We start from the raw sequence: 108,097 nt of genomic DNA on the forward strand, positions 1-108,097 counted from the left end.
CAGGGGTGGGGGTGCCTGCGGTGCCCACACGCCGGGGATGGGGTGCCCCGGACGGCGGGGTCGCGGTGCCCAGGCGGAGGGTGTCCCTGTCCCCTGTCCCCCTGTCCCCTGTCCCCTCCCGGTGACCCCCGCGATGATTCCTCCAGGCCGGCAGGGGGCATCGCGCCGCCATCCCCACCCCGCCACCCCCGGCCAGGGCCGCTCCCGCTGGCACGCGCGGCGCGAGGGGCGGGGCGAAGCGGAGCGGGGCGGGGCGGGAGCGTCCGGCGGCCATGGCGGACACCGAGAAGCTCAACCTCGACTCCATCATCAGCCGCCTCCTGGAGGGTGAGGGACCCCCCCCGCCGCCGGGACCCGCCGCCCCCGCCATCCCTAGCAGCCCCGGATCCCCCCCCCGCAGCCGCCTCGGGACCCCCCAACGGCCTCGGGACCCCAACGGGCCCGGCCCCCCCTTAACGGGCCCGGCCCCCCTTTAACGGGCCTGGGCCCCCCTTAACGAGCTTAGCACCCCCTTAACGAGCTTAGTACCCCCTTAGCGGGCCTGGCCCCCCGTTAACGGGCCTGACCCCTCCCCTTTAACGGGCTTGGGCCCCCCTTAACGAGCTTAGCACCCCCTTAACGAGCCTAGCACCCCGTTAACGGGCCTGGGCCCCCCTTAAAGGGCCTGACCCACCCTTAGCGGGCCTGGCCCCCCCTTAACGAGCTTAACACCCCCTTAGCGGACCTGCCCCCCCCCCCCTTAACAGGCCTGCCCCCCCCTTAACGAGCTTAGCACCCCCTTAACGGGCTTGGGCCCCCCTTAAAGGGCCTGCCCCCCCCCCCCTTAGCGGGTCTGGGCCCCCCTTAACGAGCTTGGCCCCCCTTAACCGGCTTGGGCTCCCCTTAACAGGCTTGGCCCCCCTTTAATGGGTCTGACCCCCCTTAACGGGCCTGGCCCCCCTTAACGGCTTCCAGCCCCCCCAGCGGGCCTGGCCCCCCCCAAGACAACCCCCACCCACCCCCCAACTGTCCCAATCTCCCCCTAGCAGCTTTTGGCCCCCCCAAAAGCTGGGCACCCCGGGGTCTGTCCCCCCCCCCCGTCAGGCCGGGGCAGTGGCTGAACCCCCCGGGGGGGGGTCCTGGGGTTGAGGTTTTGGGGGTGGGAGTGGCTGGAGAATATGGGGGGCAGGCCTGGGGGGCTGGGGGGATGGTGTTGGGGGAGGGGAGAGGTGGGGGTGTCGGGGCTGGCTCTTGGGGGGCTGTGCAGGGGATGGGGGATGGATATTGGGCTGGGGGGCTCGGGGGGAGGCGGGCAAAGGGCTGGATTTGGGATAAGCAGCGTAAGGGGTGTGTTGGGGTACGGGGGTGCCAGGTTGGCAGGCACCGGGGAGCGAGGAGGATCTGGGTTTGCAGGCCCCGTGGTTTGGGGGGCCCTGCCACAACCCCCAGCTTTGGCAGGAGAGGGGTGCGCTGGGACAGGGGGTGATCCGTGCCCACCCATGCTGGGGCGGGCCATCTCTGGCTGCGGGACGGGACACCGAAATCCCTCATGCCCATCGCTCCTGCCAGCGCCCGGGCACAGGGTGCGCCACGGCCCCGATCCCCGTCCCTCAGTGCCAGCATGTGGGGTGCCCGCGGGGTGCTGGCGGGGTCCCTGACGCCTCTCTCTCTCTCTCCGGTGGGGCCAGTCCAAGGGTCGCGGCCGGGAAAGAACGTGCAGCTGACGGAGAACGAGATCCGGGGGCTGTGCCTCAAGTCACGGGAGATCTTCCTCAGCCAACCCATCCTGCTGGAGCTGGAGGCACCCCTCAAGATCTGTGGTGAGGGCTGGCTGGATGCCGCAGAGGCTGGGCGAGCCCCCGGGACGGGCGTGAGGGCCAGCTGGGCCAGCGCGGCCCTGTGCTTCCCCGGGGACGTGGATGGGCAGCGCTGGGGCCCGCTGCGGGGTGGCATGGGGGGTTGTGGGGAGCTGGGGTCCCATGCGCACCCTGTGTCCCCCTCCAGGTGACATCCACGGGCAGTACTACGACTTGCTGCGGCTCTTTGAGTACGGGGGCTTCCCCCCCGAGAGCAACTACCTGTTCCTGGGCGACTATGTGGACCGGGGCAAGCAGTCGCTGGAAACCATCTGTCTGCTCCTCGCTTACAAGATCAAGTACCCCGAGAATTTCTTCCTGCTGCGCGGCAACCACGAGTGCGCCAGCATCAACCGCATCTATGGCTTCTACGACGAGTGTGAGTGCTCGGGCTGCGGCCGCGTACCCCCTACAACCCCTCTGCTGTCCCCACGCGTCCCTTACCCGCTGTCCTCCCCATGCTGCCCTGCACCCGCCCCGTCTACAGCTGCTGTGACCGGGGGGAGTCCTCCTGCCACCCCTGTGCCATCCTTGTCCCCACAACCAACCTGTACCACCCCGGTGCTCCCAGCATCGTCCACCCTGAGCGTCCCACGCCCACCCCATGCCCCCCCTGCCAACCACTTCTAGGAGGTTGCACCCCAAGGATGCCCCCTGCATGACGCAGTGCCACCCCACGGCATTGTCCCCGTGCAGCCGGAGCTCTGCTGGCGCCTCTGGCCTCTGTGTGCTTCACCTGGGGGGCACGAGCCCACGTGGGGGCTCACGGAGAGCCCCACGCACCCCTCAGTATCCTGGAGGGGCAGCACTTGGCACCCACACCCTCTGCCTTGCAGGCAAGCGACGGTACAACATCAAGCTCTGGAAAACGTTCACCGATTGCTTCAACTGTTTGCCCATCGCCGCTATCGTGGATGAGAAGATCTTCTGCTGCCACGGAGGTGGGCACGGCCCTGCCCGGGGCTTCGGGGAAGCAGCTATCGGGGGCTGGAGGGGGGACGGGAGCTGTGTGCCGACGCTTTGGGGGTGCCCCAGGTGGAGGGGGGCTGTTTCCGAAGAGGCAGGACCTGACGATGCCCCCCCCATCTCCCCGCAGGGCTTTCTCCCGACCTGCAGTCGATGGAGCAGATCCGGCGGATCATGCGCCCCACGGATGTGCCGGATCAGGGTCTGCTCTGCGACCTGCTCTGGTCCGACCCCGACAAGGACGTGCAGGGTTGGGGTGAAAACGATCGCGGCGTCTCCTTCACCTTCGGGGCGGAGGTGGTGGCGAAGTTCCTGCACAAGCACGACCTGGACCTCATCTGCCGGGCGCACCAGGTACCACCGGGCACCCCGCTGCTGGGGGCAAGCGGGTGCACCCCTGGGAGGGAAATTCGGGTCCCCAGTGGGTCTTGGGTATGGGGCAGGCATTGCTACCCCTAGGATTTGCCCCTCAAGGGCAATATTTGCTCTTGGGACTGTCTCAGGTGGGGTTCCTGGGGAGGTAATTGGCCCCAGAGGGGATGTTTGAGCTTGGGGGGCTTGTTGGGACTCTGTGGGCTGGACCCCTGGGGGTGTTTGCCCCAGAGGGTGGGCGTTTGCCCCAGGGGGTGGGTGTTTGCCCTGGGGGTGCTCGGCTCAGCGCCGTCTCTGACACCCACGCAGGTGGTGGAGGACGGCTACGAGTTCTTCGCCAAGCGCCAGCTCGTCACCCTCTTCTCGGCTCCCAACTACTGCGGGGAGTTTGACAACGCGGGCGCCATGATGAGCGTGGACGAAACGCTGATGTGTTCATTTCAGGTGGGCCGGGGGCACCGCCAGCGAGGGCGGGACAGGCCTGCGGTGACCACGGGCGGCTGGGGGGGGCCCAGTTCTTGCAGGGAGCGGGTGCTGGTGCACGCAGGGCCGGGGGGGCAGGAGGGAGAGCAGAGGGGGCTCCTGGTGCCCACGGAACTGGGGGGAGCCTCCGCCTTCAAGGCGGGAGGGGAGCAGGGAGGGAGCACAGCGTGCAGACCCCCCCACTCACCCCTTTCCCCCCTCTCCCCGCCAGATTTTGAAGCCGGCCGACAAGAACAAGGGCAAATACGGGCAGTTCAGCGGGCTGAACCCCGCCGGACGCCCCGTCACCCCTCCCCGCAACTCTGCCAAAGCCAAGAAATGAGCCGCGAGCCACCCCCGCGCCCGGCTGGGGCCCGGCCCCCCACCCTCAGCATCAGGTCGCTTTTCTTTCGACTTGTTTTTTTATTTGTAAGATCCTGCTCCCGCCCCTGCCCGCCACGCTCCACCGAACCAAATCCAGCCCCCCCCAGGGCAGGGACCGCTGGGGCGAGGGGGGAGCCCAGAGCCCAGCCCTGGGATGGCAGTGGAGGGGCGAGGCAGGAGGAATTTTTTGGGAATAAACTTGTAATGGGTCATGGGGGGGTGCCTGTGTTTGGGGGATTGGGGGGGGTGCCCATCCTGGGAGCTGGAAGCGCCTGGGGGGGGGTCACGCAGGGGCGGGGTGCCGGCAGCTCCGCACCCTCGGGGGTCTCAGTACTCGCCGTCGCTGTCCTCTGCCAGCACCTCCTGGGTGGGGGCCGGGCCGGGCCGCCCCGGTGTCAGCACCGAGCCAAAAAACAGGGAGCGAAACTGTGGGGAGAGGTGGGGGTCAGGAGGGGGCTGTGCCCATCCCCAGGCACGCCCGTGCCCACCCCAGACCTTCTTGTGAGGGGGCGTCCCCGGCACAGCTCCGTCCTCTTCCTCCTCCTCCTCCTCCTCAGGGTCGCTTTCCGCTGGACGTGGGGTGCGCAGGGGGAAGGTGGGGCTGGGGGGCACCCCCGAGCCCTCCTCGTGGGTGCTGGTTTCCATGGCAATCATGTAGGATTCGAGGTCATCGGCAAAGTCATCTGATGGGGCGGGCAGGTGGGACACACTGTTGGGGTGAGAGCGAATGAGTTGGGGGTAGAGTGGGGGGACTGTTCACTCTGGTCCCTACTGATGGCAGCCGGACTGTCACCCACCCCGAGGCTTACCCGTTGGCCGGGGTGGGTTGCAAGCCGCTTTCTGGGTCTGAGAGGGTGGCCAGCACCAGGTGGACCTCCAGCACGGCATCATCCAGGGTGAAGATCACCGGCCTGGGGGCACAGAGGGCCTGAAGGGGAGTGGCCAGGGGCAGGGTCGGCACCGGGGGGCCAGGGCGCCCACTCCTACCTGCCGGGCGCGTCGTAATGGATGGTGAGGGGCAGGTTGGAGGCCTCGGCGAAGCTCAGCAGCCCCTGGGGACAAAGGGGAGGTTGAGGGGGGCTGAGGGGTGACCCCAGGGCTGGAGGCGGGGGACACGACCCGGGCAGGGACTCACCCGAAATTCCTTGAGGCAGAAGGTGATGTGGGAGCCCGGGGCCACGGCCGCCGTCTGGAACTCGTCCTCGGCCAGCCACAGCTCCGTCACCATCGTCTTGCTCGGCTCTGGCGGGGGGGGGGAAGAGGTGGGTCTGGGGGCCGTGCCGGCACCCCAAGGCCGGGGAAGGGGCACCCCCGCCCCGCCGGGCTCACCCGCCTCGTCCTCCACGTAGTTTCGGAGGCTGATCTTGCCCCCGGGGCCGGCCCCCAGCGTCACCTCAGCCAGCGTCGGGGAAAAGTGGACCACGGCCTCCGCCAGCACCCTGCGGGCACAGGGAGGGAGGGGACGGCGCCGGGGGCTGAGCACCCCAAAACCCCCCAGGGCCAGCGGGGTCCCTCCTTCCCCGCCCCAACCTCTCCCCGCGCTCGCCCTCACCGTGCCGGGGCGCGGAGGCTGCTGGCGCAGCGCTGGGTGTCGAAAACGGCCTGTAGCCGCTCGCACTCCTGGAAGGCCAAGTTGTGGGTCTTGGTGACGCCTGGCGGGGACGGCGGCTCAGCGGGGCGGGACGGCGGGGACGGCGTCCCTCCCGCCTCCCCGCCACTCACCGTACTTGCAGTGGAGCTGCACGACCAGGCGGCCGGCGCGGGGTTTGAGCAAAACGAGGCATTTCCACACCGTTTTCTCCAGCGAAGGCAGCGAACGGAAGATGCTCAGGAAAGACTGCGGGTAGGGGACAGGGACGGGGACGGTCACCCTGCCTGGGCTCCCCCCCCAAAAAGGGACACGGGGAGCTTTGGGGGTGCCGCACCTTCATGAGGACTTTGCATCGGAGGGGCTCGGCGTGGGGCTGGGGGCCGCCCGCCTCGTACAGCTGGAAGAAGAGGGGCGCGAAGAGGAAGGAGGCGAAGGCGGAGCGCGAGGAGTTGACGGCGCGCAGGGACAGCTACGGGGGACACACACACACACACACACACACACGCAGGGTGACGGCACCGCCGGCCACACCAGCGGGGGGGAGGGGGGCACAAATGGCCCCATGCCCCGGTGTCGTGTCCCCCCCCCCCCCCGGCGCCCCGTACCCCGCTCGCGGTGGGCTCCAGGTAGAGCTCGTCCCCGACGCGGGACAGGGCGTGCACGGCTCGGCCCAGGGCTGGGGGGCGAGGGGGGGGGTCAGGGGGAGGCAGGGCCCCCCCGCACCCCGCTGCCCCCCCACCCCCCCCCCCTTGCTCACCTTTGACGTTGCTACCGGTGACGACGCACTTCATGGCGCGATCGGGCACGTGTGGGCTTCGCGCCTCTCTGCCCCAGGCCCCGCCCTCAGCGTAGGCCCCGCCCCTCCAAATGGTTGCGCCCGGCGTCCCTCAGCCCCCCCTTCTCGCGATGGACGCGCCCACCTCCCCCCCCCCGCCCCGGAGCGCCTCGGCGGTGCCTCCCCCCTCAAATGGTTGCGCCCAGTGTCACCCGCCCCCTCCAGCTCCCGGAATGGTCTCGCCCGCCCCCCCTCCCCCCCCGTCCACCCGCCGGTGGTTCCGCCCGCTCCACCGCCGCGCCGCGCCGCCACCTTCCCCGCTTCCGCACCGCCCTGGCCCGCCGCCTTCCCATTGGTCCGGAACCCAACTCCGTCCCGCCCCCGCCGCCGACCGATTGGTCGGCGCGGATGCCGGGCTTCGACTCACGTGACCGGGGCGCGGCTCCCGCCCTCCCCGTGCTCCCGGCGCGCGCGCGCGGGCAGGCCCACCCACTCCCCCCCCTTCCGCCGCTCGCTATTGGGCGGCAGGGCGCACGCGCCGCCGGCGGGTAGATTGACGCGGCGCTCAACCAATGGGGCTTCGACGGCTGAGCGGCGGCGGTACTTCCCTCCGCACGGTTCCCCGGGCTCGGCTCCGCGCCCCCCGGCCTCCCCGGCCCCTCCCCGCCTGCCCCCGGGCCTCTCCCCGGGCCTCCTGACCCCTCCCCGGGCTCTCCCCGGGGCCTGGTCCCGGCCTGCCAGGCCCCGGCCCTCTCCCGGGAACCTCCTCCGGGCTGCCCGGGCCTCTCGGAGGGGCCTGCGTCGTCCCCCGCGGCTGTGGTGGCCCCCAGCCCACACCGTGGCTCTCCCCAGGACCCCAGCCGGCCTCCCCGTGCCCGCTTCCCTCCGGTGCAGCCTGCCGGGGCTCCAGCCGCCCCCTTCTCCCTTCCCCTCGCCCCTGGTGAGCGTCCCCCCTCGCGCCTGGCTCCCCCCTCTCTCTCCCGGCGGCACCCGGGGCCAGGCTGCCCTCCGCCGGGCTCACCCTCTCCTCTCCTTCCCTTCAGCCCTCAAGCTGCCGCCGCCAGCCCCTGCCCACGCTCCTGGGGCGCGGTGCTCCCCCGCTGCCCACCCGTGGGCCCTGTCTGCGGGGCTGGGAAGGGCGGCAGCTCCCCAGGGGGAGGGCAGGAGCTGGGGGAGCCTGCGGGGAGCCTCCCGGGAGCCCGGTGTTTGGGGGACCCCTGCCCCGGGCAGCGGCTGAGGGCACGCAGGGATGCTGTACCCGGGTTGGCAGCGGTTCACGGTCTCTCTATCCCGCAGGATGTGCCATGGCGGAAAGCGGGAAGCTCGTCCCAGGAAGGCCAGTGCCGCGTCCGAGGCGGGCGAGGGTATGAAAGCAGCAAAGAGGGTAAGGGGTCCCGCCGGGGAGGCTGGGCGAGCTCGGCAAATTGCTTTCCTCACGCAAGCAGCCAGCCTGGAGCCACCGGCTCTCAGGTTGGGGCCTCGAGGGAGGCTGGGGGGATCTGGCCGCGAGGAACTCGACTCGCGCTCGCAGCGGGGTCCTTCAGCTGGCTCCCGCCCGCGGCAGGATCAGCGGCTGCCCAAGTCCCTCCTCCTGGGCTCGGTGGCCACGGAGCCCGAGCCGAGGGGCCCCCAGCGCGCAGCCTGTGGAGCGGGGCTGGCACCCGAGGGGGGAGGCGGGGAGGGGGACGTGGAGCCCCTTTCCCACGGCTGCCGTCCTCCAACACACGGCTACAGCCTCTCCTCCTCCTCCTCTTTTCCGTCTCAGGTGTGCCGCTGGTGCTCAGCGCCTCTCCGAATGCCCTGCGCCCGGGATTTCGGACCCAACGCCCCTTGGCAGCGCATTCCTTCCAGGTACAGCAAACTTTTGACCTTTGCAGGGCCGCTCTGCGGGCCAAGCCACGTGTGTGCGGCCAGGCTCCGACCGCAGGCGGGGAGCTCGGGGGACTCCCGGGCCTGCCTTGGCCTGGGCTGGGGGTCCGGCCCCCTGGGGTCGGCTGGATCTGCCTCCCTCCACCCCTGGGGTGGTGAGCACTGGCTACCGGCCCCTTCCTCCCAGGAGGAGGAGGACGGGATTGTGTGTGAGCGTCCGTTCCAGCTCTTGAACAGCAGCCGGGTTCCTCTGGAGCCGGCGTCCCCAGGAGGGGCTCTGGCCTCGGGGCTCGGCGTTTTATGGGGCTGCGGATAGGACGCAGCTGGCTGCGGTCGTGACACACACACCTCAGCGGTGGCCAAAGCCACCCGCACCCCTCCCTCTTCCCCTGGCCGCCCTGAGCCAGCGCTGACGAGGCACCGGGGACTGGGCTGGCTACGGGCCGGGGGCAGGAGCCTGGTAGCCCTCGGGGGGCTCTATCAGCCCCCAGGGTTGGGGACCCTCATCCCTGTCACCTTCCCTGGGTGTCCCCTCCCGCCCGGCGCGCTCGGGGCCGTCTCCCAGTGCCGGCGGCCGCCTGCTCTCCCGTGATCCGCGGCTTCCTCCCCGGCGCGGCATCCTGAGCACATGGCGTGGTGCCCTCGCCCAGCCAGCGGCGCGGGGAGACAGACGGCCACAGCTGGGCTCCTGCTCCCTGCCTGGCAGGAGGGGACAGGCGCCCGCCACCACCGGGCCCAGCGTCTGCTTGGGGATGTCCCCGAGGGGCCGGGACAGTGCCCTGCCTGCCCCAGCCCATGGCTCGGAGGGGCTGCAGGCGCTTTGGGGCTAAAACCCTCCCCGGTGTGGGGTTTTCTGGGTCCCCCCTGGCACTCGGGGCACTCCGCAGCCCCTCTTCTCTCTCTCCTCCATCTGGCAGGGGCCCAGGGCTCTGGTGCAGCCCCGGAACATCGCGGCCGGCGCTGGATGCAGAACTGAGAGCCGCAGAGGGACCAGGTAGGAGGGCAAGGGGCAGGCAGGGGCGGTGGCGCGACTGCGGGCGGGCAGACGGCGAGCTGCCCGCCGCAAAGGTCAGCAGTGGGAGGCAGAGCCGGCAGCGGCGCCGGCGTCGGGACCCGGCGTCGCTCGGCTTGGGACGAAGGTGAGGTCAACTGCCCACAGCGCTGCCGGTGACGTGGTCCCCGTGGGCAGGGACGGGGCACGGCCTCACCCACGCGGCTGCCCGGGGCTGGGTGAGCGGGCAGGGCCTGCGGAGGAGGATGATGATGGTGATGCTGGCCCGGCTGGGGCTCTCCAGCGGTCTGACCTGCCTGTGCCTTGTGTCCCTGCCTCGTCCCGGGGCAGGGGTGGCAGGGCTCCGTCTCAGCACCGCCGGCCGGCGTGGGGCTCTCCGGCAGAGGCGAGGGGGCTGGGGAAGGCAGGAGGCAGCTGGGGAGGAAGGCACTGGCTGTGGGGGGGATCTTGTGCTCACCGCCGGGCTGGGGGGCTCCTGCCACGTCCGCCGGCCGCGTTACCTTCCTCCTCCTCCCCTCTTCTCTCAGGTGTTGGCCCAGCATGAGCCGTGCAGCCGCAAAACTCCCCAGAAACGACCTCGGTGCTGCTTTTTGTGGGGAGGGGACGGGGCAGCGACGGGGAGGACTCGACGGCCCCCCTCTCGTCCCGGGGCTGGCAGCCGCTCCCGCAGCCCCCGGGGGACGCGAAGGCGGCTTTTCCCAACTGCTCTGCGCTGCTGGCGGGGGCTGTTGGCTCGGGGGGGGAAACCAGATACCCTGCACCGCGGGCTGGGGGAGCGGAGAAGCTGGCCCCACGCCGTGCGGGCAGGGGCGGAGGTGGGGACCCCCCCCAGCCTCCGGAACGCTGCCGGGGAGCCGGGCCGAGGCACCTTCCCTCTGCCGAGCCGCTCTCGCCGGCTCTCCCTCCGTGGCTCGCTGCCGATCGGCGAGGCTCGCCGAACGCGCGGCATCGCCCGGGGTTGGAGCGGCGAGTGGAGAATCCCCCATCTTAACCAGGGGGATCCAGAGCCCCCTCCCCGCCATCCCCGAGCACGTGTGTTGGGTGCTTCCTCACGGATTCAACACCAAATCCGTGGCTCCCAACCAATAAATCACCCCAGCAGCGCCGCAGGGTGCGTGTCAGTGCGTGGTTTATCTGGACGGGGGGTCCCTAAAGCTGGAGCTGGTGTGTTCGGCACAGAGGGTTCCCGGTGGATTTGGGGAAAGGTTGGTCTCGGCGTGATCCGAACAGGCTCTCCGCTGCTCCCTGTCCCGAAGGAAAGCCAGGAGGACGCGATCGCTGCCGGCGAAGGAGCTGGGAGCGTTCAGACCTGGCCAAGGCCGAGGGTTGGAGTCGAAACGAATCCGCCTTTTACCTCCCGGCCCTTCCCGGCGCTTCCGTGCAGCCTCTTTGTTTTAAACAAAGCTTTTTTTCGGGGGAGCCAGCGCAGGCGAGGCCGTTCCCCCCCGTGGCAGCACCCACCGGTGGCCGAGGGTGACGAGGGGCACGGGGTGGGGGGGGGCTGTCTGTCTGTCCTGTCTGTCTGTCCCTTCCCCTGCTGCTGCCGCCCCGCTTGGCCCGGAGGGTTCTGCTCTCGTCCCGGGTGGGCGCTGGGAATGGCCACGGTCCTCGCCAAAGCCCCCCACGGGTGACGGGTTCGTCCTAACGAGGGAGGTTCATTGGGAAGGAGGCGGCTGCTGGCTGCCGCCCCCCGTGGGGACCGGGGCAAGCTCCCCCCGGGGACGGAGGGGTCCCGGTCCCGGCAGCCGGTGCGGTGGGAGCGGGGCTGAGCCTCCGCCGCCGCCGCTCCGAGGGGCTCCGGGCTCTGCCGCCACCGGGATCCGGAGCCCCCCCCCGGGATTTGGGAGCGGGACCCCGCCGGCCGCGCTCCCGTCCCCGCCGCTCACCTGCCGCCATCCCGGCGGGGCGGCGGCGGCCGGACCCCGTCCAACCGGAGCCGGGAGGGGGGGAAATCCAGCCCCCACCCCCCCCACCCCCCCGGGACCCCCCCTCTCTTTACCGGCAGGGGAGGAGGGGGCCTGGCCGTGCCCGAGGAGAGGACAGCCTCCCCCGTCTGTCCGTCCGTCCGTCCCGCCACCCGCCTCGCACCGGCCGCCCCTCCCCGCTCCCACCTCTCCCCTGCCCACGGGGGGCGGGGGGGGACACACACACACGCACACAGAGGGGCTGGCACCCCACGCCCCCCCCTCCCCGGCCCCCCGAGAGGGGCCGCTCCGCCGCCCCTCGCCCCGTTCCCCCCCCCTTCCCCGGCCCCCCCCCCCGTCCCCCCCCCGGCGGACCGGACTCTCGGCGTGCGGCGGCGGCTCTGCACGTCGGGAGGAGGAGAGGAGCGGGGGTTCCGACCGGCAAATGGGAGCCGTAGTCCCGCTCCGCCGTGCGGGATCGTCGCCTGCTTCTCCGGGAACCCCCAACCACCCATCCAACCTCCCGATCCCGCGCCTGTCCCGCATGGAGCTGCGAGCAGGTAGGAGACCCCCCCCGACCCCCGCACCGGCCCCGCACCGCCGCTAACAAAAGCCGGGAGGGAGCCAGAAACCGGGAGGGGGGGGCGAAGGGAAGGGGGTCCCCCCCCACCCCGGCCAGCAGCACCCCGGGACCCCCCTTTCCCTTCCCCGGGGCTCGGCTCCAGCCTCCCCCCGGGACCCCGGGGCTGGGGAGGGGAAGGTGGGGAGAGGGGGGAAAAAAAACCGGGGGGGGGGGAGAGGGAGGGAATGAATGGAGCCCGCTCTTGTGTACAATCGCATCAAATACATTCTTGAAAGCAACCTGGTTCTGCTTAACACTTGAATTTCGAAAAAAAAAAAGGCCAAGAAGGGAGGCAGCAGCTCGGAGAGGGTGTATGCGAGCTCGCGGTTTTGTTGTTTCTTTTTTTTTTTTTTTTTTTTTTTTTTTTTTATTCTTGCATTCCTGGACACCAATCAAAAGAGCAAATCAAGGGAGGTGGAAGGGGGAAAAGGCGGCGAGCGAGGCAGCCGGAGCGTGGTGCGAACCGTGCACGCACTCACCCAACCCAAAACCCACCCAACCCGGACAGCGTTATTTGATTTTTATTTTTTTTTTTTCCCACCTAACACCCAAGCAAACACAAACCAAAACAAATAAAGGGGGGGGGGGGGGGGGGGGAAAGACCAAAAAAAAAAAAAAAACAAAACCAAAAAAAACCAACAACCAACCAACAAACCCAAAACCAAAACCACCCGAGCGAGCGCAAGCGAGCAAGCGAGCCGGGGCAGAGGCGAGCAGGCGGGCTCGGCCGGCCGCTCGGGGCGTGGAGCAAGAGCCAGGGCCCCCCGCTTTGGGCTCCTCTCGTCCCCCCAACCCCATCCCGCACCCCCGACTATGCTAAATGTTGCTGGGGAGCTCTCAGGTAAGACCGAGGCGCCGGGTGCTGCCGGCCGGGGCCGGGGCGGGGGGCTGCCTGCGCTCTGCCTGCCGTGGTTTTTCCTTTCCGAGCCACTGCTGATTTTAATTTGATGTGATTAAAACGTCTGTCTGGCTTTGGGATTGATTTAAGACTTTCCCTTCTCTGGGTTGGGTTTGTTTTTTTTTTTTCCCTTTCTCTCGTTCCCTCTTTTCCATGCATGTTTGTGATTACCAGGGAGGGAACCGCCGCTGAGCACGGAGAATTAAACCCCGGGACTGACAGAGGGGAGGAAAATAAAACGCGTTGGGATTTGGGGGGGCAGGAAGACTTTATTTTTCCTGCCCGGGCTTGGATTTTGGGGATTGCCTCCCAACGCCTTTGCCGGAGCGGGCGAGATTCCTCCGGGAGACGGCAGCGGGATTTTGGGGTGTCGGGGAAATGTCGCTCTCCAGAGGGGAGCGTCCCCAAGGCTGCGGCTGCCGCTGCGGGATGGTTTTGTTCCCCCAGCCTGAGCGGCCGCCTCGGGGGTCCCGGCAGAGCCGGGGCGGTTGGGGGGCTGGCCGGCCCCGCGGCACACCGGGATCGGGGGCTCCTCGCCCGGAAAGGACAGGGAAAATGCTGGAAAACACCCTTAAAAGGTCAAACTGTGGGCGCTGCGGGGCTCCCTGGGCTCCCACCCGGTGGGACCGGGGCCGGGGCAGCACGATGCCGGCGCCGGGTTTGGCTCCAGCTCCCGCGGTGCCGGCATGACGCAGGACAGGCAAAGCGGGGCGAGCGCCGGGGAACCGGAAAAGCGAGGCCGGGATCCCGAGCGGCTCCGTCGCCCTCCCTCACCCCTTCCTCTCCCCCTTCCCGCCCGCCGCCAGGGCCGCTGGACGTGGAGCCGGTGGCACAACTGGACCCGGGGCCTGTGGTCAGCCGGCGGCTGGCACCGGGCCGGGAAGGGGACACCGAGCCCGGCATGGCGGGAGGAGCTGCGGGGCAAAAGCCTGGCCGCCCCGGCCATGCTCCCCATTTTGGGGTATCCCTGGCCGGCGGCGACCCAGCCTTTTGGCCCCGGCGTGGCTCGGGGACGCTCGGCAGCACCGGTGTCCCCGCGCCTATTTAGCAGGCTGCGCGAGGGCACGGTGGCGGCGCACATCTGGGCTGCATTAGGCGCAGCCCGCGAGCAGCCTCCGAAGGGAAATGCGGAGGGCTCTGCTTACAGGGCCGGGCTGGGGGGAAGATTTATGCCCTGCTAAGTGGCACGGAGCTCCATAAATCACCCCCCTGGCCCCGCTTCTACCTGCCTGGCCGCCGGGGCAGCGCCCGTCCCCCCTCTGCCGTGGGGGCTGGCACCCCGCTGCCCGGCACAGGGCACCCGTGGTCCCTCGCCCGCTTGCCGAGCGCCGGCGCCAACTCCCCGGCAGGCACATGGATGCACAGACGGGACGTCTGGGTGGCAAGCTGCTGGCCCATGGGCGACGGAGGTGTCCTGGGCTTGGCCAGGGTGCCGTGGGGCCAGCTCAGGCATCAGGGCACGGCCGTCCCGAGCGGGCACGGCCACGCGGAGCTGCCAGTCCCACGCTAACCCACCCAGGCGCTGTCCCCAGCGGCACGGTGGCCACGGGAAACGCCAGCGATGGCAGCGGGTCTGGAGGTGCCAGGGGATGGGGAGGGCTGTGCCGCGCTGGGCTCCATAGTGCCACGCGGGCTGGCACCGGGGGTCCCATGCTTCGCTGGAGAGGGGCTCGCCCTGGCTCCACCGCCCAGGAGCGGTGCCGGGGCGGCTGGCGGTGGGCAGCCGGTGGGTCCGGGGGGCTCCACGGCTCCGCGACCTGCGCCGGGAGGGGTGGGAAGGCAGCCGGGTGCCTCGCGTGGCTCATGGGTGCCGACCGGTGCTGGCGGCGGTGGGTGCCGTGCCCGTGCCGGGCTGGCTGTGCGTGCCGGGTGACGGGGTCTGGTTGGGATTAGGGGCCTGCGTCCCCCTCGCCGGCGGGAGTGTTTCCATCGTGCCGCTGGCTGGAGCCGGATGGGAAATCCAGGCCCAGCTAATTACGGCCTCGCTGGAGTCTCCCGTGCGCGGCCGCATTTATAAACACACGGAGGAGACAGGATGTAAACACTCAGCGCTGCGAGCACAGGCACGGCCGGGACGGGGGGGACGCAGGGCCGTGCTCCCCCCCGCCGCGCACCCACCCGCTCCCCGGCCCCGCACACAGCCGGCACAGCGGCTTCGCTCGCTGGGAGCCCTGCGGGGGGACGAGGGGGCCGGCGGGGGCTCAGTGGGCACTGGGGGCTGCAGGCAGGGGCTGCAGCCAGGGCTGGTGGGTTTTGGTGGCTGCTGGAGAGCTGGGCGAGGGGTGGCATGGAGGGGTGGGTTGGGAGCAGGCAGGTGGGATCCCACGGGATGGGGTGGGATGGGATGGGGACCCCACTGCCGTGGCCGCTGTTGGGGAGCAGGGACGCGCGTGTCCTTCCCACCAGTGCTCGGGGGCCGCCGCAGAGCGCGAGCATCCTCACGGCAGGGCTGCCCGCTGTGCCTGCCCGCCGCCACGGCGTCACCTCCCCGGCCACAGCGGGGTTAAATGCCACCAGCCTGGGGACACAGAGGTGTCCGTCCTTGAGCATCACCCACTCCAAGACCCACGGAGCAGTGGGCAGAGGCTGGCTGCCGCCTTGGGCTGCAAAACTGCCCGTGACGGCGCGTGGGGAAGGGTTAAGTGCTGCGGGTCGGGGTCGCAGGCAGCCCTGGCTGGGAAGGTGGCTGCTGCCTGTTGCCTGCTCCCTGCCTTGCCTGCAGGCAGGGCTACTTTGTCCTCAATGCCGGCTTCATGCCTGGGACCTCCTTTGCTGGGCTCTCGCACCGGCGATGGGGCCGCTGGGCGGGATGGGGCTCCGCTCGCCGCTGGCCACCGGCCCATCAGATACGGCCGGCGGCTCCCACCGCGGTGCTGGGGGCCGCGGGGCCGGCTCGGCTCTGTGTGCTGCCCGGGGCTGCGGTGAGAGGGACCCCCTTCCCGGCTGCCGCCCACGCCCCGGGCGCCGCTTTACACGAGGGTTTCGGGAAAACGGCTCTGGGCGGCTTGCGGTCGCTCCTGACCTCGGCAGCTCTGCCCACAGCATGCCCGGGGAACAGCTCACCCGGCACCGCGGCTGCGCTCCCGCCTCGGCCGCTCGCCGGGAGGTCTGGCCAGCGTCGGCTGTCTGCGTCGCCGGGGGGTGTGGGTGGCTTGCGGGAGGGCAGGGGTCCCGCCGGCGCGCCCGTGGCTCCGTGCGCATCCCACCAAAGGTGGGCGAGCCGCATCCCTGCCGCCACGTGTGCGAGGGACGCCCGTGGCACCGCCGGTGGGCCCTGCCACCCACCGCAGCCCCTCAGCATCGGCAGCGTGGGTGCCGCCGGTTGCTGCCGGCACTGCCTGGCGGAGCCGGGGGATGCCCGGTCCCATGCCCCCAGTTCCCCAGCTGCCCCCGGGGCCGAGCGGGTGACCCCGGGCAGCCACACCGTGAGCTGCTTACGTGGGCTGGGAGCATCCTGGCTGGGCTCCAGGGCCGGTTTTGAAACCCTCGGGCTCTTCCTCTCCGACGTCACCGGGATCCAGCTGTGCCGGCCCCGCGCCTCCCTCCTCCCCGCCGGGCCGCCGCCGCCGCCATTGTCTGTGCCGGTGCCCAGACATTTTCCACCCGGCGCCGAGCCCCTGTGACCAGGGTGGGTGAGGGAGAGCGGCTGGCACCCGGCACAGCTGGACCACCGCCACCATCGCTGCCGTGCCATGGCCATGTCTGTGCCACCGCTGTGCCGTGGCTGTCGCTGTGCCACCCGCATCGCTGTGGCGTGGCCACATCTGTGCCGCTGCTGTGCCGTGGCCCCCATCACTGCTGTGCCGCCACCACCGCTGTGCCATGGCCATGTCTGTGCCAATGCCACCGCTGTGCCATGGCAACCATGGTGCCACCGCCACGGCCGTGCATCCCGCCATCTCCTGGCCTTCAGCCATCCACCTCTGCCATCCACCTCCCTGTCCCCTTCCTCCCTCCTCCTCATCCTCACGCTCCTCCACCCCGTGGCGCAGCCACCTGCCCGGGAGCTGCCGGCAGCTCCGTCCCCATCCCTTCCCTGCCAGCCCCGGCCCCCCAGCCCGGTTCCCCCGGCTGTGTTTGGTTTGGCCGCGGCAGGGCCAGGCCTGGTGTAAATCCCGCGCTGGAAACTCGAGCTGGCGGCGGGCGAGGGTCCGGCCAGCCCAGCGGTGCCGGGGCTCGGCCAACGCAAACACCCGGGGGCGGGTGAGTCACCGTGGCGGGGCCCCCCCGCCGCCCGTCCCATGCACACTCGCACACACGCGAGGCAGGGCAGCGGCGCGCTCCACGCGCTGGGACGCACCGGCACGCCGGGGCCCGGCCATGGGCCCACCGCGGGGCTCAGCCCTTGAGATAAGCCCACGGTGTGCGTCACACACGGGCACGGCATGTCATGCACCTTCGTGGTGCGTCACGCGTGTATGACGCGTCGCATGCGTGCACAGGCGTCGCACGCTTGTATGGGGTGTCACGCGTACACGGTGTGTTGCGCAAATACGCGGTGCGTCACGCACGGACAGCGTCTTGCACGCTTGGTGTGTCACGCGTGCACGGTGTGTCACACGCCTGCGCAGCGTGCATCGACACGCTTGCATGGTGTAGCCCACACGTGCACGGTGCGTCACACGCCTGTGTGACACTCCAGCACGGGGTGTGGCACACCTATACGCTGCATCGCCTACCTGCAGGGTGTGTTGCACACCTGCACAGCGTATCACACACGTGTGCGGGGTGTTGCACACACGCACGGGGTGTTACACGCATGCACAGGGTGTTGCACACACACATGGGGTGTTACACACATGCATGGTGCATCGCGCACGTGCATGCTGTATTGCACACCTGCGTGGTGTCGCACGCCTGCAAGGTCCATCCCACGCACGTGTGGTGTTTCACGCGCCTGCGTGATGCGCTGCACAGCTGCACTGTGTGTTGCACACCCGCAGGGTGCATCACCGCCGCGAGCAGCCCGTCGCACACCTGCGGGGTGTATCACCGCCGTGAGCAGCCTGTTGCACACCCACAGGGTGTATCACTGCCGTGAGCAGCCTGTTGCTCACGCCATGGGCTGGCGGGCGCAAGGGCAGCCGGGTACCCGCTGCGGCGGTGCTGGCACGGCCGGAGCCGGGGCGTCCCCAAGGACCCTCGTGCGTCACCAGTGCTTGGCTGCTCCCGTTTTTCCAAACCTCCCAGCAGCTCGTGACGGGGAGCGGTGACGCGCGAGGGCACCGCGGGGCTCCCGCCGGCCTCGCCTCCCCGGGGGGCCGCCGCAGGGGCTGCCCACGCCGGGAGCCCCGCCGAGCCTTGCGGTGATGAGCCGTGCCGGTGGTGGGTCCTCCCGGCAGAGGAGTTGCCGGGAAGCCCGGCTCCGGCGTACCGAGAGGTGCCAGTTGGCCGGGAGCATCCTGGCCGTGGGCCGTGACCTTTGCACAACCGCCGGCTAACGATGCCGGAGCTCGTAAGGCCGCCCTGACGTCAGGGGCGATGACGGGGACCCGGCCGGTGGTTTCTGGCAGCCTCGGCAAAGGTCACCCCACGCCCCGGCCGCCCCTCGGGGTCCCTGTCCCGGCCCCCCCCCGTTCCCAGGAGCCCCTTGGTGGGGGTGGCCGGGGGTCCCCGCCCGGGGCAGGGGCTGCCGGCAGCCCCGTGGGATGCCCAGCCCGCTCCGGCGGTGATGGTGGGTGAGTTGCCGTGCCCAAATATAACCCAGCCGTGCCGTCCCGGCGGGAGTGCTGCGAACCGCGCTCGCTCCAGACCATATAAAGGATTGTTGCTGCAGCCCGCGGGCGGGAGCGCACGGAGGGGAGCCCGGGGCTCGGCGGTGCTGGCGGGGTCAGTGCGGCAAGGCGGGGGGTTCCCGGTGCACCGGCAGCGTCGCTCCAGGCTCCCGGCCGTGCCAAGGCATGAGGTGCCCTGTGCTGGGGCGATGCTGAGCTGCTCTGTTGCAGGCGTGGGTGCCCTTTGCCCAGCTACGCATAAGCCTTGCGTGCCTCAGTTTCCCCACTTGCAGGTGGGTCGCTTGGCGGCGGCACGGGGGGATCCCCGAGGGCTCGGCAGTGCCATGCCTGAGGGGGTTCTGCCCGCGGCCGGGGGTGTCCCCGTCACCCCAGGCCCAGGGGTGGGATGAGGTGCCCCCCCCAAACCTCGTGTCCCCCCCCGCTAAGGCTCCGTGTCCCCGCAGGAGACTCTTGGGGGATCTTCACCTTCCTCTGCGCCGCGCTCTGCAACCTGCCGGCGCTGCCCGCCCTGAACTGCACGGAGGAGCTGGGCGCCGGCCAGTCCATCCAGAAGACCTACGACCTGACCCGCTACCTGGAGCACCAGCTCCGCACCCTCGCCGGCACCTACGTGAGTAGGGGCTCACCCGCACCGTACCCCTGCCCTGCGGCACCGGGGTGGGTTGCCTCGTCCACGCCCGTCTCCCATGGGAAACGCTCTGGCTGGTTGGGGCTCCCCGGAGCGGGTACACCCCACCAGGGTCCTGTGCCCACCCGCTCCCTGGCTCTGTGTCCCCCCACGGCACCGCCAGCACCAGGGTGAGGGTGTGCACGCGCGTGGGAGCGCGCCTGTGTGCACACTGCGGTGCTTGCACGTGCGTGTGCGTGTGCGTCGGTGGGGCTGCGTGCATGTGCCTGCACATACGTGTGTGTGTGTGTGCGCGCATCAGCGGGGCTGCGTGCGTGCTCGTACATACGTGTGTGTGCGCATCAGTGTGCCTGCATGCATGTGCCATGACGTATACGTGTGTGTGCGCATTGGAGTGCCTGCACGTGTGTGTGCCTGCACATACGTCTGCATCGGTGTGGCTGTGTGCGTGCATACCTGCACGCCTTTGCGCATGTGCCTTGGTGTGCCCGCACGTTCGTGTGGCTGCACACATGCATGCCTGCACACCTTTGTGCGTGTGCATCCATGTGCCTGCACATACGTGTGTGCTTGTGCATCAGTTGGGCTGCACACATTCACGCCAGCACATACATGTGCGCATTGGAGTGCCTGCACGCGTGTGTGCATGCATGCTCACCGGTGTGCCTGCACATGCCTGTGCGCGTGCATTGATGTGCTTGCACATACGTGTGCATTGATGCGCCTGCACACACGTGTGCATCCGTGTGCCTGCACATACACGCGTCCGCATCGCTGATCCTACGCACGTGCACGCCGGACACGCGTGTGCCGTACCGCGCCCTGTTGGTGCAGGTGACTCACGTGCCCTCACCCGCTGCTGGCGGTGCCGGTGCTGCCCGCCCTCCCCGGGGGCTGTGGGTCCCCCCTGCCGTGCCCAGCTGCACCCACGCCGGGGGCCGAGGAAATGTCTCATCAGCTGAGGGCAGGGGCCTGGGAGCCGCCCTGCACCCCGGGGTGCAGGCAGGGGTGCAGGCATCTGCCTGTCCCTGCCCGCCGGCAGCACCGGCTCACACAGAGGTTCCCCATCTCTGCCCTGACGTGCCCCCGGTGCTGCCGGCTCAGCCCCGGTGCTGCCGGCACGTGGGGTGACGAGGGTGGTGGTGCTGCCGTGGGGCTGGGTGCAGGGGGGCTCGGCCCCACCCGTGGGTGCCTCCAGGGCTGCGGCCTGGAGCTGTGGGCGCGATGAGCGGGGATGGGGAGACCGGGGGTGTTGCGGGGAGGGGGACGTGGAGGCTGGGGACGTGGGTGGGAGGGAGACAGGGAGATCTGGGACATGTGGGCACATCCACCTGGGGGACGTGGGACGTGGTGGTCATGTCCACCTGGGGAACGTGGGATGAGAGCAGGAGGACACGGAGACGGGGGACACGATGGGCACGGAGACCGGGGACATGAAAGGGAAGGGGACATGGTGGGCACGTCCACCTGGGGGACATAGAGACTGGGGACAAGGTGGGGAGGGGGACATGGAGACCTGGGACATGATGGGAAGAGGGATGTGATGGGCAGGGGGACATGGTGTGCAGTGGGACATGGAGATCTGGGATGTGTTGGGAATGTCCAGACTGGGGACACGGAGACCTGGGATGTGGGGGACGTGGGGACCAGGGACGTGGTGTGCAGGGGGACATGGAGACCTGGGACATGACGGGTATGTCCACCTGGTGGCCATGGAGACTGGGCACCTAATGGGAAGCGGGACATGATGGGTAGGGGGACATGGAGCCCCGAGACGAGGGGGGTTGTGCCCAAATAGGGGACACCAAAACCTGAGATGTGGGGGACATGGAGGCTGGGGACGTGGTGGGCATGGGGACATGGAGGCTTGGGATGAGGGCGACATGTCCAGATTGGGGACACTGAAACCTGGGGTGTGGGGGACATGGAGACTGGGACATGGTGGGCAGGGGGACACTGAGACCTGGGGGACATGGAGACTGGGATGTGGGGGACATGGAGACTGGGACGTGGTGGGCAGGGGGCATGGAGACCTGGGATGCGAGGGACATGGAGACTGGGACGTGGTGGGCAGGGGGACACCGAAACCTGGGATGTGGGGGACGTGGAGACTGGCATGTGGGGGACGTGGAGACTGGGATGTGGGGGACATGGTGGGCAGGGGGGCACTGAGACCTGGGCGACATGGAAACTGGGGACCTGGTGGGCATGGGGACTTGGGACATGGCAGGCAGGGGGTCATGGAGACGGGGAACAAGGGGGACAAGGGGGACAAGGGGGACAAGGGGGACAAGGCGGACAGTCCCGACCCTCTCCTCAGTGTCCCCCCCCGGCGCCTGACAGCTGCCCCCCCATTACCTTGCAGCTGAACTACCTGGGCCCCCCCTTCAATGAGCCCGACTTCAACCCGCCGCGGCTGGCGCGCGCCGAACGGGTGCCCAGCGCCACGGTGGACTTGGACCTGTGGCGAGGGTTGACCGACAACGCCCGTTTGGCCGCCAACTACCGCGCCTACAGCCGGCTGCTCTGCTACCTGCGGGCGCTGGACGGGCAGGCGGGCACCGCCGAGCTGCGCCATCGCCTCGGCCACTTCTGCTCCAGCCTGCAAGGGTTGGTGCTCAGCATCGCCGGCGTCATGTCCTCCCTGGGTTACCCGCTGCCCGCCGGCCCCGCCGGGCCCCCCGCGCCCCCCGGCACCCCCGTGGCCCCCAATGACTTCCTCAAGAAGATGGATGATTTCTGGTTGCTGAAGGAGCTGCAGACCTGGCTGTGGCGCTCGGCCAAGGACTTCAACCGCCTCAAGAAGAAGGTGCCACCCGCCGTGGTGACGCTGCGCCTGGAGGCGAGAGGCTTCTGAGCCCCCTCCGCCGATGTCCCCCCTCCCCGCCTCGCCACGCTGGGGACGGGGCTCCTCACCCTGACGGGCCGCCACACGTCCCCACCGCCACCTCACCGTGCCTTGCGGGATGGGGCTCCTGACCCCAAAGTGCCACCAAAGCCACCCACGTCCCGTCTCCATCACCGGTGTGCCTTGAGAAGTGGGGCTCCTGACCCCAAACTGCCACCACAGCCACCCCACAGCCCCACCGTCACCACACTGTGCCTTAAGGGACGGGGCTCCTGACCCCAAAGTGCCACCACGGCCACCCCACATCCCCTCTGTCACCATGTTGTGCCTTAAAGGTTGGGGATCCTGACCCCAAGTGCCACCAAAGCCACCCCACAGCCCCACCATCATCACAGTGCCTTAAGGGATGGGGATCCTGACCCCATATGCCACCAAAGCCACCCCACATCCCCTCTGTCACCACATTGTGCCTTAAGGGACGGGGATCCTGACCCCAAAGTGCCACCATGGCCACCCCACAGCCCCACCATCATCACAGTGCCTTAAGGGACGGGGCTCCTGATCCCAAAGTGCCACCACGGCCACCCCACATCCCCTGTGTCACCATGTTGTGCCTTAAAGGTTGGGGATCCTGACCCCGAGTGCCACCAAAGCCCCCCCTGTCCCCACCGCCTGTGCCTTGAGGCAGGGGGCGGCGCCCCCACGGTGTCCCCACCACCGTGCTGTGTCCCCTCGGCACTGTCCCCGCACCCGTGGGGCTGGGGAGGGCAGCGGCCTCCTCCCCCTGCCCCACGGCAGCAATAAGCCCCACCCCCAGGGGCTCCAGAGTGGGTGCAAGCCCCGCCCACCCCTGAAAGGACCAATCCCCCCAGAGCGTAGGAATAAGCCCCGCCCCACCCAGCAGCAAGCCCCGCCCCCGGAGCATTAGGCTCCACCCCTCCCTGGATGGCAATAAGCCCCGCTCACCAGCCTGTGTAGCAAACCCCGCCCCCTTCCTACAACAGGCTCCTCCCCTCTTGCCCAAGCCCCGCCTCTCCCACGGTTGCCTAGCAACCCACAGCCCCCCCCCCATGAGGGCGGGGCTCTGGGCTGCAGTGGGCGGGGCTGGAGGCAGGGCCCCAGGGCCGCTGTCCCGGTGCGTCTATGAGTGTTTATTTATTGGAGATATTATTTATTGGGGTATTTATTGCAGAAGATCTATTCTTGTATGAACGAATAAAAGCCTTTCTCCAGCGCCCCTGCCCCGCCTGCGCCACATGGCGGGGGGCCCAAGGAGCCAGCCGTGCCGTCAGTAGGGACCAGAGTGAACGGGTAGCTGTGCCAGACTGAGCTCAGTGAGGGGGGGGTCCTCCTGTCTGGGGGGAGGCAGGGTGGGGAGCCAGCACCCTCCGGGCCTGGGTAGCCCCATCTTATGCCCCCACAACCCCCATCCCGGGGCGTAGCCCAGCCCCGGTGCCGCCGGCACCCCCATCCCCGGGCGCTACCGAGGGGTGACAACCAGCATGTAGAAAGTACCGGGCTGTGGCAAGAAGCCGACGGCGCGGACGGCCCGCTGCGAGGGGGTGTTGCGGGGCAGCACCCCGCAATAGATGGGGAAGCCACGAGAGTGCAGGTCCCGGCCCAGGGCACCCAGCGTCACCCCGCTCAGCCCCTGCCCGCGCCAGGCGGGCAAGGTGTAGCCGTGGCTTAGGCACCCCAGGGGGTCCAGCAGGCTCCAGGAGACGGGGCGCCCGCGGGGTCCCAGCAGGCAGGCGCTGGGCAGCGTCCGCACCAGCCCCAGCAGGAAGCGCCGGCTGCGGGCGTTGCCCCCGAAATCCCAGGTGGCGTTGAGAAGCGGGACGTGGGAGGGGGACACGGGTGCCAGGCGCAGGCCCGGTGGCACCCTGCAATGGGGCAGAGCGGAGAGGTTGGGGGGGGAGGGCACGGGGGAACCTGCACTGACCCCCACCCGGCGGGGATGGCACGGGGGAGCTGCCGCACGCAGGGATGGGTTTGGGGACCCTCATGTCACCCGGGGATGTGCTCGGGGACCCCTGTGCCACCCAGGGATGCAATTAGGGACCCCTGTGCCACTCAGGGATGTGCTCAGGGACCCCTCTGACACCCAGGGATGTGACTGGGACCCCTGTGCCACCCAGGGATGTGCTTAGGGTCCCCTGTGCCACCCAGGAATGTGCCCAAGGATCCCTGTGCCACCCAGGGATGTGACTGGGACCCCTGTGCCACCCAGGAATGAGCCCAAGGAGCCCTGTGCCACCTAGGGATGTGACTGGGGACCCCTGTGCCACCCAGGGATGTGACTGGGACCCCTGTGCCACCCAGGGATGTGATTGGGGACCCCTGTGCCACCCAGGGAATGTGCTTAGGGTCCCCTGTGCCACCCATGAATGTGCCTGGGACCCCTGTGCCACCCAGAGATGTGACTGGGACTCCCAGTGCCACCCATGAATGTGTTCGGGGACCCCTGTACCACCCACAAATGTGCTTGGAGACCCCTGTGCCACCCGGGGATGTGACTGGGACTCCCAGTGCCACCATGTCCCCAGGTGGCCCCACACTCACTGCACGCGGGGCCGGGGGGGCCGGGGGCTCAGCAGCGCCTGGTACCGGTACGTCACCAGCCGCAGCCCCTTGGCATCGGCCGCCTGGCGCACGGCCTCGTACGTCCCCTCCTGCATCCCTGGGGCAGCGCCGTCAGCCCGGGCAGGGGCGCGGTGGGTTGGGGGGTACCCGGACCCCCCCAAGCCCCCCGTGCCAGGCTTACCGTGCATCTGGAAGGCCCGGGTCCAGCCCACCGCCTCGGTGTCCCCCAGCAGCGCCCGCCAGGCACCCTCATCCCGGTAGTAGACCGTCAACTGGTTGGTGTAGAAGTCCCCGGGGTCCCTGTGCTCCTGGAGGGGGGGACAGGGTCTGAGTGTGGCCCCCCCCCAGAAGCCCCATGGTGTGTGGGGTGCTGCCAGGGTGGGGGACACCTAGAGCAGCACCTCTGGGCGCAGGCGGGTCAAGACGACACCAAAATGGGGCCAGGAGTCCACCAGCACCTCGTGGGCGGCCGGGTTCCCCCGGGCCACCGTCATCACGGTCCCCAGGACCTGCAGGACAGGGTCAGTGCTGGGGGGGGGACATGGGGGGGCTGTGGTGGGCAACGGGGCTGTGATGGGTCCCCCTGTCCCCCCACAGTGCCCGGCCGCGCCCTGGGTGCTGCCAGCCTCCCAGGATACCTCCCAGGATGGGGTCCCCGTCACAGGCAGGGCAGGGGTGACACTGGTGTCCCCGTCATGGCATGGGGCAGGGGTGACATTGGGGGTCCCCGTCACCAGCAGGGCTGCGGGGCAGGAGGCACAGGGGTCCCCAAGGTCCCCATGACTGGTAGGATGGAGGGGAGGGCATGGAGGTCCCCAGGGACCCTGTCACCAGTAGCACTGGGGACACTGGAGGCCCCATCACCAGCATGGAGGGGAGGGAGGGGACAGGGGTCTCCAAGGTCCCCGTCACTGGTGGGAGGGAGTGGGGGGCAGCGGGAGGGTGTCCCCAGGGTCCCCGTCACCGGCAGGGTGGCAGGCAGGCTCCTCCGCAGAGCCTCCTCCAGGCACCGCAGCTGGGCTGGGCACGTCAGGATCAGCATGGTCCCCGTGGCCGTGGGGCTGGCGGTGACACCGAGGATCCGTGGGGCAGGCGGTGACACCGAGGATCCTGGAGCTGTGGGGCACGGGTGGCTGTGGGGCAGGGTGTCCTGGCCCAGCACCCATCCCCAGGAGGCCGCAGGGCGGGCGGTGCCCGGTGGGACGGACACTGCCCACTGCCCCCTGGGCAGGGGACACTCGCCAGCCCGTGACGGCTGCTGGTGGCCCTAGGACCCACTGGTGTCACCGCCTGCCCCACAGTCTCCAGACGCCCACCCCGGGACCCACGGCCCCAGGACTGCTGCTGGGTGAGTGCCGGAGGGGCTGGGGACGGGGACGGGGACAGGGACGGGGGCCTGTCCCCATGTTATTGTAGGGTCTCTCGGCAGGACCATGCTGATCCTGACGTGCCCGGCCCAGCTGCAGCGCCTGGAGGGGGCCCTGCGGAGGAGCCTGCCCCTCGCCCTGCCGGTGACGGGGACCCCGCTGTCACCCCTGCCCCGTGCCGTGACGGGGACACCAGTGTCACCCCTGCCCTGTGCCACGATGGGGACCCCGCTGTCACCCCTACCCTGTGCCATGATGGGGACCCCAATGTCACCCCTACCCCGTGCCACGACAGGGACACCAGTGTCACCCCTGCCCTGCCGGTGACGGGGACCCAGTGTCACCCTGCCCTGTGCTGTGACGGGGACACCAGTGTCACCCCTGCCCTGCCGGTGATGGGGACCCAGTGTCACCCTGCCCCGTGCTGTGACGGGGACACCAGTGTCACCCCTGCCCTGTGCCACGATGGGGACCCCGCTGTCACCCCTACCCTGTGCCGTGATGGGGACCCCGCTGTCACCCCCGCCTCCTGCCCCCGGTGACGGGCCCCCCAGTGTCACCTCCCCACCAGTGACAGTGACCCCAGTGCCACCCTCTCCCCGCCAATCCCAGCCCAGCTGGACTCTACCCCAGCCAATCGCAGCCCAGTTTGGTTCTGAGCCACCCAATCCCCTTCTAGCTCCATACAAGCCAACCAATCCCCTCCCAGATCCCCCATACAATCCGGCCAATCCCAACCCAGGCAGGATGCAATGCGGCCAATCCCAGCCCAGCTGGACTCTACCCCAGCCAATCGCAGCCCAGTTTGGTTCCGAGCCACCCAATCCCCTTCTAGCCCCATACAAGCCAACCAATCCCCTCCCAGATCCCCCATACAAGCCAGCCAATCCCAATCCAGGCAGGATGTAATGTGGCCAATCCCAAGCTTCCTGCCTGGTTCTCCTCCCTCTGGCCACGCCCACCCTGCCTTGCCCCGCCCACTTGTGGGCAGCCTGGCTTTAGGCACCACCCCCTCTGCCTTCACCCCACCAAGCCCCATGGAGCGCGGGGGGGTTTCTTTGGGGAGGGCTGGCTGCTGTGGGGTGCAGCCAGCCTGGGGACCCCCGGGGACCCCCGGGGACCCCCAAATCTGCCCCCCCCTCAGCTCTGACCCCTTTGCCCGCAGGTCCACGGGGCCGTGAGGAACATCAACCGGGGCAACCCGGGCGAGTTCGAGGTCGTGGTGGACTCGTGGCCCCACTTCGGGGCCGTGCTGGCGCGGCGCAGCGGCGAGGTGGCCAGCGGGGATGGGGGGACGTGGGGGGGACACACACACGGTGCCCTGGCACACGCCAGGGGGGCTCAGGACACCCGTGGGTGCCGCACAGATGCCGGTGGATGACTGCTACAGGAACATGCACGCGGCTTTCTACCGGGACGTGGGTGCCTACCGAGCGCTGCTGGAGACCCCTGGCTGCCTGCGCTGGGACACCGCCTTCCACATCTTCGGTGGCCCGGGGGGACAGGGGGGTCCTGGGGGGCATCGGGAGGCACCGGGCTGCACTGCGGGTGGGGATCAGGGGTGCTGGGGAGCACTGGGAGCGTGGGAGAGCCATTGGTAAGGAACTGGAGGCACTGGGAGGTACTGGGGGAAGGAATTGGGGGTGCTGGGGGACACTGGGGGCAGGCATTTGGGTGCTGGGGGCATTGGGGGGCACAACTTGGGGTGCTTGAGGGGCACTGGGGGAAGGGGTTTGATGGGTGCTGTCACTGGGGAGCACTGGGGCTGGATTTGGGGATGCTGGGGGGCACTGGGAGCAGGGATGGGGTTAGTGGGGGCACTGGGGGCCACGGGGGAGCATTGGGGCTGGACTTGTGGGGCACTGGGGGGCACTGGGACTGTGGGGGGCACACTGAGGGGTAGGGGTTTGATGGGTGCTGTCACTGGGGAGCACTGGGGCTGGACTCGGGGGTGCTGGGGGGCATTGGGGGCAGGAATTGGGGTTCGTGGGCGTACTGGGAGCCACTGGGGAGCATTGGGGCTGGACTTGTGGGGCACTGGGGGCAGGAATTGGGGTGCTGGGCACACTGGGAGCAGGGACTGGGCTACTGGGGATAGAGACTGGGGTTGTGGGGAGACACTGGGGACACTGGGGAGGGCACCGCCGGCATGCTGGGGTCAGAAAGGGGGGGCGGGGGGCAGGAATGGGGGTGCTGGGGGAGCGGGACCCCCTGACAGCACCATCCCCAGGCCTGCAGGAGGGGGTGGCCACCATGTCGCAGGCCATCGCGGGGGCCAAGGGCATCGAGCTGGAGGTCTCCGAGTACTACACCTACGTGCACCCCGACCCCAGCACCCTGCCCGAGCCCCGGTGAGTTCCCCGCTAGCCCTGGCGAGCTCCCCGCTAGCCCCGTCCTGGTGCCGGCAGCCCCCGCTGACGGCCACCCCTTGCCGCAGGCTGGCCCCCGGCGTGCAGGTGGGCTCGCTGAGCCCGGCGCACGTGGATCTGCTGAACGAGACGTGGGCGTACGGGGGCAACGCGCGCAGCCGGCGGTACCTGGTGGAGGTGCTGGGGCGGTTCCCCAGCCTCTGCCTGCAGGACGGGGCCGGGCAGCCCCTCTGCTGGGCCCTCACCGACCCCTTCGGGACGGGGGCCCACGGCTACACCCTCCCTGCCCACCGCCGGCGCGGCCACATGCGGGCGGTGCTGGCCATCGCGGCTCGTCGGGCGCAGGCCCGTGGCTTTCCCGCCTTTGGGCACACGGCCACTGGCAACCGGCCCATGCAGCGGCTGCAGGAGGAGCTGGGCCACCAGCGACTGCCCGGGCTTTGCCACTTTGTCCTGCACAACCCCGGCCTGGGCAGGGCTGGACCCTGACCCCCCTCGGTCACTCGCCCTGGGGCAGGGAAGTCCCCGTGCTGTGGGGCAAGGAAGAAAACCGAAACTAAACTAAAGCGGAGTGTGGACTCTCTGATGGTTGCTATAGGGTTGTGTCTCCCTCCAGCACCAGTTTTCTTGCACCTGGCTTGGCGCCAGCCGTTACAGCCATCACTCGGCTTGGTGGCTTGGGTGGTGCGGTGTCACCGCTGCGAGACGCAGCTGTGTCCCCGGGGAGTCACCCTGTCCCTCTGTGCCGGGACCACGGCCCTGCCCTGAGCTATTCTCAGCCCCCCCGGGGAGGGGTGAAAAGCCTCAGGCAAATCTGCACCGGTGGCACCTGCTGTGTGTGTGTGTGTGTCCCCCGGAACGGTGTCACTGCAGCTGGCGGGGGGACAGACAGGCACAACGCCTGCGGGTCACCGGCTGTGCTTCCCGGGCAGGGGGGACAGCCAGAGTGCTGTGCGGGGCAGAGGGTGACGGCTGCGCGGCGTGAGTCACGGCTCGAGTCACGGCTTGTGGGGGTGACGGGGACAGCCAGGGGGGTGACAGTGCCCAGGGTGATGGGGACAGCCAGGGAGTGACAGTGCCTGGGGTGATGGGGACAGTTGGGGGGGTGCCAGTGCCCAGGGTGATGGGGACAGACAGGGGATGACACTGCCTGGGGGTGATGGGGACAGTTGGGGGGGTGCCAGTGCCCAGGGTGATGGGGACAGTTGGGGGGTGACAGTGCCTGGGGGTGATGGGGACCACCGGGATGGGGATGACACTGCCTGGGGGTGATGGGGACAGCTGGGATGGGGTGACAGGACCCGGGGGACAGCTGGGGGGTGACGGGGACCACCGAGATGGGGGTGAGAGTGTCCGGGGTGACGGGGACCGCCGCGGGGGTGCCAGTGCCCGGGGTGACGGGGACGCCCGGGCCGGGGGTGACAGCGGCCGGCCCCCCCCAGCCCGGCCCCGCCCCCGTCCCGGCCCCGCCCCGGCCCCGCCGCTTCCGCCCGGCGAGCGTCAGGGGCGGGGCGGGCGCCCGGTTCCCGGTAGCGGCGGGGCCTCTGCCGCCGCCGCCGCCGCCGCCAGCCGCGCTCTCCCGCAGGGCCATGGAGCAGCCCCGGCGCATCACCGACTCCTTCCCGCGGCGACGGCGACCGGGGCGAGCGGCGGGCAGGCTCAAGGGCGGGCTGAAGGGCTGGCCCCGGCCCCGGCCCCGGCCCCGCGCTCCGCCGCCCGCCGCGGAGCCCCCTCCGTCCCCCCCGGACCAGGCCGTCCTGGACATGCTGCGACGCTTCGACCTCGCCTGGGAGTACGGACCCTGCACCGGTGAGACCCCCCTTCTCCCCCCGGGACCCCCCCCCCCGGCCCCGCTGACCCCGGCCCTCCCGCAGGTATCACCCGCCTGCAGCGCTGGGAGCGGGCGCAGGCGCTGGGGCTGAGCCCCCCGGACCCCGTCCGCGACGCCCTCCTGGAGCACCGGGACAACCCCGATGTCACCTACAGGTGGGTGGCGGGATGGGGGGGGACGCACCAAGCACCCCCGTCCCTCCTCCCGGTGTCCCCCGCCCTCCCACCTACCCCCACCAACCAGGGGTGGGGGGCACCGGTGCCCGCTGACCCCCCGGCTCTGCCCCGCAGCCTCTGGCACGAGTACCCGCTCTGAGCCCCCGCGCCCCACGCCGGAGTGAAGAGTTTTTGGGGGGGACACACCGTGCCCGCTGCCCCCCAGGCCTGTCCGCAGCTGTGCCGCAGCCCCGGTGGGGGGCACCGGGCGGATTAAAGGCTGGTGTGAGCGAAAGTGGGGGGCTGCCGCGTGCTGTCTGTGGGGCACCCGGGGCGGGGGGCGAAGCCCCTCTGAGGGCAGGGGTCTGTACCCCCCTCCCCAGAGCGAGCCAGGCGGGTTGTGCGGTCACACAGAGTTTAATGCCAGCCCTGGGAGTGCCAGGCACAGAAAGGGCGAGGGGAGCTGGTGAGCCCAGATCCAGAAGGTGATGGTGCCGGGACTCCCAGTAATACCAATGGAACTGGCCAAACTGGGAGAGGGGAGCCCTTCGGACAGCGAGCACGGGTTGCTGGTACCTGAGAGGGCAGCGCTGCTGGTTTGTCCTCCGTCTTCTGCACCTGGAGGAGAATCAAAACGGAGCCATGACGCGAGTCGCTGCCCATCCGGGTGCCCGCAAGGCCGGCACGGAGCGGGCAGTGCCACTTGCCCCGTCCCTGGGGTAACACGAGGGAGGGAGGAAGGGAGGGAGGTGGTGGCCAGCAGCGCCGGAGAGCCGGGGATGAAGGTGTCCCCAGGCTGGCAGGGGCTTGGCTGGAGCGTGTCATCACTGGTTGGTCTGGGTGGGGGGCGTACTGGGACCATGGGTGCGGGCAGCAGGCGTCCCTGTGCCCACGCGTGTCCTTACCCACGCGCACGAGTACATCCTCCGCTTGTGGCACTGCCACTCCACCGTCCCCGCCTGCATGTGCCACGCGTCACCGCGAGCGTCCGGTGGGCACTGCTGCCCGCCCGCGATGCTGCCGAGGGGGCGGTGGGCTCCGCGCCTGCGGGCCCACGAGCCCGGCGAGCCGCTGCCTCGTCCCACGCAGACCCCTTGGCCGTGACGTGCCACGGCACCTCGCGGGAGCCGCAGTCCTGTCCGGGACTGAGCGGGTGGCAGGGACTTGCTTCTGGACCACAGCGGCATCGCGAAGTTGCAGGTGGGATTTTTCCTCTTCTCCGCGTCTGTGGGGAGGAAGGAAGAGGGCTGATTTCGCTGCTCTCCTCTCCCGCGCCTGGCCCGTGCCACCCTGGCAGGCACCAACGCACCCCAGGGCTCCGGAGAAAAGGGATGGGTGGACGCTAGCGAAGCCGCCCGTTTCGAGGTAACCGCGCCGGGAGTCCCGTATAAAGCTGAGGTTACCTAGGTAGTAATAGCAAAAACATCGAATTTGGGTACGGATGAAACAAAACTGGGACCCGTGGAGAAATAGTAATTAGGAGCGGGCTGTTTGGGTGGAGAAAGGAAGGTGGAAGGGTAGCAAAAAGGGCCCAGAAATGGAAAAAAAATGGAGAATAGTGTATAAAATTAGGTAAAGGTCGGCACAGGGGGGGATCTTCTGATATTAGGGGTGCAGACTGTAGTGCTGTCGCCCTGCAGAGCCAGGTCTGGCAGGCGCAGCCCCCCCTAAGCCCTGACGGGACCTTCCCCCCCAGGCAGCGGGGAGGGAAGAGCGACAGCTGTCATTCAACAGCCGTCCTGTGGGACTCCTAAGATTAAAAGCCATAATTAGTAGCTTTGCTGTGTGCAGAATCATTTAATCATAAATTAATAATAGGATGTGTTTGTTAATTATTTAGGTTATTGATTACTTAATTTATTAGCTGTCTTTCTTGCTTAATCAATAAAATGAACCGGTGCTATCCCAAGCCTGCAATGGAGTGGCGGTGAGCCGGAGCCGGCAGTAGCCCAGGCCGAGTCCTGGGAGGGGGGCAGGCGGGATGGGGTGGGCGCCCACTCTGCAGGGATGGTGCCCTCCCGGCCCATCCGGCAGCAGCTCCCACAGAAATCTGCTGGGACACCGCGTGCTGGAGGCCAGGACCCGTGTTCGTGGCAGGGAGAACGAGGGAGGTTTCCAGCCTACTCGGGGTGGCAGAGGGTCTGGAGAGGGAGGTAGCAAAGCCCACCCGAAGGCGTGGGGGTGGTGATGAAGAAGACACACCCCCCCCCCCCCCCCCCCAAGCCGTGGCAAAGCGAGGAAAGGCTTCAAGAAGAAACGGGGTCTGTCTTATCGCCAAACCCAGGCAGCCCACGGCAGTGCTGCGGCCCCTCGCTCCATCCCGTGGCCTGTGTCTCCCCTCTGTCCCATGTCCCCCATGGGAAGGGGGTGTGAAGAGACTGGTGGCGTTTCCCCCCCTGCCCTGGGGCCCAGGGTGCTGCGGGATGAGCCTGACGGAGCAGTGCAAAGGTCGGGCTGCCGGCCGAGCCCAGCGGTGCAAGGTTCTTGCTCAAATTGGGGTTTTCCTGGTGGGCCGCAAGGCAGCGAGGGCTCTGGCCACGCTCCAGCAGCTCTTGAGGTGCGGAGTCCCAGCATGGTGGGTGCCCCGGGGCTGGGGGGGGGGGGAAGACTCTGGGATGGCTCCCCCCTGCAGAGCAACAGCCTCAGAGCAGGCTGCGGTCCGGGCGCCTTTCCTCAACACCGGCCCTCACGGTCAGAGGCGATGTGCGACCTTCTGGCTCCATGGGGGGCTCCACGTTGGCTCTTCCAGCCTCAAGAGGGTCCCTGAGCTGTGGCTCTGTGCTCTGTAGCTCTGCCCTCCCGGCTGTCAGGCTGGCCAGTGCCAGGCAGCCCCGGCTGCGGCTGTCCTCCCACCCGCCCTCGCCTGTGGGGCAAGGTCATGCACTCAAAGAGCTCGGTGAGGGAGGTGGCGATGCCGAGGGTGCTGCAGGGGCCATAGCGGTAGGGCTGGCGGGTGCCTTCATCCACCCTGCTGAAGTTGTAGGCCCCTGGCCCTACCCCTGCCTCCCGCTGCTGCCCCGGGGGCCTGCCCCTGCCCCGGCCTCCTCCTCCTCATCCTTCCCCGCCGCTACGGCCACAGCGGGCTGCCGGCTCCCTGCCCCGCTTCACTCCTCCGCTGCCGGTGTCCGGGCCTTGTCCCGGTCCCGGTCGCGGCCTAGGCCGCCGGAGCTGAGGCAAGCCTGCGCCCGGCTGCCATAGCAACCAGGACGGCGCCGCGCACGCATGCGCAAAGCCCCGCCCCCGCGCAAGGCATGCTGGGGGCTGTAGTTCCCCGCGCCGCCGCTCCCCCACCGCACAAGATGGCGCCGGAGCATGGCGCTGCCCCGCGGTGCCGGGTCCCGCCGTGCCCGGCAACAGGGAGGGCTGCGAGGCACCGGTACCCCCGCCCCGGGCTGGCCCGGGCCCGGGGGCAGGAGGTTACAGACAACTCCCCCTCCCCGCGCCCTGCGAGAGGCCCTAGAAGCTACGCCAGTTCACTCTGGCCCCTACTGATGGCAATCAGCGCACCGGCTGATGCCCCCAGCTGGGCAGGGCCTCGCAGGAAGCCCCACGCTTGTCCCCACCGTCCCCGGGCAGGCACCCACGCCGGGGCAGCCGTTTCCACTCTTTATTCTCAGTGCTGGCGCAGTGAGGGGCGGCAGCGGGGCCCTGGGGGGGGGGGGGGGATGAGGTAGGGCCCCAAAGTGCAGGCAGCGTGTGGTGGCGGTGGGGCGTGCCGGCGCCCTGGCCACGCCTCCAGCAGGCCTGGGCTCCGCCCCTTCCCCATGGTGCCATGGCAACAGGGGGTGCTCTGCCCCATACCCCCCCCCACGGGTTAAGGGGTGGGGGGCGGGGGGAGGGGGGCGGGGGGCGGGGCCAGAGGTAGGGGTGGGGCAGGGGGCGGGGCCAGGAGTGGGGGTGGGTGGGGTGTGGCCATCCGTGGGGGCGTGGTCATCCGTGGGAGCGTGGTCACAGGCGGGCAGGGGGCCACCGTCCATGCTGGCCTGGCGGACCACCCGGCGGGGGCGGGAGGAGGGCCGGGACCCCAGCGGGGCACCCCCCGTCCCCCCCGGTGCCTCCACGGCCTCGAACACCTGTGGAGGGGGGACGGGAGGGGCTCAGCCAGCGCCGCCGCCCCGCGGCCCCGCTCCATCCCCCCGACCCCTGCCCCACGCTCACCTCCCCGGCCAGGGGCTCGCCGGGTGGCTCGGGGGGCTCGGGGGACTCCAGCTGGCTGATGCTCCGCATGACGGCGCAGAGGGAGATGCGGGGGCGGCGGGTGGCCCCCAACAGCCCCGGGCTGCTGGCCTCCTCCAGGGGCTGCGGGGAGGGGGCCGGGGCCGGGCCAGCTGCGTCCCCCCGGGTGGCCTCTGGGCCCTCCTGGGCCCGCTCCGCCGCCTTGGGCTCCCACAGTTGGCTGTGCCGGCTGCCACACACCCGCCGTCAGCGGCTGGCCACGCCCTGGCCACGCCCCACGCGGGGAGCCACGCCCCTTCTCAGTCAGGGCGGGGCTCCCACAGGCTCCGCCTCCCCAGCCATCGCATCAAAGGGTGGGGGCACCCGTCTCCACCAAAGCCCACCCTGCCCACCAGGGCGTGGCCATAGGCACCCCACCCACCCTGTGCAAGGTGGGCGTGGCCAGGGTAAACCCCACCCATCACTTGCAAGGGGTGTGGCCAGGTCAGGCTCCACCCACCATGCCCAATGGGTGTGGCCAGGGCAGGCTCCACCCATCATATGCAAGTGGCGTGGCCATTACAGGCTCCTCCCACCATGTCAGATGGGCGTGGCCACAGCAGGCCCCACCCAAGAGGTCACATCAAAACAGACCCTGTCCGAGGGGGCGTGGTCACCCCCACCCCCACCCACTGGGCGTGTCCCTCCCCGCCCCTTGCCCCGCCCACCTGGCGTGCAGGATGCCCTGGTAGAAGTCGAGCTGGCGCATGAAGCCGGGGTTGGGCAGGACGCCGGGGCGGCAGTGCCGGACGTGCCGCAGCGCCCGCTCCAGGGGCCACCCGAACTCCTTCATGGCGTAGGCCAGCACCGTGGCCGCCGAGCGGCTCAGCCCCATGCGGCAGTGCACCAGCGCCCGGCCCCCGCCGGCCCTGCGGCACCCACCTGCGCTGCCACCGAGCTCCTGGGGCTCCCCGTGTGTCCCCAGCTGCCCCGCTGTCCCCGGGGACCCTGTGCCCCAGGGCTCCCCGTGTCCCCAAGGACCCCATGTCCCCAGGGCTCCCCGTGTCCCCAGGGCTCCCCGTGTCCCCAGGGATCGCCATGTCCCCAAGGACCCCATGTTCCCAGGGCTCCCCGTGTCCCCAGGGCTCCCCATGTCCCCAGGGACCCCATGTTCCCAGGGCTCACCGTGTCCTCAGGGCTCCCTGTGTCCCCAAGGACCCCATGCCCCAGGGCTCCCCGTGTCCTCAGGGCTCCCCATGTCCCCAGGGCTCCCAGTGCCCCAATGCCCCCCAGCACCATCAAGACGCACCCCCGTACCCCCCTGCCTCCCCAGCTACCCCCACCCATGTCCCCCCCCCCAGCCTGCCCCTGGCTCCAGCCCCTGCCCCTCCGTGCCCCCCACACCCTGTGTCCCCCTCGTGTCCCCGCGATGGCCCCTGCCCCGCCATGTCCCTGTGCCCTGAGGCTGCCCTGGCCCCACTGACCGGACACGGGAGAGGAAGAGGAAGGTGTCGTTCCAGTGGGGTAGGAGCTGGGCCGTCTCCTCGTCGTACACCCGCACGTTCATGTAGGTGAACAGTGCCGGGAAGAAGTTGTCGATCTCCCGCGCCACGTTCAGGATGTGGGTGATCCTGCGGTGCCACGGGCAGGGGGCACAGCCGGCACGCAGGGTTGGGGCTCTGCCCGCGCTCTATGGGGTGCCCCATGTCCACCCCACCGCGGTGCCACAGCCCCGCTGCACCCACCCTGCTGAGTGTCCCGCGATGACCCCAGGCCCACCCTGCTGGGTGCCCTACGAAGACCCCATGCCCACCCCAACGGGTGTCCCACGATGACCCCATGCCCACCCCATCAGTGTCCCCTGATGACCCCAGGCCCACCCCACCACGCCATCTCATGGTGACCTCGTGCCCACCCCACCGTGACACCCCATAGTGGCCTCGTGCCACCCCATGATGGCCCTATGCCCACTCCACCATGACACCTCATGATGATCCCATACCCGTCCTGCTGGGGCACCACATGATGACCATGTGCCCACCCCACCATGACACCTCAGATGACCCCATGCCCACCCCACCATGCCACCCCATGATGGCCCCGTGCCACCCCGCTGTGCCACCCCAGATGACGCCATGCCCGCCCCACCGTGCCACCCCAGATGACCCCGTGCCACTCCACGCTCACCGGTTCTGCTGCAGCTCCTCCAGGTTGGCCGCGTTCCACTCGGAGCCCTGCGCGGTGGCAGCGGTGAGGGTTGGGGACAGCCATGCCCGCCCTGCCCGCCCTGCCCGCCCCGCTGCCCACCAGGTAGAGGTGCGGGAAGATGCGGGAGGGCCGGTCCATTTGCGCCAGCACCAGCAGCATCTCGTTGTCGATGAAGTCCTTGTGCTGGGCCAGGCTGTGCCCCGTGCGCCGCTCCAGCTCCTCCCGCACCTGGGCATGGCCACGGGGTGAGGGCTGGCCCCGTGCCTGCCCGCCCCTGCCTGCTCCTGCCTGCGAGCCAGGCCCTCGGCCCGCCGGGACCCCCGCCTGGTGGCACCCACCTCCTTGGAGGTGACGCTCTCCAGGTCAGCGCTGGCCATCACGTCCCGCAGCAGCGCCCGCACCGCCTGCTCCGACAGCTCCGGTGCCGCCGGCCTGGCACCCGCGTCACCGTATCACCCGCCCTGCCCAAGGCTCTGCCCCGCCCAGACCCCGCCTCCTCTGCTCCCAAGCCCCGCCCCCCATGGCCCTCCCCAGACTGGAAGCTCCACCCAGTTGCTTTAAGCTCCACCCCTCAGCCAATCCCTGCCCTGCCCTTAGCCACACCCTGAACCCAGACCCCGCCCCTCACACAAGCCCCTCCTTCCTATACAGCACCCTGCCCTCACACCCTCACCCCATTGCCCCACCCCTTTACCACATGCCCCGCCCTCCTGCCCCACCCTGAGGCTCCCCAGCCCAGGAGCAGTGCTGATTGGCCAGCGGGCCGCAGGGTGGGGCAGGAGGGGCGGGGCATACCGGAGGGACGGGGGCGAGGCAGGACGGACGGACTCAAGGTCGGCCATGGCCAGCCACTCGTTGAGGCAGCTCTGCTCCGAGGCCAGCGCCGCCGCGTAGCCGCGGGCCCAGGCCAGCGCCGGGCCCCCGGGGATGTGCCCACCGCGGGACGCCTCCTCGCAGGCGCGGTGCAGCTCCTGCAGCACGGCCCTGCCGCACCACACCTGCCACCACCGCACCCACCAAACCCTCCCCGCGCCTCCCTGCCCGTGGCTGTGCCCAGGTGCCCGCCGTGGTGCCCGTGCGTCCGTGGCCTGGCTGTGCCCACAGTGGTGCCCACGTCCCCCGTGCCCATGGCGGTGCCCACGTCCCCCGTGCCCATGGTGGTGCCCACGTCCCCTGTGCCCACGGTGGTGCCCACGTCCCCTGTGTCCATGGCGGTGCCCACGTCCCCCGTGCCCACGGCGATGCCCGTGTACCCCGTGCCCACGGCGATGCCCGTGTCCCCCGTGCCCACGGTTGTGCCCACATCCTCCATGCTCATGGTGGTACCCACGTCCCCTGTGTCCACGGCAGTGCCCATGGCAGTGCCCACGTCCCCCATGCCCACAGCAGTGCCCACGTCCTCCATGCCCACAGTGGTGCCCACGTCCCCTGTGCCCACAGTTGTGCCCACGTCCCCCGTGCCCACGGTAGTATCCACATCCCCTGTGCCCACAGCAGTGCCCACGTCCCCCAGGCCCACAGTTGTGCCCACGTCCCCCATGCCCACGGCGGTGCCCACGTCCCCCAGGCCCACAGTTGTGCCCACGTCCCCCATGCCCACGGCGGTGCCCACGTCCCCCAGGCCCACGGACACACACAGGACTCGCTCACCACATGGTCTGGACAGAGATGGGCTTGAAGATGCGGGTCTCTCCCCCAGACGTCACGCTGAACCCCCTGGGCACCGCGGGGAGACGTGTGCGTCGGGATGCGCACCCTGGCCCTGCCCCTCCCCACAGGCCCCACCCAATACTGTGAGCCCCACCCTCATAAGCCCCTCCCCTTCCCAGAAGCCCCGCCTACCCCTTACCCATCACCGTCGAGGAAGACCTGGGTGTCGCTCCAGAGGGGCAGCACCATGCCCAGGGTGCAGCGGGAGGCCCTGGGATGGGCAGAGGTCAGGGGGTGCGGCCAACCCCCCCGTGTCCCCCCCTCCACGCCCTGCTCACCCCTCGTGGGCGAAGTCCACCCCCAGCAGCACCGTCTGCCCCTCGGCTCCCACCTCCTCGGGCCGCACCACCAGCAGGTACCGCGCCCGCCGCGGCCGCGCCGACTCCAGCCGCACCGCCTGGGGGTGAAGGGGGGCATGAGGGGTGCCCCCTGCACCCCCCGGGACAGCACTGGGGGATCTGCCCCCCCCAGTGTCCCCAGTGCCCAAGGAGGAGCATCAAGCACACTGGGGTGCAGGCTGGGCTGTATCCCATCCCCATCCCATTCCATTCCCGTCCCCATCCCATTCTATCTTGTCCCCATCCTGTCCTCATCCCATCCTGTCCTGTTTCCATCCCCATCCTGTCCCCATCCCCATCCTGTCCCTATCCATATCCCGTCCCCGTCCCCATCCCCATCTTGTCCCCATCCTTATCCCATCCCATCCTGTCCCATCCCATCCTGTCCTGTCCCATCCTGTCCCCATCCATATCCCATTCCCATACCCTTCCTGTCCCCATCCCTATCCTGACACCATCCCCATCCCATCCCTGTCCCACCCCATCCCCATCCTGTCCCCATCCATATCCCATCCCCATCCCATTCCATCTCTTTCACTGTCCCCATCTCATCCCCACCCCGTCACCGTCGCCATCCCTCTTCCTGTTACCACCCCATCCCTCTCCCTGCTACTAGCCCTATCCCATCCCCTCCCCGTCCCCATCCCGGTCCCCGTCCCCGGTCCCTGGGGGTGGCCGTGCCCTACCAGCCGGATGGCGTCCTGGGGACGCAGCAGCTGCATCATGAGCTGCAGGTGCTGCTCCTGCCGCCCCGGGGCCTGGCCGGGGGCCGCAGCCGGGGGGGGCTCGGCCGCCAGTGGCTCCTCCGCGGGCAGCAGCAGGGCGGCCCCCTTGACCATGACAAAGCTCTGCCTGGGGGGGGACAGGGGGGTCCTGAGTGGGACGTGGGGCCCAGCCCGCAGCAGGACCCAGCCCTCGTGGCCAGGGTACCCCCAAATCGCTCCCCTAAGGGGGTGACGCTGGGGGACCACGGGGGGAGGAGGTGCTCCTCAGGGTGTAGCTGTGTCCCGTCCCCCCCCTCAGTCACCCGTGCGTCCCTCCCAGTCACCCGTGTCCCCCATCCCGTGGCTTCGGAGCCCCTTCTCACCGCCGCTGCAGCTGGCCGCGCCTGGGCGCATCTTCCTCCTGCAAAGCACCGAGGGGGTCGCAGTGTCCCCGGGGGGGGAGCACGGCCCCGGGACATGGACCGTCCCCGGGGGGCCCCGGTAAGGACCCCCGGCACTTCCCGCCTGGGCACCGCGGGCTGGGGACACCCTGCCAACCCCCCCCCCGCCAGCAGCGTGGGGCAGTGGCAGGGTCCCCCGTGGGGGAGCGCGGGGGTCCTGGGAGGGGTCCCACTGGGGAGGGGGGTCCCGCTGGGGAGGGAGGGTCCCACTGGGGAGGGGGGAGTCCCACTGAGGGGGGGGGATCCCACTGGGGAGGGGGGAGGTCCACTGGGGAGGGGGGTCCCGCTGGGGAGGCGGGGGTCCCGCTGGGGAGGGGGGGCTCCACTGGGGAGGCAGATCCCTGGGGATCAGCCCTGGGATGCCGGGGACATCCTGTCCCCCTGTCCCCCGCCCCGGCAAGGGGGAAGTGCTCGCAGGGAGGCCCCGGGCTGGGCACCCAGATAAGGCCCAGTGGTTACCGGAGGGGGGGGCAGGGGCACTGGGAGCCACTGGGACAGTGAAGGTACTGGGAGCACTGGTACAGTGGGAGCAACTGGTGACAACCGCTCCCCCCCCCCCCCTACTACGGGGCAACCCCCAGCCGGCACCAGAGGAGCCCCCAGCGCGTACTGGGCTCCCAGTAACTTCCCACTGGGAGCAGCCGGGGCAGCCGCGCTTCCCACCGGAGCTCCCGGTCGAGCCGGGACCTCCCCTCCCCCGCCGCCGCCGCCGGCAGCCTCTCCCCGTCCCGGCAGCACCGGGCCGGTCCCGCCGAGCCTCCAGCACCGCCGCCGGGGCTCCCGGGCCCCGCTGCCCGCTGCCCGCGGCCGTCCCGCCCCGCACTCACCGCCGGGCCGCCGGCCCGCCGCAGGGTGACCAGCGCCATGCCCCGCCGCGCCGCGCCGCACCAGGAAGCGCCGCCGCCGCCGCCGCCGCCCCGCCCGGCCGGGAGCGGGCACGGGAACGGGCACGGCACGGCCTGCACCGGGACAGGATCCCCCCCCCCCGCCCCGCCCCGCCACCACCGGAGCGGGACCCACCCCCCCCCCCCCCGGCACCTCCCCGAGGCCCCCGGTGGCCGGGAGCCTTTCCCCGGGACCCCCCAGCCCTGCGGGTCCGGGATCCACCCGGGGCCCCCCCCCCATCCCCGGAGCCCCTCACCGCGTCCCTTGGCCGTGTCCGCCGTGGGTGCCGGCCCCCCACGACCCCCCTGTGTGCCCGGGAACCCTCACCCCCACCCCAGGAGCGGGGTGCACCCCATCCCGCCCCCGACCGGACCCCACGTTGTCCTGGGACCCCCCCCACGCCCCTCGTCACCCCGTGGGTCCCCAGCCAAGCACGCCCTCCCTGGGTGGGGGGGTCTCCCCCCAAAAATATAAATGCAATAAACGAAGCCCGGGGCAGGGAACGGGGGCACAGGGCCAGATTTGGGGTGGCGGGGGGTCGAAGGGGAGGAATCCCCCCCCGGGGGTCCCAGCAGGGCCACCCACATGCTTGCTGGCCCTGCCCCTTCACCTGGGCCACACCCTTCCTGCAGGCTCCACCCCTTTTCCCCGGGCTCCACCCCCCCTGGGGCTATCCCACCCGTCACCCTGCCAGGCACGGTCTGCACACATCCGTATATATATATATATATATGTATATGTATACGTATATACATCTGAGGCGCCCCCCCGGCCCCCCCACTGCCACCAAGGGACGAGGCCTGGGGGTCCCCGCCCGGCCCCCCAAGGTGGGGTGCCTTTAAAGAGGGGTCAGCCGCGTCCCGCGGGGACCCCCGGGCCCGTCCTGCCCGCCACAGGGCCAACGTACAACACCGAAGAGGAGGGGGGGTCCCTAGGGTGGGGGTCCTGGGGATGACAGGGGTGTCCCTGGGGTGGGGGGTCCCCAGATCAGGGTCCCTTAGGCTGAGGGTCGAGCCTGGCGGGAGGGGATCCCTGGATTGGGGGACCTGGGAGTAGGAGGATCCCTGGATCAGTTCCCCCCGTGCGGGGGCTGTGCCCACATCAGGGGGGTGCCTGGCACGGGGGTGCCACCCCGGCACCGGCCGGTCCCCAGGCAGGGCCGTGCCTGAGTTGGGGTGTCCTGGTGCGGGACGGTGCCCACGCCGGGCTGTCCCCGCGTGAGGCCGTGCCTGGCCGCCCCCGCGCGAGGCGATGCCGGCGGGACGTCCCTGTCCCCGCGTGAGGTGTCCCCACGCGGGACGTCCCTGTCCCCATCCGGAGCATCCCGCCGCTACTTCTCGGTGAGGGAGAGGCGCAGGATGCGCTGGAGCTCCTCGTCCTCCTCGCGCCGGCGCCGCTCCCGCTCCTCCTGCTCCCGCTCCGAGAGCGCCATGGCCAGCCGCAGCTGCTCTGCGAAGCTGCCGTAGCCGGGGGGCACCGGGGGGCTGCCACCGCCTGCCCCGGGGGGGGTCCCGGCCGCAGGGGGCTCGGCGCTGGGGCCGGCCTGCAGCAGCATGCTCTCCTGCAGGGCCCTGTGGGGAGAGCTGCTGTGGCCACGCCCCCCGGTGGAGGCCACGCCTATAATTGGAGGCCACGCCCACAGTGCCCCACCCCAGTTGGCCACGCCCCCTTCACACCTCCACCGCGGGGCTGGAGAGCCGCACCCCTCTCTGCATGCCCCACCCCTCTCTGCATGACCTACCCCTCTGCTAGCCACACCCACACCTGTGGTTAGCCCCACCCCTCTGCTAGCCACACCCACACCTGCGGTTAGCCCCACCCCTCTGCTAGCCACACCCACACCTGCGGTTAGCCCCACCCCTCTGCTAGCCACACCCACACCTGCAGTTAGCCCCACCCCTCTGCTAGCCACACCCACACCTGCGGTTAGCCCCGCCCATGTTGGCCACACCCTCCAGGGAGCAGGAAGCCCCTCCCCTCTGGGCCACACCCCCAGGGCCTCGCAGCTCCTGCCCCGCCCTGACGCAGCGAAGGTGCTGCCGCTCCTGCCTCGGCCCCGCCCACCCCATCGGGTGGGCGTGGCACGCTGATGCCCCGCCCTGTGGGTGTGGCAGGTCGATGTCCCGCCCATGTGGGCGGTGCCTCACCGCTCCAGCTGGAGGTCCTCGTCGTAGGGGGGCGGGTCCGTGCCGGGGCGGGTGTTGGTCAGTGCCTCCCAGATGGTCACCTGCGGGGTGGGGCGGGGCTGAGGGGCGTGGCCAAGCCGAGGTGGGCGTGGCCGAGCCGGGAGGGCGTGGCCTGGCCCACCATGGCAGGGCGGGGGTCCCACCTGGTCGGTCTCGGTGCCGGCGTCGAGCAGGCTCTGCTGGATGGCGAACTGCAGCAGGTCGTCGTCCTCGTCCCGCAGGGGCTCGCTGCGCCCCGCGCCCAGCACCGTGTACCCCGCCGGCACCTCGAACACCCCCGCCTCCACCTCGCACGGGAAGGGCCAGCCTGCCGCGCCACCCACCCACGGGGTGCTGTGAGCACCCCGCGGCGTCCCACCGCACCCCACGGCACCCCACGGCATCCCACAGCACCCTGTGGCGTCCCACCGTGCCCCATGGCACCCCATGGCATCCCACAGCACCCTCCTTCCATGGCACCCCGTGGCATCCCACGGCACCCCTCAGCACCGCATGGCACCCCTCAGCACCCCGTGGTGTCCCACGGCACCCCTCAGCACCCCACGGCACCCCTCAGCACCCCGCGGTGTCCCACAGCACCCCTCAGCACCCCACGGCACCCCTCAGCACCCCGTGGTGTCCCACGGCACCCCTCAGCACCCCATGGCACCCCTCAGCACCCCACGGTGTCCCACGGCACCCCTCAGCACCCCATGGCACCCCTCAGCACCCCGTGGTGTCCCACGGCACCCCTCAGCACCCCATGGCACCCCTCAGCACCCCGCGGTGTCCCATGGCACCCCATGGCTTCCCACAGCACCCCGCGGTGTCCCACAGCACCCTGCGGTGTCCCACAGCATCCCACAGCACCCCATGGCATGCCACAGCACCCCACGGTGTCCCACGGCACCCCTCGGCACCCCATGGCATCGCACAGCACCCTGCAGCATCCCACGGCATGCCATGGCATCCCATCGCATCCCACCGCATCCCACAGCACCCTGCGCCTACAGCACCCCATGGTGTCCCATGGCATCGCTTGGCACCGCACGGCACCCCACAGCACCCCTCGGCACCCTGTGGTGTCCCGTGGTATCCCACAGAACCCCACAGCACCCATGGCACCCTGCAGTATCCTACAGCACCCTGCAGCATCCCACGGTGTCCCACACCCACGGCACTCCGTGACCACGGGTGCCCCGTGCCACCGAGCCCCCCCCAGCACCCTGCACCCCCAGCCCACGGCCACGCCACCCTGTGTCCACAGAGGGCCCACGGGCCCTGGCACCCCCCGTCCCTGGCACCCCCCACCCCGTGCCCACGGGTGGCCTGGTGGTACCCAGCACCCCCAGCCCCGCGACCCGGCAGCACCCAGGGACCCCCTGTCGGTGCCCAGCACCCTGCACCCACAGACACCAGCCCTAGGATGACCCCCACCCCCCGGAGACCCCCAGGCCCGCCCCCAGCCTCACCTCGGGGGCCGGGGGGCTGGGTGCCGGGTGGGTGGGGGCCGGGGGGCTGGGGGGGGGCGCACACCCGGACGGAGCCCAGCGGCTGGTCGCACCCGCAGAGGTTGCTGAAGGTGATGCGGGCGTTGAGCACGTGGAAGAGGGGGATCTCTGGGGGGGACAGGGGTCAGTGGCCCCGCCCCGGAATAAGCCCCGCCCCTGCCCCACCCTGCCCCGCCGGCCCCGCCCTCACCGATCTTGACGGGGAAGCCGGGGGGCAGCTTGAGGGTGATGAAGTCGCGCAGCTTGGCGAAGTGGGCGTTGGAGATGGCCATGAGGTCGATGATGGGCGTCACCTGCTCCGCCAGCGACAGCGGGTGCTGCTCGCACAGCCACAGCGTCGCCTTGAACCTGCCCGGGCACCGGCGTCGGCGTGGGCACCCCACCAGTGCCACGTCCCCTGGGACCCCCTCACCGCCCCCATGGGTCCTGACACCCAGTGCCACGTCCCCTGGGACCCCATCACCACCCCCATGGGTCCTGACACCCGGCGCCACGTCCCCTGGGAGCCCCTCATCACCCCCACGGGTCCTGACACCCGGTGCCACATCCTGGGGGACCATGCCACCACCTCTGTGGGTCCCAACACCCAGTGCCACGTCCCCTGGGACCCCATCACCACCCCCGTGGGTCCCGACACCCGGTGCCACATCCTGGGGGACCATGCCACCACCTCTGTGGGTCCCAACACCCAGTGCCACGTCCCCTGGGACCCCATCACCACCCCCGTGGGTCCCGACACCCGGTGCCACATCCTGGGGGACCATGCCACCACCTCTGTGGGTCCCAACACCCAGTGCCACGTCCCCTGGGACCCCGTCACCGCCCCCGTGGGTCCCGACACCCAGTGCCATGTCCCGGGGGACCATGTCACCACCCCCAGGAGTCCTGCCACCCCAGTGCCACGTCACCGCCCTGCATCAGTTCCCTGCCACCGCGGTGCCACCTCCCTGGGACCCTGCCACCCCGGGGCGGTGGCCTCACCTCTGCACCTTGCTGGACATCTCGATGGGGCGCCCGATGTTACGGGTCTCCAGGTCGAAGTGGGGGTCAAAATACTCCTCGGGGGTGATGGCGGTGGGGTTGGTGGGGCTGGCAGCCTGCAGGATGGGTGCCTGCGTGGCAATGTCACCGTCAGCCCTGCTGCCGGGGTCCCCTGACACTCGGGGGGGTGCACCCCACCCGCGGGGGACCCCCCACCCTGGCGACTCACCCCGTTGTGGGTGCCGTGCTGCTGCGCGATGCCCAGGAAGGAGTGGAAGGGGGTCTTGGAGCCTGGCCGGGGAGAGAGGGGGGGTGCAGGGGTGCAGGGCGGGCGGGGGACACGGCACCCCCGCGTCTGCCCACCCTGTCACGGGTCACACCCCGCACGGGGTCCCACGCCTGACAGGTGACACCCAGCACCCACGGTGTCCCAAACCTGACAGGTCACAACCTGCCATGGGGACCCATGACGTGGGTTGCACCCAGCACCCACGGTGACCCACGCCTGACGGGTCACAGACAGCACCCACGGTGTCCCACACCTGACGGGTGACACCCGGCACCCACGGTGACCCACGCCTGACGAGTGACACCCCACGCCCCGTCCCACGCCTGACACACTCACACCCGGCACCCAGTGCGGCACCCAACGCCCGACACATCTCCCACCCAGGAAGGGGGTGGACCTTGCACTAGGGGGCGGGCCTTGCACCAGGAGGGGGCGTGTCCCCACTGTGGGCGGGCTCCCCGATTGGCCGACGAGGCTGTCACCTTTGCTGCGTGACTTGTCCTGGTCGGAGAGGTGCTCCGTCCTCGTCTTGGTGACCAGCTCCACGTTGCTGGCACTGTAAACCTGCCGGGGGACAGGATCAGTCCCACTGGACCCCGGGAGCGAGGGTCCCCCCGCCCCCATGCCGTGCCCACCTTGGCCTCGTAGCCGCTGACCACCTCCATCTTCTCCGAGCGCCAGCCCCAGATCCCGGACTTGTTCCTGGGGAGGGGGGGGAGGCGTCAGCTCCCCGCGGGGCGAGCTCCTCGCACGCCGCTCGCCCTCTTGCACAAGCGTTTCCTTCCCCTTGGCGCGCGGTTCCCCCGCGCGAGCCCCTTCCCGGTAGGTGCTTCCCCCTCCTCGCCGTGCCGCCGTCTGCCATGTGCCTCCCCCTTTGACCCCTCAGCACCCTCCCGGGGGTGGCAGCCCACCGCTCGAAGGCGATGTTCCTGGTGTCGAGGTGCGTGGAGACGATGGGGGACGTCAACCGCCCGGCTACGTGTTCCTCTGAGGGTTGCATGGCTGCCAGCAGCAGGTCGGGCTCGTGCAGGGCCAGGGCCAGCGTCTCCGTGTAGACCACCTGCTTGTCGTGGTCCACCTCCATCACCACCGCCCCTTCGTCTGCGCACGGGGACGTGGGTCAGCGCCCGCCACGGCTACCCCAGCACCCGCATCGTGCCCCAGCGCCGGGTCAGCGCCTGGCACCCCGTGGCACCCCGACAGCCCCAAGCCTGGGGGTCGCCGCATCTCAGGGGGTACTTGGGGGGCCTCGGGGGTCCCGGTGGGGAACTGGGGGGCCCTGCAGGGGACTGAGGTCCCCAGCGCTGCTGGAGGGGGAACTGGGGTCCCCAGGGGGTCCCTATAGGGGATCTGGGGTCCTTATAGGGGAGCACGTATAGCGCAGGGGGTCTGGGGGGATCGCTGGGGTCACTGGAGGGTCCCTGAGGGGATCTGGGGTCCCAGGGGGTCCCGCAGGAGCTGGAGCTGACCTTCCCCCTTGAAGATGTAACTGCGGCGGCCGCGCTGCCACGTCATGTGCTCGAAGCCCAGCAGCGTGGTGTCAACCCGCAGGCTCTCGCCTCGCTTCCAGACGCGGTAGACGTCGCTGGGGCACACCTTGGAGACCAGCGGCACTGCGGGCGCGCGCGCCCCGTCAGCGGCACGGCGTGGTGGTGGTGGGGGCGACACCCCTCCGCCCCCCGGCCCCGCCGCCCCGCTCACCCCAACTGGTGAACTCCCACTTCATCTCCACGTAGAAGTCGGATGCCTGGAAGAGATGAGAGGGTCACGGAGCAGCCGGGGGGACGTGGGGGGGGGGCTGGAGGAGTGGGGGATCCCTGCTGGGGTCACTGGGGAGAGAGGGAGTCTTGGGGGTAGGGATGGGGGTCCCCACTGGGGTCCTGGGTGGGGATCGGGGGGACCTGGGAGAGCGGGATCTTGGGTGGGGGCCCGGCAGGGAAGGATAAGCAGGGGGTCCCCGTGGAAAGAGCGGGGTCGTGGAGGAAACGGGGGTCCTGGGGAGACTCGGGGGGGTCCAGGGGCTCCCCTCTGCCCCCCAGCCCGGTGGGACCCCAGTGCTGGGGGGCACCCACCCAGCCAGGGCAGGGCCGTACCCGGCGCAGTTTGCTGAGCAGCTCGGGGATGCCGGCGAGCCGCCGCGTCGCCCGCTGGTAGTCGCGATACTGGAGCACCAGTTGCACCATCTCGGGGTCCCCCGTGCTCACCGCCTCCTGCAGCACTGGGGCACGGGGCACCGTCAGCACCCGCACCCCGTGACGGTGCCCCCGCGTCGGCGGCACCGGCGGCGGAGGGTCCCCCCGTGCCCACGTACCCGTCCAGCCGTTGGCGTTCTCCCGGCCCACGTTGGCGTTGTGCCGCAGCAGCACCCGCACCGACTCCAGGTGGCCCAGGGACACGGCCAGCTCCAGCGGGGTCCGGCCGCGGGGGTCTGTCAGCTCCACGTCGTGCTGCGGGGACAGGCAGGGTCACCACCGCCGGCCTGGGGTGCCCCGGGCACCCCACACCCCCCCAGCACCCCCCGGCCCGGCACAGCCCCGGGCCCTGCCCTGGCACCCCGGTGCTGGTCCCCTGTCCCCCATCCCCTGGTCCCTGTCCCCTCGTCCTGCCCCTGTCCCTGATCCCCCTGCCCCAGTTCCCGGCCCCCCAGGCCCAGTGCCCCCCATGCCCGCATCCCCCATGCTCCCAGTCTCCCAGTTCCCCTCTATCTCCAGTGCTCCCAGTCCCTTATGATCCCAGTACCCCTGTCCCAGTGCCACCACTCCCCCTCAGTGCTCCCAGTGCCCTCAATTTCCCAGTCCCCTCTTCTCCCAGTGCCCCAGTACCTCAGAGCCCCCAGTCTCCCTGTACCTCCAGCGCCCGCAGTACCCCAATCCCAGTGCTCCCAGTTGCTTCCAGCCCCCTGGTGCTACAGTCTCCTGGTATCCCAGTGTCCTCAGTCCTCCCAGTGCCCCCAGCCTCTCCCAGTCCTCCCCAGTGCTCCCAGCCTCAACTAGTGCTTCCAGTCCCCTGTGCCCCAGCCTCTCCCAGTGCTCCCAGTCCCCCCCAGCGCTCCCACTCCCCCTGCACCTCCAGCCTTCCCTAGTACTCCCAGTCCCCCCCAGTGCCCCCAGTCCCCCCCAGAACTCCCAGTCACCCCAGTGCTCCCAGTGCCCCCCAGCACTCCCAGTCCCCCCAGTGCTCCCAGTCCCCCCCAGCGCTCCCAGTCCCCTTGCACCTCCAGCCTCCCCTAGCGCTCCCAGTCCCCCCAGTGCCCCCAGTCCCCGCAGCACTCCCAGCCTCCCCTAGTGCTCCCAGTCCCCCCAGTGCCCCCAGTCCCCCCAGCACTCCCAGTCCCCTTGGACCTCCAGCCTTCCCCAGCACTCCCCGTTCCCCCCAGCACTCCCAGTCCCCTTGGACCTCCAGACTTCCCCAGCACTCCCCGTTCCCCCCAGCACTCCCAGTCCCCCCCAGTGCCCCCAGTCCCCCGAGCCCCGGCTCCCCCATTCCCCCCTTGCTCCCGCTGCCCCCGCCCGCCCCCCCCCCCCCCGCAGCTCCCCGTGCCCGGCTCCCCTCTCCCCCCCTCCCCTCCCCGGTTGCCCGGCGGCGGGTGGGGGCTGCCGGTCGCCGTCGCCGGTGGCGGAGCCCACCGTGCCGGAGCGCAGGGCGCTGTCCAGCGCCTGGTGCCGGTTGTGCCAGACGAGCCGGTGTAAGGGGAAGGTGTCGGCGGGCCGGGCCATCCCGCCACCATGTCCCCCCCCGCCGGGGCCGGACGGGCCGCAGCGCCGGGCCTGCCCGCAATGGCTGCGCGCGGGGGCGGCGGCAGCGGCGGCGGCAGCGGCGCAGCGCGGCGGCGCGGGGCGGGGCCGGCACCGGGCGCACGGGGCTCGGGGCACCGGTAGCCGGAACCCGGCACCGGGAACGGAGAGGGGATCCCGCGCCGAGCGGCGGGGAGGAGAAGTGGCGGCGGCTGCGGGGATCCCCGTTACCGCGTGTAGCGGGGGGAGCCCCCTCCCCGGCATCGCCTCCGCGGGACCCCGCGGGGCCACGGGACTCCCCCCAGCCCCGCCGTGGGCGCCCGCCGTCCGGGGGCTCCCTGCGCCGTGCAACCGGGCCTGGGCTTGGCCCCATCCCACCCCACCGCATCCCATCCCATTCCAATCCCACCCCATCCCTTCTCATCCCACGCCACCCCTTTCCATCCCACCCCAATCCCACCCCACTGCATCCCATCCCACCCCCCCCACCCCCACCCCCCTACTGCATCCCATCCCAATCCCACCCCACCCCATCCCATCCCACCCCACCACATCCCACCCCATTGCATCCCATCCCATTCTACCAAATCCCTTCCCATCCCACCCCATCCCATCATATCCCACTGCATCCCATCCCATCCCATCCCACCCCACCCCACGCCATTGCATCGCACCCCCTTCCCTTCTCCGACCCCAGCCCCCTGCAGCGCCGGCACACCCAGGGAATCTGGGGCGGCTGTTTTGCCCCATCCCGCGGCACAACCCTCTTATCAGACACTGGAGAATCCCCGGCCTCGCCGTTCCCCAGCCTCGGGCCCAGCCGGGCAGCAGGAATGCCGAAACACCGGCCCGGTGCGCCTCACCCCAGGCGTGCCGCCTGCCCAGGCTGTGGGCAAGGAGGGGTGCTGCCTGCAGGCAGGGTGCAGGCAGGAGGGGTGCTGCCTGCACAGCCCAGGGGACGGCCAAGGTCACCCAGGGGGGACAGGGCAGCGCCAGGGACCCGACCCCTGCGCCCACCCCGCAGCACCGGGACCCCCATCCCGCAGGGCACGGGGACAACGGCCACCCAGACCCCGGCACGTCCCCAGAGCGGTACCCAGAGGTGACAGGGAGCTGGGCCACGGTGTCCCCAAGGGGCTACGGGGACACCTCTGCCGCCCCCGCAAGGAGATGCAGCCCGACGGTGGGGTTTTTTCCAGATTTTTACTATAAAAATTCTTTTTTTTTTTTTTTTGCATTCTCACGTTTCTGCTCATTAAAATCTCATTCACCAACGGCCCCGGCCCTGCCCGGTGCCACCCCCTGCCCGCCCCGGCCCTGGAGCAGACCGACCGCAGACCAATATTTACAGATGCCGCCAGGGACCGGGGCGGGCAGGGGGTGGCAGGGCCCTTGGGGACACCCTGCCCCTGCGCCCACCGCCCGGGGACCGGGGCCAGCGTCACACGAGGCTGATTTGGGGGGGTCCCACCTGCTCCGTCCTCCTCGGCCACCCCGTGCCCCGCAGCTCGGGGGGAGGCAGGGGGCTGGGGGTGCCCCCTTTGCCCGGGGGGGGCTGGCAGGGGGACAGCCGGCGGGGCGCAGGGGACCCATGGCACAGTATTTACAGGGGGTCCCGCTGGGCGCGCACACACACACACACACACACACGCTGACACCCATACACACGCACACCAAGGACTTGGCACCCACACGACGGGCACAGGCGAACCGGGAGCACGCCAGTTCGCAGGGAGGTGGGCAAAGGCTACGGGTGAAAGGAGCTGGCCGGTTCCCTGCCCGGCCGGAGCTGGGCACCCACCTGCCCCATTTGGCACACACAGCGGTGGCGAAGCGGGCGGGCACGGAGAGGGGAGGTGGGGGCTGCCTTCATCTTAGCCGGAGAGTTCGTAGAGGATCGGGGAAGGGGGAAAACGCCGGGGAGAGGTGCTGAGCCGTGCCGCGTGCCCAGCGCCAGCTCCGTGCCGGAGGCTGGGCTGGGACGGCGACACCACGGCCGTGCCCGCTCCGCGCCCGACGGGCGAGATCGGCACCGGGCGTCCTCCAACGACAAAAAGGAGCGGGGGCACGCGGGAACCCAACCCAATAAATTAGAGGTGGGGTGGGAACGGGGGGCGGAGGGCGCGCGGGCGCGGGGTCAGAGCCCGTTGGCGGAGCGCTGGATGAACGGCACTTTGCTGAGCTCCACCACGGGCGAGCGGGGCTTGTTCTGCATGCGCGGCACCCGCTGCAGCAGCTGCTGGGCCTGGCGCTGGGCGTCCCGCAGCTCCTTCCGCCACTGCACCAGCTCGGGGTCGCTCTGTGCAGGGCAGGGCACGGGTCAGGTCGGGCCTCCCCGGGGTACCAGGGTGGGGTACGGGGTGGTCTGGGGCTCCCCTGGGTGCCAGGGCTTTGGGGTTGCCCCAAGCTTTCTGTATTCGTGCCCTGTTGATGGCTTGGAGGGCTAAATGTGCAGGGCTAGTGGCCAGCGAGAGGTGGCAGGAGGAGGTGGTTAATGGCCAGCAGGCAATGGTTTGGCCTGGAGGTGGCTAACAGACAGCAGAGGGGATGGCTAGCAGCTAGCAGGAGGTGGCTAGCGCCCAGCAAAGTTTGGTTAGTGCCCAGCGGGAGCAACCGGGACCCAGGGGAGATGGCCAGCGAGGGGCAGGAGGTGGCTAGCGCCTGGCAGGGGTGGCCGGTGACCCCAGGGGACGGCGGCCAGCCCCAGCGGGTGACCCGGGACACACTCACATCGCACTGCAGCACGAACTGCTTGCCGCCGCGGATGCGGAGCAGGATGCACTTGCGCTCCTTCACCTGCGTCTCCTCCACCGAGTCGATCTCCTCCATGGTGAGCAGGGACTGCTGGGGGGACAGGCTGAGCCCGGCCCTCGCCCCCGGCCCCCCGTGTCCTCGCGGAGGTCCCCCCCAAACCCCCTCCACGTTCCCCCACACCCCTCGCAGTGCCACGCCTGCTTGTCCACCCCCTTCTCCACCGCTGCCCAGCACACCCTGATGTCTGCCAGCGTCGACGCTTGCCTGCTGAGCACCGTGCTGGCCCCGCACCACCCCGTGCCCCCCGCGCCCGCCTTACCGGCGACTCGCCCTCCCCGCGCCACTCGAGGCGGTTGGGGAAGAGGTAGAAGTAGCGGCGCTGCCACTGCGTCAGGAAGGGGTTGCCCAGCTTGGCCATGTACCCGTGCATGATGCAGTCCTTGCCCATGGCGTACTCTGTGCCCGCCGCGCCGGGGAGAGGCAGGGTCAGCCCAGGGCACGGGTGGAGCTGGGGGGCTGTCGGGGGGAGCCTAGGGGCCACCCGGCCCCACTCACCCTCCTCGTGGCCCAGCTGCTTGTTCTTGGCTTTCTTGCGAGCCTCCAGCTTGTCGGTGTCGGCGTTGACGGCTTCGAAAACGGTCTCCGTCACCTCCTGCTGCCACCGCTCCGAGATGGTGAGCGGGAAGTTGCGGTACAGCTCCTGGTCGCTCTCCAGCAGCTGGCGGGCAGGGAGGCAGGCAGGCATGGCAGGGTCAGGGGCTGCCTGCCGCCTCAGCCCCGCCACGCTCAGCCCCTCCACCCCGCTACCTTGATGCCCTTCGTGTCCTCCTCATCGAAGGAGCCGATGTCGAAAGCGTCAGCCGCATTCACCTCGCCGCGGGGTGGGATCAGGGGCGGCGGGTACTGCAGGCAGGAAAGGGGTTTTAGAGGGACGGCTGCCCGTGTCCCTGTACCCCTTCCCGTGCCCGGGCGTCGTGCCCCTCACCTTCTGGAGGAAAACCATCTGCCAGTCCAGGCCCTTGAAGAAGGGCTCCTCCTTCACCTCCTGAGCCCTGGGGAGCAACAGGGGTGAGTGCTGCAGGCTCCCGGCTGCAGCCCTGGGGCTGGGGTGCTGCACCAGCACACCCTCCTTCCCTGTCTGCCTTCTGCCCCGGCCCCGGGCACCGCCCCGGCGCCCGGCGTGCCCGCCGGGACTCACCCGCGCCCCATGCAGCCCAGCCGCCGGTTGACGTCTCGCTGCAGCAGCCCCTCGAGCAGGGAGCGCAGTTCAGGGGAGAAGGAGTCCGGCAGCTCGACGGCCTGCGGGAGAGCACGGTCGCTCACGGCGTGAGCACACAAGCACCAAGGCACACGTGTGCACGGGGACAGGGATGCACACAGATATGCAGACGTGCACAGGACAGACACTGACACACACAGGGAGGTGTGCGCACCCGCAGATGTGCATACGCTTACACGTGCCCGTGCACCAGAGCACACGCACATGCAGGCACGCACACCTGCGACGTGCATGTGCACGCCCAGTCCCATGCAAGCCCGTACGCGCGGCCCCGCGTGCCCCCCAGGCCTCCACCAGCCCACGGCGGGGGTCACAGCGGCACAGGGGTGCTCACGCCCTGGCCACCCCTGCCTCGGCCCTCCCTGGCACAGGGGGCAAACGCCATGGTGCCCCAACTCACCATGGTGAGGGTCATACGGTCGATCTCGTGCTTGTCCTTCGTCTTGTGCTGCCGGAAGGGGCTGTGCCTGCGACCGGGAGGGGGAAGGGGAACTCAGAGGTGCCCACCCGTGCCCACCCGTGCCCACCCGCGCCCGCACACTCACCCCCGGAGCAGCTTGAAGAGCATGCAGCCCAGCGAGAACCAGTCGGCGCTGCTGTCGTACGCCACTCCTTTCTGCAGCACCTCCGGAGCCATGTACCCATGGGTGCCCCTGCGGGGGCAGAGAGCAGGGTCAGGGGCCGTGCCAGGCAGGCGGGCAGGGCAGGCAGCGGCAGGGGCACACTCACACACTGGCATGGGGCTTCTTCTTGGAGAAGTCGCAGGCCAGGCCCAGGTCTGAGATGCGGACGTGCCCAAATTCGTCCAGGAGGATGTTTGCCGGCTGCCAAGACACCGTGCCACCCATGAGCCCGAGCGCTGCCCGTGGGCACGGGGTGGGCAGCGAGGCAGGGGGTGCCCACATGGGTCAGGCTGGGGTGCTCTGTGGGATCTGGGGGTGTCCCTGGGACTGGGAAGCACTGGTGGAGTCTGTGAGTGCCCCCTGAAGGCCTCAGGATGCCTGCGGGGTCCCAAGGGTGCCTATGGAGTCTGGGGGGTTCCTGCAGGGTTGGGGGTACCCATGGGACCTGGGGGTGCGCTCTGGGTTTTGGGGAGTGCCCACGGGGCCCTGAGGGCTCCTGTAGGGTCTGTGGGTGCCTGTGATACCTGGGGGTGCCCACAGGGTCCTGGGGAGGGGGTTCTACAGCGCCCGGGGATGCCAGTAGGGTCTTGGACACCTGCAGGGTCCGAGGGTGCCCGAGGTGTCTGTGGGGTCGGTCACCTTGAGGTCGCGGTACACCACGAAGCGGCTGTGCATGTGCTCCAGGCCCAGGATGATCTCAGCTGCGTAGAACCGCATCTCCGCCTCCGAGAAGACGCCGTGCTGGGACAGGTGATAATGCAGGTCTCCCCCTGCGGTGACAGGGACCAGTTGTCACACTGGCACCGCCCTCCACGCCCCAGAGACGGTGTGGGCAGGGGGCTTCGAGCCCGTGGCTCAGGCCAGCCGTGGCCCTGGGGCCAGGGATCGGCCACGGGGTCCCTCGGGGCCAGGGGCCGCTCACCGTTCATGAGGTCGAGGATGAAGCTGAGCTTGTCAGGTGTGTGGAAGGCGTACGACATGCACACGATGAATGGGCAGTCCTGGCAGGAGAGACAAAGTCACGCAGTGCCCTGGGGACACCCTCCCTCACCGTCCCTTCTCCCCTCGCCAGTGCCACAGCCTGCGACCGGTGTGTCCCCTCACCCCGGTGCTGACGAGGGACAGCATGATGCGCTCGTTGAGGGCCAGGGTCTCGCCCTGCTTCATCTTGATGCGTTTCTTGTCCAAACACTTCATGGCGTACCTGGGGGCAAAGAGTCTCTGCAGGGTCCTGCCGCAGCCCGCCTCTGCCTGTGGCCACGGTGCCACGTCCCTCCAGTGACACCGCCGCGGCCCTGCCCTGCCCGCGGCCCCCCAAACCGCAGCCACGCCATTGCGTCCCTCCACTGCCAGCACCCGCGGCCACATCACCGCATCCAGCTACCACCCACGGCCATGACGTCCCTGTATCCCCCAGAGACCTGTAGCCATGGCGATACTTCCGCAACCCCCCCAACATCTGTCGTCATGGCAACACCGCCGCAGATGCCCTTGGGACCACCACCACAGCCCCAGCGCCCCCCCCGTCGCAGGCAGATCCCTCTGGCCCTCCGCGACGGAGCATCCCCCATTACATTTTGCCTGTATCCGCTTTCCGACAGCCGTAGACCTCCCCGAAACCACCGCGGCCGATGATTCGGTGAACGCTGAAGTCGTTCATGGTGAGCTGGAGGGGGCGAGAAGGAGGTGGGGGTGAGCCTGGACACCTGGGTCCTGCAGCACCTGCCCTGCACCAAGAGCTGCGTGTGTCCGTGGTGGCGCGGGGTCCCGCGCTCTGCCTCAGTTTCCCCGGGCAAGGAACACGGAGGCTGCTCTGCGTGTCCCCGTGAGCGTGGGCCAGTGTGGAAGAGCCACCTGTGAGTGAGTGAAAGCCTGGGGGGGTGTGCGAGGGTGCCCCTGCGGGGTGCTTGTCCGAGGGTACCCGCGCCAGCCCTAGTGAGCCCCGGGGCAGCAGCCTTGTCACTGTGCCCACGTCCCCCTCCCTGGAAGCGCCCAGAGGTGCCCCGAGGCGCAGGGGTCCCTGCTCACATGGATGTTCAGCTCCACGTTCTTCCACTGGCAGAACCGGGTGAATTTGTCACTGCAATGAAGCACAGAGAGGGCAAGAGTGGAGCCCCTGGAGAAACGCCCCCCAGGACCCATCTCGGGGCAGAAGGACCCCTTGGACTTGTCTGGAGACAGGCAGCACCCCCCGGGGCCCCCATCTGGGAACAGAGAGAGCCTGGGGATGAGAAGAGTCCCCTGAGGTCTGGGGACAGACACCCCTGGAGCTCCTACCTAAGAAGGGACCCCTGGCCCCTCTCTGGGCCGGGAGACCCTGGTCCCCAGTGGGATGGGACACCCCGATCCGTGTGGGACTTTCCCCCATCTCACCTCTCGATGAATTTCTGGAAGATGCCCCCACGCAGGTTCTGGCAGATCTCCTCAATGTAGGGCTGGGGGGGACGACACAGGGCTCAGCGCTGGGTCCCCAGTGCCACCCAGGTCACCCCTACCCCTCAGGCCCCGTCATTATGTGAGGTCTCCTCCAGCCCCGGGATTTCACATACCCCCGCTGCCACCCTGCCACTGCCAGGCCCCTGGGGATGCTGCTGCCACCCAGCGTCACCTGAGTCTCTGGGGACCCCGACGTCACCACCTCTGGGGACCCCGCTGTCGTCCTGGGTCACCTGTCTGTCCCCAGTCACCACCCTCTGAGGAGCCCCCGTTACCTCCAACCCCCAGTCTCTTGACCACCACCCCCCGGGGACCACCCGCAATCCCCCTCACTCCCAACCTGCTGGGGACCCCCTCACCATCCCTCGGGGTCCCCCCATACCTTCTGGCACCCCCCCCCCCAGGTGCCCCTGTCACCACCAGCCCCCAGCACCCTTTCACCAGCCCACCATAAGGATTAACCCTCCGAGTACCAGAGGTGGCAGGGACCCCCTCTCTGTCCCGGGCGATGCCCACCTGGAAGAGGTCTGGGGGCACCTGCTTCTTGCTCAGGCGGCTCTGGACATGCTCCGTGGCACTCTTGGAGAAGGGCTGTGAGGCAAGACGGGACCGTGTCACCCCGGGCAGAAGGGATGGGGACACAGGGGCACAACGCAGGGGTGCACAAGCGGGGGAACTCATGGAGGAACCCCCATCCACAGGGGGCCTGTGGCTCCCAGAACAGTCAGTGGTGGTTTTGGAGCTCCCTCTGAAGACACTGGGTACCTGGGCACACCCCTCCCACCCGCTCTGGGGACCCCACCCCGGTACCTCACCCCACTGGAGTGCCGGCACGGTGCCTGCACAGCATGGCACTCACGTGGGAGCAGGCCAGCAGCTCCTTCATGATGTAATGGTCAAAGATGTGGCGGCTCCGGACGGTTCGCTCCTCCTCCGAGTCCAGCTTCTCGTACTTCTTGATCTGGCAAGGGCACAGCTCCCGTGGCACAGGGGCACACCGCTCCCAGGCCCGTGCTGCCGCGGGGCACAGCGCTCACCCCACGCCGGGAACCAGGGCTCCGGCCCCTCTGGGACCACATCCCGTGGGCACGGGACGGTTATCGCGTCCCCTGGGTGCCCAGGGCATCACCTCCCGGCCCCCTGGGGCACTCCGCATGCTCTTGGCACCGGGTCTGTGGGCCCCGCAGGTACCAAATCCCACCCCCAACCCTCCTCATGACCACGGGGGTCCGTCCAGACGGGACCCCCATCTCACCTCCTCATAAAACTCCATCAGGGGTTTGGCCTCCTCTGCCTGGTTAAAGGCGAAGTCGCGGAAGAGCAGGTACCCTGGCAGGGACAGAGCCGTGGCGTGAGAGCTGCCTGCCCCATCGCCCAGGCCAAGGGGCACGGGCGCGTCCCCTGGGCCTGCCGGTCACAGCCACCCCCACGCCGGGCTCGGGGAAGGGGAAGTGCCACGCTGGGGACTGGCTGGGGTTCGGGCAGGGCGATGCGGCGAGGCGCGGACACCGGCGGGCACAGGGAGGAGCAGCGCAGGGCTATAGGGCGCTATGGGGCAGGGCTGCGGTGGGGTAGCGAGGAGGTCAGTGCGGCGGGCACAGCGATGGGGCAGGGGCGCGGGCGGGCACGGCGGAGCAGGCTGCCGTGGGGCGGACGCGCCCGGAAACCGCCGGAGCCGGCGGGAGGAAGTGAGAGACGCTTCCTGCCCCGGACGGTTAGCGCTGGGGGAAGTGACGGGGCGGGGGGACGCGGGGTGGGGGACGTGGCGCAGGGGGTTGTGGCACGCAGCCCCCAGCCCCCTCGCTTCCCCCGGGCCGTGCCGGGGGCGGAGGGGAACGGCCACGGCCGCTACCGCTGTCGCGGCTGCCACCACCCCAGCCCCCCAGCGCCTGCCCAGGCGTCCCCGCGCTGGGGGGCGCTCATCCCTGTGCCCCCCCGTGTCCCCTACAGCCCCCGCGTCCCCAGCTCACCGATCTTCTGCGCGAAGATCTTGTCGAACGTCACCTCTCCCCGGTCCTCCAGGTACTTCTGCATGACGCTGCGGATACTGGGGAGACACCAGAGGGGCTCAGCCCCGCGCCCCCCGGCAGCCCCTCTGCTCCCCGCACCCCCAGCGCCCCCATCCCTGCCCCTTCTGCGTCCCGCTGCCACCCCAAGCCCCGCTGCCGCGTGTCCTCCCACCCTGTGCGTGTGTCCCGTGGCGTGACGCGTTGCTGGGGGTCAGGCAGAGGGTGCCCCACGCGCGGGGGTCCAAGGGAGGTCGGGGACGAGAGTACCCCCGGAAAAGCCTCCCTGGTGCCCGGCAGCGGAGGTGCAGGAGGGCGGTGGGGTCTGGCGGCGAGGGTGGGGACCGGGGCCGCACGCCCGCGTCCCCTCAGACCCCCGGGGACAGGCGGGGAAGCGTGGCGTGGCCACGCGTGGTGCAGGGCCGCGCGCGCACCGGGCGTCGTGTCAGGCTGCCGCGCCCGTCCGGCTGTGCGGGCTGCCTGTGCGCCGCGGCGTCCGCCACCTGCACCCCGCGCCGCGGCATGCCGCACCGCCGCGCTGTGCGGGTCCGGCTGTGCGTGCGGGTCCGGCTGTGCGCTGTGCGGGTCCGGCTGTGTGCGCGTGGGTCCGGCTGTGCATGCGGGGCCGGGTGCGCGTGCGGGTCCGGCTGTGCGTGCGGGGCCGGGTGTGCAAGGGGAAGTTGCGAAGCGGGGTGCGTGGGCGGGCGGGTGTGCGCACACCGGCGGCACAGGCGCGGGGGCGGCGCGTGCAAGCGGGGTGCACCACCGCTCCGCGGGCGCGCACACACGCGTGTGCACGGCACGGGGAGGCCGGGGGGGGGGGGGGGGTGTCCCGCGCGTGGCGGCCGAGCCCCCGCGCGCGTGCGAGCCCCCCGCGGCGCTCCGCGTGCGGGGCGCGAGCGTGCGTCCGTCTGTCCGTCTGCCCCTGCGCCCCCACGCGCGTGCGGGCTGTGCGTGGCCCGGAGAGGGGTGTGCAGGGGCGGGCGTGCCACGGCGGACCCGGGGCCGAGGTCAGCCCGCCCGGCCGCGGGAAGCGGGGCCCGGTGGGTGGCAGGGCCGGGGCGGAGGGACGGACGGACGGACGGACGGACGGACGGGCCTCACCTGGGCTCGGGCAGGAGGATCCGCTTGCTGGCGCGGGCGGCGGGCGCGGCGCGGCTCTTCTCCATGGCCATCAGGTAGCTCACGTCCGCCAGCACCGCCTCCAGGTCCGCCATCTTGCACCGCACCGCACCGCGCCGCCGGCCCCGCCGGCCCCGCCGCCCACCGCCGCCCGCCGCCGCCGCCGCCGGCCCGGACCCGGACGGACCCGGAACCGGAACCGGGACCCGGAACCGGAACCGGGGCGGACCCGGAATGGAGACGGGGACGGACCCGGCCCGGCGCGGAGCGGGGAGGGCCCAGGCGGCGGCGCGGCCTCAGCGGCGGGGGGGCATGGCGGGACCCGGGAGCGGGGCCGGGGGCCGGGGGCCGGGGGCCGGGCGGCTCTGACAGGCGGCGCTGCCGCCCGGGACGAGCGGGGCGGGGCGGGGCCGGGCCGGGCCGGGGCGGGGCGGGGCGGGGCAGGGGCGGGGCGGGCCCGGGGGCCGTCCTTCCCGCCGCCCCGCCCACCCGGGCGTGGCCGTGACACCGGCGGGCGCGTGTGTGTGTGACACCGGGTGTGACACTGGGTGTGTGACACTGGGGGGGTGTGTGTGAGACACCGGGTGTGACTGGGTGTGTGACACCGGGTGTGACACTGACACCGGGTGTGTGTGAGACACTGTGTGTGACACCGTGTGTGTGTGTGAGACACCAGGTGTGTGACACTGTGTGCATGACACCAGGTGTGTGACACTGTGTGTGTGTGTGTGTGTGTGTGTGTGTGTGTGTGAGACACCAGGTGTGTGACACTGTGTGTGTGTGTGTGACACCAGGTGTGTGACACTCTGTGTGTGTGTGTGTGTGTGTGTGTGTGACACCAGGTGTGACACCGTGTTTGTGTGTGTTTGACACTGGGTGTGTGACGCTGTGTGTGTGACACCATGTGTGTGACACTGAGTTTGTGTGTGTGACACCGTGTGTGACACCATGTGTGTGTGACACTGGGTATGTGTGACACCAGGTATGTGTGACACCATGTGTGTGACACTGAGTTTGTGTGTGACACTGTGGGGGTGTGCGACACCGTGTGTGTGACACCATGGGGCTGTGACACCGTGGGGGTGTGTGACACTGTGGGGGTGCGTGGCACTGTGGGGGTGTGTGGCACCACGTGTGACACCATGTGTGTGACACTATGTGCATGACACTGTGCATGTGTGACACCAGGTATGTGTGACACCATGTGTGTGACACCGTGTGTGTGACCGTGTGACTGTGCATGTGACCCAGCAGGTGTGACGGTGTGCGTGGCACCGCGTGTGGCGCTCCACGCGCCACGCCGTGCGTGTCAAACACCGCCCGTCACCGTGTAGGACAGCGCCTGTGGCGCCGCGCAGCACCGCGCGTGACAGCGGGCGTGACCGCGTGGGTGCGTGACGCCGTCTGTTGGGGCGTGCGGGTGATGCTGACACCGGTGGCACGGCGAAGGCGGGGGACGGACGGCGGGTGCCGAGGTTCGGCGCGCGGTGCGTCACCGGGGCGGGCACGCGGTGACGCTCCGGCGGCCGTGGCTCCAGCCACCCGCGGAGGAGGAGGAGGAGGTTCACCCACGGAAGAGCGAGCTCTGCGCCTCGCCATGCAAATGGGGTTGTTTTGCCGCCGTTGGTGCGGCCCCAACCGCCCCCAGGGCCTGGACCGTGACGGTGATGTCCCCGCGGAGGAGGCTGGCGGTCGGTACGTGTCACCTCGGTGGCCCTGACGAGCTGCGGGGCCAGCGGAGCCCTTTGGGGTGGCGAGGGGCAGCAGGCGAGCCTGCCCCGGCCCCCGCTCCGCTCCCGCTGGCCTCCCGGCCTTTAAACCCGGCCTAACTGGGGGGGAAGGAATAAATCCCTGCGGAAAGCCGGCCTGAGCCCGGCCTCGGCGCCGCCGGGGAAGGCGGGAAACGCGCCTGGCTTGTCCGGCTTGGGGAGATAAAGCCTGTCCCAAGCAGAGCCGGTCACCGAACCGGCCCAGGTGCTGCGCCAGGCACCGGCAGGTCCGGCCCTGGCTGGGTGGGAGCTGCCTGCGCTCCCTGCCTGCGCTCCCTGCCTGCTCCTTGTCAGGCAGAGTGCAGGGGAGGGGGAAACTGTCCTGAAACACGGCTGGTGTGGAGCGAGCTCTCCGTCAGGAGCGAGTGGGAGAGCGGCAACGCCCTGGCCAGGAATCCGCTGGGAGCGAGCTCTTCTCCCGAGGGAGGGAGCGGACAATGGGCACCGGGGACCTGTGGCCTCGGCTCACCCGGGGTGATGGGACACGGGGACGGCTGCCACCACCAACCCCCGGGAGACGGTGGGGACATGGGGACAGCTGCCACCACCAAACCCCGGGAGATGGTGGGGACATGGGGACGGCTGCCACCACCAAACCCCGGGAGATGGTGGGGACATGGGGACGGCTGCCACCACCAAACCCCGGGAGGTGGTGGGGACATGGGGACGGCTGCCACCACCAAACCCCGGGAGGTGGTGGGGACACGGGAACTGCTGCCACCATGCCTCAGGAGACAACAGGGACACAGGGACAGCTGCCACCGTGCCCCAGGAGATGGTGGGGACACGGGGACGGCTGCCACCATCTCAGGCCTGTGAGCCGGCGCAGGCGACGGCGGCCCAGGCTTCCTCTCTGGCGTGGGCGGCGGAGGAAACCCCGGTGCCGGAGCAGGGAGGGGGGCACAGGAGGTCCCTGGGGGAGACCGGGCCCCGGCCTCGTCCCCTCCGCTTCCCTCGCGGACAAACAACGGGCAGAGCCGAGACGCAGGCTTTCGTTTTGCTTTAATTTTTTTTTTTTATTCCAAAAATCCACCCCCAAGAAACAAAATATTTCCCTTCAGAGGCTGGTATCTTCCCTCCCCCCACATCATCTCTCCCATCCCTGTGGTAATATGTTATGAGCAAAGATCCTCTCTAAAACCAGTATCGGAGAATGCTTAGAAAAAAAGGAAAAGGAAAATCCAAACCAAACAACAAAAAAAACCCAAAAAAAAACCAAAACAAAACCGAAACAAAAATAAAAAAAAGTTGCCAACGAGCTCCCCTCCCTCTGCCCCCAGCCAAGAAACCCCCAACCCAAACCACACCGACGGAGAGAGCGTAAGACTTGGTTTGCTTTTACCCTTAATGCTTACATTTAATTTTAAAGCACAAACATCAGAGATGGACTCTAAATCGCCAACAAAAAAATATATATTTACAATATTTCTCCGGGAAGGGGGGGGGGGGGGGCGGCACAGGGAAAAGGGGGAATCGAAACAAAACAAAAACACAACCAAACCCTTAAACAATAGTGACTTTTCTTGCAGGAGTTGTCTGTAGGGAGCGGTCGGGGTTGCTTTTTAAATCACTAAGTGATTTTATATATATAATTCTCTTTTTTTCTTCCTTGTGGATTTTCGCCCCCTGCCCGCGGATGGGGGCCGGGGTGGCCGGCGGCTTGATGAGGGTGAGGCGCCAGAGTCTCTGCGGCCCAGGGGACACCGGGGGGACACCGGCAGGGACGGGGTCTCGCCGCCCCCCAGCTCGGCCGCTCGCCCGCCTCCCGCCCGGCTCCGCTGTCGCCCACCGTGGCAGAGGCAGCCCAGCGCCCACCCGCCTCCGGCTGAGCTCTACCCCAGCTTTTTTTTGTGGTTTCTTTTTTTTTTTTTTTCTTTTCTTTCTCATTGCAAAACTCAAACTCAATCCAAAGGAAAAAGAAAAGCTTCGATTCTTCCGACGTCTTTCACGGGAGCCACCGACAAGAGAGACTAAGGCAGAAGGCCTCCACCGCCCGGCCGGGGACCCGGCTCTCCGTTCTTCCTCTCGCCCGGGGTGTTTGCTGCTCAAAGCCCTCCGGGATTCACTGCGGCAAAATTGCCCCTTGTCCCCGCGGCAATCGTCCCCTCGCATCCCCCTCCGACAGCCGGGGAGCGGAGGACACGCCACCGGCCCCCGGGGAGAAGGGTCGGCGGCCGTCTCTCCTCCCTTATTGCTTCTGAAGCAGCGGGGCGCTGCGGGCTGCCCTCGGCGGGAGCCCCCCTGCCCCTCGGCCGGACTCTGCGGGGCTGGGGGCCGGTGGCACGGGGTGGGCCGGTTTGTGCTATCTGTAAGGCGCTGGCAGGGAGGGCAGGGCTGGGGAGAGCGGCGTCCTGACACCGGGGGAGAGATGGGGAGCGTCCGGTCACAGGCAGGACAGGGAGGGAAATAAAATAGTGACCCAAAAAGAAGATTCCAACCTTTTTTTCCTTTTTTTTTTTCTCCCGTTTTTTTTTTTGTTGTTTTTTTTTTGTTTGTTTGTTTTTTTGTGGTTTTTTTGTTTTTTGTTTTTTTTTTTTTTTTTTAAAGTGCAAAAAGCTCTCTGCTGCCCTAGAGAGAGGTTCTTTGGACCGACCATTCATTGCAAAGGAAAAACGGCAGCTAAAAGGGGGTGGGGGAAGGAGAGGACAATGCAGTGGGGCGTTCGTGCCAGTTCGGTCCCAGGCCAGACAGAGCAGCCTTCGCCCCTCCGACTGCGGCGGCCCGAGAGTGCTTCACGATGCCGGGCCACGCGCAGGGAGCTGGGGAGGAAGAGGAGGCAGCTCCTGTCCCCCCGCGCGCTCACTCACCCCTGGCTGATGCTTTCCGAGTCCTCCCTGAGCTCTGATGTACCTGTGGTTTCTCCCCTGCTCCCAGCCGGCGCCCGGCCCCGGCCATCGCCTCTGTCCAGGGGCTGCGTGGGGACAGACGGTGCTTCGGGAAGGCCGGCGCTGCCCCAGAATGGAAGCGCGTCGTCCCCCAGCCTCGCCTCCCCGGGCAGGGGGAAAAACGGGCCGCGAAGCCCCTGCTCCCGGCCAGCGTATGCCAGCCCTGCGGCCGGAGAACCCGCGACACCCTGGCTGTGGCGCTCCTGCCCTGGACGCAGGCAGAGCCGCCCGGTTGCGCGAGAGCGGTGGGAGAAGGAGGGGGTTGGATCGCAGCCCCTGCGGCCGGACGAGGGAAACCGTAAGGGGGCTGGGAGCGCAGGGCAAGCGACGAGCTGGTGGTGGCACGGAGGGGTACGTTTCGTTCCAGCTCTGCTCCCGCTTCCTTGGAGAGACCTTGACCCTCAAGCTTTGTGCTAACGGGGAAGTGACAAGTGTTTCAAGGCAAGGAGACGACGGGGAGGAGGGGAAAAGCTGGGGGAAAAGGGTGCCCCATTTCTCTGCACAGAGATTTCTATTACAACCTCCGCCTTGGGAGCGGCCAGCCTCCGGGCTGAGGCTCCCTGCCATTTGCCCGTTCCTCCTCTGGTACTGGCCAGCCTGGCGGGACATCTTCATCGGCAGAAGTCCCGGGGGAGGAGGAGGAAGGACGGTGGAGCGAGGCCAGCAGCGGCCCTGCCTGCCGAGTCAGGTGGGAGGCAGCGGCAGGACACTGAGGGCAAAGTGGGGATGTGGAGGAGCGGCTCTCCGAGAGGGGTGGGATGGGCTCTTTTTCCTTCTCCTCAGTCTGCCCCGGGGAGGGTCTCTAGCTGATTTTTTGGATCAGCTTCTCATCGGACAGGCAGTAGAGGCTGTTGATGGACAGGTCCGAGATGAAGTGCTCACAGGCTTTGCGGGTGATCTGTTTGCAACCTCGCAGGTCGATTAGAGTGACGTTGGAGATGCGGCGCAGGTACAGCAAGGCCTGGTCCGTCAGCTTATTGCAGCCTGCGGGGAGATGAGAGGAAGAGAGTGAGCTGCAACACCTCCGCGAAGCCAGAGCTGAACTCCCACGTCAGGCCGGGGAGGAGGAAGCCGCTTTACGATGGGCAAGTCCAGCCCGGGCCACCCAGAGCAGCATACCCACCTGCCATGTTGAGCTCGGTGAGGGAGTTGCGTGTCGAAGAGCCCACGGCCGTGAGGAGGTTGGCTGACTGGTCCGTAAGGTGGTTGCAGTGGCTGAGGTCGAGGCGGGAGAGCAGGGGCATATGGCGGATGATCAGCCGCAGCGTGGCGTCGGTGATGTCCAGGCCGGCGAGCCGGAAATCGATCATGTTGCGGAGTTTGCTGCGATTGTCCTGACCTGCAAAGGGAGAGGAGAAGCCGAGTGTGAACGATCTGTCCTGCTGGGTTGGGGCATTCCGGATCTGGCATCGCCTCCCCGCGCTGCACCCAGCATGTCACCCTCCTCCAACTCCCCATGGTGGCAGCCTGGGCAACAGCTTACTGGGTTTGTCTGTCGGAGGGGTGAGTAAGTCCCGGATCTGAGGGTCCTTGATTCCTACTGCCCACCGAAGATCGAGGGTCCTGAGAAGGGGGCAGCTGGAGGTACTGAGAGCACAGACCGCAGACCAGGAACAGCCCGCTAAGATGAGGTCTTTCAGGCCTGCCGGGAGAAGGGAGAGAGGGAACAAGTCAGACGGGCTCGGTCAGCTCCAAGGCGTCGCAGATCTCAAGCCTCTCTCTCCAGGCACGTGAGGAAGCGGCTCCCCTCCCTGCCTGGGGTGGGACGGGGAGCTGGGCTCTCCGAAGGAGAGGTTAACACACAGCAGCAAGAAACCACACCACTATCGGCTGCTTGCTGGGTGACGGGATCCAGGCACCTCGGAGTTTTCCTGCTGGCAGGTACCAGGGTGCAGAACCCGTCTCGCTGTGGTCCAGCCACTGAAAAGCCTCAGAGCAGGCTGGTAGCCGAGGTAGGGCCCCCTCGCCAACCCACGCTCACCTGGCAGCCTGTTGACGAGCCACGTAAGCTGTTTTTTGGAGATATTGGTCCAACTGAGGTCGAGGCTGACCGGCTGTCTTTTGATGATGCCGCTCAGCGCCTGGGGGGTGATGGACTTGCACCTGCTCAAATCTATCTTTGTCCACAATCTCTTGTCACAGCACCTGGGGACAAGGACAAGGTTGAAAGTCGAGCTCCGAGAGCCTTGTGGGACAAGAGACGGCCAGCAGGTTGTCTGGCTTTGGGGAGGAGCCCAGCCCTGGCATGGCCCCAGCCGCAGCACAAGGCTGCTCTGCCTGGTTTCCTTGGGTTTCCCTGCACGCGTGGGGAGGTTGTTGAGGGTGTCCGGCCACCCGGGGATGCGCCGAACAGCCCTGGCGGGGTTTTGCTGCCACGTAACAAGACTCTGAGTCATGGCTGTCGGCCTGCTTGCCCCCTCCCGGGTGCTCCTCCTGCCAGGGTGAAGATCTTAAGCATCCTTGCTCCCAGCAGGCAAAGCACTCCGCCTGGTCCCACCCCACGGCCTCAGCAGCACTCGCTGCTTCGCTGGGAGCTGCGACAGAGCCCGGAGGTGGCACAAACTCCTCCTCTCCCATGGGAGCCTGGGGAGACCCAGGACCCGATGGCAGCTCAGCTGTGCCCCCGAAGATGCCACATCAGTGGCAGGTGAGGGGACGCTCTCCCCCAGCCACCATGCCACACCATTCCCACCGGCACGTTGATCAAAGCAGACCGGTCTTTTCCCATTGTACCATTCCCGCTGCTCGGCAGTTAGAAACCTCCCAGTTTCCAGTCCCCGTCTGTTCCCAAGCCCTCCATCCACAGCTGTCCCAGTGCCAGCATTGTCTTCAGGCCTGCTGCCCCCCGAGGCGTTTCCAGCCAGCAAACCCATCCCTGCCTCAGCCTGCCTTCCCCTGCCTGCTGGGAGGCTGCGGCAGGACGGGAGGGAGGGAAGGGCAAGGACCACGCCAGACAGCAGGCGAGGAAAGGGCATCGGCACCTCGCAAAGACACAGCAGGGGATGGAGGTGCTCAGGTGACAGCACAGTCTGCCACTGTCTCCCAACGGAAGGGACAGGAGGAAGGCACGGAAGGGGACAATAAAGACCAGCGCATATATGGCAGGGGCAGAAGCCAGCAGGGCTGGCCACAGGGTCCGAGGACAATGCTGCCTGGTGAGTGCCAGCTCCGGGGAGCGAAGGGAGAGCACCGAGGTGAGATCCCTTCCCCGGGGCTGCCCATCAGCCACCAGGCTTGGCGTGGCCATGCCCAGTCCAGGGGTTGGGACGTGGGCAGGCCTGGCTCTGCCCCCCACCCCGCCACCACGCGTCCGTCCCCACACTCACCACTTGTACCAGGTCTTGCACACCCGCATGCACTCGCAGAGCTCCCGGCGAGTGAGGTAGCGGAAGACGGACATCCACACCTCGCGCTGCATCCAGCTCTCCTCGCCCTCCTGCGCCCGGCCGCCTCGGCCGTTGAGCCGGGCCGCCCCCGCCTCCTCCGCGTTCTCGTCCTCCTCTTCCTCTTCCTCCTCATCCTCCTCAGCAGCTGCTTCCTCCTCCCCGCCGCCTCGCAGGGGCATCCTGGCGGGTGCATGGCGCATGACGACGCGGGGAGAGTGCTGCAGGTTGGTGGAGGAGGCCGTGATGGCTTGCAGCTTGGGGACGATAGAAGTGCCGTGGACGTCTTTGGTGGGGCGTTGGAGCGTCACGGTGAGGTAGGAGCCGTGCAGCTTGGCCTTCTCCACCTCCGACAGCTCCTTCTTGCCGCTGGGGTTGTTCTCCTTCTCCCGCACCATCGTTCGCTCGGTGGCCTGGAGCCGCAGCAGCTGCCGTCGCTTGAAGCGCTCGTCTCTGCTGGCGCTGTGGTGGTCGCTGGGGCCGGCTCCCGGGGACGAGCGCGTCACCACCCCTCGTGGAGATGCCGGGTCGTGGATCAGCTGCAGCATGGGGGTGGGTGAGTTGGGCGGGGGGGTCAGGGGCTCCTCACAGCTCCGCAGGGGTCGCAGCACCTTGGCTTGCGCCGTGTCGTCGTCGCTCTCCTCCACCTTCCTCTTCTGCAGGGGAGTGGGGGGGCAGGTTAGCAGGGATGGAGCCACTGTGGGCCTGGGGAACGCATCCCCCCGTCTCCTCTTCCCCAGGGCAACAGGCACGGTGCTGGCAGGGCCTGCGCCAGCGGTGCCCAGTACCACCAGCACCAAAGTCCACCCACACCAGCAACCAACATTTTCCTTCCCCCTTCACAAAAGGGGTGCCGTGCCCCCTGAGGTTGGGGGTGGCTTCCACTCCGTGCCTAACAGTCCCCCGCCTCTTGCAGTGGAAACTTTCAGGATCACAGCTCAGCACAAGACACCGTGGGGACAAGGGGTGCCCATCACATCCACTTGAAGTGCTGAGGGACCCAGGAACCAGGTAGATGTGCACCCCGAGCATGCACATCACCCAGGAGAAGGTGAAGGTGCCCCAAAGGCGGCTCCTCCCTGCCTGGCTTGCCTTAGCTGCCACGCTTCCATCCACAGCAGCAGGCACGGTCCTACCGGCGATGTGGCAGCCGTAGGCCGGTGTCCTGGGCAGTGCTGGCAGCCGCCAGCGGGCCAGCTGCCGCCGCACGCAGTCCGCTGGCTGCCTGGTGGAGGAACCTGGCTGCCCCTGCCGCTTCTGCAGGAGCCTGGCCTTGGCCTGCTGACGGGCTCTCTGGGAGCCGGGGACAGAGAGCAGGGGGCTGTCAGCTCACCCCTCTGCAGGATCCCAGGACTGGACTGTGGCTGTGTCTGCTGGCAGGATGCTGCCAGACCCCCGAGCGCCGCTGCGCTGCACCCCCAGTTACCCCCGCTCTCACTAGTCACTGCCCAACTGGTCCCCTGGATGGCACTGGTGCCTGCCCGCCCTCCAGCCCCCCCATGCAGCCCAGCCTAGTTGAATGGTGCCTATCCCTCAGCAGGACACAGCGGGACGGAGGACACACGTCCTGCCCTGCCATGGCACAGCCCGCCTCTTACCTGGCCCTTCTCTGTGTCGTCACCCTGGTAGCATTTGGGGCACTCCCAGCAGTTAGGGAGCTCATCGTTGAGCAGCCCTTCCCCATCCATCTGCAAAGAGAAGAAGGCAGTCAGCAGCAGTCCTTCCCCACAGCCAAGCCCCCTCTGCCCGGGTGCCCGCACTGCTCACCTGCAGGCAGCCAGGGTGGACAATCTCGTTGCAGATGCAGCACTCCATGAGCTTTTTCTCAAAGTCCTGCGAGTCCTCGTTCTGATCCACCTCCCCGCAAAGTGCACACGTGACCGAGTGAGGCAGCCTGGGCTACAAAGGAAAGCAGGCGTGAAACCAGAGCAAAGCCTCCCTCCTTTCCTCCTTTTCTCCTCCATTGCCTGAATCACAGGGAAGGGGCCAGCTATCCCCCAGGAATCAAACTCAGTCGTTGCCCTCCTCTCTCTGACCCTGATCGTCCACACAGAGTTGCTGCCAGGCTGCAGTGGACTTCCAAGAAAGGACTGAGCCACAGACTCACCGCTAAGCATTGCCGGAGGACGCAGGACTGCTTCATGCGGCCAGGCCCACCAAACTTCTTCATGTCCCTGCAATAGTGGCACATGCCACACTCGCCCTGCATGCAAGCCTTGCATTTTCGGCACCGCACCCGCCTCCGCCTGGCGCCTGACACGATGGGAGAGACTGTAGGCCTGACGGGTGTCGGGCGGGGGGTTGGCTTCATGGTGTGTGGCTTGGTGATGGGGATGGTGGGCAGGCGCACCCTCAGCCGGGCCTGGAGCTTTAGCTGGCAACAGAAATAGAGAGGGAAGTGGCGTGAGATGAGCAGATCACTGCCTTCAGCTCGGATCAGAAAGCCTCTGATCCCTGGCTGCCTCGCTGTGACCTCGGATAAGGTTCCAGAGCGCAGTCCCGCTCCCTCACCTCTCTGCAGACAAAGGAGCCTGTATCGGCGCTGCCCCGGGCAGCTCTCCTCGAGCACAGTCAGCCTTTGCCACCCCACATCAAGAGCTCTCCTTCCTCCCACCCCCATCAGCAGTCAGAAATGGGTCTGAAAAGGGCCCCAGAAGCATTGTGGTGCTCCAACAACAGCCACTCTTTCCTTCTGAAGCAAGGAAAGACAAAGTCTACCAGGGCAGCCAGAAAGGCTCTCCTCTCTCTGTGCCACCCAGGTCCCTTTGCCAGCTGCGCAAGGGGACAGGGCTGAGCTCTGGTCACTCCTTCCCACAAGCTTGAGGTGCACTGGGAACACCCAAGCGCCCCTGTTTACAGTGCAGGTGGGACAGCGCAGCTCTCCAGCAGACACCTGCCACCACGCGTGCCATCAGCCCTCACAGCGAACACGCTGGCTGCAGCACCCTCCTGGGATCGGCCATGACGGTGCGTGCACCACAGCTGGTGGGCTTAGGGAAGGGCAGGCACCCAAAAAACCCAGCATGAGGACAGAGTCGGGGATGCACCAAGCATCTGTGTGCTGCATCCAAAGTGTGCAGGCATCTCCAGGTCTCCTATCCCAGAAAAGCTGCCTGAGATGCTTGTGCTGGTGAAGGACCAGAAAATCACGCTGGATCTCCTTGGGCAGGGCAGGCAGGCAGAGACAAGCACCTCCAAAGGGCAATCCGAGAGGCTTGTTTGTCTCCAAACACCCAGATGGGGTGGTACCCACCCTTCCCAGTGCGATGGGGTCCTGCTCTTCCCACACGCCTGCCCGTGAGCCCGTCTCCTGGCAGGAAGGAAGCGGTGACCTACGGGAGCTGTCCTGGCGGGCCGCGGGAAGGCAGCCTGCGGAGGGGAAGTCCGGCCGGCCAGCGGCAGGCTGCTCCTCGCCTCCATCTGCCCAGCGAGCTCAGCCCGGGCCATGGCCCAGCTTTGGGCCTTGGGTTATGAGCACAGCTGGAGAGGGAAGGGTAGGGGCATGCTGAAAGGTCCCTTTCCTGAGAAGCTGGCTGCTCTCTGCAGGTAGAGATCCGCAGGAGGGAGCTGCCTTCCTGGGGGTTGCAAGAGCCAACACTACAGCACAGGCAGCGTGCTGGCAGGGGCAGGGACCCAAGCAGCGAGGGGCCGGCCTGCCCACCGAACAGGCAGGGGTGATGCTGATCATCAACTCCCACACCTCACCCTTCATCTCTCGGGGAATGCAATAGCGATATGTTCCCCTGACACACAACGTTACTCATACCACCCAGGACTCCCTTGTCAAGCCAGACAGCTGCCGGGAAAGTGCCCTTTAGAGGATCATCCCTTCCACCAACAGCAGGGCTTCAGCTCCTCTAAGCATGACTGAGGGGCTGGAGAACATGGAGCCGCTGGGGCTGACCCAGTTACCACCCGTCGACTGAGCCAGGGTAACCGGCTTCGGTGGGAGACCTCCACCACTGCCAGCCAACGGGTTTGCCCGTGGTGCTGTAGAGGCGGTTACGCCCCATGACTTGCCTCTGCGCTGCTCCCTTTCTGCCTGCCGGCTCGGGCTCCTAAGGCAGGTACGGAAGCAGTGCCACCGCACCCCAGTCGCAGGCGGTGACTGAGCCGAGGGCAGGTAATCAGCTCAACCACATGCAATACCCGCCCAGGTCCCCACCTCGCAGCTCCTACCTTATCTCTCTTGGGCCACTGGACGATGGGGATGCCTGTAAGTGCCAGTTTGGGGTCGCTGTTTGCGTATTCTTCTAGCAGCAGCTAATGGAGAGAGAGGGGAAAGAAAAGAGAGGCAAAAAGCACAGGTGTGAGCAGAGGGAAACAAGGCTCCCGCCAGCGAGGCAGGCTCCGACCAGATGCCAAGGCCAGCATGCTTCAAACCCGGCTGGGAAGGAGCCCTCCTCTACCCACGCCCGCGAGCAATGATCCCTCCCCACACGAGACAGACAAGCTCTGTCGAGTCGATCTGCACGAGCGCTTTCATCAACTGCATTTCAGCCCTGAGGCCCCGCTCTGTGCGGTGGTAAGGGGAGAGTGCCAAGCTTTTGCAATCCAGAGGGATTTATGGGGGGGGAAGCACGAGGGTCCCCCCATCTGCCCCCGGGCACGGGGTGGCTGGCGGGGGCAGCGGTGGCAGGATGCGGTGCCCCAGCATCCCCTCGGCAGCCTGGCGCAAGCTGCCGGCTAGCCAAGAGCTGCTCCCCTGCACTGCCTCAGGGTTTGGCTTTGACTTTGACAGGAGAGATCCCTCGGCACCAACCGGACGGGCATGCTGCCCTACGGCACAACAGGCACCCTCGCTCTCGGTGGACGGGGGCTCCTTGCGCTCACCCTGACGGTTTCGGCCCTCTCGCTCCCCTCCATGGCGGCCCCCTCCCCACGGCCATTCCCCACCGAATTTACCAGCCCATTCCCCACCGAATTTGCCGGTTGCAAAGGTGCTTTATTTACTTGGCGTTGCCATGGCTACACCAGCAGGAGCCTCCTGCCGGCATCCCCACGCACCGTGCTTCCCAGTGCCAGGCAGGGCCAGGGCAGGGGCCGGCGTCCCCCATGGGGCTGCCCGCTCGCCAGGCAAGCGCCCCAAGGCCGGCGCGGCTTCCCAGCGTTCCCCCGCCCTTCTCGGGCGGCTGCGGGAGGCAGGAAGCCGCGGCCTCCCCTCCGCTCCCCGGCAGCGCGGCGTGCTGCCTACAGACTTTCCGCCTCCCCGCCAGCCTTCCCACGAGCACACGCTGAAAGGAAAGGTCAGGGGCTGGGGGCTCACACGCACACACACGCGTATATACCTGCGGGCAGGGAACCGCAGCCTCCCCCTGCCCAGGGCACCACGGTGGGTGGCGGTGGCTCAGGCGCGCTCCGAGCCAGGGGGTCAAGGGGTTGGGGTGGGGGGCACCTGGGTCCTGGGGCTGCGTGTGGCTCGGAGCCAGGGTGGGCGACAGCCCCTTGCGCTCCGGCTCGGAGGGGGGACAAGGCGGAGGGGGGACCCTGCGAGCGAGCGCACCACATGCTTCCCCCGGCCGGCAGGAACTCGGCACCGGCGAGCGCGCCCCAAGGAAGGGGAGGGGAGAGGCGAGCCCGAGCACCAGCCGGGGACCCCTCCAGGGAAGCAGGGGTCCCCCCGCGGTCCCCTCCCACCCTGGCTGGGTCCGGAGCGTCCCCGCATCCCCTCCCCATCCCGCGAGCATTGCCAACTGCCTGACCTTGCGCCTCTGGAGCTGCTGAGACTCTGGGGCGAAGTTTGCCGAGCCCTCTTTGTTTCGGTGCCCGCACTGTGAGGGCTGGGGCCCCCCCCTCTCCCCAGACACCTCCAAGGGCTGGCTCAGTCTGAGCAGACCCAAGCAGGACCCCCGGTCTTCGGGGACATGGCTGGGGGAGCGGCTGCACCCCCTGCCCCAAGCACCCCCAGCTGCTCCCCGGCTCCGGCAGCCGCACTGGCAGCCGCGTGCTCCTCCCGAGCCCTTGGGCAGCAGCGGCAGCTTCCTGAGCCTGAAACAATGCTGCTGCGTCACCCACATGCGGTTCCCAGCAATGCTTTGCAACGGGAAGATGGCAGAAGAGAAAAAGCGAGCGAACGAGCAGAGGGCAGAGCCGTTCTGCTGCAGAGCCGGGAGGGGCTGGGGACGGGCGGCTGGCGCCGCACGGATTGGCGCAGGGGCCCGGGCGGTGCGACCCACCTTCCTCCCTCCCTTCGCCACTGCAATTGGAGACGCTGGGGCCAGGCTCCCCAGGGCCCGGGCAAGCTGGGGAGAGCGCGGCGGAGAGCCCTTACCCTGGCCCGCCTGCCCGCTCATGCCCAGCCTCCCCGATGCCTTTCTTTTGTCTTCTCTGAGGCGGTTTTTGGGGTTCCTGCTGGAAGCCGAACCCACCTGGACCTAGGAGACACCACTGGGGTGAGCAGGGAGAAAGGGCTTTGAAATCAAGCCAAGGGGGATGAGCCCCCTTGAAACGTGGGGGCTGCAGGGACGGCACCCGGACCCTCCCGACCTGGATGCACAAACCTGCCCTGACAAACATCCCGTCAGCCAAGTTTGGGAGCAGCTGTAGTCCCAAAGGCACCGGTGACCTAACCGCTAGAGGGGGACAGACCCATACCGGGTGAAGCAAGGTCTCCCCAGCCAGCCCCAGCTCCCCGAGACCCTCCCCACTCCGGCTCCAGACCACCACAATTAAAATGGAGGAAACTGGAAATAAAGCAAGCTCCCCAAAGCAGCACTGGAGAATAACAACTGCTCCCATTCCTGACGCAGCCAAAGCATCTGCAGGCAACCTCAGCTTTTGTCTCTCCTGCCCCTGGAGAGGCCAGGAAGCCACCGGGCCACACCAAGCAGACACCTGGGTCCAGACTGTCACCACCTAAACGGCCAGCGACACCCTCGGGCCCGTGGCACAGGCTCTCCGCGCATCTCGCCATCTGCACGGCACTGGGGATGCCCAGCTCCGCAGCGTGGTTTTGCCCTGGCACGGAGGATGCCCAGGGCGGCTCCTCTGTCACGTTGCCCAGGTCGAGCGCATCGGATGGCGTGCTGAGGTGACGCCTGGTCAGGCAGGATGGCAGAGGGGTCTTTGGCCCCACGTGCTCCAGGCTGCAGCGTTCCCGTTTGTTCCGTTTGGACAGCGACCATGGAAGCGTCAGACATCTCATGAACGCTGCGCCGCTGGCACAGGCACGGGGAGGGGAGCTCAGCACTTCACACTACGGTTTAGTCTCATCTGACCCGCAGAGAGGAGCACGGCCAGTGCTGCCGTCCCACCAAGGGAGGACCTTTTCGGCACAGCTCCCAGGCCACCCTGGCCTTCCTCATCCATCCCCGGTGGAAGCAGCCCCCATTCCTCACCAAGTCCTCTCTGCATCCCATTGCCCTGCGGCAAATGGGGGACTGTGCACGCTCTCCCCACGGCCATGGAGAGGGAAAGGAGTGCCCGGAGACTCCTCCCAAGGGCACTCATCAGTGCTTTTACATCCCCTGGGCTTCAGCAAGCTGACATGTTCACTGCTCCTCTTAGACATGAGCACCTGGAGAAACAAACTGTCTCGGGAAAGCAGATTCCAGCTGGCAGATTTACTGGGGCAGGGAAAGGAGAGCATGAGGCACAGGGAACATTTTGGGCAGATGTGACCCAAAGGAGGAGAAAACCAGGCAGATGAGGAGAGTAACGTGCATTTCTAGAGGAGCGAGGAGATGTCTCCAATCATGGGGAGACCTAGGGCAACATGAAGCCAGGCACATGGGCAATGCCAGACCAGAGGCTTTGAGATGAGGTCCTGGAGACAGGATCCACACTTCTGGGAGAGGCTCCTCTTCTTTTTACAATGCTTGGTGCTCCAACACCTCCGGGCAGAGCCTGAATATAACCTGTTTGTGACAGTTACTGAGGCCACAGGGCTTGGTGGCCACAGGGCTTGGTGGCCCTGCAGCAAGCAAACGGCTCAGCTCCCCACACGTCAGCCAACAGCAGGTCTGACAGCTCTAAAGCCAGAGCCCTATGGACCACCCTGCTCCTCTGAAGCCTAAATGAGGGAAACCAGAACACCCCAAGAAGGGTCAGAAGCGATGGACAGAAGCAGTCAAAAGACAACAGGACCTCTCAGAAGTTGCCTCTTTGCCAACGGTCTTTCCAACGACTCCAGTCCAGACCGTGCACAGAGGCATCACCAAACGCACGGAGATTTTTCAGCGAGACATCAGTGCTACAAGGCGACACGTTCGCAATCTCGTTTCGCCAAGGCAGATCTCCTCCTGAGGCAGCGCTAGAAGCCGTTTTGATTTCTGTGGGCCCTCCCATTTAAGCCACTGGAGAGCAGCTCTCAGTCACTGGTTCAGAAGGCAGCGATGTGGTGTCACCAGGAGCTTTCCAAGGGAGACAGGCAAAGATAGAAAGGTTAAGGAGAGGCAGAGGTGGTAACGTGCTCTTCCTAGTCAAGATGCCTGATGCAGCCTTGTCTAGCATGGGTTTACAGAGTCTCAGCGGACAGACAACCCCTCCTGCCGTGGAGCTGGAAGCACACCTTTGTCACATCCAAAGTGTCACGTCCTACCACGTGACGGCTCCAGGCTCAACTCACGACAGAATACAGAAGCGTATTTCTTCGCGTGACCCAACTTGTGGGCATTCTCAAGTCACGATCACCACACAAGAGGCTGTGGGAAAGGGCAGCATTTTCCTGGCCTGGGGACAGCGGTTAGCAGAGGGTGGTGGGAAGCATGGTAGGACGTTTGATCCGACAGGCAGATGGAGGTGCCAGGTCACCACCTGCATGTCTGGTCTCTACGATGAGCAAACGCCACATTCTGATCCTGGGTAGGAGACAGACCAAACAAACATGCAGGCTGCAGCCATGAAAGCCTTCCACAATGCAGCATCTGCTTAACTGGAAGAGAGCTACGTAGTGATGGCAGCAAAGTTGGCGAGTGCTGAAAACACGTTGGTTCCCTGCTTCTCTAGAGCTGGTCTTTCCCAGCGGTCCTGTTGACCAGATCTCAGGTCCATTAATGACCTCGCCTGGTGACGTACAGGTAAGAGTACCTGCTGCAGATCAATGGCCCCAGAGTCAGGCTAAGATGCTGTGGAGGACGTATGCTTTCCGTTTAGCTTAAGTCACTGAAAATGGATTAGGCTCTAGGTCCCCACTAGTGCATCAAGAGATGAACAGAAGGGATCCAGATCTAGGGTGCAGCATGAGGGATCCCACACCGATCACGCCTCCGAGAACTGCGAGGGAAGGCAGGAGCATCAGAGCAAGATCGGCGAAGGGAAGGGCTGTGCTTACACACAGCCACGGTAGGGCTGCGTTCTGGGAGAGTCGGCTGCAGTTGTGCAAGAACACAGAAGCTATTAGAGGAGGGAGTTATACCAAAGCTTACAAAGCAAATAGGACTGAAATAGGATCTGTGTCCCACATGATGAGTTACAGATGCATGGATGGCTACTTCACGCCTAGCTTGGTAACAACCTGTCCTGCCTTAAAAAAAAAAAAAAAAAAAAAAAAGTGTTCTCCAGACAAGCTGTTGATATTGAAAATTAGATCTTCACTCATTGGGCTTTTCAGCGACCAGAGCAGTTAAAGGGTTTAGCTCGACATATCTTACTCTTTTTCAGGATTTATCAGCCAACCTACATTAGTCAGTTCTGCCACCTCTAAGGAAAATGTAAGTTTTGAAAGTAGAGGTTTGCTGTAGTTTGACAAAGTTGTCCTATTTTCTCCAGCCACTGCAGTCTGACGACTAAAGATCTTCGTGCCTTGAGGATGCCCTGTAGCACAGGCTTTACCTGGGAGGCTGCTAGTCCTGAGGGACGGAGCCCTGCAGCTCAGGATACTTCTGAACCTCAGAGGACAGCCAGCTTTAAGGAGCAAGTCCTTCAGGGAAGCTGTTTGCTCTGACCGGACTGCAGGGACTTTCACCCACAGCTCATCTGCAAGGTACAACTGGACCAGGGGCTGGTGGGTCACATCAAAACCACAGGCACGCGTCTGTTCGCTCCCAAAAAAATAACGAGTCCTTTGAACAGGTCTCAAAACCCAGCTGAACGCTGACAACCTTGAATGCTCTACCTTCAAAACAACCAACGCACGACACCAGCATCCCTTTCGCAGTCCGAGGGCGAAACACCGCGCTCGCAGCTCAGGGCACGAGTTTCTCCAGAACATCACACGGTCCACGGTAGGGCCGAGGTCACCCCACCGCCGCGGCTCAGAAACACACGCGTTGCGTACTCGAAGGCCACGGCACACACGGCGCGCTTGAAAAAGCCACAGGAAACCAGAAGTGCAGCTCCCTGACAGCACCTACTCCTGCTCCTTCAGCCAAGCTCCACCAGCGCTTGGCCTGCAAACGACAGCCCACCCCGGGACCCCAGAGCTGCGCCCTCTGCTCCGAACGCAGCGGAGCACCGGATTTACCAACTGATCCACAGGAGAGAAAAAAAAAAAAAAAAAGAAAAAAAAAATCAGGAGACAGCGCTTGGAAAAGAAACACGACGGCAAAGACCAGGATACACCCATGGCTGTGTCTGGGTGTCAGCCTCGGTACAGGCAAGCAGCTGAACAGATCACCATCAGCAAGGAAGGGAGCAGAAGTTAACTGTGGTTTTGGGGACTAAAATGGACTTTTGGGGAATAGAGCAAGGCCGACATTCTCACTTCAGAGCTGAAAGGGCTACAACACCAAAGCTCAGGGAGTCAGCACAACAGCAGATACAGGCTCAGGGTGTAAAGCAAGGCAGAGGGGAAAAGAAAAAAAACCCCAAACCAGCCACACACACCAAAAAATACCCCCTAAAAAAAGACTCATATAACCTAAGGTCACATCCTGTGAAAACAACCCAAGAAACAAGGCCAAATCCACCTGGGGCAAGGAAAGGGCTCCAGCTGTCACAGCGCCCAGGAGCCCAAGGAGTCCAGAGCCAGAACTGGAAATGAACTGCATCGCAAAATAAGCACCCTTGCCCTGACACCTGTAAAAGACCCAGCCAGGGCCCAGAGGGTCCCCAGAGGAGCCTCAGCCACACTGGCTGGGAGCAGTTACTGCTCTTGCTAGCCCCGACCCAAAATCCAAGCCAGGGCTGTCCCTCAGCATCAGCTGGTGTAACGTTAGCCTCACTCAGAGGAACAGGAGGACACCAAGCCTGCAGACACATCACCCCCTTGCCCCAGGACGGGGGTAAGGTCATGGTCAAGCACGGTTTCCTTGTGGGGAAATGCATTTCCACCTCCGATGCCGCAAGAAAGTGGATGCACCCTGGCAGCACTGAGGAGTGGCGGCGCTTGCGGCTTCTTCACGCCTACATACCTTGACGTCGGCGATGAGGGCGTCCTCATCCTCAATGCCGGTGGGAACGCACTTCTTGTGCAGGGGGAGCGACTCCAGTTTGTCCACGAGGCAGCGCAGCCCCTCCAGCTCAAACTGCGTCAGGTGTACCTTCCTGCTCTTGCGCGGGCTGCCACCGTTCGGGTCCCAGGCCTGGCCGTTTTGGGAGCCCCGGCTGGAATCGGAAGAGTCTATAGACGGGGTCTTCTTCAGACCCGGCAGGCTGCTCCGGCAGCTCTTGCCCAGTTCATCATAGTCCACATTGGCACCATTGGCTATGGGGCTGGTGAGAACGGACCGCCTTGTGACCGGTCGCCTGGGTTCCTTCCCTGCTGCATCCTCCTCCTCTTCTTCCTCCTCCTCCTCTTCCATGTTTACTGAGTCCGAGGAGCTCAGCTCCATATCTGCCATGATGGAGAAAGAGTGAGAGAAGAGCACAGTGGCCAGACAATCACTCACAGGAGGCATTCAGTTTCTAGAGGAATCCCCCCAGTCACCAGAGATGCTGGAGCAACAGATACGTACAGGGACAAGGCCAGAGGAGAGGACGGGGCACATAGCGGCAAGAATGGCTAAAACCCTTTCCCATTCCTGGCTTGTTTTGTGGGAAGGTGAGGCACAGGACATGGGAAAACCTCCCAGAGAAGGAGAGGGCAAAGCCCTAGACTGTATTTCACAGAATCCTAGAATGGTTTGGGTTGGAAGAGGCCTTTAAAGATCACCTAGTCCACGCCCCTGCCATGGGCAGTATTTACAGCCTCTCGGGGAGAGAGGACAGATTTGCTTCAAGGGCCTTGGGTGGAGGCTGTCCAGCCCTCTTCCCACCCCAAAGAAGGGTCTCTGTGAGAAATCATCTCTTGAAGCACTGCTCAGGCCCCGCATGCCTTGGCCGTAAGGAAGCCAAACATTCCTTTTGCGAGAGACTCCCTGCGCTCCCTTGCGCACAACTCTGACAGCATTTTAAACTCTGCGTGCAGGAAGGTCCTGATCAGCAAGAAAGCATTACTGCCCTGCAGCCCACAGCACAGCGGTGGTTACTGCAACTTCCCCCTGCTGCTTCTCTTAAAGGCTTTGCGTGTACCAGCAAGGCCAGGAACTTGTGTGCTGGTTTTGCAGCTGCAAGGAACCTTGGCCTGTCGCAGGGGTAAAGGAGGAAGCAAAAGTCTGGCAAGTTTTGACTTCTTGCTCGAAGGAAAAGAAATAAATCGCATCTCCTTTGGCCAGTCTGCAATGCCCTCCGACTGCTCAGTACAGCAAACAGGGAAAAGGAAGGAAATACCCGAAGAAACCACCTTGTGAAATTGAGGAAGCGACGGTCCCAAATTCTTCCCACACAGCCCTCCCCTGCCCACCACGCTGCTCAGCCAGACAGCACCCCAGCAGGAGGGTGCAAGAAACCGCTTCGATACGGGCGAGGAAGGAATAAGGGCTGGACAGCCACCGCAGCGGGCTTACCCATACTGAGCGATTCCTTCTGGAAGTCCTTGGTCAGATGTGAGCGGCTGGTGATGCAGTAGACGTAGCGCTCCAGCACGTACCAACACATCTCGTAATAGAAGGGATAACGAAACTTATTTGGGACCTGCAAAAGAGGCAAGGGGAAGGGGATCAGCTCAGGCCTCCTTCGCCACAGGGCTGCACAGAGACAGCTCTTATTACTGCTGCCTCAATCCAGACCGATCCCTTCCTGAGAGACGGGAAATGCACGTACATGCGTAACAGCATCGTTCATGCTTCTGGCAGCCTGATGTAATTCTCCTTGCAGAAGGATATTATCACCAGGCAGAGCAGAGACCAGGCACTACTCACTCGCAAGCCAGTAACATTTAAATTTTTCTTTGTTAGGGTTGCAGCTCTTCCCCCCCAGACCTCCTCATTAGTACGAGAAAGAGTGGCAGACACTACAAAAGGTTGCAGTTGAAGGTAATGGTTCAAGGCCTCTTCCCAAGCCCCGGCACAGCATCTGACAGTATTTGTACGGGTGGAGGGAAAGGGTTGGTCTATGAAGAGAGGTGTTACCAGCTCAGCTATTCAGCAGAGCGCTGTCAGGGCTCTGTCACACCAGCGTCGGCAATTCACAGGCAGGTAGGAGATGCCCCTGACCCTGCTGCCTGCCTCGCACCTTCCTGAGGCTACACTGCTCAGGCACACGCTCCGTCATCCTATGTCTCAGCTGCTGTGGATGATGGTCTGACATCTGAGTGCTGACCCACAGGTCCTGCCTGCTGCAGCGCCCTGAACTGCTTCGGAGAGGCCAACAGTCTGTCCATCACAGCCCAAGCGTGTCCTGAGGCTTCTCTGAAGGTGCTGAGCACTGCAGGACCCATGTCTCCACAAGAAGCAAGTGAGAACACCCACTTGCCAACAGCATTGCCTGCTTGAGACCTCAGGAAGCCCTTAGTTTTAGTCATCTTAGACCATATCAAGGTCGAAGATCAACACCAAGCAGCAGCAGAAGGCAGCCAGGTAAGCGAAGAAGCGACACACTGGATGCGCTCCCACAGCCACATTGCTGCCTCTTCCCTGCGAAGGCAGCCAGAGGAGGTCCCCATCGCAGTCACAGCAAGGTTTCCAGCCCCCTCGGAAGCCTGGTGTCAGACTGGAGGCAGCACACAGGAACATGACAAGCCTTAGTGCACATTGCAGGCTGTCCCTCTGCCCAAGTTCCTGCCTGTACATTTAGCGGGCTAGGACACCTTGCTTACAGAGTTCGAGCAATCTGTCACAGGGTGAGACTCAACTTGCCTGCCTGCGCACCACGGCTCTCGGCTGCGCCCTCCCCACCATCCCAGGAGACCATGTCCTCCCAGCTCTCCTGCAGGTCCTTACCCGCGTGCGGTCTTCAATGCTGTAGATCCGGAGCTGCATAGGGATGTTGAAACTGTGTAAGAAGTTGCCTCCGAAAACCAGCGTGTCCATGGGAGTGTACACAGCATGGATCCAACCTTGGAGAGAAAGCAGAGTTTGAAGCGTCCTCCTGAGCAACTAGGTGAGATCAAGGTCGCACGACTGACAGTCCCTACTAATTCCAATTCCTTTGCAATCTCTTACAAACCGTGCTCTTCAGAGCAGGGCTGTCAACCTTCATGCTGCTCAGCTACATCCACCCTGACAGTTGCACCCTTAACCTGCATCCAGGTTAGCTGCAAACACACAGACTAGCTATTGACCCCTTGTCACATCAGCCAGCCCTAGCAGCAGCGGGGGGCTAGGATGGGACCACAAAGACTCCAGCTCTTTGAGGAGGGTAGACATTACCCATAGCAACAACGTCCACCCGTCATGAAGTGTCACTACTGAATTACTCAAAACCCAGATCACTTGACCCATCTAAGAGTTAGAGACAAACTAGGCATTTAAATACACCCGTGGCTCTGGCCTCACATCCTCCCAGTATCCACCTCCTGTCCACAGCTTTTTGTCATCCTGGTGTCTCTGTAAAGTTGCTTCCTCGCTGCACTAGGCCTAAGCACACCAGCAGCAAAGAAAACAGTCCTCCAAAGTCTGTTCAACAATTAAAGAACCCTCAAAGCAACTCTAGTCTCAGCTCTGTTAATTCCACAGCAATCCAGCCAAGCCCAATATTTTGGGAATTCCAGCATGGCTTTCCTTAGGGCAAGGCCACTCAATTCAAAAGCAGTGTCAGGCATGGTACCCGGTTATAAATGAGTAACTTGTGCAGTCCCTGATGCTTTTTGTTCCTGGTCTTGCTGTAAGCTACAGGGGTACGTGTATACAACACAGCTTATTCCTGCACTACTGCTGGAGATGAAACTGCAGGCTACAGCATCCCTTGCCATCTGAGATGGTCTTACGGACACGGTTTTTATGCAACAGTTTCATTAGAAGCCTCGAAAGGGGTCCAACAGTCTCTCTCCTTTACAAGGGAGTATTCCCTAGTGCAAGCACAACATTTTGTATCCTAAAAGGCTGTGAGCCAGTCCTTGCAAACAACCAACTTGAACTGCTGTTTCATCTGCCTCATCTCTTCTGCCTTTGCTGTTTTCTAGCACAGCACTGTGCATGCAAGACATTGCTCATGCCCTCCAATTATTCTGCTTGCTGAACCAAGTCAGGCTAAAGATTTCTCTTAACTCTTTAGAGCGTTCCCACTCCCAGCCTCAAAGCCTCCTTGCCCAAGCCCTCTGCAAAGCAGTCACCTGCAAGTCTCTCCATGTTACTGCTTCCCAGCTCCCTACTGGGTTTCAGCAATTTCCAACATCCGCTTCTAGCTATATGCTTGCCAGTTCTCCTATCCCCAGTACATGCAGACTTTGATTGTCTTTCCTCGTGTCCAGAGCAGTCACCTTGCTCCTTAAACTGACACACTCCCTCCCTTGCTTCACAATTTGAACATAACTCTGCAGAGGTTTCACAAGAGACCCAGAAAACTGAGGTGCTGTGCTGCCTTGGGCCAGCCTCCGTCCTCAACGGGCACTGCTCCGCATGTCAACACGACGGGCTCTGGGAAAGCCTCCTTTAATAATTGATCAAGCGTGATGTGAGCCAACCACAGCTTTCCTGTCGCTTGGGCTGAATCCACGGTGCCATGACAGGCACGTTTTGGGAGCTGGCAAGCAAGAGGATGGAGCCACATCACATCTCCCTCTTCCAGTTACTCAGGAGGAAGGAAGCTAAATCCTGCCTGTTGCGATTTTGCTTGTATCCCAGGAGTTTCAGCCTCTTGCCACAACGCTGGCAAAGGCCAGGATGTGCCTGGCCACCCTGTGGTACCTGAGGGGATGACAAACGTGTAGCCCTGCTTGAGCTCGATGCGCTGGCACTCTGACACTCTGTCCCCAAGAAAAATGTCTCCCTGCTTCCCTGAGAGAAGCCAGTTTTCATAGAGCTCCAGGTTCTGGGGTGTAGGAGGGATCAGCCAGAAGATCTGTAAGTAAAGGCAACACACGTATGTAAGTCATTGCATGATTAACAGCAACTGACTACCCCCTGCTTCTTCCAAACCTGCCCTGCTCCCTCTCCAGACATCTAAATCTCTTCCTCTCCCCACCCACAGAGGATGAAAATCTGCAGAAATTCCCACTAAAGCGACCTAAGCAGCTGTCCCATTTGAGAGGGCAAGCCACCGAATGAGGTCCTTCCCGACCTGATGCACTGAGCGCCACAGGTAGAGAGAGCTTGGGATGCTTTATGAGGCGTTATTTACAACATCAGCGTCAAGAGATCTAGAGCCCACTAAAGACATCAGAGCATTAGAGAGACAGGAGATATTTACCTGTGCATTTCTGTCACGTTAGTAAGAGCTGCAATTGAACTAGAGATTTACACCCGCCTGGCTCCATGCAATACAGGTGGCAAGTAGATATCCATCCCCAACTAGGCTCTCCAGAGACTGTTAGCTCGTCCTTTGGGGGAAAGCACTGGAGCCACAACTGTCAGAATCGCTGGGGAAGCCTGGCAGCTACCTCGCCTTTGCGAGGAAAGGTGAGTGAAAAGCCCAGATTCTTCAGGTGGGGCAGAGCTTGCTGCCTTCCCTGAAACTAGTCTCCGTCAGTGGAGAAAGACGGGATGGAATAATTGCCCAGGACTTGTCCTAAAGAAGTGAAGTGTTTTTTCCTAGTTTTTGCCTTTACTGACTGCGGAGGGAGCCCATCCAGCCGCCTTCAGCTGGACAGTTCCTTTGCAGCAGTTACAAGCGAAAGGGCTCCCTATCCTAAGCCTGTCCCAGGCTCTTTCTCAGGAGATGTCCAGCCACCACAGGCAGCCTTTTTTACCTCCTGGCTCCTTGATGAATTCAGCCCTAGATGGCTGATGGTTTTTATCAGAAGCAGTGAAGTCTCTTCTAATTGCTCACAAGGATTAAGTCAGGAGCTAGGAGCATTTCACTGGGCAAGAGGTAGGACCTGCCTTTGGTAAATTCTGCACTACAGGATACCTTCCTCCACATAAGCTTTTCCTGATAATACTAAGCTGAGCTACCACCACATTTTGCTGCTCCGACTGCATCGATTCAGATGTGCTACGATGAGTCTGCCCACATCGCCGCCCTCCCCGGACAAAGTTTCCTTGACTACAGTAAAGCTGACAACTGCAGCCAGCAAAAACTTGACTACAAGCTCTTCCATGTTATAGTGGTAATGCTAAAGCGCAGACCGAGTCCTGTGACAATGAGCATATCCACCCAACGGCAGCTGGAGGGGACGTTTTCCCAGCAAGGACTTCGTATTGACTAAGTGTCATGCTCTGAACATGACTGCGCTCTCTAGGGCAGCGCTAGCTAGGGTGTCTGACTTAATTGTTCAAGTACTAGCTAGCCCCTTCAGTGATACGGCACTCAAACGATTACAAACCTGTTTTCTGAAAGTTAAAGAGAACAAATACAACATCCCCACCTGTAAGGGGAGCTGAAGGTGCAACTCCCCCTGCCTAAGGGCAAGTGGGAGGACTGACACTTTCCCAGATTCCCTTCCAGACTGATTTCTTCCAAGCCAGGCCCCAGTACAACACATGGCTGGGGTGATGGATGCCTGGCACAAGGAAATCCTTGCACAATTATAACTGGAAGCCACCCATCAGGGAACAAACACTGCACTCAGATGAAGTTTGTAACCAGACAAACTCAAACTCGTTGGAGCCTGGGGTTCAGTTTTCATATCTTGGGCTGAGCTCAGGTATAGGAATCGTCTCCAGACAAGCAGCTCAAACCCAACGCTGTTTCAGAGCTACTTCTCACCGGAAACCATTCGAGGGTTTTGCAGTGAAGACCTGTCACTAACCTTCAGTTCAAAGGCTTCTGCTTTCGAAGTCACCTGATGTTTTAAGGTGACCCCTTACACATCTGTTGCCTATTTAAAACCCTGGGACAGCTTAGCTTTAGGAGAGGATCCCATTCCTCTTTAATTTCCTTTCTTCCGTTTGCTGCTGCTCCCAGCGTGCTATTTGCGCCACAGCAAGAGGTGATTGGCCACGTAGCCAAACGATCTCTCAGAAGCCCAAGGCACTGGATGAACTGGGTTATTCTACTCTACGTCATTTAGCCTTTTATAAGGTTGTCTCAGCATCATCTCTACAGGGTTTTCAGCCTGTGCCTGGTGGACCTCTGAGGGCCTGAACTACTTCCAAGAACCAAAGATAAACAAGTTTAGGGTGGAAAGACTTCAATTCGCTGTCTGGGACCTGCATCTTCAAGGATTGACAAGAGAATAGACTAAAAGCCACTCTCCTAAAGCATCTGTAACTTTCCCAACAGGGACTGTCCTCCTACCTTTCCCCCTCGGTGGATGTGGTACCACACAGAAGTGCCACCGAAGTCCACGTGGAAATCTGTGTAGCAGCCCTTGACACTCATCAGACAGTATCTGGCGGAAAACAAGATGACGATAAGGTGAAAATAAGTAGTGATCCACATTTTTGAGCAGATACAACGCATTCAAAGGGAATGGGCTGCCCAAACCCAGGCCAATGGCTCAGAGCAGTGCCAGAAGCCAACTGCTGCAGTGCTAAAGCACTTTAGCCGCAGGGAGGTGGTGGTTTGCAGGAGAACTCATGTTGCATTTATATTACATCCCCACAAAAAGATCTAGTCCAGGCAAGAGGAGAGCTTTCATCCTCACACACCTGGCAGCTCAACTGACTCCGGATGTCTCAAGGTGGTGAACACCAAGAGTTTCCCCAAAGCACAGTGAGCTCCTAGAAGCCATGCGATTACCCTTCTACGCAACGTTCGACAGGGGCTTAATGGCTAACTGCAGCGTCCTTGCAAGTGTCATCCACTGAAATAAACAGGGAGACTGTTCCTCCCGCTTCCCCTTGGTACAAACCGCTTCTCCCTTGGGCAGTTTTCTTGCAAGAGACGCTTTGCTGCCTGCCACCACTGGAACAGCTGAGGAAGTCACTTACTTCTGCACCTTTGGGTACTGCATCTCCAGGATAGCGTTCGTAGACTCTGTCTGACTCTCCTTCAGGTGCCTGGGCCACATGTTATCAACCCAGTCAATCAAATCCACCTACAGCAGAAAGGTGGGAGACATGGGTAGAGATGAAAGGGGTACAGTACCCCTTTTGCTACCCCCAGGCTGTCCTGGAAGCTCAAATACCTGTTGCCTGCCTGGTAAGCCCAGCTCAGAGCACATCCACAACAAACGGCGGGACCGAGGAGGGGAAGGAAGCCCTGGTGTTAGCTGAATGGCCACAACACCCTCTTTTTGGCCCCCACACACCCAGCAACCTTCCCAATGCCACTGGTGCAATCCCATAGGTAAAGCACTTAGGATGAGTTGTTCTGATGCCAGTTGCTGTCCAGCGAGCCTCCGAATTCACACAAGCAGCAAACACCACAGCAAGATCCCAAGCACGGTACTGGGATGCTGGTCTTCTACTTTGGGGCTAAGGCAGGAACTGCTATGCAATGGGCTTACACAAAAAACATGCTGGGCAGCATCTGCTAGGGTGGGATTCAACTCGCTAAGCTTCGGGACAGGCAGATCCAGGCTCCCTCTGCAGTGAACAGAGAGAAGTGAATGGCCCTACAGAGCTGCCCCTTCCTCTCCGCAGACTGCAGAGGCACCTTCCATCCCACCCATCCCACCTTCCAACCATCCTTCCATCCATCCCACCTTCCAACCTTCAGTAAGGGCAACTCGTTTTCCCTCTGCCCCGCTTCCAGCACACCTCCAGCCTTGGCCTCCTCTGCCCTCAGAGATTTCAGCACTTTGCATCAGAAAACCTCCCTCCCGTGCTGCACAACCCTCCGGAGCCCCAGCTGAACACAGGGTTGCTGTCCTAACTGGACCACTGTTTCCAAACACCAAGGAAACCACAAAGCTCAACCAGCATCCAGCCTTTAGCTACTCTCTCAAAATGCAGCGAGCATTGCTGAGCTTTGCTGTCCGATTTAGGCCCTGCTGGAGTTTTACACCTGGTCATGCATTATGGCAAGCCACCCCTGCCCTGCACCTCTCTTTGGCTACAACGGAGCTGATCGCTGCTGCAGCATGCAGGCAGTGGAATCGGCTAACTGGGAGAGGCTGGTAGCCAGTGTCCCCATCCTGTCCCCAACACTCACTGTGGCCGAGCACAAATCTGACCTCTCTATTCAAACTCAGAGGCTTGTTCAAACTCTGTGCCTCTTCTTGATCACCAGCCAGCAGGAGCAGGTTACTTCACTCTAATTATTCCACAGCTAATCACTTCCATTTCTCTAATTGCCGCCAGCTAGTGAACAAGTCAGCTCTCTGCAGAATGACACGCCAGGGACTCGACTGCGGTCACTATGGCTGAGGGATGCCCAGGCTGGGCAGCCCCAGCCTGACTGCGAGATCAGCTATAGCAGACGAGTCCGAGTCAAACACAGGGTCAACCCCAGCAGCTTCCAGAGCACCACAGTGACATCCCTGGCTGAGCCCATGCATGTTAGGAGCAGCCCCTCTCCTCCCACATTCAAGTGTCAGGCTGCACCTTGCCTACAGAGGACCAGAAGCACAAGGGAAAGGACACTCCTGTGGAATGGAGAGCCACGCTCACCGTAGCAGGTCTCTGCACCAGGTTCTCCAGTTTGGTGTGGCTGAACTCCAGGCTGATGACGTTGTAAAGTTTCTCCCGCTCAGCCTCTGGTGTTTCATAGTAGCGGGCCCACTGCGCCATGGACATCTCAATATCCCTCTGCGTGTTCACATCCATGACATCCACCATCCGTCGGCTCCCTGCCAGAACAGACAGATGTCACTGGAACCGTCCCTGTGCACAGTGGACCACCCAGAAGAGACACTCCAGAAGACACAGGACCCTTCCTCAAAGAACCCACCCACACACACATGGGTCGTCTTGGCCTCTCCCATAACTTCATCTTCATCTGTACCCACACTGGAACAGACGCTGCTTCAGGTCAAACTAGCCTCCTCAAGCAGGTAAGAGTTGTGATCCACTGGTAAAGGATGGCTCAGGTTCAACCAGCTGCACACCAGGGAAGCCACAAAACCCGACCTCTAGCTTTGATAAACCCAACGACTCTCCCCATTCCTCTGTATCTGCCCAGGGCGCAGCAGGAGCATGGTGTGCTCCTCGGGCACTTACCGACACACAGCCGCACATCATTCACGCTGAAGTCCGGATCTGGCATCCTGCAGGACAAACACCTTGCTAAAAAAATCATGAAGTGCTTCTGGTTGCAGACCCTTCCCACCTGTAACCCCGGTTTTGGCACCCTGAAGATACTTCTGTGCTGCTTTTTGCCTCTTGGATGTGGGTGAAGACCATGCAACTACATCTCTGCGGGGACAGGGCTGAGCTGAGTGCTGGGGTGAGACATGGCCCAACTTCTGGCTAGGGAAGCAGATTTGGGAATGGGATATACCATCTCCGGAGCATGAGCTGTTGTACCGTGGCTTCTGGCAAATGAGCAAGCCAGCCTTGAGCTAAGCAATCCTAGCTCTCGTTTTAAAGACTACTTGTACGAGTTATCCCAATATAAAGGGCATAGCCAGACCAGTACAAGCAGTATATTTCACTGACACAGCATAACTACCCTAACTGTTTGTACCGGCATACTTATCTGTACAAACACTGCTGTCACAGGCAGAATGGGTGGGCAGCCATTCAAGCAGCTCTTGACCCAGAGAAATAACCAAAAGCTCAGGAGAAATCCAGTTTCGCCCACACTGTAATCCTCAGGATCAAATCCGCGCCCTCCCAAGTCACCCAGCAGTTAAAACCCAGCCCGGCACAATTTCCTATCTAATTCATCAGAGTATGTCACGCACTGGATGAGGTGTTACCCATCCGTTCACAGCCAGCTGAGGAAGTTAAGAGCAGTGTTGCTGATACTGGCTCCGACAAAGTTTGCTAGGGCTAATTTATTCCTCTAACTTTCGTACGAATCAAAACCAAAAAACACCGACTCAGCAGAAATGCTGGATCAGGACAGCGTTTTTTTTTTCATTTTGTAGAAGACAGCTGTAATGTTCTGATGTAGTCTTACTTGCCTTAAAACTACATCTAGCACCCCATAGGGTATTTATATGGGCATCATAAACCAGCACAAAGTCTTGCATCAGTAGCGCTTTACACTCAAAGCTGTAAACCTTAACTGACTGTAGCAGGAGAAAGCGATGGCAGTTTAGAAGTAACCATGTTGGGCAAGTCAGGTTGGAATTCTGGAAAATGCCAGAAATACTACAAATCGCTTGACTCTCTGCCAATAGATGCCTATATTACTAGGAAGGAAACCCAGCCAGATGTTGCATCAGAGCAGCAGCAGGACTTTCCAGACATTTGGTTGAATTGTGATCACTTACAGCCAATTCAGTCCTCTCATTTTAAGTCCAGACAGACTAGTGAGAACAGGATAACTGAGGGGGAAGCTACTTCTCTCTGCTCACTGCATGTAAAGAACAGCGTGGACAGGACACAGTCATACCAACTCGGCAGAGTATGGATCCAGCTACCAGGATCAGATCCCACACAACGTGGAGAGAGGCAACAAATCGGGCCAGAGTCATCCGCCACTCTCTGCCTGACACTTACTTTATTCCCAGGCCGTCAGAGCTCCTGAAGATGAGAGGGTCTCTCAGGCCGCCCCGCTGGATGTATTCAACTGTGAAGTCTGGTGTGGGGAGAAAAGAAGTGGGAAGGTGTTAGGGGAGACTCCTTCACAGGACTACAGACAAACTGAGGTTAGAAAGGATCTCTGGAGATCTCTAGTCCAACCCTGCTCCCAGCAAACTGCCTCCAGACTCAGATCAGGTTGTTCAGGGCCCTGCGCAGTTGAGACCAGAGAACCTCCTCCTGTCTCTGTGGCAAGGCTATCCAGTGAAAGAAAGCCCTGTTCCTCGCTATTTCTACGCCCCTTCAGAGATCCTGGAACTCCTTAGCGGCAGGTCTGCGAGCAGCATGGTGTGCGCTGCTGACAAGCCTCAGACAGGCCCCCCAGGGAGGGGGGGAGTTTGCTTCAACAGGTTGCACCAGACAGGGGAACAGCATGGTTTTCGCTCTTCACTTCCCTAAGCAGCTCACAGCCAAGCAAGAGATGCCTTGAAGAAATGCTCCTCCCTCACGGTAAATCCTCAAGAGGCTTGCACTGGCTGTGCGATGAAAAGACATCCCACTGAGCCGTATGCGTGGTGAAAGAAAAGGGAGAAATCCCACATAGTCTTTGAATTAAGCATCTAGTAGACATGTGGTTGCAATTACAGGTGCTGACCCAGGCAAACCCTCTTGTTCTGGCTGCCATGTGTCCCAGCAAGCCTGCAGACTGGCTCATCGCTCTCCAGACCGAGCGGCTTCCATGCCGTTTCCCACACACGCTCCCTGTTACTAGCTCCCCTGGGCCAAGGGCTTAGCAGGCTTGAGCCAATCCTCCACCAATATGTCTCACATTGCCTTCAGACTGCTTGGAGACTGCTGCAGGACTTGCAGGGGAGCAGGCAGAAATGTCCCTGCCTGCTCTGCACCGCTTGGGTTATGCAAGTAAAGTGGTTTACAGCCGAAGGAAGCACAGAACTGGTGTGAACAGCAGACAGTTTTCCCAACTTTCGAGAAGGATGGAAAGTAAAAGGCAGCAAAACACAGGACAGTGGGAAAGGATTTCATTAACGCCGCAATTGCCTCGTAACCGCCCTTCAAGTTGGCAGTCGGGGAGGCTTTGGGTGTAGTCAGATGCACAAGAGCACATCCAGCCGTGATCACTGTTCGCTTTCTACGAAAGGCTCGGGGAAAGGTCATCTCGCACACCATGCCTCGCTGGAGGAGCGGCCGACCACAGCAGCTGTCTGGTTACTGACAGCAGTAGCACACACTGCAGCACAGCAGTCCCAACACAAACCTTTGCCTTCCATGAAGACCACGAAGGTGGAGTTAAACTTGTTGGTGGACAGCTTTTCCTCCAGGTCGAACGTCCTCTTCCCTTCAATTTCATCATCGGAGATGCCATCGTCCTCATAACGCCGCCTCATCGTGCCACGCTGAGGAGAGAACAGACCAGGAAGGTGAGAGTTATGGACCAGGAGGAACAACCAGCTCGCTTCCCAGAGCCTCATCTCAACCAAACACAGCTCAGCCAGGGCCTCTGGGGGAGCCCTTGCCCCGCAGCAGGCGGTCCCTGCGGAGCCTCCGGGCTTCTGCTCCCAGAGAGAACAGACCCCGTATTCCTGAGTTATATGATCCACTAGGTCTCTTGCTCAAAAAGCACTGCTGGTATCAGTTTGATTCAAGAGAGACGTACCAGAGAAGATCTGTTTAGGCAAGGCCTGTCCTGGATCCAAAACACACCACAAACATCAGATTTGCTCCTCCTACAACCAACAGATTTGTGCAAGTTGGGCTGTATGGGATACAGATAATTCGCTCCTAATGAGTGCTAACACAGGAACACGGGAGGAGGGGAGATAGTTCAGTGTAACTGGGGCAAAAGAAAAAGAATCAGTTTCCCATTTTTGCAGGTGCATCAGTATTTCACTGCGCTGGAGGTAAAGGCAGTTGTGAATTTAAATCCCTGCCAGAACGCCAGCTGATAAAGGAAGGGTTTTACGCTGAAGACAATCCTCAAGTTTTCATCTTTGGCTATGCTTGTACACAAAAGCTGATTTATTCCCTTGTTTGTGTGTGTGGGAGTAGCGGGGGGGAAGCAACCCTTTTCTTAGAGGGTCTCTTAAGTACATCTGTAGTGGGATTCCTGACAGACATCCTCTTCTAGCATTGCTGGATCTGGAAGAAATTACTGTCCCCAGCTGTTAGCCACCCCTCCAGAGACAGGCCGCCAGCCGTTCGTGGGAATGCTCCCTAAATCCCCTCAGATAAAAGTCAACCTGGTCTGAATTAGCCAAGCTGACTTCCCCCAATTAGGGATGCTCCCGTTATAAAGCATTCGCACCACTTGTGCCAGCAGACAGCCAGGGACAGGACAGGGCAGGAGGTGACGGCAGCAGCTACCGTCACATCTGGGCCTGGAGCAGGGAGGCACAGCGGCATCGCAGCACCGGTAGCAGGGTCACATCCCCAGCAACGCCACCAGTACCAGCCGCGGACGGCGACGCTGAAATTCACCATCGCCGGTGAAGCGACCAGCGTTCACGCCTGTGCGTTGCAGTCCCTGCACGACCTCCCGCTGCCCGGAGTGGAGCACATTTGATAGCTCATTTCTTCCTTCTTTTAGGGTCTCCTGGAAAAGACAAGAGCGCCCTTTCCCAAGCGAGGGCACGCGCCTCAGACTCCCCTCGCTGAGCCGCAGATCTCCTCCCCAGAGTTCAGCACCGATTCGGATTTCACCCAAAGCTGCTCTCCACTCACATCTGCCTTCCTCGCCCAGCCAGGCAGGCCTTGCTCTGACCAAATGAAGGCCCAGGGGGTACAAGCCCACCTTTTGGTGAGGGTTTATTTTGCCCCAAGCAGCCAGCCCCCATTAACCCCGGCCTGCCTGCTCCTCCAGCCCGTCACACGCTGCAAAGCTGGATCAAACACTTGAGAAGAGAAAGCTCCAGGGAGACCTGATAGCAGCCTTCCAGTACCTGAAGAAGGGGGCTTATAAAAAGAGGGGGACAGACTTTTTAGTAGGACCTGTTGCGATAGGACAAGGGGTAATGGCTTTAGACTGAAAGAGGGTAGATTTAGATTAGATACAAGGAAGAAATTCTTCACCATGAGGCTGGTGAGGCACTGCAACATGTTGCCCAGAGAAGCTGTGGATGCCCCATCCCTGGAAACGTTCAAGGCCGGGTTGGATGGGGCTTGGAGCAACCTGGTCTGGTGGAAGGTGTCCCTGCTCAGGACAGGGGGTTGGAACCAGATGATCTTTAAGGTCCCTTCCAACCCAAACCATTCCAGGATTCTATGAAACACACCTGGGATATTTTCCAGCGAGTTACAGCCCGGTATTACCCATCCATCAGTCTGATCACTACATTGCTTTGCTTGTCCCTCTCTTCTTTTTGGCTTTATCTATTTAAACAGAGCTGGTGAAAGAGAAAGGACTCCCTCGTAGAGATGCACTGCTTTAAAGATGCTTTTTAAAATCATTAGTTCGACCAGTGCAGGAGCACGTGGGGACACTTGTTTCAAAAAGGGACTATTTTTCCCCTCCCTGTAACATATAAGTTTAACCTCACACTTTCGAGAAGGCTGATCAATTCACCAGTTGTTTCCCTGCCACGAAGGCAGAGAAGCTTACCTCTCCCTGCTGTTAACACCTCATTAACTTTGCTTGGTTTTCCAAAACCCCCCACAGAAACCTGAACACAAGAGGGGCCCAGACACCTTATCTGCAAGGCAGGAACAAGAGGCTGCTCCTGAATGGGGCATCTCAGAAAGAGCCCTGAAACCAATGCTCTCCTCTTTCAATGGACCATTAAACAACCTGGAAAAGGGTTTGGGGTTTGCAGTCCTTTGCCTTAAGCCACTCACTAAACACGGAAAGCAAGCGGGAATACTTTCTTTCAGTGTTTTTAACAATACAAAGATAAAACTAATTTTACTTACAGGCTTTTACAGACACACTTGTATAAATGCACAACGATGCATTAAAAAGAGACAAAAAGAGGTGCCAAGCAGAAGGCAAGCGACATATTCCTGGGGAACACTGAATTTCACAGTGCTAGGGCCGGACTGTGCACACTGACGTGCTGGCTGGGAGCAGTTGTGGGGTGCTAGGGCCAAGCATCCTGCTGCTCCCACCACAAATCCGGGGGCTCAAACTCCGGGACGCAGCCGCACAAGACAGCCTCATGCTCAGCGTTTGCTGAAAAGCCCCAGGGTTTTGGGAAAGGCCCGTTTCAAGCGCAGCTCCGCCAGGCGGGCACACACCCCACCTTGGCAGGCTTCTGGGAGCATCGCCCCAGCACCCCGTGCTTCCACTGAAATCCAACAGGTAACCAGGGCTGGGCCAGGCCTCCAGCTCCGGGGAAGAGCAGAGCCTCACCCCACATCTGCAACCCTCTCCCCATCGCAAAGCCTCGCATCTCTCCTCCGTTCTGGTGGTCTGAAACAGTGCAAAAGAGCTGCTTGGGAGGGACGGAGCCAGACAGTCCTGGCATGGCCGCACCACGAGATGCCCATGGCAAGAAAGGATAGAGCAGGCCTGCTGCTGTTAGCTGAGGACCTTGTTTGGGTGCCTTGGGCTCTCAGCGTGGGCAGGTGGAGCTGTGCTGGCCCCACCTTTGTGGGGCAGGAAGCTGCACAACCAGCTCCCATAGGTCTCAGCTCCCGTTAACCCACGGGAGACCTTGCTGAACTCCCACAGGCAGCACAGCACGCACAAACAGGAGCCAGGCGCTCATCTCTGGGTGCCAGAGCACAGACAGCACCCGCTCTTCTCCCCATCGGCCCGGCTTGGCGCCTGCTTCAGCATCGCTCGCTGCTGCGTTTGCTGGAGCCAGGGAGGGAGAGCTCCGACAAAAGACGCTCCGAGGTCTGCCAGGCAAGATGCAAACACAGGGCTTTCCTGGCTGGCCAGCACTCAAGTCCAACAGAAGAAACCATCCCAGCTGATTCCAGCTCCACGTACACCCACAGACCCTTCCTTGCCTCCGCTGGAGGCGAGGGGGAAGCCCAAACAGCCCCATTCGCCGGACAACCACAATTCCCACCCCAGAACCACTGCAAATCACTTCTGCCCTGAAGAGCGTCGTGCGAGGGTGCGGAAGGCTTAGGGCAAACATGCCAAAGGAAACCCGATTTGTAGCTTTCCCTTTATATTTCTGCGCTTTCAGAGAAAGCGGCGGAGGTCACGGTGCTTCCTTGGGCTTGTCCGGACCCTTTGCCGTGCGGGCCCTGTCCAGCTGAAACACGTCTCAAATCCTGCCCTGTGATGCTGTCAGACATCAGCTGCCCGTCGCAGTTCCCGCCGGGACACCTTTGACTGCTCTTACTGTTATAAGGACAGCAGCTACAAGAGACTTAAGATTATTTTGCAGGTATCTTATTCCTTACCAAAAACACACCAGGGAAGTTCAAGGCACACCTAGTCCAGGCAAGCATGCTAATAACCTCCCAGCGTGACTAGCTTTTTGCTTACCCCCTTTCCCAGGCAAGCCTAGGAAACAGGGCCTAGGACTACTGGTCCCAGCAGGCAGTTCTCCATCGTTAAGCTGATCAGAGGACGTGCATAACGAAGCAGAGGATGCTGGGCCCTGTAGTCTGCAGGTCTTACCTGCTCTGGAATCAGGTGGGTGATGGCACACTGCAGGACCAGGCTGTGGTCTGCGTTTTGACCTGCTCCCTTACTCCAGACGCTCACTTCCAGCTGGCAGGTTTGGGGAAAAGCAGCGCTCTCGCCTTTGCTGGGTACAAAATCTCACAAGATGAAAAAGGTTTGGCACGCTACGTGCCGGCAAGAGGCACCTATATCCAAACTAGTCTCTTAATAACTTATATTTGGCTCCCAGGCTGGAAGCCTGAATGGTGTTTCAGGGCTCCTACTTAAGCTACACAACAGGAGTTACTGCGCTAGGCTGAAACTCAGGCGTGCCCCATTTGACCGCGAACGTCTCACCTCAGGAGACCTGGGCTGGAAAGCAACTACAGCCAGAGGTGTGATGGTCAGTACGGCCCCGTTTCAAACAGAAATGCCTTGCAGTAAAGAGCAGCACAGGCCAGCGGACAGCACTTGCTCAAGGACACCAGCAGCCTGAAAAACGAGGTAGCAGGAAGGTACAGCACAAATGCACCGTGCAGGTAGATAACCAACATACTGGGAAAAGCCCTCCTCTGCCGTCACCTCGCAGAGACCCTGGTGCCTGGCTGACGTGCTCAGATCTCCTTTATCCTGGCGGAACATCAGGTGGCATTAGCTGGCTTACTCCTAGGCACTCTTCTACAGCTGCTGCCAGGACAGGAAAGACAGGGCGACACGCAGAAGGTTCACATGGTTTAAGTATAACTACAGCATGGCTGAATAAGCATCCTTGGGAGTCTCCTCCAGCCCACGACCGCTGCAGCCACACAAGTGAGTACTAACCCAGCGCAAGCTCCGTCCGACAGCTCCCTTTAAGGTTTCCTTCTGGAGCAGACAGTTACTGCCCTGCTAGACTGCGTGCCACATCAGGCATTGTCTGTCCTTCTGGAAGTGGCACCGAGCCAGCTTGGGCTCTGGATTGTGTAGGCCAGCTAATTTAACAGAAATGTGACCACATGGCCAGGCCTCATCCAGATCCCACCGGTGCCACAGGTGGATGCTGCGCTCCTGCTGGGGGTATCGTCCCAGCAAGAAAGCAGTCCCGTCAGGACTGAACGACCCGGGCCGAGCTGGGAGCAAACTGCCAGGGATGCTACGCAGGAGCTCCTGCTCCCTTCCCCATCCACCCGCTCCCCATCACTGCTGCTGCCCGGTCGCTCCAGTTCGGCATTTGGGCCACAAGACCACTTTGTGTTGGTTAATCCTGAGCACAAATTTACAGCTTTAAGGACAGATCCCACTCCCACCCTACATGAGAATGAAATAAATGATCTGGTCACTCACTAACAAACTTGGAGGCTTTACGACCAAAGAAGCACAACACGTTTCAGAGGATGCCACTCCACCAGCCCAGCCTGCCGTGGACTCACGTTAGACAAAACAGCAGCAATGCAATCTTCACCTTACTCCAGCTAGATCCCACCCATGGATCTGCGCTGTGGGATCAGGGAACCGCTCCGACTCTTTTCCTTGATCTCGTTCGCAGCGCAGCCTCCGAGGCAAATGGAAGGCAGCCACACCGCAAAGGTGCAAACACGAGGAAATGGGCAGAAGCACCTTAAACTCTAATCCCTTCGCAATGGGGAAACGGAGATGCAGAACGCAGAAGGAAAGGGTCGTCTCCTCCAGCCAAGGAAATTCCAAAGCCTAATGCTCTTGTCATCAGCACAGCATCACCCACAAAACCCACTCCACATTCCCAGCCAGATCAGCTTCGCTTGTTCCTGTGGGTAGGGAAGAGTCTGGCCTCCTAATTTGCACAGTATGTAGGAGAATAGGATCCCAGGCATGGCTGAGGACCCAAAAGCGCTGCCACAATACAAATAGCTCCCACCAGTTATACAACGCCTCTCGTGTACTCGGCCGGGGCCACAGCGCTTTCATGTCATTGTTGTCTTGGGAGGGTGGGGAAAAACATTTCAGGGCCTGCAGAGCAGACAGGAGGGAGGAAAGGCTTCTGCACTTCCAAGTGTGCGTTTTGGGAGAGACAGCATCTGCCGGGACTTTGGGCAAATCTCGGCAGCAGAGTTTTCCCCTCCTGGAGTCTGCAGCTTCCTCACGGCGCGGTTACCCAAACCACAGTTCCCTAGCTCCCCAAATCGGGTCTCTGTATGAGGACAGATGTGGTCAGCGTACAAGCCTAGGGCTTGTGTAGGGACCCTCCAAGACCCCTTCCTTCTCTGATGTGCTTTGATCCTCACCTGCCACGCAGGGAATTGCTACCTGGTTAAATAACTGGCTACAGGCGATACCTGCAAAGGGCAAGAGACACGTGAAGCCGTGACGCACTAATGCCAGTCTCACCTTTCCACTAGCACACGCTTGGCAAGAGCTGAGCAAATCCTTCCTATAGCACAAAGTTTGATCTCTTCCCGGGAGGAGCTGGCTGCTTTTGTCCCACAGCCCGTGCCAGGGCTGGGTCTCGGCTGAGCACCCCTGCCCAGCAAATCATTACAGCCCTCCTAACTCTTCTTTCTGCTTCTTGGTGCAACCCCATCCAGGCAAGCCTTGCCAGAGCACACCAGCAAGTCACAGCCCTGGGCTCTCAGACTAAGACCGCTTCTTCCCGGGGGTGGCTCAGCTACTGGGAGTTTTTCCAGTGTCAACTGTCGGTTCAGCCAGGGATGTGCGACTTCCAAAAAGGAGATCAGCAGACGCCCCCAAAGCTGCCATCTGTGAGAGTGTCCCAGATGAAGCTCAGCCCCAGCAAAGCAAGGGATAAGAGTCAGGCACATTACACATATATCTCTGTTGGACAACCTCAGCGTTCAGCATTAAGGAGCGATATTTAAATATTGCTTTCTTCCAGCTTTGTGATCTGCGCTAGGATTCAAGCATTTTTCATCCTGATGAGAGTTTTATTAAGGAACAACTGACAAGCAGTCCAAAGCCTTTCTCTCTGTGTCAGGCAGGGTCAAGATAAAGGCAGTTTATTCATCCTCCAATACCAGCCAGCCAGCAATTCTCATCTAAGATAGCTGTCCTTCACCATTTCTTTCTGGCCCTCTTGGGTACCATTCACTTAATGTAGGAAATAGGAAGCATGAATATTAATCCTGCAGACAGCTCCAGTGCTATCCCTTCTATTCCGATCCGTTTCACCTGCAGTCTCCTTCTCCCAGGGATGCCAGGGGAAGTGCCGCATGCAGCTCCACGGTGGTACTCTTCAAAACCCTTCCTTGGACACCTCTCTCCATCAGCAAGCACTGCCTTGATGGAGCACAGATACCTTTAACGGGAAAGGAACTGATAGTCGGCTGAGGAGAACCAGAAGACTACTCTCCTGTGGGGTTTTTTTTTTTTTTGAGAGAAGAACTAGTACAAGGTCACATTTGAAAAAAGAACAAGCCGTGCTTTCGCTGAAAGAGCCTCACATATTTACGGAGTGAAACCAACAAACACCACAGTATTTTAGTCGCTTCCTGTCCTGTCTGCTGCCATTCCCTCCCTGGTCTCCCAACATCTCCACCTCCCAGTCCCCAGGAAGCCTCCTCCTGCTGTGCCGCAGCTCCTTCCGCTTCAGGAGCCCGGAGCACCCCTCACTTTCCCTCTCCCGTTGCCTCCTCCCCTTCGCTGTGTTTCCAGAGCAGCCTGCCTGGTTTGAAGCCTCCCACAACCCTCCCTTATTCCTTTGGAGGAAAGATGTTGACATGTCACGTTTCACTCCAGTTTCTGAACTCCCTCCATCCAAACTCCCCTCGCTGCAGGTACTGTAGGTTCTACCTGGCTCCCAGCACCTGTGCAGAGCAGCGCGACTCACCAGGGGACCTCCCTCATTCACCACTGAGCTTCCTCACCCATCCCTCCGTAGGTTTACTTTGCTGAAATGCATCCCAATTGGTAATAAACCAACAAGCTCAACTCTCCTCAGTTTACGAATTTAACTTCTCACATACTTTTACAGCTATCAACTATGGCTCTTGTCTAGATAAGTCCAGACCTTCAACATCCAAACTTGTTGACGGGTGGTTTAATCCTGAGTGAGTACCTGTGGCAAACGGTAGTGTCCAGAATTAAGCCTCCAAGACACGGTGCTGAGACCTGCCAGCAATTAACAGCCACTCCCAAAGGCCACGCGAGATCCGTTCTATCAGTGGGAAAGGGTCCCGTTTCTCCGGGAAGGCACAAGGCAAAGGCAACCCCTGGCAGGAGGATGGGCAAGCACAGAACCAGCAAGGCAGACCCGGGGCAGGGCAGGTGCCAATGCCAGAACGGACTACGCGGGGAAGACGCTCCCTTGCAAGTATTTTCAGATACGGCGCGAAGAACCAAGGCACAAAGATTACGACATCCAATCAGCAGTCTGCCAGGTCGCTGCTTATCTTAAGCACAAGAGCTTTTCCTTTCTATATTCCTCTCCTCCAAGCCTGCACCTCCCACTTCAGCTCCGGGTCTAGTCTCCAAGCCCTGATCCATACGAGCACGTCACCCGTGTTTCTCCCTGCCAGCAGAGAGGCAGCAGGCTTCTGTCCTCTGTGCCTCCCCACCTTCAATCACTTCGGTTTCTCCTCAGCTCCTCTTCCTCCCAAGCGTGGGAAGCAATAACTAAACCACAACACCTCCTGCCGCCCTCGAGGTACGAAGGGCCCTACAGAGGGGGGCCCACGTCATTCTGTTAATATTTTGGCTCTGCAGAGCCATTTGCTTTGCCAAACAACTGCCAGTGCCCCAGAGACAATCAATAAAGTGGTCCTGGGCTCCTTACTCCCCCAGCTAGAAGGAGGCCCCGCAGTCAGGTCTGAAGAGAAGGCCATAATCCCCCCAAGCAAGAGATTCAGTGGCCATATCTGTCTCCAAGCAAGCCTGGAGGCCAGCTCGATGCCAGGACAAGCTAGCAGGTGGCTAATCTTAGCAGCTCTGCATGCCCTGCCCAGCAATGATGACTATCTGGACAAGATAAACTACACTAACTCTTTTGCTGCCTGGTTTCACAAAAGAAACCCAAGAACTAACCCAGGTTAAATGCCCTTCATCATCTCCTAGCTCTCTCTCAAGACCTGGAGAGCAGAGCTGAAGTATCCCAGGTTGCACATTCCTGGACAAAGACAGGCTCAAAGCACCAGGCTGAGGAGCGAACAGGAATCTACACAGAATTGGAGCCCTTCCAGGCTTCACAGCTCCAGGAGGGATTCCTATCACGAGCAGGGCTGGCAGCGTTTCAGAACGAGCAGGAATAACGCTTTGGTTTGCACTTTTGGGTTACGAAATTGGATGTACACAAGGAGTAATTGGGGAATTGGAGCAAGGCTGAGAGGCAGGTGGGGAGACAGCACCAACGGGCCAAGGAGAACTCCAGCAGCTGCCACTAAACCACGCGCTGACCAGCCACAGCGGCAAAACCACGAGACAGAGGAACGCGCTAGATCAGATCACAGATGGGCAAGTCTGGCAACAGTCCCGATAAGGAAACACTGCTCCTAAGAAAGGCTATGGCTTCTCGCTCCAGTCACCCGCGGCGTATTTCACACGCAGCCGCTGTCCCAGCTAGCTTTTACGGCACCACTAACCCCCAGACTGCCCATACCCACCACCGGCCGTAGCACCCCGGTACCTGGATAAACCCTGCCTGCATTCTACGAGAGCTTGAGGAAGTTCATGAAGGACCATCAAAGCCTCTAAACCCCTTTAATTACCTCCCACCCCTTCCAAACCAGAAGAAATTCAAGGGAAAAAAAGCTGCTGCGTAGAGCCCTTCCCCTGCTAGGGTGTCCCCCCCACCACGGGCTATGCAGTCGGGTAGATGAGCATTACCAGCTCTGCTACTCCTTTTGCTCTGTATAGGAAGGCAACGGAGCATCCCCAAAATGGAACAAAGTAGACCAAACTTCTCTGAAAAGGCAGGCTTGAAAACTACATGCATTTAACCCATTTTCCTACTGGGGAAAGAGTGGACTGCTCACCCCCAGGCTGCTGAGCCCACACAGGCCACGAGGCAGAGGCCCAGCAGGGCCGGCACAAGGGACAGACGGAGCCACGTGCGTTCGGGGACAGAGGCGCAGCTGACCTAGCATTGGCAGGTCAGCACCACGCCACTTCGCTCCTTGCTGGGACAGGCAGAGCACCTCTGTCCACAACACGGTGGGAGCTCAGAGGACTAACTCGGATTTTGCAGTGGGGAAGAGCTCACCCTCCAAATTTCCCAATGCCCCAACCCAGCTCTGCAGAAACCTGTTGCCAGTTCTGTCCTGTCGCACAAACTGAACAAGGCTGGACCACAGGAGTACTCAGATAGTAAAAGCAGAGGAAGCTTTGGGGTCTGCACTGCAATTCCTGCTAAGCTGACGCTGTCCTTTAAAGAGAACAGCAACGGACTGCCTGAATTGCAGGCTATGGGGCCTAGGATGCTTATGGAGAAAGAAAACAACCCAGGACCATCGGGAAGAACATGGACAGTGTGCAAAACCATCTACTAGGAAGGAGATTTCCTCCTTGCTCGGCACTGTTACACCATCGCCGCACAGATTCCCCGCCCCCTTTGCTCCACAAGAAGCCCGGTACTTGCCCCTTCCTTACTCCAAATGGGGCAAAGGGGCTCAGGAGGCCAGTGACGCGTGGAAATGTTTACACGCTGTGAATCAGAGGCACCGAGGCAGTCTGACCCTAAAGGAGCGCAAGCCACCAGCCCTCTCCTTTCCACTTCCAGCTGCCTCAGCTCAATCCCAAGATTACAGCTCCTGAGAGCCAGGGGTACAAGGGAGAGCAAGGGGGGAAGCAGGGCATTCTTGGACTGAACAGCACAGGCCAGCCTCTTCTTTTAAAAGAAAAAATACAGGCTTTTCTGCTCTTACGCCTTCTGGTTGTCCCTCCAGAATTCGCTTTGCTGTCTCTCCAAGTTCTGCAGCACCGCCTCTCTTCTCTCTCACCCCGCAGACTTTCACCGCTGCCTCATGAAAAGTTAGGCAAGGTAAGAGGCAACATCAAAAAGGCCCATCCCCTCCGCGTATCTCGCCTGTAGTGAGAATCTGCTTCTCTAGATAACAATTCTATCAAGCAACATCCTGATCCTTCCCCCGGTGCCTTTCATCAAGCGACCTCTTCTCCCAAATTCTGTCAGGACTGGCTAAGACGTGACAGCACTGTTCTGCAGTCAGTTCCTAACCCTGAGGACCAGCGCTAACAAAAACCACAGACGACGATCACACCCCAGCACCTCTTCCTTGACATAAAAGGGTGCAGGGGGTGTGGGGGGTGGCTTTATTAAAACTTTTGTTTGTGTAAAGTGTGATAGCTAAAATATGTGAGATCCATGGAAAGACAAAAAGCAGCCAGTTTAGTGTACCGTAGGGAGAAAAGTTTACTGCTCCACTCACCATTGATATGAACTTTCCTAGTTGACAGCAGTAAAAACTGCCAGTCTCCCCCCACAACAGCTCGCTCGCACACACGAGCGCACCACATGCGGCGCTGTGAACCACACCTCAGCAATTCTGGCAGCAAAGATGCCACCCAGATTTGCACCCTTCCAGGCACCCCCCTGGGCGAAAGCGCTACAGAGAGCGTACCTCCCCATCAGACTACTGCACAAGCACAAACCCACCTCTCTCTTCTTCCCACCCTGCAATCCCGGCCAGATCCCAGCCTAAAACCTCCCCTGGTCCAAGTTCCTGGGACTTCCACAGGGATTCAGAGTCCCTGGACAGCCAGCTCATGCTGTTTACTACCGGTACTGTTTCTACAGCAACAGAGATGCACAAGCATGGACACACAGAAACAGAACAAAGAGAAACCCTGTCAAACAGATCCACCTCCTCTCCCCCATCATGGATTCACAGGCTACGCTTTGTCACCGGGTTTATCTCAACCATCTCAAGTACCAGCAAGCAACACCTGCGGACAGCTACGCACCTTCCTCACCTCGTTCCTAGGAGCTGGGAAAAGAGGTAAACAGGGAGGATCAGCAAACAGAAAACTTCCGAGTTCATCACATCCCTTCTGGTCTCTCCAGACTAAGCTCCAGGCTGCAGAAGCAGAGGACTTCTAGCATCAGCGACCTATAGCAGCTCATTCTCATTACGCCATCCTGGAGCCTGCGATTTCCCCATCAGATGAGCAAGGACAAGTGAAAATTAGCCAGTGAGGTCCAACTGTTAGCATGCAGGCTACCTCTAGCTGGGTGCGGACACGTGGCACAGTGTTTCCTAACTGCCCAAGATGCAACACGGAGGTGACAGAGCATTTGCTCCTAGAGCTGCTACTTGGCAGCGCTGACAGGACCTGAGAGGCAGCGAGTTAGAGAGGGAGCCGTAGGAACACGCTCTCACTACTCCTTGGCCTCCTCAAGAGGATCCTCCTCAAGAATCAGAAGTCATTAGTGTCCTTACCAAGGGAGATCTGCAGGTACCTGAGGGTGGGCAGCACAGAGAGTTCGGACCACTGTGGAAAGGGAAGAACAACAGTGGAAAGGGAAGAACACCACCGAAGTTCCCTACAGCCCCCAAGAGGCTGACACCCTACCCTAAGCCCTCCAGAAAAGGAATCGAGCCTGGACCACCACAAGCAAAGAGTTCAGTCTGCAGCTCAACTAGCTTGAGACCATCCAAACCAGAAGATAGCTGTGATGCTGGTTTCAGATTTTACTGACAGGCTTTTTGCCGATGCGTTCGTACAAGTGCAGTCACAAAGGGCTTCTTAGCTTCAGCTGAAAAGGTTGCATCCCATTTTCCAAACAGGAGCACACGCTTATCCACTGCTCCCTGCTCCCTCCCAGCGGGACGGCTCTGCACAGGTTTGTTCTCTCTGACCCCCACCCCGAGAACATCAAACTTAACCGAGACCCCAGGTTCTCCAAACCGACTGGAGACAACATTTCCAGTTCTGAGATACGTGCTCCCCACCCTTCTTGCCTCCCAGCGCTTTTGACAGCTTAGTATCCCTGATATCTAATTACAGGCCCCGTTATCCTACCGCGGGGTTTGCTCTTCCACTTGGCTCCTTTGCTTTTCCCAAGGCCACCAAGCAAGATCCTCCTCTGCTCTCATCTCCCGCTCCACCAGCGCCAAGAACGGGCAGGACACCCAGCGAGGCAGATCCGCTCAGCTACGACAACTCCTCTTCTCTGAGCACGCTGGCACGTGCTTCGGCGCAGCAGCCGCCCCCAACCAGCCCCTGCCACGGGATCGCGCTGCGGATGCGCTGTCCGCTGCCACAGCTGCACGACAACGGGCGGTGATTCGGCGCGGTATGCCACGTTCCTCCTCGCCTTCTACCTCTTCCACTTGTCTTTAACCTCTTCAACCCAAATAAAAGCAGGTCAGGCATCGTGTAAGAGAGTCTGTGAATTAGTAAGTCAACTCCGGCAGCAAATCGAGCTTCCCAGAGCTCAGACGACCTGCTCAGAGCTCACCCATCGTTTCCTCCTCTGGAATCAGCAACACTCTTCCGTCATCAGCAGCACCCGACATCTCACCCTGAAGACAATTAATTGCTTTCCCTCATACATTTTCAGAGGACAGTGTTAGCGCACCACCTTGTTTCTCCATACCACCGCTTCTCCCACACGTGCCATTTCTCCCCAAAACCCTGCCAGTGACCTGCAGACCCCTGTCTGGGTGGCTCCTGACATCATTAGCCTACAATAAAAAGGTACTGGGGGCACGGGGACTGCTCTCCTGACCTGTTAGTGTCACCTCCAGCTGGGATAACCCTGTGAAAACCTACTCCTGCTTATTACAGGAAACATAAATGCAACTTGCAAATATTGTTGGGTAACTCACGAGTAACTTCAAGCGCTCCTGTGCTGTCTGGTGGCTCGCTGCAGGTTCAGGGCACACTCCAGGCACAGCTGGGCTCAGACCAGTAAGAAACCAGCAGAGATATTTACCTCCTGCGTTCCTCTCTGCTGACACAGACCATCAGCCAGTTGGTTTCAGGGATGTATTCTCCCAGGGACCAGCACACTCTTGCATCTTTCGGGATCTAAATGCTCAGAGGGATTTCTAAAGCTTTCCATGGATAGCCTTCAGTTGCTGCTAGCTTCCACCAAAGAGCTGCCCAGATCAAATCTGAACAGTCCCTAAATTATTTAGAGCTCAATTATTACACCTGGGTCATTTGGAATGACTCATTTGTAGTGTCTTCAGTTTGAAGCAGAGCCATCTGAGCGAGATTAATTACCTTACTTGCACAGGTCCTGTCTAGACTAGGAAATCGAGGTGTGTCCAGCAGACCAGCGACATTTGGCCAGACAGGGTTTCGTGTAGGGCACAGAGCAGGCAAACTTGGAGCCCTTTTGGGCAACAGGAGGGAGCATCGCTTGGCAGGGTAAGGGATTGCCAGTGTCAAATATCAAATGTACAACCCACCCCGATTCTCACCCCAGCGCATGTGACTCGTCCGGTGGGAACTACACCGGTAGGCTCACCCGTACGAGTCCCAGGTCAATGGGACCAGCTCGGGGAAAGCCGGGATAAAGCAGGACTGGCATCTGTCAAGCACACCAAGATCTGAGGGTGACAAACACCAGCAACCGCAAGGGATCATGACCTGGCAGCAAGCAGCATTACAAGGAGTACAAACAAGAAGTCAGGCTGAACCTGACGGGAAGGCATCGCTCCTTGCATCCCGCTGTTGGGATAGCGTGAGCCATTCAAGATAGAGCAAGGGCAGCAGCTTCACCAACGCAGGGAGAGCAGGCAGCTGCGTCCTCCTCTTTGCTGTCTTACCAGACATAAGCAGCGCCCGGCCAGCCCGCAGCCTGCTCCCCGCGGACCTCCCTCCGACAGCTTTGAGGCCCTCGGCGGTGTGAGGATAAGGGCTGGACCTTTGTCACAAGCGTCACATCAACGCTAACACGCCTGGGCCTTCCTGGCCCCATGGGTTGCGTCCTGCATTTGACATCACCCCATCCTGCAGAAAGGGTTTGGTACCACTGATAACAAACAACTTGGAAACCACGAGATGAAGAGCGGCGATGACTCTGGGCACCCGTCGGAGCCAGCCTTGCCATCCCTCAGGCACGGGCAGCGCACACCTGAGCGTGCTGGTGCCACTCCACACCCCAGTACACGCGGCTGCAAGAGAAACCTTTTCCTCCACGCTCCCCAAGCTTCATCCCTCAGCTGATGACTCCGCATACTGTAAAGCTCGTGTGAACTCTCGCCTGGGGGATAGCGTGGACACCAACGTGTAAGGACAGGTTTGCTAACTGCTGTTTACAGGAGAGGCCTCAGGTTTTGGCTGGTAGGAACAGGCAGAGGCCTTCTCTCAAATTTCACATAAGGATCTGACCAGAGGGCAGGGCAACGCTAAGGCAGGACACGGACTGCCCCGAGCGATGGGAGAGACAGCATTTTACACCCTGGCTCCCCCGTCATCTCCCATATGCTCCAGCACCCACAGCACCTACCAGCAGGCGAGTCTCCTCCTCCACAGCCCCATTTCTCTTCACAGGTGTCACAACGATCTCCAACTACCAAAACAAGGGTGCCGCTGCACCCAGCCGGGGATGGTCACTCGGGGAGGCCCATGCACCGCAACACCTTCAGCAGGAGCTGAGCCTGAGTCCCAGGAGCGCCCGCCACCCCGAGGCAGGGTGCGGCTCCACCGCAGGCTCTCTCCAGCAGCAGAGCCAGTTTAAGAGGTTCCTACCCCACCCCGTCTCCCCATCTCAGATTGCCACGTCTCCAGTCTCGTCAGGTTTACTGGTGGGGCAGCTAGCTCGCTAGCCCAGCACAGACAACAATTTGGATTAGATGCTGCCCCCCTGCCGCCAACTTTCATTTAGGGCATGATCCACAATCCCCTGAAGCTCAGGAGCATCAGCCTCTGAGACACTCACAGAGGGAGGGAGAGAACCTCTTAAACCAGCTCTGCCACACCGGCAATCCTAACTTGGCACCACACCCTGAGATACAGACTGCTGACTTGACAGCAGCAGGGAGACCACGACGGGCAGGATTCGTCCTCACGGCAATGGCACCCTCCCGCCCTGCTCCCCCAAGCCATTCCGAAGCGATCCAACGCTGCTGCCCTTCGCTCCCCACCCTGAGTGCTGCCACTGAAAGCGTACGGCACCATCTCAGTTGTGTGCTAATCCCAGCTCGTAATTCATGGAGTCCTGCTGGTCC

The 108,097-nt window shown here is 64.0% G+C and overlaps 10 protein-coding genes and 1 long non-coding RNA gene across 23 annotated transcripts; 5 read left to right on the forward strand and 6 right to left on the reverse strand.

The window, feature by feature from the left end:
- Positions 1 to 224: 224 nt before the first annotated feature.
- On the forward strand, positions 225 to 4,231 carry PPP1CA (protein phosphatase 1 catalytic subunit alpha). The gene is made up of 7 exons (XM_087741816.1): positions 225 to 327; positions 1,668 to 1,799; positions 1,984 to 2,214; positions 2,672 to 2,776; positions 2,932 to 3,155; positions 3,483 to 3,617; positions 3,868 to 4,231. Exons 1-7 carry the CDS (start codon positions 273 to 275, stop codon positions 3,976 to 3,978), a joined length of 993 nt encoding a protein of 330 aa, XP_087597942.1. The 5' UTR covers positions 225 to 272; the 3' UTR covers positions 3,979 to 4,231.
- On the reverse strand, positions 3,865 to 6,521 carry RAD9A (RAD9 checkpoint clamp component A). 4 transcript variants are annotated; one of them, XM_087741782.1, is made up of 11 exons: positions 6,368 to 6,521; positions 6,216 to 6,286; positions 5,945 to 6,079; positions 5,742 to 5,856; positions 5,572 to 5,671; positions 5,349 to 5,458; positions 5,155 to 5,261; positions 5,007 to 5,071; positions 4,829 to 4,930; positions 4,515 to 4,728; positions 3,865 to 4,445 (listed from the first exon to the last, which is right to left on the reverse strand). In XM_087741782.1, exons 1-11 carry the CDS (start codon positions 6,399 to 6,401, stop codon positions 4,347 to 4,349), a joined length of 1,152 nt encoding a protein of 383 aa, XP_087597908.1. In that variant the 5' UTR covers positions 6,402 to 6,521; the 3' UTR covers positions 3,865 to 4,346. The 4 variants fall into 4 exon arrangements, with proteins under 4 accessions (XP_087597908.1, XP_087597919.1, XP_087597901.1 ...); XM_087741793.1 differs by lacking the exon at positions 6,216 to 6,286 and having other exon boundaries at positions 5,572 to 5,639; positions 5,747 to 5,856; XM_087741775.1 differs by having other exon boundaries at positions 3,865 to 4,728.
- A 391-nt stretch (positions 6,522 to 6,912) lies between these two features.
- Positions 6,913 to 10,805, forward strand: LOC148057027 (uncharacterized). Its single transcript, XR_015702043.1, has 5 exons — positions 6,913 to 6,985; positions 7,682 to 7,769; positions 8,151 to 8,236; positions 9,172 to 9,248; positions 9,794 to 10,805. It is a non-coding gene; the product is annotated as an uncharacterized LOC148057027 (long non-coding RNA).
- A 796-nt stretch (positions 10,806 to 11,601) lies between these two features.
- On the forward strand, positions 11,602 to 23,061 carry CLCF1 (cardiotrophin like cytokine factor 1). Of its 2 annotated transcripts, none has more exons than XM_087742243.1 (3): positions 11,602 to 11,730; positions 18,869 to 19,035; positions 21,419 to 23,061. In XM_087742243.1, exons 1-3 carry the CDS (start codon positions 11,616 to 11,618, stop codon positions 21,908 to 21,910), a joined length of 774 nt encoding a protein of 257 aa, XP_087598369.1. In that variant the 5' UTR covers positions 11,602 to 11,615; the 3' UTR covers positions 21,911 to 23,061. The 2 variants fall into 2 exon arrangements, with proteins under 2 accessions (XP_087598369.1, XP_087598376.1); XM_087742250.1 differs by lacking the exon at positions 11,602 to 11,730 and adding an exon at positions 12,474 to 12,633 and having other exon boundaries at positions 21,419 to 23,057.
- LOC104018841 (glycine N-acyltransferase-like protein 3) lies at positions 23,052 to 25,675 on the reverse strand. The gene is made up of 5 exons (XM_087742236.1): positions 25,449 to 25,675; positions 24,886 to 24,993; positions 24,666 to 24,792; positions 24,464 to 24,581; positions 23,052 to 23,784 (listed from the first exon to the last, which is right to left on the reverse strand). Exons 1-5 carry the CDS (start codon positions 25,524 to 25,526, stop codon positions 23,382 to 23,384), a joined length of 834 nt encoding a protein of 277 aa, XP_087598362.1. The 5' UTR covers positions 25,527 to 25,675; the 3' UTR covers positions 23,052 to 23,381.
- A 16-nt stretch (positions 25,676 to 25,691) lies between these two features.
- Positions 25,692 to 28,803, forward strand: LOC104018838 (glycine N-acyltransferase-like protein 3). 3 transcript variants are annotated; one of them, XM_087742211.1, is made up of 6 exons: positions 25,692 to 25,832; positions 25,914 to 25,995; positions 27,017 to 27,124; positions 27,219 to 27,339; positions 28,090 to 28,202; positions 28,289 to 28,803. In XM_087742211.1, the coding sequence occupies exons 2-6, from the start codon at positions 25,918 to 25,920 to the stop codon at positions 28,778 to 28,780; spliced, it is 912 nt and encodes a 303-aa protein (XP_087598337.1). In that variant the 5' UTR covers positions 25,692 to 25,832; positions 25,914 to 25,917; the 3' UTR covers positions 28,781 to 28,803. The 3 variants fall into 3 exon arrangements, with proteins under 3 accessions (XP_087598337.1, XP_009470299.2, XP_087598353.1); XM_009472024.2 differs by having other exon boundaries at positions 25,695 to 25,832; positions 28,082 to 28,202; XM_087742227.1 differs by having other exon boundaries at positions 25,731 to 25,832; positions 25,901 to 25,995.
- A 903-nt stretch (positions 28,804 to 29,706) lies between these two features.
- POLD4 (DNA polymerase delta 4, accessory subunit) lies at positions 29,707 to 30,501 on the forward strand. Of its 2 annotated transcripts, none has more exons than XM_087742276.1 (3): positions 29,707 to 30,023; positions 30,095 to 30,206; positions 30,342 to 30,501. In XM_087742276.1, exons 1-3 carry the CDS (start codon positions 29,810 to 29,812, stop codon positions 30,364 to 30,366), a joined length of 351 nt encoding a protein of 116 aa, XP_087598402.1. In that variant the 5' UTR covers positions 29,707 to 29,809; the 3' UTR covers positions 30,367 to 30,501. The 2 variants fall into 2 exon arrangements, with proteins under 2 accessions (XP_087598402.1, XP_087598396.1); XM_087742270.1 differs by having other exon boundaries at positions 29,710 to 30,029.
- A 190-nt stretch (positions 30,502 to 30,691) lies between these two features.
- Positions 30,692 to 40,751, reverse strand: SSH3 (slingshot protein phosphatase 3). Its single transcript, XM_087742019.1, has 14 exons — positions 40,610 to 40,751; positions 39,705 to 39,742; positions 39,304 to 39,469; positions 38,558 to 38,676; positions 38,419 to 38,490; positions 38,220 to 38,285; positions 37,365 to 37,553; positions 36,908 to 37,001; positions 36,669 to 36,797; positions 36,549 to 36,595; positions 35,846 to 35,992; positions 35,090 to 35,290; positions 34,365 to 34,611; positions 30,692 to 31,431 (listed from the first exon to the last, which is right to left on the reverse strand). Exons 1-14 carry the CDS (start codon positions 40,646 to 40,648, stop codon positions 31,108 to 31,110), a joined length of 1,878 nt encoding a protein of 625 aa, XP_087598145.1. The 5' UTR covers positions 40,649 to 40,751; the 3' UTR covers positions 30,692 to 31,107.
- Positions 40,752 to 41,428: 677 nt separating this feature from the next.
- ANKRD13D (ankyrin repeat domain 13D) lies at positions 41,429 to 49,709 on the reverse strand. Of its 3 annotated transcripts, none has more exons than XM_087741881.1 (15): positions 49,240 to 49,709; positions 47,925 to 48,060; positions 47,707 to 47,831; positions 47,315 to 47,360; positions 47,083 to 47,226; positions 46,525 to 46,714; positions 46,249 to 46,315; positions 46,096 to 46,177; positions 45,554 to 45,615; positions 45,325 to 45,455; positions 44,534 to 44,691; positions 44,305 to 44,451; positions 42,997 to 43,160; positions 42,815 to 42,894; positions 41,429 to 42,238 (listed from the first exon to the last, which is right to left on the reverse strand). In XM_087741881.1, exons 1-15 carry the CDS (start codon positions 49,609 to 49,611, stop codon positions 41,998 to 42,000), a joined length of 2,145 nt encoding a protein of 714 aa, XP_087598007.1. In that variant the 5' UTR covers positions 49,612 to 49,709; the 3' UTR covers positions 41,429 to 41,997. The 3 variants fall into 3 exon arrangements, with proteins under 3 accessions (XP_087598007.1, XP_087597999.1, XP_087598013.1); XM_087741873.1 differs by having other exon boundaries at positions 42,815 to 42,912; XM_087741887.1 differs by lacking the exon at positions 44,305 to 44,451 and having other exon boundaries at positions 42,815 to 42,912.
- Positions 49,710 to 50,518: 809 nt separating this feature from the next.
- On the reverse strand, positions 50,519 to 59,957 carry GRK2 (G protein-coupled receptor kinase 2). Of its 4 annotated transcripts, none has more exons than XM_087741861.1 (21): positions 59,550 to 59,954; positions 58,410 to 58,486; positions 57,695 to 57,768; positions 57,299 to 57,400; positions 56,956 to 57,030; positions 56,377 to 56,438; positions 56,032 to 56,083; positions 55,578 to 55,669; positions 55,108 to 55,207; positions 54,926 to 55,004; positions 54,643 to 54,773; positions 54,110 to 54,204; positions 53,926 to 54,033; positions 53,781 to 53,847; positions 53,300 to 53,400; positions 53,087 to 53,153; positions 52,909 to 53,004; positions 52,657 to 52,819; positions 52,421 to 52,557; positions 52,078 to 52,188; positions 50,519 to 51,646 (listed from the first exon to the last, which is right to left on the reverse strand). In XM_087741861.1, exons 1-21 carry the CDS (start codon positions 59,660 to 59,662, stop codon positions 51,485 to 51,487), a joined length of 2,064 nt encoding a protein of 687 aa, XP_087597987.1. In that variant the 5' UTR covers positions 59,663 to 59,954; the 3' UTR covers positions 50,519 to 51,484. The 4 variants fall into 4 exon arrangements, with proteins under 4 accessions (XP_087597987.1, XP_087597977.1, XP_087597967.1 ...); XM_087741851.1 differs by having other exon boundaries at positions 50,521 to 51,646; positions 52,078 to 52,191; positions 59,550 to 59,953; XM_087741841.1 differs by having other exon boundaries at positions 51,508 to 52,188; positions 59,550 to 59,957.
- A 3,234-nt stretch (positions 59,958 to 63,191) lies between these two features.
- KDM2A (lysine demethylase 2A) lies at positions 63,192 to 93,008 on the reverse strand. The gene is made up of 21 exons (XM_009461368.2): positions 92,739 to 93,008; positions 92,091 to 92,160; positions 91,692 to 91,830; positions 90,395 to 90,473; positions 88,946 to 88,992; positions 88,397 to 88,575; positions 86,774 to 86,880; positions 86,139 to 86,232; positions 83,648 to 83,801; positions 81,743 to 81,858; positions 80,369 to 80,495; positions 78,896 to 79,317; positions 71,784 to 71,867; positions 69,712 to 69,978; positions 69,372 to 69,503; positions 69,203 to 69,292; positions 67,548 to 68,260; positions 66,203 to 66,366; positions 65,705 to 65,863; positions 65,345 to 65,560; positions 63,192 to 65,205 (listed from the first exon to the last, which is right to left on the reverse strand). Exons 1-21 carry the CDS (start codon positions 92,912 to 92,914, stop codon positions 65,024 to 65,026), a joined length of 3,717 nt encoding a protein of 1,238 aa, XP_009459643.2. The 5' UTR covers positions 92,915 to 93,008; the 3' UTR covers positions 63,192 to 65,023.
- Positions 93,009 to 108,097: the final 15,089 nt, after the last annotated feature.

The sequence above is a fragment of the Nipponia nippon genome, unplaced genomic scaffold (assembly GCF_047370975.1).
Source record: "Nipponia nippon isolate SJK-2023a ecotype South Korea unplaced genomic scaffold, ASM4737097v1 scaffold_10, whole genome shotgun sequence".
NCBI lineage: Eukaryota > Metazoa > Chordata > Aves > Pelecaniformes > Threskiornithidae > Nipponia > Nipponia nippon.

What these genes read in the sequence shown, in the direction of transcription:
- CLCF1 (XM_087742243.1), top strand. Translation starts at nt 11,616, where the DNA reads ATGGGAGCCGTAGTCCCGCTCCGCCGTGCGGGATCGTCGCCTGCTTCT. An exon ending in CCGCATGGAGCTGCGAGCAG is followed by an intron (nt 11,731 to 18,868) that starts GTAGGAGACCCC and finishes GTGTCCCCGCAG; the next exon opens with GAGACTCTTGGGGGATCTTC. An exon ending in GCACCCTCGCCGGCACCTAC is followed by an intron (nt 19,036 to 21,418) that starts GTGAGTAGGGGC and finishes ATTACCTTGCAG; the next exon opens with CTGAACTACCTGGGCCCCCC.
- SSH3 (XM_087742019.1), bottom strand. Translation starts at nt 40,648, where the DNA reads ATGGCGCTGGTCACCCTGCGGCGGGCCGGCGGCCCGGCG. An exon ending in GTGGACTTCGCCCACGAGGG is followed by an intron (nt 38,491 to 38,557) that starts GTGAGCAGGGCG and finishes TGCCCATCCCAG; the next exon opens with GGCCTCCCGCTGCACCCTGG. An exon ending in GCGAGCCCCTGGCCGGGGAG is followed by an intron (nt 31,432 to 34,364) that starts GTGAGCGTGGGG and finishes TCCTCCCCACAG; the next exon opens with ACGCGGAGAAGAGGAAAAAT.
- RAD9A (XM_087741775.1), bottom strand. Translation starts at nt 6,401, where the DNA reads ATGAAGTGCGTCGTCACCGGTAGCAACGTCAAAG. An exon ending in CACCGGTAGCAACGTCAAAG is followed by an intron (nt 6,287 to 6,367) that starts GTGAGCAAGGGG and finishes CTCGCCCCCCAG; the next exon opens with CCCTGGGCCGAGCCGTGCAC. An exon ending in TGGAGCCCACCGCGAGCGGG is followed by an intron (nt 6,080 to 6,215) that starts GTACGGGGCGCC and finishes TGTCCCCCGTAG; the next exon opens with CTGTCCCTGCGCGCCGTCAA.
- POLD4 (XM_087742270.1), top strand. Translation starts at nt 29,810, where the DNA reads ATGGAGCAGCCCCGGCGCATCACCGACTCCTTCCCGCGGCGACGGCGA. An exon ending in GGAGTACGGACCCTGCACCG is followed by an intron (nt 30,030 to 30,094) that starts GTGAGACCCCCC and finishes GCCCTCCCGCAG; the next exon opens with GTATCACCCGCCTGCAGCGC. An exon ending in AACCCCGATGTCACCTACAG is followed by an intron (nt 30,207 to 30,341) that starts GTGGGTGGCGGG and finishes TCTGCCCCGCAG; the next exon opens with CCTCTGGCACGAGTACCCGC.
- KDM2A (XM_009461368.2), bottom strand. Translation starts at nt 92,914, where the DNA reads ATGGTGAATTTCAGCGTCGCCGTCCGCGGCTGGTACTGGTGGCGTTGC. An exon ending in GAAGGAATCGCTCAGTATGG is followed by an intron (nt 79,318 to 80,368) that starts GTAAGCCCGCTG and finishes CCATCATGGCAG; the next exon opens with ATATGGAGCTGAGCTCCTCG. An exon ending in CCCTCCGACAGACAAACCCA is followed by an intron (nt 65,561 to 65,704) that starts GTAAGCTGTTGC and finishes CTCCCTTTGCAG; the next exon opens with GTCAGGACAATCGCAGCAAA.
- GRK2 (XM_087741831.1), bottom strand. Translation starts at nt 59,662, where the DNA reads ATGGCGGACCTGGAGGCGGTGCTGGCGGACGTGAGCTACCTGATGGCC. An exon ending in TGATGGAGTTTTATGAGGAG is followed by an intron (nt 57,401 to 57,694) that starts GTGAGATGGGGG and finishes TGCCCTTGCCAG; the next exon opens with ATCAAGAAGTACGAGAAGCT. An exon ending in CATCCTCGACCTCATGAACG is followed by an intron (nt 54,774 to 54,925) that starts GTGAGCGGCCCC and finishes CTGTCACCGCAG; the next exon opens with GGGGAGACCTGCATTATCAC.
- PPP1CA (XM_087741816.1), top strand. Translation starts at nt 273, where the DNA reads ATGGCGGACACCGAGAAGCTCAACCTCGACTCCATCATCAGCCGCCTC. An exon ending in CATCAGCCGCCTCCTGGAGG is followed by an intron (nt 328 to 1,667) that starts GTGAGGGACCCC and finishes CGGTGGGGCCAG; the next exon opens with TCCAAGGGTCGCGGCCGGGA. An exon ending in GGCACCCCTCAAGATCTGTG is followed by an intron (nt 1,800 to 1,983) that starts GTGAGGGCTGGC and finishes GTCCCCCTCCAG; the next exon opens with GTGACATCCACGGGCAGTAC.
- ANKRD13D (XM_087741873.1), bottom strand. Translation starts at nt 49,611, where the DNA reads ATGCCGGGGAGGGGGCTCCCCCCGCTACACGCGGTAACGGGGATCCCC. An exon ending in GAACGCCAACGGCTGGACGG is followed by an intron (nt 47,832 to 47,924) that starts GTACGTGGGCAC and finishes CCCGTGCCCCAG; the next exon opens with TGCTGCAGGAGGCGGTGAGC. An exon ending in CGGCTTCCCCGTCAAGATCG is followed by an intron (nt 44,452 to 44,533) that starts GTGAGGGCGGGG and finishes TGTCCCCCCCAG; the next exon opens with AGATCCCCCTCTTCCACGTG.
- LOC104018841 (XM_087742236.1), bottom strand. Translation starts at nt 25,526, where the DNA reads ATGCTGATCCTGACGTGCCCAGCCCAGCTGCGGTGCCTGGAGGAGGCT. An exon ending in TGACCCGCCTGCGCCCAGAG is followed by an intron (nt 24,793 to 24,885) that starts GTGCTGCTCTAG and finishes CCCCCCCTCCAG; the next exon opens with GAGCACAGGGACCCCGGGGA. An exon ending in CCGGGCCTTCCAGATGCACG is followed by an intron (nt 24,582 to 24,665) that starts GTAAGCCTGGCA and finishes GCGCTGCCCCAG; the next exon opens with GGATGCAGGAGGGGACGTAC.
- LOC104018838 (XM_087742211.1), top strand. Translation starts at nt 25,918, where the DNA reads ATGCTGATCCTGACGTGCCCGGCCCAGCTGCAGCGCCTGGAGGGGGCC. An exon ending in GCCTGCCCCTCGCCCTGCCG is followed by an intron (nt 25,996 to 27,016) that starts GTGACGGGGACC and finishes CTTTGCCCGCAG; the next exon opens with GTCCACGGGGCCGTGAGGAA. An exon ending in TGGCGCGGCGCAGCGGCGAG is followed by an intron (nt 27,125 to 27,218) that starts GTGGCCAGCGGG and finishes GGTGCCGCACAG; the next exon opens with ATGCCGGTGGATGACTGCTA.